The 144,179-nt window shown below is 47.9% G+C and overlaps 1 protein-coding gene across 1 annotated transcript; it reads right to left on the bottom strand.

Annotated features, from left to right (window-relative positions):
• Positions 1 to 24,434: 24,434 nt before the first annotated feature.
• Positions 24,435 to 140,305, bottom strand: LOC120844754. The gene is made up of 7 exons (XM_040216685.2): positions 140,054 to 140,305; positions 84,827 to 85,134; positions 61,388 to 61,522; positions 58,061 to 58,265; positions 55,411 to 55,581; positions 54,957 to 55,121; positions 24,435 to 25,584 (listed from the first exon to the last, which is right to left on the bottom strand). The coding sequence occupies exons 1-7, from the start codon at positions 140,303 to 140,305 to the stop codon at positions 25,069 to 25,071; spliced, it is 1,752 nt and encodes a 583-aa protein (XP_040072619.1). The 3' UTR covers positions 24,435 to 25,068.
• Positions 140,306 to 144,179: the final 3,874 nt, after the last annotated feature.

Genomic DNA, 144,179 nt, shown 5'->3' with positions numbered 1-144,179 from the left:
TGTCAGTGTGAAGTGACTTTTGTGAAGGCTTTAGTGACAACTAAGGGAGATACGACAGTGCAAAAAGTTCGAATCTGCACGTAATACACAGCTACAAAGACTTTGTTATTTGTTTATTGTCTACTTGTATTGAGGAGTGAATTCTTCACGATAACATTCAAGGTCATCCGTACCGAACCTAAATCTATACTGTGGCAGAGGACTCAAAACTGTTTTTCAAGGTTGCTGTCCTAACATGTTCCTTCTGCACGAACTGCTGCTTTATTTCCTGGTGCTATTCATTGACCAGAGGATAAACTTGAGAGACGGAACCAACGGTGAATTATTCCTCCGAGGAACTTATAGGCCCGTTCGCCCACTTGCAAGCGAGTACGACCGAGAGAGACAAGACCTGTTGAAACCTCTTCAAACTCCTAGGCACGAGAGAACGCGCTGGTGCCATCTATGCGGTGACCCTGGAGCTGCATTTCACAAGAGCGAAGGTTTTGCAGGATTCCCAAGGTCAAATGTGTGTAACAACTATGAGAAAGGCTCGTTGATAATGTTGACAAAAGTTTTTCAAGCCAAGAAGGAAAGGATAATGCGCGAGAGGAATAGAAAATATGCGGGACTGCCAAGTTTACACTGCTACCCAACAGATGATACCAGTGCATCCTCTCGTCGTAAGAGATATTAAGAGGTTCCAAGGCACTCGGTCTTAAGAGGTCGCAAGTGTTTGATCGAGCCTTAAAAGGCCGAGATTCCCTATTACCGAAGTTACAAAGGGTACTACTGTGCTCTAACGAGTCAAGTTATCTCTACCTGACCATGGTCCTGGTATATTTTTAATCTCTTGTTTTCTTCCTACTATCTACCTAGTAGACCAAAGGTTTTCGCAGTATTTACGAAATCAAATTTATGCAGTGTCTTTGAAAAATGGTTGTTTATAATGTCAGAACTGTTTCAAACCCAAGGTGGAAGAAAGGTGCATACAAAATTATTAAAAAAAAAGTATATGGGCAGATTGTAAGTTCTCCAAGACTACCTGATAGATTGTGCCATTGTGTGCTCTTGTAAGCACTTTCAAGGAAGCGCAACGGACTCGAGCTCACTGAAAGGCAGATGTGCGAACTAGCCGTGAATGAAGAGTTTCGTAGATTTTTTTTTTTATAACGACGCCTGACACTTTGCTGACGCTTTTGCGTGTACGTTGTGTCGTTATTGGATGTATCGAAAGGATTTACTTGAACGCCTTAATTTTAATGCAGAATGTGTGGTAGGTGTAAATTTCGTGAGAGAAGCAACACATTCGACCGGCACATAGGTCACACGAGTGTTGTGTGACATCACGATGTTGTAGTGACATGAGGTCGCACACGCCTTATGTGCCCAGATCATTCGCAGCTCATTCTGTGCATCTCCGATTTTCTGGTGAACGGTCACAAACTGCTTCAATTTTTGCTTGGGCACGCCGTCGAACCAAACCTCTTTTCCCCCGAACAGAGTTCCGAGAGGCAACCCAGCAAGCGACGCCGTTGGTCTGCGACGACTGCGGCGACCTTTTCTTCACCAAGACGGACCTGATCGGCCACCGCAGGGTGGTGCACCTCAAGTGCCGGCCGAAAAGGCCCATCCACCAGTGCCGCTTTTGCGCCTACTCCAGCCGCTACACGACTGACGTGGCCAAACACGAGAGGACCCACACGGGAGAGAGGCCCTTCAAGTGCCAGGAGTGCAGCAAGGCGTTTGCGCAGAAGTCGGTGCTGCGTAACCACATGAAGACCCACGCGAACAAGGTTCCGGGTGCTCTGCCTTGGCCATTTTGATAGTCTCTGTTAAGCGTGGAATGGAACACGAACAACAGAAACTCTATACCGTTAAATTCCGTGAAAACACCCACCCAAAATGATGAGAGAAATGTTGAAAACGTGGGGTGGACAATCTTTAGAAATGCCACATCAAAACTTCTTAAAAATTAACGATCAAGGACCCGGGGAAACCCGCCGAGAACTCGCATTTCACAGGAATGGACACCGAAGATCGCGGACACAACAGATTCAAGTTTCGTGGTAAAATAAACACGCGGGAACCCGCTACAAACCTGCCTGTCACAGGAACCGATATCGCGCGCGCGGATCGCGGAAAAAACGCGGAAATCTGCTACAAACTCTCATGTCACGGGAGCGAATACCGCAGATCGCGGCCGCAGCAGCATTGCATTTCACGGTGCAATATACTCGCGGGAACAACTCTTGTGTTACGGGAGCCTACATCGCGCTCGCAGCTCCAATAACGCAGAAACGCACTATAAACTCGCATGTCAGAGGTACCGGTACCGCAGATAGCGCAGTTAATGCAATTCCCGCAATGTCCGACGGGAATCGGGGGGTGGTCGATGATTCGCAATTTTTATGTTGCAGATATTCAGCCAGAACGCGGGATGGGCGATCTCTCGGGGGAAAGCGTCCTCACGGAATTTTACGGTAGTCTTGCTGATTAAGAAAAACATTGAGCTACTTTTAAAAAGCACTCCACTCTTTCTACTTTAGCAGAGTAAATGCGAGGGGAGAGGAGGAAACTACCAATCATGATGAGCAGAGAGGAATTGTGGAAGGAACTTGCCCATGCTAAAGTTACTGGATTCTAGGAAAGTAGCACCAAGCTCCCATTATCGTCGCCATTTCGGTTAATGGAATTAGCAGTTTCTCCTTGGCTTCTCCATTCTTGGTGAGCCAGATTCCCAGTGACAGCTAGGTTGCATTATGAAGACATTTCTTGCACACTGAGATTTTGATATCCTCATACCCGCGAAACAAGTACACACCTTCGCACCCACCCCATGTGGCGTCGGTGCTTAGCGGCATTGAAAAATCATTTTCCTGTCTCGAAATACGCAAGAACAATATCATTGAAAGATATCGGTGGAGATGAGAATGATTGATAAGTTGATGGCTTACACAGTGCCAAGGACACTGGCGAGGAACGCTTTCAGTACAATGATGACTCATTGCGATCTTGGCGCGGCGACTGGTTCAGGACGGCCCTTTCGAAGGTTAAACGATTTGAAAGGTCCCTAATAAAAATGGCCATAGCAACAGAGACCGATCAGCCAATTGCCTTGCGAGGTTTCAGTCGTGTGTATGTTTGTCTGGCTAGCAGGCAGGAAAAGCAATGGCCCTCCTTTCCCAGGATCCAGTTGCTTTATTCCATGCTGTTCTAAACCTGCAACAGACAGCGTGCTGAGAAACTGGGGCAGAGGAGGAGACGAGAGCACCTAGGGACGTCGAAACGCCGAGCTCCGATTGGAATGATTGCTGGGAAAACCTAATACTAGCAGCCTTTGTCTCCACTGCACTCGTCGAGCGCGTTAGAATGCGGAACGCTGGCGTCTGGCGTTTGGTGTCGTCCCAATCCGGCTGAAGCGTCGATTCGGCTGCACGCTCCAGTTCGGCTACATCCTCAATTTGACTAGAAGTTTCAGTTTGGCAGTACGTTTCAGTTTGGTTAGAAGTTTCGATTCGGCTGCACACCTCAGTTTGGCTAAAGCTTCAGCTACGTAAACGGCGTTCCAACGTCCTCGCGTGCTGTCGTCTTCTCCCTCAGTTTCTTAACGCACGTAGGTACTCGTCGAACTTGAGGGCCCACTCACAGACTTGCGACTTTTAAGGATCGAGTGGCTTACGACGAGAGGACACACTGGTACCACCTATCCGGTAGCGGTGGAACACTTGGTGGTCCCGTATATTTTTTATTTATTTCGCGAATCATTCTTCTTGGCTGGAAAAACTTTTGTCAATGTCATAAACGACCATCTCTCATAAGCAGTACGTACATTAAACCTCACAAATTCCGCCAAACCTTCGTTGTAGTGAAATGCCGTTCCAGGGTCATCGCATGGATGGCGCCAGCCTGTCAGTGTGTTCTCTCGTTGCACTTGGTTCTAAGGAGTTGCAAGTGTGTGAACTGGCCTTGACATTTACTCGAATGACTTTTTCAAACCTCAGACGGGGGGCAGTGCCCCGTCTTTTGCAGGGACTATACAGCTTTCCAAAAAAAGTGAAAGCCGTTTACAACTCCCTGTAACGCCGAATTAGAGCGCAGCTCTTGAGGAGGAGGAGGGAAGGGTACTGGGGGGGGGGGGGGCCAAGTGACCTTGGGTGGGGGTCACGTGACGATGCCGATGACGTCATCAGTAACGATGACGATGCGGATACCGATGACGTCATCAGTGATGATGCCGGTGACGTCATCAGTGATGACGATGCGGATGCCGGTGACGTCACTGATGACGTCATCAGTGACGTCATCAGCGATGATGACGATGCCGGTGACGTCATTAGTGATGATGACGATGCTGATGCCGGTGACGTCATCAGTGATGATGACGATGCGGATGCCGGTGACGTTATCAGTGACGTCACTGATGACGTCATCGGGGGTCACGTGACCTTGGGGAGTCACGTGACCCCCGATGACCCTTGGGGAGGGGTCACGTGACCTTGGGATGACCTTGGTTACGCCGACGCCGCTCAAGCCGGGAACGGGCCCCTAAGAGCTGCGCTCTAAAACACTCGACCCCAAGGGCAACAAACCGTTTTTGAGCCCAGTCACTGAGTTTGAGGCTAGACTCTCACCGGCGTCCCTCCTAACCCTAACCGAGGGGACTGTGATTTTGATAGGCGCAGCCTGCGTAGGCGCAGTTTCAAACGCTGCTGGCGGCTAAATTCTCGTATTTTCCCGCTATATTTTGTGTTTCATGGTACATGTATGTTCCCGAGGACATTGAGAAAGCATTGTGCCACATTTGAAAAAAAAGCAAAAAAAAAGCTGTAAACTATTATTTGTTGTGTACGCACGCGACAGAACTAATGCGACTGGAATGTATAGTTCTAGTTTTTTTTGTTTTTTTTTTTTCTTACGATAAGTTTTGACGGCGCCGCGGGATTCGCCGCATGACACGACAAAGCGCTTTGCTGTCAAAAATAAATTGCAACAGAAGAGGGCCGAAAGGCATGCATTTTTCACGCTCACAAATAACGTGTTTACCGATGGACAGCAACATTCGAACAATATATCGTACGTACCACACGATGCAGCGTTATCCGAAAAGAATTTATTTGAGAAAGATCTCAAATAACAGTCACAGTCGACGACAGTCACATCTTGACGATCGGACGGAATCCGAGATGACTTCGTTTTGGGGCACGTTTTGGGGAGAGTTTGCTTTTTTCACAACCGCACCAAGGCAAAGAAACAAACGCGACTGACCCGTTTCTCACCCCAACCCGGACAACTACTTTTAGAGATGACTGAGGATTCTACGCGGATTATGTCTGGGAGGGGGGAGAACAATGTTCACAAAATCGCGTCGAGGGTCGTTCGACGTCCTTCACCTCCTTCGTTTCCCGTGAATGTCGAGCAGAAAAGCTTGGATGGCAGGCACTTACCAGCCTTATTTCTCACAATGGAAGATAACACAGAAAAGGTACGCAACCCGCATAAAAAAAAAAAAAAAAAAATTAAGTGGAAACTTTCAAAAGGGGCGAGAAAACGTCGAATGCAAAACCACAAAGACGTAGGTAGAGAACCGCGCTGAGCGGGTCTTCACAGTCCCAGAGAGCAGCAGAAAGTTTCTAGCTGATAGAGGGCGCGAGAGTCGCACCAGCCGCATCAGCAACATGGCGGCGGCCTAGGAGCGTTTTTTTGGAAAGGTGTATAAACTTTGCATTGAAATAGCTTGGCAAACGTTGAAACCGAGCCTCGGGGCTAGGCATGCGAAAGTGCACCTTCTGTGCGCCCTCCTCTGGATGGCTGTCACATACTTGGTTTTGTCACTAACATGGTCAGGGGAGCCATAGTTTTGCCGTTTGCTTTGTTATGCTAAAACTCAGTACAGCACGAGCAGTGTCCCAAAGTTTGACGATAGGTTTAGGTAGTATGCCCCATCTCTACATGTGTTTTAAGGGGGGTGATGCTGCGTCGTTTTTGTGGCACACAGCTTTCATCGGTTTCGCTCGGCTCAAGCCTTTAGTACTGACAGACCAGTGTAACGGCGCCATTTTGGCACATGCTGTTTCTCTCTAGTTTTGCAAATTGCATCATGACATCGCGCACTGCTAGGGGTGGCACCACCCTAAGAAGGACACTGAAGCATTCTAGGTATTATGACCAAGGTCAAGCATTCTCGTTTTGCCTCTGAATTTCTGTAATGTATGAACCAGGCACGTAGCCAGCCCGGGGGGGGAATGGCGCTCGCCCCCCCCCCCCCCTCCGAAATCTTCCACTTTGCTGGGGCCTCCTCTCCCCCTCCCCCTCATATAGCATTTTGTCATGGGCAAGCCGCCCCCCCCCCCCCCCCCCTTCCCAATCCCCGAAACAAAATCCTGGCTTTGTGCCTGGTACGAACCCATATGCTGCATGGCATATTACAACATGGCAAACACAGTGCTTTGAATGACAAGCCTCTGAACGAATAAAGCATCTTGTTACAATAACCTCCGTGCTCTGGTGTCTGAAAAAAAAAAAAAAAAAAAAAAACAAACAGTGGCGTCATCTGGTGGTCACAATGGGATCTACTGGTATTTTCCTGGCCAGTATGAATGGCTCTGATCCTGGTGCTCTGTTTCCGCGGGCGAGCCAGCGTTTCCCAAGCCTCCTTATGTTGTTCATACCATTCCAAAAAAAAAAAAAAAAAAAAAAAAACTCCCGCGGATTTTTTTTTTTTTTTGAGGGGGGGGGGGGGGGTTACGTACATAATTGCTTTAACGTAAAGTTTTAAAGCTCTCCTTTGTGAAATTTTATCCATTTCCGGGCAAGCTGTAGAATGTGGAGTCGACGGCCTTCACAGCATGGCACTCTGCCCCAAACGAACGAAACAAACCATCTCTCCCTTTGGTCGGTGCAGCGCGAGTGAAGCCGCCGGACGTCTGTTTTGCACGTAGCGAAATCGCGTTTTTGCTGGCGTTGCAGAGGCTGGCGGCAGCGTGTTGTAGACAAGTTTTCTACTCGTTCGTTGTCATTCGCCCAAGAAGTTATTTAAGACCGCGTGTAACCGCTGAGACTTGCCGTTGTAAACACGTGAAAAATTTTACGAAAGCGCAGTGCCCCAGTGTTATGTACCGGCGCCACCGGCAGGTGGACTAAGCAGCCGATGCCGCGAGCCTCGTGACAATCGCGTGCTAGTGGGAGCTTGGGCACTTGTTCCTGGACCGAGAACCGCGAAGGACGCACCGTCCACACTCTAAAGCTGACAGTAAAGCTTGTATTTATCAATTGGCGACGAGTGAGAGAAACGAACCTGCGGCTTTGAGAAGATGGCGACTCGCGGCACCATGGAAGCGTTCTCGGGAAAGGGGTGGTCATCTTGGGCGGAGCGGCTCATCTACTACTTCGAGGCCAACGGCATCAGGGATGGCACCAAGAAACGGGCCGTTCTGCTAACTCTGTGTGGTCCCTCCACATTTGAAACGGTCAAGGCATTGGTGGCTCCCAGGTCTCCAAGTGAGTTGACTTTCGAGGAGATCGTGAATTTGCTCCAAGCACATTTTGATCCCCGGCCGGCAGAACTGTTCAGCCGTTGCAAGTTCCAACGGCGAGATCAGCAGCCCGAAGAGTCAGTGACCGCTTACGTCGCTGCTCTTAAGAGACTTGCAGCAGACTGCAATTTTGGGAACGTTGAAGTGACTCCGACGACTAGCACAGCTAGCCTTCCCGTCTCGGCGCTAGCTGCTGGGGCAGCCGACGGCACGGTCAGCACGGTCACAACAGCGGTTTCCAGCAACGCGACGATGTTACCCATGGACATAATGTTGCGCGATCGTTTTGTTTGCGGTCTTCCAAATGAAAATCTCCAGCAGCGGCTATTTGCGGAGCGGGACCTTACGTTTCTCAAGGCGTTCGACATTGCCGTACGAGCCGAGAGCGCCAAGGACCACCAGCGGCAAATAAAAGCAGATTTTCAAGAAATAAAGAGGAAAAAACGCGTCCGGCGCATCGTCGCCAGGAGAAGACGACGCCATCGTCCACGCCCTGCTATCGCTGCGAAGAACTCCACAGTCCTAGTTCTTGAAAGTTCCGAACATCGCAGTGTCGGTACTGCAAAAAGACGGGACAAATCGCGAAAGCTTGCTTCAAAAGAAAGAAAAACAGCCAAAACTCCGTACAGGCACTCGAACCACAGGAAAATCATGGCCCCTTAACAGAACCGTCAGGCACGCTGGGTGACTTGTACGCCGTAACACCGCGGCGGGAGCCGGCAGAGAAGGTTATGATAAGCCTGGAGGTTCAGGGTGTTCCTCTCAGATTTGAGGTGGACTCGGGAGCGGCGTTTTCTTTGATCAGCGAACAAACGTTCCGAGCAGCGTGGCCGAGGAACCCTCCGGAATTTACAGACGATAACATCGCTCTGCGTACCTGGTCTGGGGAAGGCATCGAATCTCTGGGAACAATTCACGTCATGGTCCAGTTCAAGAAACTGAAAGTGAATTTGCCTCTTCTTGTGATGAAGCACCCCGGATGTAACCTTCTTGGGCGGAATTGGTTTGCAGCCCTGGCAGTGGCGTAGGCAGAGGGGGGGTTTGGGGGGCTGAAACCCCTCCCGAACTGCCAAAGCTCCCTAACCCCCCCCCCCCCCTCCCTCCCCCAACGGGGCCCGCTCGCTCCCCTGCTCAAGCAGTCGGTTTTGCACGAGGCACGGAGCAACGGAGGAGCACGGACGACCTCCAACTTATAGGATTTCCGAAAAATTGTTTGTGGGGTAGAGAAAGCTCAAATTTATAAAATATGGAATATTGCTTAATTCATGTTTATTCGATGGGATGCGGAACTTGATCTCAGATATATAGAGAATGGATATTTCGAAACATTTGTGCGGTGAAGGATGGCAATTTCCAAGCAAAGAATAACTAACTTTCCTCACTGAAATACACAGTTCAATCAAACCAGTGTGAAAATAAAAAAAAAAAAAAAAAAAACACACGGTGATAATGTAAAACAATGTCAGTGATGTAAGGAATAATAAATTAATTGTAAAAAAAACAATCGCACTGTAAGCAAGGGGTGGCGCTGCGCTCACGCACACATTTTGAGACCAGAATTACGTGCTTTCGACTAGAAATTACCGCGAATAAAAAGGTAACTGTGACTAGTTATATTAGAATGCAGCTTACAGGTTCTCTCCATCATCTTATTTATGCCAAGCGCCTACACATTAAAATGAAGCCGCCTGCGTTCACGAAAAAAAAAAAAAAAAAAAATCCCGGACGTCCTCCGCTTGAAATTTAATGTCGCGGTTAACATTCAAAAACTCTACAATTCGTTTCAGCTTAGGTCCAGACGTAGTCGATGCTACAAGCGCGAGCTCCGGGCTTTCAGCATCCGTGCCAAGCACGCGCGCTCGTGCAGTGCAAACACTGTTCTGGGCCACATGCTCGCGCCTGTAGCATCGGCTGCGTCGCTCACTCAAAGTGGACGCTCTGAGGTATGTTTTCAACCGTCGTAGTGAAGAGAACGAGCGCTCAGCTTCCGCCATTGTGAAAGGCAGAGCCACTGTAAAGGCCCTGTCACATTGAGGAAACACGGCGGAAACATGAACAAAACATGTTTCTCAACAGTCGGGAAACATGTCGGCTGTCGGCTCTGTTGCGCGACAACCCTGTCACATTGAGGAAACAGCAACACAACATGGACGACAGCGACAATGTTGTCTCGGTGTGACAGCTTTTGGCAACGGAAACCTCGACAACTTGTGTCGGACGACACGTGTTGCCCATTTCGGTGGCTGAGCGAATTTTTTTTTTCCAGCAACACGGCAACATCTATATTTTTCTGTACAGATAGTCGCACGAGAATACTTCAATAATAACGTCAAGCGTGAAGGGCCATTTTGAACGCGGCTTCTTGCGCGGCGGCAACTGATCGTCAGAATCATCTGAATCGATGGCACAAAGAAGCACCCTGTCACACTGCGGAAACAGTCGGAGAACTTTGTCCTTCAACACGAGGAAAACATGTTTTCGGGGACCCCGTCACATTGCGGAAACAGCAACAGTCCGGAAACATGTTGCTGTCGTCCGAAAACCATGTTTCCCAACTTGTTCTCCGACACTCGGGGAACATCCTGTCACACCGAGAAAGCGTGTTGGAAGAACACAAATTGCCTCCTCTCCTGCGCGCTGCCTCCCTCTCTCTTTCGCCCTCGCCTGCCCGGCCGGCTCGGCTAAGCTACAAGCGCGAGCTCCGAGCTTTCAGCATCCCTGCCAAGCACGCGCGCTCGTGCAGTGCAAGCACTGTTCTGTGCCAGATGCTCGCGCGGCTGCGTCTGGACCGAAGCTCAGATCCGCTGGCTCCGCTCGCCCCTTGAATCGTTGCCGTTTTGAATCGCCATCTCATCACCGTCGCTCTACCGTAGTCGATTCATCAGCCGCGCGAACCATCTCGTGTTCTCTGGATTTGGCGGTTGCGTTCTGCTATAGGGTTAGACCCTTGCAGGATGGCATACGCGCCGGCCACAGCAGAAGCTTCTGCTTTGGTGCTTCTTTTTGCCATCGATTCAGATGATTCTGACGATCAGCTGCCGCCGCGCAAGAAGCCGCGTTCAAAATGGCCCTTCACGCTTGACGTTATTATTGAAGTATTCTCGTGCGACTATCTGTACAGAAAAATATAGATGTTGCCGTGTTGCTGGAAAAAATTTCGCTCAGCCACCGAAATGGGCAACACGTGTCGTCCGACACAAGTTGTCGAGGTTTCAGTTGCCAAAAGCCGTCACACCGAGACAACATTGTCGCTGTCGTCCATGTTGTGTTGCTGTTTCCTCAATGTGACAGGGTTGTCGGGCAACAGAGCCGACAGCCGACATGTTTCCCGACTGTTGAGAAACATGTTTTGTTCATGTTTCCGCCGTGTTTCCTCAATATGACAGAGCCTCAAAGCAGAAGCTGCTGCTGTGGCCGGCGCGTATGCCATCGTGCAAGGGTCTAGCCCTGTAGCAGAACGCAACCGCCAAATCCAGAGAACACGAGATGGTTCGCGCGGCTGATGAACCGACTACGGTAGAGCGACGTCGATGAGACGGCGATCCAAAATGGCAACGATTCAAGGGGCGAGCGGAGCCAGCGGATCTGAGCCTAGCCGCCTATACTTCGTTTCAGCTTCGGTCCAGACGCAGCCGATGCTGCAAGCGCGAGCATCTGGCCAAGAACAGTGCTTGCACTGCACGGGCGCGCGTGCTTGGCAGGGATGCTGAAAACCCGGAGCTCGCGCTTGTAGCTTAGCCGAGCCGGCCGGGCAGACGAGGGCGAGAGAGAGAGGGATGCAGCGCGCAGGAGAGGAGGCAATTTGTGTTCTTCCAACACGCTTTCTCGGTGTGACAGGATGTTCCCCGAGTGTCGGAGAACAAGTTGGGAAACATGGTTTTCGGACGACAGCAACATGTTTCCGGAATGTTGCTGTTTCCGCAATGTGACAGGGTCCCCGAAAACATGTTTTGCTCATGTTGAAGGACAAAGTTCTCCGACTGTTTCCGCAGTGTGACAGGGCCTTAAGGAGTATTCACTGGGCGCCATATTTGCGTGTGCTGTCTAGAGCGCATGCTCAGAACGAGCCCCCATTAATAGGATGCTAAGACCGGCCATTTTGGCGGTGTGAAATGCACGTTGCAAAAGAACCCTGGAAGCTAGCCAGTAGCACGCGCTCAGCAGTCGCGCACACGACTATGGCCGCCAGTGAATACTTCCTATAGGAAGTATTCACTGGCGGCCATAGCTGTGTGCGCGACTGCTCAGCACGTGCTGATGGCGAGCTTCCACAGTTCTTTTGTAACGTGGATTTCGCACCCTCAAGATTGCTGTCTTAGCAGCCTATTAATGTGGGCTCGTTCTGAGCATGCGCTCTAGACAACACCCACAAATGTGGCGCCCAGTGAATACTCCTTATAGGATGTTGAGGAGACGATGGACGTCCTGAAATAGGGCCTCCGGACAGAGGGCGACCGCCTGTATACCGCAGACGTGACGGGCGCTTCACGTTCCTCCCTCTTGCATTGGACGCCTAAAATTTCCCTATTTTTGGCGAAGTTTCCCTGACTGCGAAAATCGTCGCTCACGGATGCGATAAAGTCCGTCTTGCTTTCTGCTTTGTATGTCAAGGTGGCAGCAATTCCTTATTACTATTAGCATAGTCTCTTCGTTGCACGGAACATCAGAAACTTGAAGAGACAAGCCTTCATATTCTCACTACCAACAGGCACAAGGCTAGCCAAGTTCCTTTCCACGTTCGGCGTGTAGTTTCTGTGTGGTGCGTCATGTCATTTCTCCGAGTGACGGAACGACGAGTTCGGACTGATGACTTCTTACCCGGAGGATATGCTGCTGTTGCCTTTGGACCACGTTGCAAGATAAAACGACATAGCAAAGATAACACTCTCTTTCCTTCGGCATCTGGTTTTGTGGCACGAATATGTTAAACTTTTAATAGATAATAGATTTTGGTTTTGTGATTGTTCAGAATTACCTTCGCCCTAAATATGGGCCCCTGGTGTTTGTGCGTGGTCAGTTGCTCCAATTTTTCAGTGTCAAAAAAAATTGTTTTTTGCTGTTTAATTTTTTTTTTTTTTATGAAAGTAGATCTATCCTTGTGTTTTGTCTGGCCTTCACGCGTTGGTATTGCAGTGCTACTTCGAAAAGCGGAGGGAGTTGTGTGTTGTGAGGAAGCTTTTAAAGTTGGTGGGCCGCAATTACGACGACATTATACAGTGAGCCACCCCGCCGGTATTCCTGTAAATGGAGCCTGCTCCGTTTTGAAAAATGACAATGCAGCGTTGCCCGTTTTATCTTAACAGCGCCTCCCTAATCTTTGCCGGTGCGTTCGTGTCGGTGAGCTCACCCTCCGTCATTGAGGGGGGGGGGGGGGGGGTGCCGTTGAACCCCTCCCGAAATAAAATCCTGGCTACGCCACTGAGCCCTGGGAATTGGCCTCAGCGGCGTGCACCAGGTGGTGTTGGACGGCAGCCTGACAGCCACCATCGAAAGGTACGGGTCAGTTTTTGACGGAAACCTGAACGGCTACAACGGGTCAGCGGTAAGCCTAGAACTGGAAGACAACGCGTCACCCAAGTTTCTACGAGCTCGCACTGTGCCATTCGCGCTCAAACCAGCGGTGGAAGCCGAGCTGCAACGTCTCACGGAACAAGGCATCCTTGAACAGACTCAGCACTCGAATTGGGCAACACCCGTTGTAGTAGTAAGGAAGAAAAACGGCAGCATCAGACTTTGTGGTGACTACCGCAGCACCGTCAACGCTGTGACGCTCAAGGCGTCATATTTACTGCCGACAGTGACAGAGGTGCTCGCAAAGCTGCGGGGAGGGAGAATTTTCTCCACCATCGACCTGGCTCAAGCATACCAGCAGTTACGAGTCACCAAGAACACAGCTGACGTTCTTACCATCAACACGATAAAGGGCCTTTATCGTGTCAAGCGACTTCCTTTCGGCGTCTCGGCAGCACCAGCCATTTTCCAGAAATGCATGGAGACATCACTTGCAGGAATATCCGGTGTCAGCGTGTATCTGGATGACATCATTGTCAGCGGTGCCACAACCGCGGAACACGCCCAGCGCCTGAACCTTGTCCTGTCAAGACTCCAAGAAGCTGGCCTGCGAGCAAACCGTGAGAAGTGCCTATTTGGCGTTCCTGAGGTCACTTACCTGGGCCACACGATCGATGCGGTTGGTGTTCATCCAACCAACGACAAGATCAAGGCGTTCAGGGAGTTGCCAGAACCTACGTCAAAAGCCACGCTGCAGTCGTTCCTCGGAATGCTTGGATTCTACGACAGGTTCTTAGAAAACCGAGCGACTGTAGCCTGCGATCTCTACAGTCTACTAGCCAAGAACGTCCCTTGGCACTGGGAAGAGCGCCATGCCCTCGCTTTCCGGAAGTTGAAAGAGTTAATACTCCGCAAGACAACGTTGGCTCACTACGATGAGTCAAAACCACTGCTTCTGTCCTGTGATGCGTCACCATATGGCGCCGGCGCAGTTCTTGCGCAGGTCGACCACGAGGGCAGGGAAGCTCCAATCGCATTCGCGTCAAGAACTCTAGGGGATGCCGAGAAAAATTACTCACAGCTTGATCGAGAAGGATTAGCAGTGGTGTTTGGGGCGATGCACCATAGAGTAATATAGTAAACGTAAAGAGAGGACACAGGAGCCAATTCGCGGCCCATATAGTGCGTTTAATACCCTCCGCTACGTGGCGCTTTTCTGCAATTTGGTTAAAACTAATTAAAACTCTTTCTATGAAAAGTACTTATTTTTTAAATGGTAATTCTTTAAAATTGTTTAAAGCACTTAAAACGACTAAATAGTTTAAATCAAATACGTCACAAAAACCACGTGATGAATGGCGCCTGCCATATGGCCTGCCTGCCTGCACGCCGTCGCCTCTGCATCATTTTGCGTGGCCTCTGCACGTCCCTGCGACGTTCGTTTGTGCCGTCCATCTGTGCTTTCTGCTGCATCATGTTCGGTCGACTTTGCATCAATCAAGGTGACGCATGACCGCCCGCGTGCTCGCATGCTCGGCGTGAATTCGTGGAGCCGATCGGTTCGAGCTTCTCGCGCTGTTGTTTCTGCCGGGCTGTCTGGCTGCACTTGAGCGTGTGTGCATGTTGATTTTCGATGAGATTGTTTTAAAAAAAGAATTTAACTTACGACCTTGCACACGACATTGTCCATGGGTTTACAAATGACGGTGTTGAACGAACCTCTAACATTACAGATAGAGCCTTGGTTGTTATGCTGTCTGAAATTTCCAGGAGGTACGTTTAGCCCCTTGCATACACTGTTGTGCACACTCCAATAACGTCTTCTGTTTAACGCAGTCTCCTCATTTCTCGCATTCAGGAGCTTACAGGGATACTGAACCAAAGAATTTAGTGCCCATAATAAGTGGCGCACGTTCTTTCCACGAGCCAGCAGCTGCCGGTGTGCGCGAGCACACGCAACGAAAATGACTTCAAAGACCTCCATTCGCGCTTAAGAGGACAGTGAAATGTATGGGCTTTGGGCCAAAGGAGAATAAATACAGGCTTTTCATGTCTACAAGTGGAAGCTACGTGCTTGTTAGACCAATTAATCGCTTACCTTTTACACCAGACACCACTGTGTAGATGAAGAACTTGTCTTTATTCTCCTTCCCGAAGCCCATACATTTCACTGTCATCTTAATTAACCGCGAATGGAGGTCTTTGACGTCATTTTTGTTGCGTGTGCTCGCGCACACTGGCAGCTGCTGGCTCGTGAAAAGAACGTGGGCCACTTATTATGGACACTAAATTCCTTGGTTCAGTATCCCTTTAAGACTGTTGGCTTCACAGTAAAGGCTGTGGTCTGTGGTTAGGGGGCTTCAAACGTAAGCTTGGTGTGTGTGGTGATAAACCATTTTTCGAAGTTGACAACGAACACGTTTACTTTGTCTTTGATGTTCCGCACCTTCCCAAAACAACCAAGAGCGATCTCCAAGCCCACAAACTTTGCATTGGAAATGAGGTCATTGAGTGGTCTTCTATTGTTGAACTTTATTGTTCTATCCATGAGATGAGTTTGCAATTGGCTTCAAAACTTACTGAGAGACAGATTTTTTCAAGAACCTTTCTTTAACATGGAAGAAAATTGTGCCCCACAGGTACTGAGTGCCTCACTCTTTCTTGCAATCATATCCCTTGTTTATCCAAAGGAACTTCCTGAGGCAGCCATGGCTACAGCCTATTTCTGTGATAGGATGTGCATACTTTTTGATTGTCTAAATAGCTAGAAAATTCAAGAAGACAGGGCAGAAGTTGCGTCATGCCATTCTTAAGGGAGAATCTGAAATACTAGATTTTCTCCACCAGTAACTCGGATGGATTTCAGCATGGCAGTTCCAAAGTAGGAGGCAGCCATAAGCCATCATTGGGCGGCAAGTTACTATAAAAAGTGTCCTCATGCTCTGGGATGAGTTTTCAAGCAGCCATGACTTTAAGTTCTTACTTACACGACGCCTGCAGCAAGACACACTTGAGAACGTTTTTGGAGCTATATACGACAAATGCTGGGCTGCAACACTCACCCAAATGTGCATCAGTTCATCTCAGGACTAAAACACCTCTGGATAAAGAAACTGTTCAAACTGTCGGACAATGAAAACGTAGAAGATGACAAGGCTGACCTCCTAAAGGAGTTGCAAATATCTTCGCACCATGAAAGTTTAATTTCAGACATTGTGGAATGTCTTCCAATTGATAACTTCCCGCCACTAGAGAATATTTCTGAGCTGGCATCAGACATCAGGTCTCACATAATTGATGCCTCGTCCACTTTTTTATTACGTTTGGGGCTATTTGATCAAGCTTTTGCTTGAACAGACAACTTACAGCTGTGGCTGTTCTCAGCTGCTATCGGATGAGTCTAATAACTTGACCAGGCCTCATCAGTACTGTCTTGTTCCTAAAACATACCACGTGCCTGGAAAATTCTTGGGGAACTTAGTAGTACCATCACAGGCTGCCTTTCATTTCATTCAGCAGCTAGAAAATCACTTTCTTCCCATAATAGAGAGTGTGACACATGTTCGAGCAGTGTGTGCCACCTTGTATAGCACAGTTCGAGGTCTGGGTGGTTTTAGCCTTTGCCCAGAGGAGTACCACAAAGGGTTTTTAAAATTGTTTTGCAGAATACGCTTGTGTTGACATGTTTGATTTCTTAACCGGAATTTGGACAAAGTTCGGTTGCACTCTTCAGTGGCTAGTAAGAACGAGACAGGTTTGACTGTTAATAGTGTATTAACATAGGCGGTTGCCAAACCAAAAACAAAAGGTGCTTATTAAGTGGGCGGTGCAGTTTGCTCTCCAAATATTTGTTTCCCCTTTTTCCAGCGAATGTGTATCACGGCTCCCTACAAAACTATTTGTCCACTTACAAAATTTCGATAGAAAATAGTGTATAGAGGCTAAAAATATTTGAAAGAAAATGTATCCACTTTTGTATCCACTGTCCATAGTTTTTTAGCCGCTTTTTTTTTAAGCCATATTTCTTTTCTGAACAATTTCGGGGAATGTTTAGGGACGTTGAATCTTGTCATATTTAGAATAGAGTTCTCATTGTTTGGTAATGGCTCGCCCGCAGTGAGTTTGAGACTATGCAAATTGGTGTTTTTTTATATTTGCCGGAAATCGGGAATTTGTACTATCCGGCGTGTGCTTCGCACTGTTATTATACTCTTATGACTGGTAATGATAGCGACGTCTTATTTATTTTTTCACTTACTTCCCGTACCCGAGTCGGCGTGAAAGTCAATGTATGTTCTCCGTGGAAAGGTTTTGCTAACTTGGTCCCGCTAAGAATCTATAACGAAGTGTAAGATATGCCGATGTCCTTCATACTCATTTATTTTTGTGAGTATCGATCTCTTTCGTAGAAACATACAGAGCTCCTGAAGTAAATCATGTATACATGAATGTAGTCCAATAAAATGTGTTCGAACCCCTTACTGTTGTTGACCCCAAAATGCTCCACTAGCCAGGAGTCAATGCGGCGATTCTGTAACTTCAATGCTTTACAATAGAAAAAGAACAAGAAATATATATACTTCTGCTTTTTGAAGTAAGTTGAAATATTGTTTGACACATTTTGCACGGACTCTGTCGTAAAAAATAAAGCAAAAGTGCGTCAATATTAAAAAAAAAACAAAAAAACCAGCGGCTTCGGGAGTCAAGGAGCTCCCGAGAGCCGAAAGAGGCGGGGAGGAGAGAGAGAGAGAGATAAGGGTACCGAAGAAAACCGGAGCAGAAACGCCCAAACCGAAACCGAAACTAACTTGACCGGAAACGGAATCAGATTATACTTAATACCGCCCGCTAGGAGCGCTACCTGTCACTGGTCTATCTGGGCCGCTGGGGCCTATGGCAGTGTCCGCTCTTTACCTTGTGTATATTACTCTATGGATGCACTTTCACCAATACATCGCCGGACGAAGTGTCGTTATTATCACCGATCACCAACCACTGCTTGGCATCTTGGGACCGCAGAAGCCGGTACCACAAGTCTTGTCACCCCGAATGCGGCGATGGTGCGTCAAACCATCGGCGTACGATTACAAACTCGTGTACAGGCCTGGAAAACGACACCAGAACGCGGATGTTCTAAGCCGTCTGCCCCTACCTGACAGTGACGACGAGCCTTGCTCACCGGGAGACGTCCTGATGATTGAAGCCTTGACAAGTTCTCCGCTGACAGCAGAGAAGATAGCAGCCATGACATGCGCGAATCCGATTCTGTGCCGCGTCTACGAGGCTGTGCAGCAAGGCAAGCTTCATGAGCTCACGGAGAAGGACTTTACCGCGAACAGAAAAAAAGGCGCAGAGATGTCCACTCAAAGAGGATGTGTCATATGGGGATCCCGGGTGGTCATACCAGCCTTGGCACGTCCTGAAGCCATGAATTTAGTGCATGCTGGACACAAGGGAATTGTGGCCATGAAGTCATCTGCACGCAGCTATGTGTGGTGGCCTGGCATTGACCGCGACATAGAGGACGCTGTTGGCAGCTGCCCCATCTGCCAAGAGTCCAGGAAGATACCAAGCAAGGCACCGCTTCCTACGTGGGATCACGCATCACTTCCTTGGGACACGCTGCATTTGGACTTTGCAGGCCCTCTGGAAGGAAACATGTTCCTTGTCGTTGTAGATGCCTACACGAAGTGGCTAGAAGTGCGAAGCATGACTAGTGCCACATCTGCAGCAGTCATCAAAGAACTCCGAGGTATGTTCGCAACTTTTGGACTGCCTCGCAAGATTGTTTCCGACAACGGAAGCGTCTTCGTATCCAAGGAGATAACAGACTTTTATGAAAAGAATGGCGTGAAGTTTGTGACCAGCGCTCCGTACCATCCAGCGACAAATGGCCAAGCCGAGCGCATGGTTTACGAACTTAAGCAAAGTTTGACAAGAGAGAAAACGGGATCGCTGTCACTGAGAATTGCTCGATTCCTGTACAAACAACACAACTCAATTTGCAACTCGACAGGAAAAACACCATCATTCTTGATGTTCAACAGGGAGCTTGCTACCGTCAGTAGACTCCTTCCTCGTCGAGAAAGTAGTCACAAGGAACGAGATATGGAAGAGACACCGCCGTCTAGGGTGTTTCAAGAGGGACAGGCAGTCTATGTCCTAAACTTCAAAGGAACCCCCAAGTGGATCCAAGGGAAGTTGACCAAAAGACTTGGAATTCGCTCCTGGCTTGTAGAGACAGCAACTGGATCAACCCGCCGCCACGTGGATCAAATAAGGCGTCGATTTACGACATCGACTCCATCGGCTGAGTGGTCTGTTCCTGCTCCTGTTTCGGACTCTCAACAGGATCACCCTACCGAGAGATCGTCATTTCAAGATAATTCCGAGACGACGCCGGAACATACGACAGACGCCGGAAGCGGAAGAAGGGAGCAACCTCCAAGAAATAGGCACCCTCCAGAACGCTATGGGAGCTATCTGAGGGGGAAGAGGTGTTATGTACCGGCGCCACCGGCAGGTGGACTAGGGAGCCGATGCCGCGAGCCTCGTGACAATCGCGTGCTAGTGAGAGCTCGGGCACTTGTTCCTGGACCGAGAACCGCGATGGACGCACCGTCCACACTCTAAAGCTGACAGTAAAGCTTGTATTTATCACCCAGGAAAAAGGCACAACTCGTCGAAAGCAAGTTTCGCCAGTCTCGCTGCGTGATCAAAGCTTTTTTGGCACATCGAAGTGCTGCGTCTCTGTGCCTTCGCACGCTTGCGTGCGGATGTGTTTTGCGAGTGCAATGTGCCTGAAGCCGTATGTGCCAGGGGAGCAGCGTTTTACTTTACTCTGACGACTGTATCTGTAACTTGCGTCACTCGCGGTTCAGAAACGAGCTTGGTCCAGCGTCTAGTGGCGATGGAAGGGGGCAAAAAAGAGGAAGAAACCGGTACTTCTTTTTCCGTTCGGCCGCACTAGAATACTGCGCAACAGCTCAATACTGATCAGTGTCATGAAAGGGGAACAGCGCGAAAATAAACTAGGCACGAGAAGAAGAGGTAACGGCAGACACGGCGCTGACTAGCAATTGAAGGTTTATTTGTGCAGAAAACACGAAATAAACAGGAAAAGAAAAACACAAACAACCCGTCAAAATGGTCCCACTCACACGTTTTTCTGTGGTCAAACGAACTTGCCACAAGTCACAAGTGAACTTTATCATGACTTGTGGCAAGTTCGTTTGATCGTAGATAAGCATGTGTGTGGAACCATTTTGACGGATTGTTTATGTGTTTTTCCTGTTTATTTCGTGTTTTGTGCACAAATTAACTTTCAGTTGCTAGTCAGCGCCGTGTCTGTCGTTACCTCTTATTCTCGACCCTCGTTTATTTTCGCGCTGTTCCCCTTTCATGACGTCAAACCAACTCGCCCAACTTTATGCGTTGCTGCACCGATCAGTGGTCTGGCTCATTATCAACAATTGCACGTGACATCAAGTTTGAGCGCGGGCGGTCAACAGATTGCACACGACCATATGGGCCATGCAAAGATTTTCAATATCGCCGTTTTGTACTTATGCCTTCGAAAACCATCCTTGCTCCACAACGTTGCTCTATTTGTGCTGCTATGTGATCCACTAGAGTATAGATTTGGAACATATAGCCGTGGTTAATAGTGCATAAGAGCAACCGTACAGATTGTTTTCCCCCTTTTTTGATAGCATGCACACTTTGCTCAGTGACATTTTAACTGACACTCTTACAATATCATTGAACCTGTTCTCGCAAATTGCAAGGAAATGAATGACTGCCGACGTCGGGAGTTCTGTAGGGAACCGAGCAATCGGTTTAGTGGCTACTATAGCCCACCTAGGGGTTTCGTATCAAAGGCACAGTGGTGGGGCGATCGCAGCAGACACAATCTCTTTTATCCTCTTTTCTGTACTGCAAAGTTCTTTTTTTATCGACAAAGGGTGACTTCCCTGACCCCTAGTTATTAGATACTAACCGACGTTGTCGAACTTTTAACACGTTTAATTGTTGTTGCCCTCAAGGAAAATATTGCAGTCATGAACGCTGTGAGCGCCTAAACGGTAAGCCTAGCCTCCATAGCCATTTCTTGTATTCATTTTTTGGTTCGGTCCATCAACCCATTCTTCGTTTCAAGATCAAAATCAAGTGTCTGCGTGAAGTCTTCATGGACACTTGTTATGTCTACAAACGCGTTGCTCGAGCGTGGGCTCTGGCGCACACAGTGATCGACATATATATATATATATTACTTTCGAAGCTTGTGTGCTTGCTCGGTACTCCCATATTTATGCAGTTTGTTTCCGAATAATCAATATGTCCTAAAAGATTGATGTTCTTTTTTTTTTCGCAGTTGAATAAAAACAGAAAATTACTTAAATACTACAGTATTTCTGCTGTTTGTCACAATGCTACCGCGCAAAAGGGGGTTGAGTGTACCTAAGAAGTTCCATTTGCATAATAAGCCAGGCTTCAGAATTATTTTTTTTATATTTTGAAACACTTTTTTGATGATTACGTAACAAGTACACGAAGGTAGCGCAGTAAGGCCGCGTTCACACTGGCGAGAAAACTCTTGTCTCCAAGCGAATTTACTGGGCGGAAAAAGACGGTGCCGTTCACATGTGTGTTGCTACCCGCTAGGTTCGCTGCCTCTGGATCGAATGGTGTTCGAAAAAAATGCTCGCGCAGACTTCTTTTTACAGATAACGGTAACCCGCAGTGCCGAGAAAATGCCCAACATTCTCTGGGCGATACGAGAAGGCAATATTAAAATAACGAGCAAATTAACAGAATCTGATTTTGTACACTTGAGAGCGGATTTGTTTTTAGTAGGGTGCCTTCATGTGCGCTCCCTAGTTTTTAGTGCCTCTTCTGCTGTTGCTCTTGGGGGAGGAGAAGGCACTGTCGAGCAGTTTTTTACTGCTTTTTCCCCTCGTCTCTCTCTTCTTGTATGAAAAGGAATAAAGAAACTTGAAACGTGCGTGCGTACCACCCACGCCAATTTTATTCCACAGATCTTTTTTGTGGGCACTGTCTTCGTTACTCAGATGTATCTTCCCAAACAGGCTTGAATAATCGAGTCACGAGCAGCGTTTCTGCCGACACAACGACATCAGCGAGACGGCGCCATTTGCACAACTTGGGAACTCCTACAACTCCGGCGGCAACCCCAAACAACTCCAGCGACTCGGCCAGGATGTGACGCCGGCGAGCGCCATTTCCTCCGTGCGTTACGATTGGCTGCGATGGCGGGGAATCATTTTCTGCGCGGGAAAAATCGCTCCAGGACCGATTGCACCCACGATCGAATATTCCGTCTCCGGCGAGAAATTCCCCCTCCTGGCGTCACCGCGGGTGTGAACGAGCTGTGGTGACACAGATCCAAACAAGAAACAACAATCAAAAGAAATAAAAGACGAGGTTCTCGAGGCGCGCGCAATACGCACGCCTCGACAGAGAACGCTTGAGAATTCGAACAGGTCGGATGCTTGGCTCTTTCTTCCCCACAGAGCCATAATTGTGTTGTATGTTTAGACAGCGGCAGGTTAGTCAGCCATAGTGTCACTGACTCTCAATACTCTGTTCCTGTTCCTACAGGGAATACACAATGGACGTCAGGGGGTACACACTGAACGTTGTATTTGAGGGCGATGTTTAGCCCTTTCTACTGGGAGTGTTTGGCACTCTTTTGAAGATGCCACGTTACGTATATGTAAGGGGCACACCAGTCCGCCACTCTCTGCTGCAGCAGGGAGAGGGGGGGGGGGGGGGGGGGGGGAGAAGGGCAAGTGGGCTAGCGCACACACCGCACACCAGCTCGGAGCACGTGAAGCGAAAGCTCGCGCTGCAGAACCTAAGATCCTGGGTTCAATCCCCACCCCTGCCCGTTCCGATCTGGGTGAGCATCGTACCGGCATGCAGTCGTTTATCACTACTGCGTGATGCACGTTAAAGACCCCAGGCTGGCGGTTGTACTGCACTGGCTAAATTGCTCATCTACAGCTGGGAGACTCGTTGCCCGTTGAGGCAGACCAAGTTCTAGGCTGTATAAACATACACAACCCAATAGACTGATCTCACAACTAGTTTGAGTACGCCACCGCTGCCGCCAAGCATCGTGGGAGCTGTAGTCTTTCTGCATGCGCGACAATCCTGCTGGATGTCTGCGCGAGCAGAGCACGAGGCGGCATGAGCTATCTCGTCAACTGGCGTCTGCCTCCTACGAACTACAGTTATGGCGGCGTCACGCACGCGTGGAACGCTTGGTGAGATCGGTCTATTCTTTTTTTATGCTGCAGCAGGCGATGTCCGTGACGGAAGGCGCGAGTCTCGACTGCAGCGCCGTTAGTTCTTGCGACCGCCACGTGCGCCACTTCCGTCCATCCTGGGAAAAGTGACGCCATTCATTGTTGCTGAAATGCTCGAGACACGTGCCGCGCGCCACTTCCGGGAAGAACATGGCATCTGAAATCTAGCTCAGTGCTGTGCTGTGCCGCCATGATCTTCCCAAGGGTTGCACATACGTTGCACGTGTCTCCTACGTCGACGCTCCATGTGCTACTTTGGAAACATGATGGGGCTTTAGGAATAGGGAACTGCGAAACTAAGTCGACTTTATTCATCGTCTCAGCTTAAGTCCAGACGCAGCCGATGCTCCATGCACGAGCATGTGGCCCTGAACAGTGCTTGCACTGCACGAGCGCGCGTGCTTGGCTGGGACGCTGAAAGCTCGGAGCTCGCGCTTGCAACACTGGCTGCGTATGGACTTAAGCTGAAACAAAGTATTGTACTTTGGGCATGCAGAACAACTGACACCGCGAAACATGGAAGTAGCGCAAATGCGCCTGTTGTACGGCAGCTCCTGCAGCTGAGGCGCCATATGACGCCAGAAGCTCGCACTTGTCCTCCATTGTCCAGGAATTACAGCTTCAAGCAAAGGGCACACCTTCCAAAGGGGTTCATATCGACCGCAGCACCCTCACGGGTTGTCTATGGGCACGACCTCACAAGCTCCCATTGACTCGTGCGTTGGTCTATATTACCATGAAGTATTTCAAACTCTAGTACACTGTAACAATAGAGCCTGACAGGAACAAGAACGACATTATTCTTATTACAATTTCACAGTGCTGTTCATCGTTGTTTTTTCTCACTCAGTCGATCTTAGACCAACAGCGAGTGAGTTCCCCCGAACTCATTCAGTAGAGGAAGTAATCTTGAGTGAGGGTCCTTAGATGTTCCTTTTGTAAAAGCGCACAAATGACATTCAAAACAAATCTCACTCGCTGTAAATAACATTAAATTTTCCGTAAAATTCCCCGTTGGACAGGGATATAGGAGTAATTACCGTTCTCATCTGTACTTTCTTTATTATTATTTCTGTTTAAAATCAACATTTGTATCAGGACGTGAGGTGCACCAACGCGAACACTCGCACGATTAAGACACATATTAAGCCACACAAGGTGGAACATAGGCCAAATGCGAGTGATACTCCGCTGGAAAACAAAAGAAATTAAACCCAAATAAAAGTAAAAAGGTTTGTTCATACAGTAAAGTTTGCTAATGATGTGCGTTTATGTCTCTGGAATTTACGTTTTCTTACGTTACCTTATTATGAGTCACCCCTGGGCATCCATGCTTCGTATGAAGAGTGGCAATCAATTCAAGGGGTAGCCTAAAACACTGGGAACACAGATGTCCCTGTGACCCATAACGTAACGTAAAAAAACGCACGCAAAAGCTTCTGTGTGAATGGATCGTTGTGGCTAGTTCACAGAGCAACGTTTCCTTCCGTTACGACGCTTACGCCTAGATACAAACGCAAGTCACCGGCCCATGCATGCGTCGTATGGCGCATGCCAAGCTGCTCCTTTCACTGGTTGCAACGCTTCGTACGAAGCTCAGATGTGCCGGTGACTGTCGGTCGTATACCACACCCTAAGCTTGCGTAAGCTTCGTAACGAACGAAAACGGTGCTCTGTGAATCAGCTTTCACTCTATGGTTATGCTGGAACCGTCATCCCCAAAACGAGCATCGTTCACGCAAAGTCATAGCTTTCCTGGCACCACATCTAAAGGCCCTCTCGAAGAGCGCCGAATTCTTGGCAGCTTCGTTGACGATTTCGGCACCGTCGGATGTCCCGCAGTGCCCCAAGGCCCACAGGACAAAGAAGAGCGCCTCGTTGCTGTAGTCCGAATGCAGACGAACGCCCGTCTCAAACTCTTCCCAAAGCTCGCCCAAGTAGAGGTCACGCAAAGGTACGAGCAGCGCCGATTCCGAGACGACCCTCATTGACCGGCTCTCGTCGACGTCGAGTCTTGACGAGAGGCAACGTGCGACGGTGCGGAGCCGGTCCTGGTACGACCTCGGCCAGAAGCTTGGTTCGTCGGGCCGAGGCAGCAAGGCACGCAGCATCGCCGCACCCACCGGAGGAACAAAGACGGTGTCCATGGCAGACGAGGATGCGTTCGCCAGGGCGCCCAAGAGGCCGTGGGGCAGGACCAGGGAATTGGCGTGTCCCAGGAAGCGGACCTGCAGCGCAGTCGCCGACAGAATGGGAATGGAGGGGGGTATCCTTCAGGGGGGTGTCTGGCCTCCAGCACGCTGCCGCCCGTCGTGCTGTCTGCGCCTGCATAGCATATGGGGCTCACGGGACGCTGTAGCGTTACCGAAGGTAGGAAGTTCTTGCTGGAGGCTGGACAACTGGAGGGCCTCCCGGTTGTTCTAATCCTACCAGTGAGTATTGCGAAATCCGCGACCAAAAGCGTCGCTGTGGTCGCATTCGCGATTGGTCATTATAGGGTGCCTTCATGTGCGCTCTGCTTAGGGTGGTGGCATCTCGCCATTTTGTCACACACGTTTATTTTTATTTTTTGTTCAGAAGCGCGTGAAAGAGCGTGTCCCTGCACGCGGTTGTGGCGCTGACTGTGCTATGGCGACATTTTGTTTTCGTCGATTTCTTTGTATTTTTCCCGTGAGCGCGTGTTGTCGGCATGTGGTACTACAAAGGGTGGCATCACCCTAAACAGAAGGACATTGAGGAACCCTAGGTCATTATGACGTCTTTATTTTGGGTCAATTTTGCTTTCATCGACAGATATAAGGACAATATCAGACTACCGACATAAACGGTGTTGGTTAAAAAGTGCGATGGCTCCATGCCCTAATAAAAAAATCACACCCCCATAACAGTATCACACCCTAATAAAATGTCAATAATGCAAAAATTCGACCTGGCTTTTTTATATATATATATGAAAAAGCCAAAAAAATATATATATATAATGGGAATGAGTAAAGATTAACAAGTGCAGCCGTAGTAATATTGTGAACGAAGAGGGGAGAAGGTGATTGTTGAATTTATTGCATCAAAGTTAGGGAAAGATAAAGGGAAAGAGAGCTGGCAAAAAATTGGGCCAGGAGCGGGGATGGAACCCGCAACCTTCGCCTGTGCGGGGCGACGCTTTAACCGATTAGACCATCCGGCCACTGGTTTCGGCGGACTCAATTTCTGACCAGCTCTCTGTGTACTGTTTAGTTTCTAATTCTCTTAACTTGGTAGACAACACAGCAGCCTTCAGCGATAATTTTGGAAAACTGGGTACGTTGGTATGCATTCAATGGTCTATATCAGGGTTCTTTGCACTTTGTGACTAAGGGGCCGGATTAGGTGTCTGTCGCGTCCTTGCGGGCCACAAAAAAAAAAAAGCGAGCAAATATAATTTAGAATAGGAAAATTACCTAGACAGACTTATATAATTATTTAAATACAAAACTTCAAAGTGAAATAAAATAAAAAAAAAAGAATATTTTGAGGTGTATTCACCAAAAAAGTAGACACAAATAACAAGACTTGCGAGTAATACAGATGAATTTACCCCATATATTTATAGTGTAATTTATTATTTAGCTTATTTTGGCAATATACATTAATTGTAGCCCACAAAAATTCACCAGGCATAAATCAAAGGGAATATCAACGTTTGCTTATTCGGCCTTTGGCTGTAACTCCCACGTTAGTTTTTTTCTCTTTCGCAAGTCTTCTCTCTCTCTTTCACAAGACAGAAGACCGATGCGAATAGTAGGACTGGTGATGACAATACGCGATACGCATGACGCAGGGCACTAAGCACATTATACGTGAGAACGCAAAATACTTCTAACGCAGTTACGCAGACCTGAAACAGGGGACTAAGTATGTAGGTGCCTGTGGTGACAATGTGCGATAACTATGGCAGGCAAGCAGGATAAGAATCAGCGCGGATCCGTAGTGTTCGGCGAGCGTCGCGACGCAATTTTTTTTTACACGCGCCGAGTTTTGCGTTAGTAGCAGTGGGCCTGCTGGAAACAAGCCTCGAGTCAGGGGTCACTGCAAGGACTGTTGCCACTGCAGGGCCGTACCCAGAAAAAAATTTCGGGGGGGGGGGGGGGGGGGGGGGTTCGGGGACAACGGCGGCCATTTTTAAAGTGTCTATTGTCTTATTTTCGCCTATGAATTATGTGCATCGGTGGCATATAATGGAGAGTTACAGCAAACCGGAGAACCGGTCCCGGTTAGGTACCCGGTAGCCGACCGGCGCCACTGCGCGTGCGCAGAGGTGGAGATTAAAATCGGCTGGCTGCCAGTGCACCGTTTAGAATTTTTTTAAAACCCAGAAAAAAATTTCGGGGGGGGGGGGGGGGTCAGAACCCCCTAACCCCCCCCCCCCCCCCCCCCCCTGGTTACGGCCCTGGTTGCCAGCCGCGGGCCGAAGTTTGAAGACGTTGTAACCTAAGAACGAAGGGCGAGGGTAAGAATTGCCAGTTCTAAAGGATGGTACTTACTTGAAGTGGGAGCTGGAATTCTACGAGGTACCTGGAGACACTTACTATCGGGCAACGCAGCAGGGTGCCTGTGGGGGCGGAGTCTAGGAACGCTACTGATTAATATTGTGACAGGCGATCAGTTATGATAACAGGCGAAACTTCGACTCGTTTGTTCAGAAGTTCGCGGTGATATTTTATTAGCCCTCGTTACAGCATACCAAGGATCTTAGGCAGTGAAATTCACATCACGCAGGCTCGTCCGTCGTAGTCAAATGAGCGCAGTCGACGATGAGGTGTAATGAGCTACTAAGCTTCACAAGGAAAATGTGCGTGAGAAAGAGTTTTGAGGCAGTCCAAAACACTGATCCAGCAGACGCACGTACGTACGTTTACTCCGGACTCCATGAACCCAACGGCGCAAGATCAAAGCGATCAAAGAGCACCGCCGCCATCGCCACCCAGTTTTCTCTGCACTTTGCGCGACAACGGCACTGCAACGGAGGGCACTCGCCTCGGCGTTAACAATCCGCGAAATAGATTAATTTCCCACTTTTGAAGCCATTCGAATTGATAAATGAAAATACCTCGGCGTTGTAGAACATCTGACGACACAACTGTGCCGAGCGCCTGCTCGGCACCGTTGTTGTTAGTGAAGGCCTGCTTATTTGTAGTTGAGACGATGATTCAACATCTTTCGTGCCACTCGTGGTGCTTGCAATAACTTCGAAGGGCAGGGGAATCTTCTCACGAGGACGTTGAAGACAGTCAACACCGGCGCCACCAAAGCAATCGCACAAACCGTCGCCATGTTTGCTTCTTCTTCGTCACTCGCGGCGTGGTCAACTCGTCGCGAGATGCTTTCTGGCTCGGCTAGATGGAAACCAACAGCGGCAAAGTGGCGCATGGACACACGGCTCTCACATTACGGGCACTGTACTCACGTACCGCGGTAAACAGGACCGATGCCGGCAAAACGGCAGTCGGCACACCTGCGAAGAAGCCCTCAACGGGAAGCGGCGGCGCAGGCCGACGCAGCCCCCCCTCCCCGTGAGCGTCTGGGTTCGAGATTATTGTTCGCTTTTGCTCCTTGCGGTCGAGGCTAAAAAGAGCACTTCCGGACACTGGTCTATAGTTGACAGAGCTTTAGAAGCTAAAACAAAAAAGTATTCAGTACAAAGTTAGGAGCTGTCCTGTACTGCGCGAGCAGTCCTTTTTATATATGCTTTGAGACCTACTGGTGACGACAGCTGCTAACCAAAAACATACTGGAAAAAGGGCTAACGGAAGGTGAACTGACTATTCTAATACCCTGGACACAATGTGTGATGGGCCGAATGCTGCCATCCCTTACTTCTCGTGCTTGTAGTTGTTAATTGAACTATATTTTCATTTGTGTCAACTGTGCTGGTATAGTTTATCGGCCAAGAAGCAAGAGTGTGACAAACTTCTCCATCGTCTATCTCTCCCACGGTATTTCCCCGAATTTCAGGACTAACCGCATTTCGAGCAAACTCCAACCAGCTCGTGTGCAAGGCTCACCGTTGCGTGGCTATCACTTCACAGTTTCTTAGCCTGACTGCGACTCAACGTTACTTCAAAGCTGTGCAACAATTTCAGTGATTTGCTCAAATAATTTGGGAGTTGGTGCCTCGACCTTCCTGAAGTAAAGAACAAAAAACCGCTTTTGCCTGCATGCCCTAGTTTTTATCGTAAAAATGAACAAAGAGTGAGGTTTCGGGTACCTCTTAACTCCTTCACCATCTTCCGAGTCACGTGCGCTGTGACGTCAATGAGGGTCGCGCGGGGTTCCGGTGAAGCTCTGTCTCTAGAGTCATCAGTGAGCAGAGAGAACTCATCCGCTCGCAACCGCGTGACCACGTGCTGGCGCAGCGCGAACAATAAGGTGAAAGGAGGAAAGTCTCATTCAGGTCCGGCTAGGGAGCCTTCATGTGCGCTTTGCTAGGGTGATGCCATCCTTTGTAATACCACTTGCCGACAAACCAGCAGCCATTTTGTTCCTCGGCGATAATCCGTGGGGCTTATAACCCTCCCGGAAACAAGCACCTTATCTCAGAAGTTCGGAGCAGCGTTGTGGAACCCACGGAGGGAGGATTAGCATTTTCCCCCTCGGATGGGATTACCGATGGACACAAAGGCAACTTTCCGGCGCACGGGGAAACAATGAAAGGAACAAAATGGCGGTGGACGAGGGTGTGGGAAAGGGAAACAGGCAGTTGGCATCACCCTATGCGAAGCGCACATGAAGGCACCCTAGGTCCGGCCATACCCGTCCATCTCCGGCTTTTGGCGGCTGTTCGCGGTAGCAGATACAGCTGACGGTTTTGTGGACCTAGGATAGATGGCGCCACTAAAACTCCGTATAATAAAGGTTTTGTCGATGATAACAGGTTTTTGACGCATTTATATTTATGTTGCAACGACAATATTTATAAAAATAATACGTTTTATCGACCAGGTATTCGCACAACTTGCTATTTTTCTACAAGACCCCCATTGACGTCATGCCGCGTGGTTCTCATGGCCGCCGCTCGCGGCTGCAGGTCGGGGAATATTCTAATTTTTGCCTCGCGATTACGCGGCGGAATCGCAACATTTTGAAGGAAGGAGGTGTGTTTTCTGTCCTTTGTGACAAGATAAACAATGTCAAAAGTAGAAGATGCCAATTCTTCCAACGTTAAAATCGATGCACAGCTCCTTTAACGTAGAGTTTCTGTAGTTACCGTCACCACCGGCAATGGCGCGGTGCGTTTCGTAGCGGCAAGCGGACGCGTTGTGTTGCGAAGACCGCTTGCGCCAAACTTGTACGCACAGTTGTGTTGACACGCAGTCAACCGCAGTCAAGAGCCAATAAGAACGCGCTATCGCCGCTAGTGGCTCACCAATAGTAAGCGAAATCCAAGGTAACATGGCGGCGTACAGCGACAGCGTCGAAGTGTTCGATCTTGGAACAATCTCGCCGGCTTCCCCGACGTTTTGTGAAGCTTGAACCATCGCCAGCCTTATGGCGCGTTCACACTGGAAGCGGATCCGCGCGTTCTCAACCGCAAAGCGGCTAGGATCGAGCGGTTGGAGCGCGTTTTTGCCAACCGCTTCGGGACCGATTTCTCCCAACCGCTTTCACGAACCGCAAAGCGGCAACCAATCACAACGCGACGCTGACGTGACGTCAGTCAGTGTTGCCAGATTGGGCTATATATAGCCAAATTGGGCTGCATATTTTTCTAGTTGGCGTCAAAATTTTGTAGTTGGCTATGTGGCTATTTTGGGCTATTTCTAAGAATGCGGCGAACTTTTGCCGAACCTCAAGTTCGACGCCGAACTTTGTGGTTCGGCTAGTTAATTTTCAAACTTTTAATCAGTTTCGAAAAAAAAAAAATATTTCTCTTTCGGCTAGTCGAGAGGAAAGAGAGGAAGGAGAAAGGCTTCAAACTTCTACAAACTTCGGGGTTTTCACAATGCGCAGCGAAGCAGTGTTTGCAGAGTTCATGCGGTCTCCCTACAGTGCAGTGGAGCAAACAAAACAGATTGCACTATTACCTCAGGCCTGGTAGCGTGCCTTCAACCCGGACGCATATGGCTCTGCCCGGACGTAGACTGAACTCTCCAAATGCAGCTTTGGTGCCCATTGTGAGAATCTTTAGGCACCCAGGTTTGTAAAATTGAGAAGTCCGCAGTTTTACCGCGAAACAATTGACTACCTTCCAGTCGTTGTCCACCCCAAGAAAGGACAACGCAATAAAAAATAGCGTGAACATGAATGGGTGACACTAATATTCTTCACAAAGAAAAAGAGACGGGTGGGATATCAGTAAGGACCTCAGATAGTGGGGTTCTGGTTTGAAATAAATAGTGCTCTGACTGTTCTAAGTCTGTATTTTGTTCTTTTACAGTATGATCCTATCTCCCGGGCTTCACAATAAAGCTGTCTGTATGTTTTGTACTTCTGAAAACCTACGAAGGTAGGTCCAGTTTTGTACGGATTTTCATTCTATCGAAGCTTTTCTTGAAAAAAAAATTCAGAAGTAACATAATGTACACAAAAGGAGGTGCATCTGAGGGTTGAAACAGAGATTGTAACGTGTATTGTATGACTGTGAGAAATCGTCAATATAAGCTTAAAAATCATTGTTTTCAGTCTTGGCTATTTTGGGCTATCGTTTTTTTACGGCTTTGGCTATATTTGGGCTATTCCTCCCAGTCGTTTGGCGGTTTTTTGGTGGGACCATCTGCCAACACTGACGTCAGTGACTTTCGAAACAAGATGGCACCTGTCGCTGGTGAGGCGTCCAAGGCGCTGTAGTCGTAGCGCTGTAGTTTTAGCTTTCGACAAATCAACGGAGAAACGTGATGTTCACGTCCGTCACTTGAATCCGCCGCGAAAAGAATTGACTCGTAATTTTATCGGGCTTCGCACCGGTGATTTGGTTCGGGTAAGAGTTTGTTTATTATTCCGGGTGCCACAGCCCAGGCTCGCTGCCTTGTTAATCTCTGCCTGTAGAACGTCGGAACCCACCCCTGATCGACCGAAATGTCAGCCTTTCTAACCACTAAGATAGTCGCGTGAACTATTGTAAGCTTTCAACACCGTGCATGACCACCACGAAGGCCGATAGAGACGTCGTGAGCTTGATTGCGTAACCAACGCAGTACCGCGGAGGGTGCAGGGCACCTGCGCTAGCTCGAGCTGTAACGTTTACTACGAATAAAATAAATAAAGGGAGCCTACTCAAGGAACAAAGTGTACGTACCAGACAATGCAGAGGTAATCCATACGGCGTTTATTTGAGCTTAATGTCAAACAAACAGTAGACTCGATCGACGAGCGAGTGACGAGAGGAGAGTCCGCCACCAACGAAGCCACGACCGGCTAGCACCGAACACATTCCCCCGCACCACGGTCCACCCCACCGCTCACAACTTCGAAAATGATAAGCGCGAACAATAACGAGGGGGAAAAACTGGCCCTCTATCCCGAAAACAAAGTCAGCTATTCATGCGGGAAGGGTCCACTTCGAAGAAAAGGTCGGGGGCATCCTGTTCTGAGTCAGCAAGACGCGCCTAGCTGGGCTTTGCTTGTGGGCGAGGTGGAGGGAATCACAGGCGAGTTTGGCGGGACCATGCTTCTTTTTTCGCTGCCTGAACTCGCGATGCGTGCGAACATCCCGGAGAAAAATATTCCGAGTGCCAAAATAGCAAAACTTTGGCTTTGGATCTTGAATTAAAGTGGATTGTAAAACAGGGTTGCCAAACGCAAGTCTCAAAAGATCACGCGTGATCGCCGAGAAACCGCCAACCGCGTCTCGGTGTGTCTGAACGGGGTCGCTCGCGAACCGCATCCGCGACCGCTAAGCGAACGCGGATCCGCTCCCAGTGTGAATGCGCCGCACCGCTCCCCGAAACTAAAAAGCAAGCACTGCGACCGGCGATCCGGATACGTCTCGCCGAGTCGGCCGGGTGGTTCGAGCGAACACGTCACCCCCTCTCCTCTTTCGGCTTCTGATTGGTCAAACTAGAGTGCCTTCATGTGCGCACATGAAGGCTCCCTAGGTCAAACACACCCGAACGCACCGCAACGCTTCGGAAAGTTGAACGAGTCTCTACTCGCTTGCGTCGCGCTACCGAGCGTTGCGGGAAGGCGCGCGCCGCTCCGCAACCGACCGCGCCTGGCTGCAAGGACTCCGCAACGCACTCAAACGCGTTCAAACGCCATTGTGCGTATGGACATTTACACGGGTAGCAACCGAGGGAGATGTCTTATTCGGGTAGGAACTGAAGGAGGGGAGGAGACTAGAGCGCGCGGGGGCGCCAGAGCACTGGTTGGAATGATTAGTGGGTAGAGGCAAAGCTAGCGGCCTTCGTCAGGCTAACCACTCTCTGAACGTGTTCGAACGAGAGTGCCGGCCTTTAAAGAGTGGGTAGAGACAAAGGCAGCTAGGTTTGCGTCTACCCAAGAATCATCCTAGCCAGGGTCGCTAAACTCGCCAAACACAAGGTTGGGGTCGAAGTTCGCCGAGCGTGCTGATTGGGCTCTCGCGACGATGGCGTAGCGCGGGGATGAGATGTCAATCATCCAAACTGTCGCAGTGCTCAAATTCTAGCGAGATCGTGAAGCACAAAGTCGTAGCGAGCTTCATCGGAACGAGCGCGAGCAACACCGTGCGGTACCAGCCGATTTAACAGCTGCACTGATGACGTCGCGCCCGCGTGTCCCTACATCCCTACGCCGCTTTAGAGTCAATAGGGAGTTTTCGTAGATCGTTTTCGCCGTCCCGCAAGGCCCTCCGCTACCCGCTACGATAGCGGGAACTCCACAGTCAAGGCTATCGGCGCGCAGGCGCAGTAGCAACTTCTTCGTTGCGGAACGCTTAGCGGAGGAGGCAGCGCGGTCTACGAAAACTCCCTAATCCCGTCTAGACTGCACTGACCGTTCCATCAAGTCCAAAAATTGCGTTTTCGAAAAACAGTGTTTTAGAGTCGACTTCAATGCACATTCAGCCTGCATAGACATCATAAGTTCATTTGTAGTCCAAACATTCATCAACTCAATTAGAAACATGGTAGATTCAGAAAAGCAACACCTGTCGAGGTCATTATCGCCGTTTGCAAAAGAATGAAGTTTCAGGAATTGTTTTCTTCTAAAGACCCATGTCCCCCCTTAATGGGGGATGGTAGGTAAAATCGTCAAGTAAAGCTATCCTTTAATTTTATATTGTAATAAACTACGGTTCCTGAAGAAACTGCCTTTTAATGAACAAACTGCCTGGCCTTTAAAGGGGTACTCCGCCGATTTCTTCATGGTCCCCGATTTGCTTGAAATTTTGCTAAACTCGCCAAACATCGCCAAAATAGTATCCCAAATATTAGGCCAAAATAATTTTTTTTCACGAAGTTATTGAATTTACAATTTTGGTCCTCACCGTGTTTTTCAAACTGAAAGCGTCTACTGGCAACAATGAAAAAGTGACGTCATTGGAAGTGCAGGGGTTCACTCTTTGGACTGTAGAATTTGTTCCCAACTGATTCGAAGCAGTTTCATGGTGTCAAATGAATGCCTTGGAAGCTCGCTCCAGTTCCCGCGCTCCAGCACGGAACAAATGATTGGAATATTCTATTTTTTAGACTGCTCGCCCGACTGGCAAGCTGAACTTCCACTGACGTCACGGCCCTGAAAAGGGCGGGTATATTTGAATGTCTGTTTTTGCATAATTTTCATTTGCCGATTTCGCAATAACTATTATGAATTTCACCATACTAAATAGCATACCAGAAAGGGTAAAGGCCTGGGAGTCAGAAAATATAGTTAGTTGAGGTAGCTCAAAAATCGGCGGAGTACCCCTTTAATGGCTCGTTCACGCTGGAGGCGGATCCGCAAACCCGTAGCTGATACGCGCGTTCTCAACCGCAAAGCGGCTGGCATGGAGCGGTTGGCGCATTTTTGCCAACCGCTTCGGGACCGATTTCTCCCAACCGCCTTCGCGAACCGCGAAGCGGCAACCAATCGCAACCCGACGCAGACGTGACGTCGGTGGCTTTCGAAACGAGATGGCATCTGTTGCTGGTGGGGAGTCCCAGTCATGCCAGATTGGGCTATTTATAGCCAAATTGGGGTACTGAAAATAATGTCTGTCTGCGTGATAGACAAGTTGGCGTCATGGCTATTTTGGGGCTATTTGTGACCGTACCTAGTCATGGCTCTTTTGGGGCTTTTTCTGCACTTTCCGTGCTGGGGTACTGCCCCGTGCCACGACTGAACCCCCTTTTGCGGCTGCCCGATAGGCTTCCTTGCAAGAATGCACTATGGAACCCGACATTGTTCGTTCAAACAATCTGTGATAAAATGACCTGTCTTCTTTCTTTTCTGGTACCTGTCCCGAGATCTCGAGAACGTCAATAAACAGCAACGTTCGGAAACTAGGTCAATGGGTTCACTCCTTTCCTGATAGGAAGACCAACCAGTGGATTACCATAGGTACTATTCGCAACTCCAATGCCCTATAGGTGGCGGGGCGGTAGTTCCAAGATGGCGGAAGAGACGGGAATAGATTCTCCAGGATATCCCGTGCGCCTGCTCGCTGGCGCTGTTCAGCGCGCTAATAACGCTTCATTTGTCTACAAATGCGAAGCGGTTAGGGGAGGATCATATTACAGGTGACGGAGATGCTGATGCACATTAGGAAAACGAGCATGCTGTTATCTAAAAGTTGCAGAAACCCCAAATTGCGAAGATTTCTGGTGTATGAGAGCGTTTTAGGCACCGGCAATGTTACTGTTTGTGGCAGAATATTCTTGAGGGTAATGATATGTTTGGGCGCTTTGCCTGGCCATTAGTGCTCTAAAAAGAGAGCCGCGAACGGTGACCTTCAAGCTTCGGAAGAGCAGCGTTCACAGTATTGATGTCTTCGCGTCACAGTCTCACAACTCGCTGCTCACCGTCTCGGTTTTGGTGTATTGCAGCACGTAATCAAACTGCTCCATGGTTATTGATATAAATTTTGTCACCGCAGGCTACCGTGCGGTGTAGCATTACGACCGCAAGCTCGCGCTGGGACTTTGAAGCACAATTTTCAGTGCGCGCCAGGAACGTTGACGTGCTCATCCAACACCACCTAGACAGAAGGCCTCCACACGTGTCATCATAGTCAGATCGATCGAGGCGAGAGATTGGGCCCGAGTGCTGCGTCAGTGTTCGGCTGCGGCTCGTGGCCAATCAGCGCGTCGAAGGTCGGGCTCGGGTCCAATAGCCGACCGAGCGCGATCCGACTGTGATGACGTTTCATAGAAGAAGAGGAAACCATGCGGAGGCCTTCTGTCTAGGTGGTGTTGGCTCATCACCCTAAAAAAAGAAAAATGTTGTAGTCCTTACACCCCTTGTCACATATACGACACTCCAAAACTTCAGTTCGCCGTGCAGCCCACTGACGTCAAGCTGACGGCCCGAACTTTTACGAGAGGCTTGATGACGGCGCAATATAAGATATTAAACAGCTAAAGTACGCATCATAAAGTACAAAAAAAACACCTTTGTTTTGCAGAAAAACAAAAACAAAACAATTACTTTTTTTTACAGCCATTTACATTTACTTAAGCTATTTTAATAAGTTGTACAACTCGGCAATCAAGCCGCTCGTGAAAGTTGATAGCGCCGGTTGAACGTCAGTGCGCTTTACGTCCAACTAAAGCTTAGGGGTGTCGTACGCTATGCAACAACTTTCTATTCACATAATCGGCGTGTTTAGGGGTTTTATTTATTGCTCTATTAAGTATAGATAGTTTAATATACCGTACATTTTTTGTACCCTGTTATTTACAACATTGCTGTCCCTCTGGCCAAAATTCGCGTTCTAAGCTCTCGTCACGAACGGCTGGCTAACACAGATGTGCTTCAAATGCTTCGAGCATTTCCTTATTTGCTTTTTAATTAACTAAAACCAAGTACGGGTATTCTGTATTTTTAAAGTGCTTGGAATGAATGGTCACGTTCCTTGTAACGGCCTTAAAACGCGAACCCATTCCCGATTTGTATTGCTCGACATACCGTTGCGCGACGAGTTTTTTTCCTACTTCTGCCGAAGAATAGACTTTCCGCAGACTGTACTATAGAGCTCAACATTATTAGCGGGAGCTTCTGCCGCCGTCACGTTGAGCACAGATTGAGCTGGCGGTCATGCAGAAGACCAGAAATCCGCAGCGTATGCGATATACGAAAAGTCCCTAATGAAATTAGACATCCCTGTCCTTCATGCACGGCGGTTGCAAGGCGGAACAGAAAAGTTCCTTTTTTAACGCGCTCACTTTTTTCGTTAAAACGGCTTCACGCATCAAGGCCGACACTCCCTGCCATCGTTTCCGCGACGCCGCCGCCGCTGCCGTCCCCGCTCCTCTGGTTCTTCGTTCGTCCGCGGGAGGGCGAGCGGCGCGCTGGAGTTGCGAATAGTCAAGAAGGTAGGAGAAGCTCCTCCCGCAAGCGTGGAGCGAAAGCTTGCGCCGGGAACCTCCTGGGTTCGAGTCCCCGCCGCCCCCGCCCGTTTCGATCTGGATGAGTTTCGTACCGGCACGCGTTCGTGTGATCACTACTGCGTGATGCACGTTAAAAATCCCAGGTTAGCGGTTGTACCGCACTGGCTAAATTTCTCATCTACAGCTAAGAGACCGATTACCCGTTGAGGCGCATCTCCATCAAGGCTGTATAAACATAAAGAGCAAGCCAATTTTTTTTTCTCCCACAAGCGTGATGCGCCCGTTTCAAATCTCTCCGCAGTCGAAAGAAGAGTTCATTGGAAACGCTCATTGTTCCACTTCCATGGATTCCAACTTGTCTCCGATCCCACTTTTTAAGAAAGCGACCTTTGTATTCATTGGAGGGGGAACCGAGCCCTTGAAAGCAGCCTTTGTATCGATCGGAGGGGGAAGCTAATCCCCGAAAGTCGTATTTGTTTCCATCGGAGGGGGAAAACTCTAATCTCACCTCGTGGCTTCCACAATGCTAAGTCAAAGTCGAAAGATAAAGCAAATATGTACAAAAGGCAAGATCCTCCTCGCGCGTTGGTCGCGACGTCGCGGAAACGATGGGACGCTATTCGATACGGAGGTGGTGGAGGGATATATGATTCCCTTTGAGGGGCATTTGCCGCTACCTTGTTAACCTGTAACTGACTATAGAGGACACATTTCTTCGTTCGCATCACCCCCAGGCTTTGTTGAACCAATGGTCCGTTTGAAGATAAGGTGACCTAGCTTTCTCCTTTCCACTGGTCCCCATTCTGGGGTGTCAAGACTGCCAAAATAAAGGCTGACTGCTGCAAACTGGGTCAACGGGTCCACTTCCTTTCTATAGTCGGTTACAAGTCAAGAAGGTAGGAGAAGCTCCTCCCACAAGCGTGATGCGCCCGTTTCAAATCACTCCGGAGTCGATAGAAGAGTTCATTGGAAACGCTCCTTGTTCCACTTCCATGGATTCCGACTTGTCTCCGATCCCACTTTTTAAGAAAGCGACCTTTGTATTCATTGGAGGGGGAACCGAGCACTTGAAAGCAGCCTTTTTATCCATCGGAGGAGGAAGCTAACCCCCGACCCGAAAGTCGTATTTATTTCCATCGGAGGGGGAAAACTCTATAATCTCCCTCTCGTGGCTTCCACAATGCTAAGTCAAAGTCGAAAGATAAAGCAAATATGTGCAAAAGCCAAGATCATCCTTGCGCGTTGGCCGCGACGTTACGGAAACGATGGGACGCTATTGGATACGGAGGTGGTGGAGGGATATATGATTCCCTTTGAGGAGAATTTGCCGCTACCTTCTTAACCTGTAACCGACTATAGTAAAACTGAAGGAGGGTATGAAGATAGCTTATCACACTTCTAAGACTCCGTATTTGTATCCTTTGTTTCCTTTCAGTCTTTCACCTCCCCACCCACTTCAAAGAAGCTTGTCACAGCTAGTTTCAAAGCACTGTGATGGTGTTCCGACATCTTGTTTGTGTCTGACGTGTGGGTTACTTGGGACATGCGGCTTTTGTGCGGGGTTAAAGGGGCGATGCAACAATTTTTTGTACTTTGCGCAAATACCGCTTAATACGGATCCCTGATGCTAATGACCTATCAAACACGCGTTCGTCTTTCACCCCACGCAATAGAAGTTCAAGAAAAAAAAATTGAAGACAAACGAGCACCGTTCATTATTCCGCGGCCATCGTGCCCGCTGCTGACAGTGTCGCCGGCGGCCAAACGGCGAAACTGTGTGAGAGCGAAAAACATTATCTCGTTGCCATGACCACCCCGGTACACCGTGGTCTTCCTGCACGAGCGAAAACCTCGCTGGAGCTCTGCGCGTGTGGAGTATGAGGCGTCACGAGCCGTCTTTGCCGTGCCCACGGGTCGACGAGTCATCTGAGGGCGCCGCTTGAATCCATAGTGAGAGAGAGAAAGAGAGAGAGTGAAGAGCGAACTTTATCTGCACTGCGCGAGGAGCGTGCTGTCCTCACCTGAAAAGTATTATCTTACACCGTGAACACGGGCCACTACCCGAATGCATGTCGAGGCATCGATTGTCACGAGCCCAGATCGAATGCGTACGCAGTCTTTGCGTCCACTGTGTGAGCAGCATTTGAATATCGTCACCGCAAAGCTCGATGACGCATTCCCGGGGATCGTACTGTTGCCATTGTCCTCACAGCTCCGTCATCAAATTTCGCGAAGGAGCAAAAGGCGGCTTTGGCAGGAGAGACTGAAAGAAAGGCTCCGCTTTCATCCTTTGAATTCCGCCGCGACGAAGATGCTTCTTGGTCAGTGGTGTTGCGTTCGAGTATTCTTGGGTGCCACCAGTGCCAGGAAGTTGGTGTAAAGTAAGAAATATCCCTACCCAATGTCGTTCCACAGCCCCTTAAAGGGGTCAGAGGGTTGGAAGAGGGCAAAAGAAGTAGAGAGACAAAGGTCCTAACACCTAACCAATAGGTATAAAGCCAGTCGCGGTTCTATCCAGATCAGTCTGGACTCTGGATGAAGATGGGGAAGTGGGCAAAATATACGAGGAAATACAAGAAAGAATGGGAACGGGACCCGACTTTGAAAGGTAAGAGCTTAATTTGTCACCCGGCATACTTTATCATATAAGTGCGTTTTGTATTCCGAAGTATGTAGCTTGCGTTAACCTCGGAATCTTTTTATGACAGGTTGGATTACGTCCTCGTGTGCAGAGCCGAACAGCGAGACGACGGACATGGCGTTTTGCAAGGTTTGCAAGTGCAAGTTGAGGCCTCATATGCAAGACCTCAAGCTCCACATGACCAGACAGAAGCACATTGATAATATGAGAGCCATGAAAACGACTGCGGCAACAAGACCAATTAACTCGCTTTTTATGCCTGGGCCATCAAAGCCGACAGCAACCAAGTTGAAGCTGGCGGAGCTACGCCTGGCTGCACATGTGGCTGCTCACATTTCACTCTGTACAGCCGACCATCTGACTCCAGTCTTGACAAGCACGTTCCAAGACTCAAGCGTCGCAGCAGGGATGACCCTGGAGCGCACAAAGTGTACCGCGCTGGTTATAAAGATAATTGGCTCCACTTTCCTGGAAATGCTCCCAGATGACATTGGTCAACAGTCCTACTCGCTGATTCTCGACGAGAGTACGGAGAGATCGTGCAAAAAGGAGCTTGGTGTTGTACGATACTTTTCCGACAGAACGGGCGAATTTGTGACGCAGTTTTTAGGACTGATTCACAATTCTGATGCCTCAGCTCACGGGATTTTTTTTTTTTCCCCTCAAGTCTTTTTTTGAGCTTTGTCACTTAACTATATCTAGCTGCGTTGATATCGGCACGGACGGAGCAAGCGTTATGTGTGGGAAGAACCATTCAGTATACACTATGATGAAGGAAGAGAACCCGAAGCTGATCCTCGCCAAGTGCACCTGGCACTCAGTGCACTTGGCGTGTAGTGAGGCCACGGGTCCTCTTTCTGCAAACATAGAGTTCCTTGTACGGGAGCGTTATATTGGTTTTTGTGTTCACCCAAACGACAGGAGGAGTACCGTACTATCTACTTTGCAATCAATGAGGAAAATCCACTTAGGCTGGTCGGATGTCGAATACCATGTGGCTTAGTGCTGCTGCAGGATTGAGTCGAGTTCTAAAACAGTGGAATGAACTGAAGCTGCACTTTTAGATAGCACAATCTGTGGAGCGGTGCTACACAGCACGTCTCTTGCATGACATGTTTCAGGACCAGGAAAACTACTTATACATGCTTTTTGTTAAGCCTATTGTGATAGTCTGACAGGGTGATCAGGCTTTTCCAGTCAGAAAACCCCAATCCAGCAAAGCTGTTCGAAGACCTGGACCTGCTTGTGAGGTCAGTGCAATGTAAAATAGTTCTGAGCGAGCACACATTTCCTACCGCAGAGAGGGAGAAGCATTTGCTTCATGTACGTGCTTGTGCTTTTGGCGCTGTTTTTTTAGACGCTTTTCACAAGAGCTCCCTTTCGGACGACGAGAAGTATGGGATGCTGGGCCGTTGTCGGATGTACCTAGTCGCGTGCGTCAGGTCACTGTCGAAGAGATTGCCCGAGAATCTGGAGTTGTTTCGGAGTTTTCAGTACCTCACTCCCAGCTGTGTTCGCCGACATGCCGTTCGTCATCAGTAAAAGCAACATGCGACACATCAACCTTTGAAATGGAGTATGGCGTTTTGCAGGCGCAGCTTCCATCTCTCACTGTGAGCGAAAACGTGAGCGAATTCTGGCGTACTGTGGAAAAAACCACGAACAGTGAGCTTCTTTTACCTAATTTGTCAAGGATGGTTCTTGCACTGTTGTGCTTGCCTGTGTCGAACGCCGCCGTGAAGAGAGTCTTTAGCCTGGTCTCCGCAACAAATACGGACCGCCGAAACAACATGGCAACGCTCACTTTAGAAATGATCCTGCATGTGCGACGTGGAATGAAAGAGTGGTATGCATGTTGCGATCATTTTGAACCCGATGAGCGCTTTTTGCTGAAATTCAATAGTGCCGTGATGTACGAGTGAAGTTGTGATGAAGAGGCTTGTGTACATGTTCTTCCTAGTAGTGCCTTTCTGAGAAGTTTTTAATGTTGGTTATGTCAATGAACAGTCATGTGTCTTGAAATAGGTATTTGTCAATAAAACACGTTTCTTATTGTGCATAAGTCAGTTTATGAATTACGAAGAGTGGCTACATTTGGGCTACAAAAATTTGCCCCCCAATTTTGTATTTGGCTTTTTTTGGGCTACAATATTTTCACCTTTGGGCTACTTCGAACTGGGCCATCTGGCAACACTGTGTAGTCTAGCGTTGCAGTAAGACAAGTCAACGAGAAAACAGGATGTTCACGTTCATCACTTGAATCCGCCGCGAAAAAAAATTACTCCTAATCTCGGCGCGCTTCGCTCCGGTCGTTTCCTTTGGTTAAAGTAGTTTGTTTATTATTCGGGGTGTCAAAGCTCGTCGCTGCGCTGCCTTGTTAGTCTTTGCCCGTAGTGCATCGGAACACGGCCCGATCGACCGACATGACAGCTTTGTACCCACTAAGGCAGTCGCGTGAACTACGGAAAGCTCTTGAAACCGTACATGACCGACAGGAAGGTCGAAAGAGGCCGTCGTTAGCCTAACTCTTGTGTACTCTTGAGAGTGTTTTTTTTTTTTTTTTTTTGTGCCTTTCTGCTTTTGCTGTTGCGGGAGGAGAGGGAACTGTCAAGCAGATTTGCGCTGCTTTTTTCCCTCCTCCCTCTCTCCTTGGATGAAGAGGAATAAAAAAACTTGAAAATTGAAAGTTGAGTTGCGTACACTATCGCGGAGCTGGCAGGGTACCTGCGCTAGGTCGACCTACGTTTCTACTACCAAAGAGAAGGAAGAAAACCTATTTCTGAAATAAAGCGTACGTACCAGACGATGCATAGGTAACCCAAATGGCGTTGATTTGAGCTTAAACAAATCGCAAACTCGGTCGACGTGTGAGTGATAAGAGGAGAGTCCGCCCCCAACGAAGCCACGACCGGCTAGCACCCAACGCATTCCCCAGCACCACTCTCCACCAGTGACTCTCACTACTTCGAAAATGATAAGAGCGAACAACGCGGGGTGAGAACTGGCCCTCTATCTTGAAAACAAGGTCCACTTCGAAGAAGGGGTCGGGGATGGTTGGGGGCATCCCCTTCTGAGTCACCAAGGCGCGCCAAGCTGGGCTTTGCTTGTGTGCGAAGTCGAGGGAATCGCAGGCGCGTTTTGTGGGTCGTTGTCTATTTTTCTGCTGCCTGAACTCGTGATGGGTGCAAACATCATGAAAAGAAAAAAAAAAAAAAAAAACCTTCAGTACCAAAATAGCTGAATTTTGGCTTTGGATCGTGGATTAAATTGGATTTTGGAACGTAAAACAAGGTTGCCAAACGCAAGGCTCAAAAGATCACGCGTAATCGCCGAGAAACCGCCGACCGCGTCTCGGTGTGTCTGAACGGGGTCGCTCGCGAACCGCATCCGAAACCGCTTCGCAAACGCAGCTCAACAGCCAGTGTGAGTGCGCCATAAGTGGCGCGCTGAGATGAGCGCTAGACGTTTTCGAGCTCACAACGGCGTAGCTCAGTACACCGAACACCTTCCGCAAGTCGAGGCTTTCACTGTATCAATTTAGGTCGAAAGCGAATTCTCTGGCCGTGAAGCATCGCTTTCAGCTGAGTGAACACCCCCTCTACAGAGGTTGATCCAAGACGACAATTGCAGCCACACGGGAACAGCGCAAATAGAAAAACAAATATTACGATAGAAATACTGGTGTCCACTTGAGCCATTCTACGACGTGCTTTGCGGGGAAGCAAATGCATGGCTTTGAACCGCAGTGGAGCGGCTTTTTTATTGGCTTTCAAATAATTACGGCATGCGTTTATTTTTGACTAAGAGATTCATCCCTTCAGCCGTTTAAAATACTTTCCAATGTCTAACACTAGTGAGAAAGAATCAACATGCTGGGAATATTATTCAGCGCTCAGGTGCTCATCGAGAAAAGCCGTACCCTCAAAACAACCAATATAAAAGGCGGGAGCGCAATGCACCGAGTCAGTGAAGGGTTAGTGTGCGGTGATGGTAATGTTTGTACGTGTTGTGTATGTTCTCCAGTATGTGGAGTGTAGTGTATTGTATGCAACTCCATGCGGCATTCGAAGTGTGCGTGTAATGTGGATGCGTAAATCGTAAAAGTAGAGCAAAACACTTTTTTGGCGCCGATGAGTTGGACGGTACCTAACGCCGCACAGCCTAGACATTTGTAATTACTCTGCTTGAGCCTGCCATCTAGTGGCTAGGAATTTAGCCTTCTTTCATGCTTATATTTTTTGAACCGTGCAATGAGCAAAGTGCTGCTTTGAATTCGCTCTTTCGGGAACGACGTTTGCTTTCGCGAATGGTTTACCATTCCTCTCTAACGTGCGGTGCTAATGAAGAAAATGTGCCGCGGGGAATTGCAAAGGTGAGACGTGATGTGTGCGCAATGGGCGGGTTAGGGTCGTCACCGTTTAACATCGCAGTGTAGAAAACAAGTGAGTGACATCGTTCGAAACGCATCTCCTTACCGGCGCGGGAAGCCGGCTTCGGCAATAAATAAAGTTCGTTCGTGAAAAGCTCGTGTTACGTTTTCAGTTTCTACAGCTCTCACTCCGAAAGCAGAGACTTGCATGGGATGTGCCCGAAGCGGTTGACTGAATTCCTTGAGATAACTGCTTAGCAGGCGGTGCGAAGTAACTGCCTGTCCGAAAAATATGCTAGCTTTTTCCGGTCAAATCGCGGCAGCGTTTCGCATAAAGACCTACGATATGCGTAGCGTAATGGTGTCCTCGTTAAGCCTTACTGAGTTCGATTAACTCAATTCGGAGCCACCATATTGATACGCAGACGTGGGAGGAACGTTGCTCGCCCGTTTGCGGGGACGAATGTTTTTCCGTTTCTAAACAAGCACAGGGGACAAGGTCGTTCCTCCCTTTATGGAGGAATATATGTACCCTTTTGTAAGAACGTAGCTGGTCGCCATCCATTTTCTCTTTGAAGATTTTCGGAAATAATTTAGGATTTTTGAGCGAGATTATAAAAATTATAATATTTAATTTCGTTCAGGAGAACCGCGGCGCCGCAGAAAGGCAAGTGGCCCATTCCATAAAGGCCTGCGGCGCCGTGTCTAATGATGATGTGATGAGACGGGATCCGGCCAACTCGTTGAAAGCCAACTCGTCGACGGCCCATTCGTCGAATAGGGCGATTCGTCGAAGGGCAACTTGTCGAAAGGGGAAATCGGTCGAAGGGCGATTTGTCGAATGGGTTGAATGACGGTCCAATGTAAAAGTTCGTAATTCCTTTTTGTCTTTTGACCTAAATTTTTTTTTTGTGTTTGGACTAGTGACAGCGCCTTTGTTAAGTTACAAGATTGGAAGAAAAATTACCAGGAGGGCAAAGACGGGAGAGAACCTTAAGACAAGTTGAAAAATGTGTCATCTCGTGATCGTCCCTTTGTTACCTTTCTTTATCACTTATTTTGTAATGAGCCGCCGCAGACTGTCGCCGCGAATGGCGTGAACGGGTGGGACAAATGAGTCGAGAGTTTCGTAATGAGCCGCCGCAGACTGACGCCGCGAAGGTAGGTTAACGCGCGCCCCAGTGAAACACAAGTGACGTAGTGACCGTGCCCCACTGCACCGAGAAAGTGGCGAAAGCGGCAAGTTGTTACCTTCGACAAGAAAGAGCAGACTGGAGGTCAGTTTTTTTAAGGAAAGCGCCCAGTGTACAATTTGTTTTTTTACGAAAGAGTTACACATAAAAGACAGAACACGGATTATTATAGGGCAGTATTTGCTTTAAAATTTAAGGAAAAAATTATTTTGGCTTTAAAAAAGCGGCGACCAGTTGGCCTCTTCGACGAGTTGCCCTATGACGAATGGGCCTATTCGACGAATGGGCCGCCGACGAGTTGGCCGTCGACGAGTTAGCTTTCGGCGAGTTTGCCTAGACCCGATGAGACAGTACACATAAGTACAGTATACAGATAACGGTACGTTCTAAAACTATGGCATCTGGTCCCAACCACCAGCGTTACATCTGTGCATAGTATAAGCATATGCGTAGATGTAGTTTTTGTGTGTCTCTGTGTGAGAAAAACACGATTTGTTTTCCCCAGACAGCCGGTACTATCTTCTGATCGGAGTTACTTCGCAATTTTAATTCCCTTAAAGAATGGATATTTAAGGCCAAATCAAGAATTGGGCAAACAAGACCACATTGCAAGGTGTAATTTTAATTCGAACAAGTTTATTACAAAAAAAAAATCATCAAAGGTACACTAATGTGTTTTGCGCAGGTGAGTTCTACGGCCAAGGGGGACATGATATGTTTCCAATCTTCACGATGAGTCGGATAATTAACTCAAACCCCTTCATTGAGTTTTCAATATGTAAAAAGAACCATTTGGTTTCATTTAGAAACTTGCTGAGCGTCGTCAAAAACACCGAATGAGTAATTTCAGCAATAAGGCGTGAAGTTTTGCTAGTTGGTTCATAATGCAAACTTGGAAACAGCGAGAAAAAGAACAAGGGACAAGAACGAGAAGTGAACGAACACAACGTTGACTGGCAACTGAAGTTTATTCCTGCGAGGAACAGAAAGGAAAACAAAAAGATGGAAGATAGATAAAACACAATCCACCCCCTTGAGGCACGCCCGAGCACTTAAACGAATCTGCCGAATTATAATGAAAGACACTTCGTCATCCGCCAAAGCCACGGACGGGGCACCAAAACACGTGTCCGCTCCGTAGGTAGAAATGAAAAACGCCTCATCAATTTCTCTAGTCACTTTGTTGCGGTGACGTAGTAGTAGTAGAAGATTAGGGTTTTGTGGCGCAAAAGCAGCTAAGGCTATGATGCGCCAAGAAATGATACTATTGCAGAAGAGGATTTTGGAGAAGAAAGAGCTTTAGTAGCTGGTAATTTGTAAAATGTATAAAATAACAGTAGGACCCTACATTATAAATGATGCTACAATTTGTGTAAAAGATCAACGCTTTTTAAAAACTTACAAACCTGGGTGGGTGGTAATAATGGCTCATTTCCAAGTAATACACATAGGTGTAAAGGAACGTGCTCTTTGTACAATTGGGAAAAGTAGTGGAGGCGTTTTTCTTCATACGCAGGACATTCTAGAAAAATATGTGAGACACTCAGCGGTCCCTGGCAATGTTCACATTCAGGAAGGTCCTCCCCACGTAAGAGGTGCCCGTGCGTGAGCCGCGTGTGTCCTATGCGTAGTCGACAAAGGACTACCTCATAAAACCTGTCTCTGTGCCTAGCACTCTGCCACTCACTAAGAAAAGGCTTAATCATGTGTAGTTTGTTTGACACCTGTAGACTCCATTCTACTTGCCACTGGGCTTTAACATGGTATTTAATTAGGGCACAGTAATCTCTGTATGGGATGCTACTAATATCTACAGCACGGGAGCCAGAGGAGCCCGCAGCACGATCGACCTCTTCGTTCCCTGGGATTCCGACATGGCTCGGTACCCAGCAGAATAGAACATTAGATCCTTTCCTGGTTGCTGCTACTATTTTGTTTTGTAATAAAACAACGAGGGCATTCTTTGGGGTTTCTAGCGATGTCAGAGCCCGTAAATCACTCAGTGAATCTGCATATATAACTGACCGAGAGTTACTTGTTTGGATGATATGATCTACTGCAAGCAGAAGGCCATGCAGTTCAGCAGTGAAAACAGAAGCGGACGAATTAAGCCTACGAACACTTCTTACTGAAGGGCCAATCATGGCATAGCCAACAAATGATTCAGTTTTTGTGCCGTCTGTGTAGTAGTGGGAATGAGAATCGTGTTCCTTGTGGAGTTCGAAAAATTCTTGTCGCATGACCTCAGTTGGGGTATCCTTCTTATTGAACTTTGGTAATGAAAAATCGCAACGTATGCAGTTAAAATCCCATGGTGCCACCGACTTTGCAATTGTAGCAACTGGGAGCTTACTGTCTATCCCGACTCTGCGAAATTCCGGTTTCTCATCGCGAATGGAGGAATAATGCTAGGCTTGTTTTCGAATGTATTTTGGTATTTAGTGCTCTCCACAGCCTCCCGGGCTGGATGCTGAGCGACTGAACGTATCCTTAACGAATACATAAACCCTGGGGAGAAACGCCGTCTGTCAAGGGACATCTCATTTCCCTCAGCATAGAGCCTGAGCACAGGCGACGTTCTGAAAGCTCCAGTTGCTAAACGAAGTCCCTGATGATGAATGGGGTCCAGTGCCTTAAGAGCTGATTGCCTAGCAGATCCGTATACAAAGCTGCCTTAGTCCAGACGTGAGCGAATCACACAGCGATAAATTTGTAAAAGACATAGACGATCAGGGCCCCATGTCTTGTGGGACAGAACTTTAAGGAGGTTTAGTGATTTCTGACATTTTATTTTCAGATTCTTTATGTGAGATATGAAGGACAGTTGACGGTCGAAAATAAGACCTAGAAACGTATGCTCCTTCTTTACCGGGATGGGAGTCTGGTGCATTCGTAAAGAAGGCTCTACAGAGATTCCCCTTCTCCGAGAGTAGCAGACACACACTGTCCTTATCAGGAGAAAACCTAAAACCATTTTCGTCTGCCCACTTCAAGAGGTTGTTGATTGCAACTTGGAGTCTACGTTCACAAATGGAAGGATTGCATGATGAAACGGATATCTGGAGATCGTCCACATAAAGAGAATATTGCACAGATGGAGGTATAGACCGGGCTGTTGAGTTCATCTTGACTATAAAGAGAGTAACACTCAAGACACCGCCTTGCGGAACTCCAGTCTCCTGAACAAATTCTCTGGAGAGAGCAGTGCCAAACTTCACAAAAAAGGTTCGCTCAGATAGTTGCTCTTTATGATAGCAAGCAAACTCCCACGTACCCCTACTTCATACAAGTCACGAAGAATTCTATAGCGCCATGCTGTGTCGTATGCCTTCTCCAAGTCAAAAAACACTGATAAGCAGTGTAGTTTATTAACAAAAGCTTCACGAATTGTAGTTTCCAGGCGCACCAAATGGTCAACTGTGGAATGGCAGGAACGGAACCCACATTGATTCTTATCTAAAATGTTTTCTTTTTCTAAAAAGTACATTAGCCTTTTATTAATGATGCGTTCAAATGTCTTGCTTAGGCAACTGGTGAGGGAAATTGGACGGTAGCTAGATGCAGAGGAAGCATCCTTCCCGAGTTTCAGAAGTGGTACAACTGTGGCTACTTTCCTTGCCAGTGGGAATCTGTCCTCTTGCCAGACACGATTGAAGAGGTAAAGAATAAGGATTAGTGTAGAAGAGTAAAGGTGCGTAAGCATCCAGTAGTGGATACCATCCGGTCCAGGAGCTGACGGTTTTGTTGAGCGAAGGACCATTTCGAGCTCGTGCTGCGTGAGGGGTTGATTGTAAGCCTCGTGAACACCACCTGAGGTCTTCACGGCATGCGCTTCCGCTCGTTCTTTGTATCTAAGAAATGCTGAGGAAGAGTTTTCCGAACTTGATACACGAGCAAAATGCTGACCAAAAAGATTGGCCTGACCCTCTAGGCTCTCTGGACAGACCCCATTGTGGGAGAGAAGCGGGACTGTGAAAGCAGGGTATCGCCTTTCGATCCGATGAACTTTATCCCAGACTTCTTTCAGAGTTGCAGTACTATTAATTGAAGAGGCGTACCCCTGGAAATTCTTTCGCTTAGATTGGCGGCGAATGCATCTTGCCCGAGCTTTCATATGTTTAAACGTGAGGAGATTACTCTCCGTGGGGTAACGTCGAAAAATACCCCACGCTCTGTTTTGTTTTTTCCTCGATTCAGAACACTCTTCATTCCACCACGGCTTGGGTCTCCGAGGCAGATACGTGGAAGTCACAGGAATAGCAAGAGATGCTGCATGAAGAATAGACTCACTTAAAAGTTCTGTAACTTGGTCCACCGATATTTTATCAAATGATGTACATGCAAGCTGAGTCGCCTCGGTAAAAACACACCAATCTGCTTTCTCAAACTTCCAACGGGCAGTCCGCATCGGCACGCTCTTTGGGGGAAGGTTGTTTTTCAAGAAAATCGGAAAGTGATCGCTTCCATGTGGGTTAATTAGTATCAGCGACCCATGTAAAGGAAGTAAAAATGGAAGCGCTACCAATGGAAAGATCAATACACGAGAATGATAATGAGGATGGGCTAAAATAGGTTGGTTCTCCCGTGTTAAAAAGGCAGAGTGAATGAGACGTTAAAATTGATTCTATCATTCGACCACGGACGTCAACGTGGTCACTGCCCCATAGAGAGTTGTGGGCATTAAAGTCTCCAAGTAAAAGAAAGGGCTCCGGGAGTTGGAGTAAAAGATCATCAAAATCACTTAAGGTAAGAGCAAAAGAAGGAGGTAAGTACAAGGAACACACAGTGACCACATTGTGAAGGAGGAGTCGCACCGCCATTGCCTCCAGTTCAGTGTCTAAGTCGATCGCACAGCAGGGGATGTGCTTGGGAACAATAATTGCAACCCCTCCTGCTGAAATAGATGCATCGTCTCCATCTTTTCTAAAAATGGAATACCGCCTAAGAAAATTTGTATGACTTGCATTGAAATGAGTTTCCTGCACACAGAGCTTGTGGCCGATGTTCCTCCAAGAGGAACTCCACATCGTCAAAGTTCCTCAAAAGGCCACGACAGTTCCACTGAATGACTGCAGTCATTCTATATGGAAGTACCCCTATTCAAAAAAGGGCTAAAGAAAAAAAATCATTTTGGAGGAACTATTGGTTTTTTCCCCTTCTGATTTCGATTTACTGTCTGCTAATCCATCTCATCTAGGTCCGTTTCTCGAGCAGAAGAGGTGCCAGCATCAGCTGTCATCTTTGCATCCAGAGCATTCTTGGCAAACTTGCCAGGAGTCTGAGAGCAATCAGACGACCGTGGGGGAAACCCCCGGCCTCTGCCTTGCCCTCCTCACGTACCAGGCCGTCCCACTGCCCCGTTTGAGTCGTCCACTGCGCGTGAAACGTGCTGCTTCCTCGGCGAAGTCCTCCCCTGAGATGCAGAGCGAGGGGCTCGCTCTCCTGCATGAGGGGACGGCGCAGGAGGGAGGGGCGATGGAGTCACCTCCATCGCCTCAGTGGCACCTCGGTCTTTTGTACCACGGGGTGTGTCCGCTGCTTTTGCAGCTGAAAGTGAATGCCCAGGCAGAGAAATCTTCAACCTGGGCGAAGGGGACTGCAGCGGTTTCCCATGGTCTGGAAAAGACACCTGGGTCGCCACTGACGCCTTGGACGGTGCAGGTCCCCTGCTGGACACCGCCTCGGCAAAAGAGCCTCTCTGAAAAGCAAAGAGACGACGCTTCGCATCCTGGTAACTAATACTCTCCTTCACTTTGAGTGCAAGAATTTCCTTCTCTTTCTTGAATTGGGCACAAGCCCTTGAGTATGCAGGGTGGTCACCGTCACAGTTGGCACACTTGTAGTCTGCTCTGCAAGCATCAGCAGGGGGGTCTTTGCCACTGCATCGGGCACAGGTTTCACGACCACGGCAAGAGCGCGAGCCATGGCCGTAGCGCTGGCAACGGAAGCAGCGGAGAGGATTTGGAATGTACGGCCGCACTTTGCAATTGATGTAGCCTGCTTTCACTGAAGGTGGCAGCGTACTTCTCTTGAAGGTTAAAATTATGTGCCTAGTGGGTCGTTCCTCGCCATCCCGTCGGATTTTTATTCGTTTGGCGGCAACAACACCTTGAGCCCTGCAGGCCCTCCACAATTTCTTCTTCGGAGCTGTCAGCCAGATCACCCTCCGATATTACACCCCGGATGGTGTTGAGTGTGTGGTGAGGAGAAACAGTCACCTTGATGTCATGGATAGTTTGTATGTTCAGGAGAGCTGTAGCCTGGAATGTTTGGAATACCTCCACAAGGAGGTCACCTGAAAAGAGCTTCTTGGCTTCATATTTCGATCCTAGTGTGCTTTGGAGAACCTTAGCAACAATGAAAGGAGATACCTTGGACAGTGGTTCAGCAGTGTCCTCAGAATGCAGTACAAAAAACCTGGTGAAGTAGTCGAGTTGGAGTCGTCTTTGTTTAGAAACGTTGAAAGGGCTTCGGTCTGGACTCTTTTAGGTGGCCGATCAGTTTGTTTTAGCTTAGAACCCATACAGATGAGAAGGAAGTTCAGTGCCCGGGTGTACCGCACACCACGGAGCCCAACAAGGGGGTAGGTAATGTGCCATAGCAAGGAAGGCTTGGCTGACACAATTACACTACCAGTGCTGCCCGGGCACTATACCCTAGTGTGGTTGCAGGGACAGGACCTGTTTCCACTCAAGGTTGGCCCTTGCCGCCTAAGGAGGTGAAAAAGGAAGGATGAGAGTGTACAAGAAAAGAGAAAGGGGTGGGAGGAAAAGTAAAAGAAGGAAGAAGAGGTTAGAAGAGGCGACTGACTGAATCATCCTTGTCGGGCCAAGCCAGGACACCCGTCTACGAGAAGCAGGGGCCGAAGCGGTGTATTGCCTCGCCCGGGGGGCCCCGAAGGGTCCAAACATTCCCCGGGCTCAGCTCAACCACCAGGGTCCCCTTTTCCCCGGACACGGGTACGCCACGCACAGCCTGACGTGGGTGGGCGAACCCACGTGGCTCGGGGTTCGTAGTGACGCCACTCACCAAGCACCTACTAAAGTAGGTGCCCCCTGCGTGCGGGTATGGTGGCCCACGTGGCTGGGGTCTGTGGTGACACTACTCACCAAGCGCCTAGCACCTAAGGTGCAGGCGCCCCCTGCGGGGCTTGGCGTCCGTGGAGACGCCACTCTCCAAACACCTGCTTTCACAGGTGTTTGGAGGCGGGGGTTGCGGTGACGAGCCAGAATCTTAATCTCCGTGAAAACCGGAGAACAGGAACACCTATCACAGTGAACTGCAAGGTGTCCCGACGATGAAGACCGAAGGGAAAGGGAATGCTCCCTGGTCCTAACATTGACACACCTCCCCGTCTGACCTGTGTACAGCCTGCCGCACGACAAAGGTATCAGATACACGACACCCGTCGCGCACGAACATACCGGGTTCGGTGGCTAACCACACACCGAGGCCCAGATAACTCAACAGGAATTAACCGCGGCGCAAAGACGGGACAACTTTGAAGGAGCTGAGAACACAACAGGCACGTCAAACTTCTGAGCCACCTGCTTGATCCTATGTGAAAATGTTTGTACATACGGCAGAACAACCGGCCTGGGAGGACATCTTCCTCCTTTCCCTAAAACTCAAAAGACCTCTAAACACATTGAGAAGCGATTCTGCAACACCCACAACCACAGCCAACGGGAAGCCAGCTGAATGCAACCAGCTGGCCTGAGACAAAAAAACGTTTCTCGCAGCTATGATGACAAGATTTTACCAAAGAGGAGCGTAGACATGACACAGCAATAGCCCTTTTGACAAGTTTTGAATGGGCAGAACCGTACCTCAATAGCCCCTTCTTTGACCGGGGTTCATACGACAAGCAAATATGTGAGGCCTGAATCTTAAGAGACAGGTCCAAAAATTGAATGGCAGCCTCAAAAGGGGTAAGTGGCTTGAACCTCAGGCGCAGGGAACATCTAAAAAACAGGTCAACCATATCCGTGACCACCTCCCCATTATCACCGAAACCTTGACTAGAAATTAAAACAATAGGATAATTATCCGCCTAAAAGTCTTTCAAATGCGCTCGTCTTTCTTCTCAGCAATAGCTCGATCACACTTGGCCAAAAAAAAAAAAAAAAAATGTCGTTAAGAACCGGGGCAACACTGAATCCGATGCCAATTCCGCTCTTTTGCAAGAAAACAGTGTCCTCAAACGTGACATATGTTGAAGCAAGGTGAAAACGCAACAACTCTCAAAAGGGGTCAATCGCAACCCCGCTGAACTTGTGTAGGCGACAGACCGCTCATGTCAATACATTCCTCAACAGCCTTCATGAGTTCACTATGAGGTATCGAATAAAACATGTATTCTACATCCAAGGACATAAGGTCACAGGATCCCGGGTTCTCTTTTTGCAGAAACTCAACCAGAGCCTCAGAGTTACGGATCATAAAAGGATACTCTAATCTAAGAGACGACAGGTGCAGGTGGCGCTGGAGGAAAGATAACACAGGAAGCTGCCACGAATCATTTTGGGTAACGATAGCTCGTTCACTTCTCGTTCTTGTCCCCCTTTTTTTTTCTTACTGTTTTTAAGTTTGGAGTAATTTCAGAACGACTTGAAGAATGTAAGGAGCGCTTTATGTGTATTCCGCACATAAAGTAACCACTCGTGCAACAGGCGTATGAGTGGTTACTTTACTAACCACTCGTGCATTAACTCCCTACATTATGTCCCCCTGGCGGTAAAGCTCGCCTAAACCACCTGCATTAGTATACCCTTCACTGTATTTATTTTTTGTAATAAATTTATGTGATGAATATTTAACATCCTGGGTATAATGCTGCTATATACGGCCTTAGTTACGGGATGCTCTCCATAAGGCCACGCAAGAGCATCGTCGAGAGGCTGCCGCGGGTGCCCACCTGCCACGAGAAGATAGACATGTCCACGGGGTCCTCCCGGGACCCGTTCACTATGGTCACCCGCACGCCCGTCATCCTCTTGACGCTATGCTCGAGGGAGGTGCCCTGCGGCGCCGTGTCGCCGCCCTTCTTGTCCACCAGGGCAGCGATCCACCAGTGCAGCACCTGCAGAGGGCGCACATATTAAAGAAGGAGCCACTAAAATCATGGAGCGTTTGCAATTTAATCGCGGAGATTCCCACACAGAGTGCTTGCTCATGAACCCGCGCACGTCGCGGCGTAGCGTGAAGAATAGCAGGTGAAGAGGTTGAGCGAAGCTTAGAGTCGCTTGCAGACCGAACGATATGCTTCTGCCGCCACTGCTCACACCTTGTATTGCGAATGCGGTCTACAAACCACGTTACACCGATCGAGCCGTTGAAAACTTAGACTCTGGAATCGGCACACCAATCACCTGCAGCGCCTGGTGGCCTAGTAGAGCCACGGCGTCGCCCACGGCGCTGCCCAGGGTTCGTGTGGCTTCTGCGACAGTCTCGGCCAGGAACACGTCCTCCAGAAGTTGGAGACAGGCGCGCAGACGAGGCTCCGGGGAACCGGTGTACGCCAGGGTCACGAGCGGGTCACCCTGCACCACCGTATGGCCCAATAGACCAACGTGATTAGATTAGCTCAGTTACGGAACTGCTCATAGACCACGGCGTCATAGACGCTGCAAGCACGAGCAGTACCCCCCTCACTCACCACGACTCTCTTCCCGTCGTTCGACGAGCCGGACGGCTGCTATGGTAACTGCAGTGCATTTTATTGAATGCATACGTTTTGGAACACGGCGTCTATGGAACGCACAGTTTTGAAACAAAAATCTAGATGGCGCTTTAAACGACAGGAGGCGGACTGAAGTGAGTGAGAGGTGCTTCCTTCCGCGGGAGTTCCCCAACTGAGGTAATCTAGTAACGTTGCAATAGACCTATTGCTAAATTACCCAAGCATCAAGGAGAATGCATGGAATGGTGTTGAACCAATACCACCTTGAAGACAAGGCCTGCGCATGACGTTTCGTTAGTAGATCCCCGACCCGCCTCAAGCGGCAAACACCCCGAAGCTTGACAAGAGGTCGCGTCGCATTTACTGGCGGCCACAGCTGTGTGCGCGACTGCTGAGAGCGAGCTTCCAGTTCATTTGCAACGTGCTTGCAAATACTCCCTCGGCCAGGAGCGCGAGCTAGCACGCGCTCCTGGCTTTGAGACGCGCATTTCTAGCGCTCGCGCTCGCTCTGCGGAAGAACGCTTCAAAGCAGCCACCTCAAGCTCTCGTGCTTGTGACGTTGAGTATAAACAGCGTCCTGAAAAATGGTGTCCAGTGCCAGAGTCCAGCGCACAGCGAAGGGCTTTGCAGCCCTTCGCACAGCGGTATGGCACTTTCACTCATGCATTTCACGCTCCACGTGAACGTCTAGCTTCACAGACACTCGGCGTGAGCATCTGTTTCATTTTCTGCTGCACAAACCACCGAAGCAGGCGACGTAGCTGGCGATGTCGCAGACGATGTAGCAGACGATGGAGCTCATCCGGGCTACCTATTGGAGGCGCTGAGGGGGTCTGCTAGTGATGGCGTTTAGATGAAACGCGCAGGCCTTGTGTTCTAGGTGGTATTGGTTGAGCGCGCCGCACGTGCTGGCATCAGCAGTAGTAAACTTTTCTAAAGAAAACGCCTAAAACAAATGACACCTTGCATGCGCGTTCGCCAACGATGATTTTGGTTATTTACTTGGAATCTTTTATACGGGGAAGGCGTCCGCGTGTGGCGCGTGGAATAGCATTCCCTGCATTCTCCTTGATGCTTGGGTAATTTAGCAATAGGTCTATTATTAGGGAGAGTATGCGTAGACCGTTTTCCCACCTCCGCTACGTTCTCCGCAACGAAAACGCCACTACTGCTGCGCGAGGGTGGCGCTAGCCTTGCCTGAAAAGTCCCGGATCTTGTAGCGGGTTGCGGAGAACGTTGCGGAACAGCGGAAATGATCTACGAAAACTCCCTATTAGGTTTTATCAGAGCGTTAGCGTAGTAGAGAAACTAGAGTTATACGGTGGCTAAAACGTCTTCTACGCGGCATATGTTCCCGGTCTGGTTCTGGTGAAACGCTACGATATTAGAGCAATGCTGTTCTGAAACATTCTATTTTAAGATATCCGTAGGTCGCGTGGTCGTGCCCCTACGAGTCACGTGACCACGTGACGTGCGTCAGGCCACGCCAAGTTTCGTGACAACATGGCGACATGACGTCGCCCTGCGTGGCGTCGGGTAAAGTGATGTAATTGCGTGAAATTGTGCCGCGGCTTGACATTTAACGTTATTAGATCTAGTTGTTGCAAGGGTGACCTTGCGCTGCCACGATGCCCAGATTTGCCCGCATACGTGACGTCTGGTAGGTAGACCAAACGAGCGCCTTAAAGAGACACTGACACCCCCTCCCCCCCCCCAAAAAAAAAAAAAAAAAATGTTTTTTTTTTGTTTTGTTTTGCCAGGCGACTCATTATGGTGTCAGAAGACTACTCAATCAATATTTTGCTAGATCGTCACGTATATATTTAATAAAGTAAAAAAACGCGACTCCTCAAAACCGGAACTGAACTGAGGAGGAAGAAGAACTATAGAAGAGGAGGGCGTTGCTAAAGATCATGTGGCCGTGCAACTTTTTTTTTTTTTAATATACGTGTTTGCAACGTTTTAGAAGTCACAAAAATGGGTGTCTTATTTTCAGTCTATCTTTAGTATTAAGTGTGTGCCTGGGATGACCCACGACTCTAATTATCTATGGTGGTTGTGTGTAAAAGGCTGGTGACCACGGAAAAGAGGGTGAGCGAGACTCAAAACGGCCAGTTCTCGATCGGCGGTTTTTGGGCGAAAAGAAAAGGAATTTCGAGCCGTAGATTGTGTTCTGGGTCGTTGGGCTCTCGTATGCCATGTAGAAATAAGAACCTTGCCGAGCATAAATACCCTGTAAGCGTCCCTTTACCTTCGTTTTACATTACGCCGTTACTTGGCTACCGGCCTTTCCAGAATCTCCGATGGCCATAGAAAGAAGACCGTTTCCGCGACCTCACCTGCCGTCCCATGAAGGGAGCGAAGTACAGGAGCTGCCAGAGACGCTCGCCGGTCCTCTCGGGTGGCCTCATCAGCGTCTGCTCCGAGTAGCAGCGGGCAGAGCGTGCGACCCAGAGGGAGGCGGTCGGGATCCAGTCCGAAGGGAAAGGACGCCACGGCACTCCCCTGGACGTCTCGTTCATCTTCCGGCCGAGAGCCAACCTCCTGCGCGTCACGGACCACGTCAACTATTCGCAACTCCAGCCGGCCGCTCGCCCTCCCGCGGACGGACGGAGAACCAAAGGAGCGGGGACGACATCGGCGGCGGCGGCGCGGAAACGGTGGCAGGGACTGTTGGCCTCAATGCGTAAAGCCGTTTTAACGAGAAAAGTGAGCGCGTTAAAATAGGAATTCTTATGTTCCGCCTTGCAACAGGGCTGCACGAAGCGGTCGGGATGTTTAATTTTATTAGGGGCTTTTCGTATATCGCATACGCTGCGGATTTCTGGTCTTGTGCGTGGCCGCGAGGAGCTCAACCTGTGTTCAAAGTAATGGCAAACGCTCCCGCTAGTAGTGTAGAGCTCTAGCCAGGCACGTAGCCGGGATTTTGTTTCGGGGCGGGGGGGGGGGGGGGGGGGGGGGGGGGGCGGGGGGGAGGGGGGGGGGTTGCCCATGCCAAAATGCTGTATGAGGGGGAGGGGGGAGAGGAGATCCCTGCAAAATGGAAGATTTCAAGGGGGACCCGGGCCCCAAGGGCCTCCCCCCTGGCTACGTGCCTGGCTCTAGCGCATGCGGAAAGTCTATTCTTTGCCCTAAGTAGGAGTGATCTGGTCGCGCAATACAGATCGGGAATGGGTTCGCGTTTTAAGGCCCTTACAAGAAACGTGAATTTTTATTCCAAGCAATTTCACAAGGCAGAATACAAGTACCGTATTTTCCAGACTATAGTCTGTGGACTATAGATGTTTAAAAGTCGAAATTTTACCCGGTGCGGACAATCTATAGATCTAGAAAAATACAAGCTTTTGTATTTTTCTAGATCATTCGGTGTGACAAGACGCGACAGATTTTATGAGTAACATAGTATATTATTAGTGATATATGTATGATACAAGCTTTTTTGTGAGCTAATGCAGCAGGCACTTGTCAAAGTGTGCTCTGTATGATAATTTTTACGTTCGGATTAGGCATTAAGTGCGGACTATGTGCCGCAGTCGGATTATGCACGGGGTGCGGACTAGGGGTGTCGCGAACTTTTCTCGAACCGGATTTTTAGGTCGACCTTTCGGGGCTCGACTGGGTCGAACCGGTTCGACGAACCTTCGAAACTTTTCACCTGATTCGACCAGTTCGACTTTGTGGACAGTTGGCCAGACCTTGATACAAGCATGTCTAGGTTTGGAGAATTTATTTTTATGCAAAGGGTTATATTATTTTATGAACATATGCAATTAAAGGAAACCAATTCTAATCACTGCAGAAGTTAATAACTTAATTTTTTGTGTACCGTAATAACTGAAATAGCCAATCAGCGGTGCCCTTAATTCATGCCTTAGCCATCACCATCTAATCCGAAGCCAACTGGACAGCCTGTCGCGCATGCGCACACGAGTCGAACCTCAATACACGGTTCGTCGAAATTTCCACTAAAAGGTCGAAAAAGTCGAACCTGGTCGAATTCGAACATCGGCCGGTTCGCGACACCCCAGGTGCGGACTATCTAAGCAAAACCTTTCCTTTTTGACCTCAAAGTCGCCCTTGCTTACTAGTATACACCGGGTGCGGACTAGTGTGTGGAAAATACGGTACTTTCTTATACTTGCTTAGTAAATAAATACTTGAAGCATTTTTAGTGCGTCTGTGTTAGCCGGTCGTTTTTGACGAGAGCTTAGAACGGGGAGTTTTGGCGAGAGGGGCTGCAACGTTGTAAGTAACACGGTACAAAAAATGTAGGGTATATTAAAATATTTATTTTTGATAGAGTAATAAATAAAACCCATAAACACGTCGATTATGTTCATAGGCTGTTTTAGCATAGCGTTACCGCATGCTACTGTTGGCTACCGTGAGCACGGCAACGCTCCTGGCTCGCGCTGAAAATTCTGCTTCAAAGGAGGAGCGCGAGCTTCCGGTTGCAATGCTACACCGCACGGTAGTCTGCGGTAACAAATTTCCTATCAATAGCCATAGAGCAGTTTGAGCACGTGTTGCAACACACTAAAACCGAGTTGCGAGCCTGTGACACGAATACATCAGTACTGTGAACGTTGCTCTAACGGAGCTTGACGGTCACCGTACGCGGCTCACTTTTTAAAGGACTATTGGCCAGGCAAGCCGCAGACACGATATCTTCATCACCCTAAAAAATATTTTGCCACAAAAAGTGACGTGGCCGGTGCCCACAACGGGCTCGCCCTCCACAAAGCTTCGCGAGTTGAGGTTGCTGCAACTTTTAAATATCTGCATGCTCGTTTTCCTACCGCAAATCAACATCTCCGTCACCTGTAATATGATCCTACCCTAATCACTTCGCAATTGTAGACAAATAATTCATTTTTAGCGCACTGACCCGCATCAGCGAGCATGCGCACGGGGAATCCTGGAGAATCTATCCCGGGCCCGTCTCTTCCGCCATCTTGGAACTACCGCCCCGCCACCTATAGGGCGTTGGAGTTGCGAATTTTAAGCCAAACAAACCTAGAATAATCAAAGCCTGTGTGCACTCAAATTTCGACGTCATCGCAGTGAGATCGAGCGAAGACGCGGATTGGATACGAGTGCCGCGTTGGTTCTCGGCTGGGCCTCGCGTCCAATCAGCGCATCGAAGGACGCTCGGCATATCGGGCTCGTGTCCAATCGTACAGTTGTTGCGTTATCGAAAAAGTAACGCGTTACCGGTAACGCCGTTATTTGTAACGTGTTACCGCCAACATTGCCCTCGGGGTTAGATAGAATCCTGGTTAATTCCCTCGGAATTAAAGTCCCTCATATGCTTCGTTTCGCGTATTAGGGCAGTTAGTTTTCTTCAATAAGTTAAATGTAGAAACCACTACATTTGTTCCAATAACAAAGTTACGCGGAGTGGCTTGTATTTATGACGAAGTTCTTAAACTCGGCCGTACGTACTTTACGGCACGACTAATGTTGAAGCGATAATTGGTTTACGCGCATGGATGCATCAAAACCAGTTCCGTTGGTCTGCCAAGTGTATAATGGATCGGGGCTTAAAAACATGATCAATAAGTCATTTTCTCAATTCTTTCTCCCTCACGTTCGTTACTCTATACTTTTGTAACGCTGTGCAAAGCCACTCAGCCCAAAACTTTCTCACGGAGCAAAAGAATCACCTGTAGTTGTTAATGAAGTGGTTAAAATCGCCGATGGTGGCGTTCGGGTGCCTCTGGAAGAAGTCGTCCGACACTCGTTCTGGGGCCAGGGGAAACCGTGCGGGACATCCGGTCACCATCTGTTCCTCGGGGACGCTGCACAGTTCAGTCATGGTCGCCTTTAAACGAGCTCTAAAGGTTGTTGATAGTCCGTTTCAATCAGGGTGGAAGATAGACAGGTGGAGAAACGGCCCATAGAAGCCTACCGCAGCGCCGTGACCGGATTGTGTACTCGTCTGCTTGCGGGTACCGCCGATTTGCGACAGATGGCGCTACGGCGAGAGGAAAAAAATCAGAATCGGATTTGCATGGAACTCTATGGGAGAGTGCGCAAAATAAACCGAGAGTACGACAGTCCTCAATTGAAAATCCACGAGAAACCGTCTCCGCCAGTTTAGCCGGTCGGCACCAGTCGCCCACCTGGAGTGAAAGTTCGCAGTGCTCCACATAGATGGCGCCACAGAAAAAGAGAAAACCGAGGGGGACACAATCCGGTCGCTCATTTGGCTCTCGTTTCCCGACCTGTCTATCTTACACCCTGGTTTCAATCTAAATGCGACCGGGGCCGACGCTGTAATACAGTAAAACCAATGAAACAGCACAAAAAAAATTGTGATTCATTTCACCCTGTGAACACGGTTGGTCAGCGAAGCTGTAGGGCACCATCACACATGATACGCCGAGAGACCTACACAAGAGCACTTCACCAAACATTATTACATTATATATACATTATTTTGAAACGGTAGTGATGATTCTTTTGGGATCACTATGATATACACTAATGGGTTCCATTACAACTTCGGTGAGATACCTTGGTAAATTTAAGTCTATATAACGCCTTACATATATAAAAGCTAAAGCAGTGACGTCACCCGACTCGAGCAGGAGAAGTCCCCTTGTTCTCGGATCTATCTCCATTATCACGCGTTTTGACGTTTTTCCTTATCAAAATGCATATCTAGGTCACGGGGCGTATTTGAATTTCCATACTATGGAGCGCTTTTAAGTGCAATTTAGTTTCTGCACACGGATGCCAAAAATGCATGGAACCATGTGGCCATATACAGCTTTGCTATATAAAAAAAAAGCATCGTTACGGCGTTTGTCGTCTTCGTGCGTCCCCGGCATCGGGTCCAATTGCAGAGCTGGCTTCATCCGAACTGGGACAACCTTCCGTGGAGTGAGAGTGGGGCGATCGGAGGCTTCCACCATTCTATACACCGACCCAGTGTTTCCAAAGGAGCCCGCTCTGACCCACACCGTGTGTGGGCACTGCGCGTGCGCAGAAACCGAATTCGGTAGGAGTGAAGCGTCCGCGCATGCGCAGTACCGACAGCAGCGCCACCGAAGTGGCGTGGCGTCAGTGAATTGACGCTCAGAGAATGTCCCGCGATCCCGCGTTTTCTTCCTTTTTCGTGCGTGATTGGGGTAATCGATGATGGCAAACGCACAGAGGAAACCATGACGATGCGCTTTTCACACTGCCTGACAGGCTCCGTCGGATCGTGATGTCAACCGCGGTCGGACTTAATCGCGAGTTTCAGGGAACCGTTTTTGTACCGTCCGATGTGGTACGATGGGCCATCAGGAACGAACTGCGCATGTGCGAGCCTTCTGCGGTAGCGCATGCGCAGTTCGTACCGGAGGGCCCATCGTATACCATATAGCCTATAGGATGTGCAAAAACGGTTCCCTAAACTTCTCTACTTTGAAACGGAGTATGGTTACGTCGCTCTCGCTTTCGACAAGACCTGTCGTTGTCTGCAGCGTGAAAAGATCAACCTGGTATCGCTTCGTAAACAAACGTCGACGCGCTCTTTTGCTTTGCTTAGCCAGCGAAGTGGTGCTGTCACCTGCAGCGATTGCCCGCTGCACTATACCGAATGCCGCCGCTGGTCGCAGCAGGCCACCGCCGGTCGTATTGCCGTTTCGTTTCCCTTTGCCGCTCCTCGTAATCACGCGGCTCCCCGGGAGTTAAAACTATTCCTGTTTGCTTAGGGTTAGAAAGTTATTAGATTCTATATATATATATATATATATATAAAATTAGAGCATATGATATGTTCCAAGATCTTTGAAGGAGTGGTGGTCAGTGACATAGGACGGTAATTTAAAGGGGAATTTCGGTTTTCGTACTTATGTATGGGGATGACACGAATCCATGAAAAATATCGGCTAAAAACAGAGATGATGTATAACTCGTTTTTTTTTTATTTGATGAGGTTATTGATATGGCATATTCATAGTACCGCTATGAACCCATAGCGGTGATGCAACAACAATTAAATCAGTTGCTAGATAGGTTCTTCTTTTATATGTGAAAAAGGCTAGTCACGTCACTTCCCATGTCTCAAGCTGTCGTCGCGGCGGCAGCCTGCGCAACAGTAGGGGTGTGCGAATATTCGTGATTTTCGAATAACGAATCGAATATTACCCCATTTGATTCGTTACTCGAATCGAATAATAATTTTCAAAAGTTTCAAATATTTCTCGTATAATTTCCGAATAGTCCTTATGGTGTCGCGCAGCAAGATTCCATTTCAGGCGTCCCATAACGCGCCGGCGCGCCTGCCTTACGTGCCACAAAGTGGCAATGCGTACGCTCTTTTCGGCAATGATCATCATTATTGGCATCATCAGGTTCTCTCAATTTGTACGTTGCTGTTGCCTCCACTTTCGCACGAGGCTGATCGTGCACGCTTTCGGAAAGCGTGGCGTGGAGACGTTTCAAAACTGGTTGCGACGGTGCCGCCTATGAGCGAAGTAGAAGTTGTTGAAGCGGGAAGTTCTTCCAAGAGAGAGCGCAGCGGAGTGTGAAAGTTCTTAGATCGCTCCTGCGCTGCTTAGTTAAAGTTTCTTGTGTGTGGCGCTATTCTGAAAACGCCAACAAACACGACGACGCCATACTCCTTGCGGGACCCGTCATCCGGGTCCCGCAAGGAGTATGAAAGCGCAGCTGCTACGGCAGGGCAACGTAAAGCGCGAAACACATGTACGACGAAACCGTCCGATCCGACGTCCGACCGCGCAATACGACGGTCGGAGGCGAGGGTTTTCGTAGCATCGGAGAGCGTTGAAAACCCTCGCCTCCGACCGTCATATTGCGCGGTCGGACGTCGGATCGGACGGTTTCGTCGTACATGTGTTTCGCGCTTAAAGCGCGATCCAAACCAACGCTTCTTTTTGTGCCTGTAGGTCGTACGGCTGCGGATGTGACGTATTTTCGTGACGTCGCGCCACTTCTTCGCTCCTTCCGGGCGCGCACAAAAAAGTTGGATAATTTCAACTTCTTTCTCAACGCGCACAAAAACGCGCGGTGACGTAGGAGGGCGCTCCTGTGTCCCGGCCAATCGGTGGAGGCATAGCCTCCTAGAGGAGGCTATGGTGGAGGGCAAGCTAGTTCCGCCTCCGCGTTTCTTCGCCGCCTTCTCAGAGCAAGTGACAAAAGCGCCCGGTGCACATCCACAATTAGCCCTCTCCTCCCCCCACTTTTATTCTCTTCCAACATAACGCGATCTCTCTCTCTCTCTCTCTCTCTCGCCGCCTTCTGGCTGCGACAGACTGGCCTGGCCAGGGAAGCAAGTATGATGCTGGCTTTCAAGCCCCGCCTGAGTAATCAGAGCGTTCGCGCCAGGGCAGTAACAAACAAAATTGGTTGCGTTATCGCAACTGGCTTGCACCGTATACACACTCGTAGAGGAACCAGCCTTTCTGAAGCTGAATAAATGTGCAGTGCCTCAATACAACGTTCCTTCTCGAACGAACGACGTTCTCGAGGACGTACCGGAAATGTACGATGCTGCCAGGTATGCTTTTCACACTTTGCTGCACAGCGTCCTAAGGCAGGACGTGGGGTGTATCGCCATCACCACTGACGGCTGGACGTCACGACCTGGCGACAGTTATGTGATGGCTGACGTGCCATGTGATGAGTGAGAACTTCGTGCCTTACAGTATTGTGCTTGGGTACCGCTGCATGTGTGAACGCCACACTGCGGAGAATGTGCGTTCTCTGATCGAGGACATCTTTGAGGAGTGGGGCATACCTCTGACGCTTTCTTGCTTTATGGTTAGTGAAACTCCCGGAACTTCGTTTCTGCGATTGCCGGAATGCCGTGGGTGCAGACTGCTTGTTCTGCACATACCTTGCAGCTTTACGTTCAAGATGCCAACAAAGCAACCAAGGGATTCGCAATTGTGTGCACCAAAGTGCGAGCCATATGTGGGGCACTACAAACGGAGCAGCAGTGCAAGGGCAAGACTGCAAGATAAATAAAAGAGGATGGGCATAGAAGTTCCTCTTGAGCTGCTGCAAGATGTATCCACAAGATGGAATAGTAAGTACGCCATGCTGGCACGCCTGTTGAAGCTCTAGGCCGCTGTTGCGCTTAGCCTGCAGAAACCGATACCGTTGAGAACTTGACCACGGACGAATGGCGTCTTGTACGGCCTTGGTGTCGGTGCTGAAACCAATTGAAGATACCGCAACAGCTGCTTGTGCAGAGTCTTTCCCAACGCTTTCCATGGTTGTTCCACTTGTTCACTGTGTGAAGATGTTGCTTTCTGAGGACGCAAGTGGAACTCAAGGCAAGGCATTTTCCCAGAATCTTCTGAGATCGGTGAAAATAAGGTTCCTAAACGTAAACCTTGCCACGTTCCTTGATCCTCCATTTAAATACATCTGCTACAACGAGGAAGAAAAATAGAATGTAAAGTTCCTTCTAAGTACAATGCTTCAGAATGTACCATATACTCAACACAGCTCGCGTCCAAAGAAAGTTTCACCGAACAGCAATCTTAAACCAGTGAGCAGCCTTCAGTGTGGAAGATATTGAACAGCTTGGCATTGCCGAAGAAGATTGTTGCTCCAAGTTGTCTAATACAAGAGGTCTACGACTACCTTCACTCTCCAGTTTTGCCACGTATTTACTGCCCATTCCGCTGGTGGAAGGCTGTAGGAAAAAAAAAGTATAAGTCCCTTGCATGTGTGGCGCAACAATACCTGGCGATTCCCGCAACCCAAGTTGCAAGCGAGAGACTGTTCGCAACGGTGCTCGAACACTGTGACAAGCCGACGAGAGTCTCTTGTTGCAGAACACGTGGAAAGCATGCTTTTTTTGCGTGGGAACTATAAGTACCTCAGGCTGACGTAACAAGCCTTCTCGATTTCCTTATCTACGAAAATCAGATGTATAGTATACTGTCTCATCTCACTCACATATGGTTATTGAAAAAAAATTTGATAAGGTGTAAGATTTTTTTTCTTAGTTCCGCGCGAACTGTGATTTTATGTTCAGCATCCGGGTGGACCTTGATATTATGTTTAGCATTCTAAAAATTTAGTAGCTTTTGTCTCTATTTAAATATATATCGTAGAATTCTAATCATCATCGTCTAGTCGAATTGTTACAATGATTTTAATACACATTATAGAAAATGCTTTTTTTTAATCTGTCCTCTTCTTTAGTAGCAGTCCACTTACTATTCGAAAATTATTCAATTCGTATTCGTTTGGGTGCCATAATTATTCGATTTGTATTCGATTCGGTTTCAAAAATCACTATTCGCACACCCCTACGCAACAGTAATTTTTACCGCGAAACGTATGCGGTTAGCGCAGCGTGCCTCGCATTGTTATTGGGACAACCTTATTATCAATTATCTGGTTCGAATGCTTGTTTTGTGCTTGTTCTGTGTAGAAACGAATGCTGTGGTGTATGTTGTATGTGTAATTCTTTTTCTTTTTTTTTTTTTTTTTGCGAGGACGCTGACACGAGAAAATCCGACCATTTAAGGTATATTCACGCGCTGATTATTTCCTCTTTATTTCCCGGACATATTCACGGGTGCGGGGTGTTTACGTCAGAATGACGGATCCCGGACGGAAGGCCAACTGCGTTACCCTAAAGGGGCCAGCCAGGGTCACAAATTGGACACGGGTCATCTTTCGGCTCGCGTTCTCGCTGATTTAACCCGAGCCCCAGATGAACACTGACGCAGCGTTCGTGTCCAATCGCTGCCCACTCTGGCCTCTTGTACGTGACGCCAAAAATTCAGCACTACATTCTTGCTGAACGCAGTGGAAGACCCTCCACTCGCTCGCTTTCATCGGGCTTTTCCCAAGCGCGCATCAAAGTTCCATGCAAGGCGGAAAGCTCGCGTCAGCGGCAGAGCGTCTACTGCATTTTAACCTAACTAAAAATGCTGAGTCACCATGGAGTGTGGACGAATGTGCAGCGTTTGGTATTTTTAGGAGAGCTGCTCCTGAGCGTGCTCAGAACTCGTCTCACAGCCCAGGATACTCAAAAATGGCAGGCCGCAGGAGGTGGTTATTGGAATGGCCAATAGGTAGGGCTCCGTGTTTTCGGATAAATCCGAAAAACACTGAAAAACGCCCGCCGGTAAAATTTTAATCAATTCGGATTTATCTGATAAACTCCTAATTTCGATGTGCCAATGCCCCTTCCCCCCTTTTTAATAAACTAAAGAAAGACGGTATTTTAAAATTAAGTTTGATCAGCGCAAAGGGTCAATAGTCCCGGGAAAATGCCACCACAGTTATCTTTTAAATCTCGCTTCATCGACAAAAAGGGCTCCTACTGATCATCTCGTCAACGCTCAGAACGACATGTCACTGTGCATTCGGGTCACGACAAAAGCCCCTGTATTGGTTTCCAGTTTAGACCATACTATTTGTGTTTTAAGAGGAAGAGAGGTTGTGTTTTTGTAACAGCTAAAGCTATACACGGATCCCAGAGATTGCATAAAATTGTAACAGGGGCAGTTGAAACTTCCCTATTCCATCCTTTACCACTCCACCTCGAGCGGCCGCGGGGTAGCATGGAATAGGATGGGATGAATACGTGCTTTCCAGGCGACTAACTCCACAAATTTATTTTTAAGGTGTCGTCATTTATCCAAGCCGCAGATGTGTGCAACTTTTGCCGTGCGACAAATTAGTATTGCCAATGGCAATGGCACCAACACCAAACCCAGCTGAAGAAATACTATTTGATATAAGCGCGTTTTATTTTTACTTATCTAGCATACGTATACGCCCGGATATATATATATATATATATATATATATTTTTTTTTTTCCCATAAGAAACATTGTGAAATTAAGCTCCGAATTTCGAAGATTTTGGAATCAAACAAAAATGAACTCCTATAAACTCCGAATTTTCGAGAAAAAAACAAAACAAAAAAAAAACTCCGAAAACACGGAATTTTACGACTAGGGTGGTTCCACGAAAGGGATTTTAACTTCCGGTGAGTCGCGTTCCGCCATGTTGATCACCAGCGCCCACTTTCCATAATAGTTTGCATGCAAAAAACTATTTATTGACGTCAATTTTTTTTTTAATGAACGTGTGCTTACAAGCACGGTGATGTGGGCGTACGCTCACTATACACCAACTCAACTCTCCTACGTCACGCCGCGGTGGTGGCGCGCCGGACGCACTTCCGGTCTGGGGCGGTGGGCAGAAGTCGCCGTGCCAGACATGCATTCCTGTGTTCCTTCGGAAGAAACGAGACAAAAAACCTGCCTTATCGTCAAAATGCTGCGATGGGGGCTTTACCAAGAGAGTCTGGAAAGGTTTGAAGATCAGTTTTCATGTGTTTTTGCACCCTCCGTTCTTCCGAGAACGTAGATAGCAGCCGTGAAAAGGGCAAACCAGACGCTATCGAACTACGATTGCGTGTGCGGGCCACAGTTTGTGGTCGCCAGATGTATTTGCTTTGTTCCAACATGAACGAGAGAAAACCCCCAAGTTGTCCGGACCACCCACGGATTCAGTGCGTCTTCAAATTCACACGGCCGCCTGATCGTTCGAACTTTCGTCTGCTCTTTCAAACTTGTCTGCTTTTTGTCGTCTGCTCGTCCAAACAAAAGCGGCCCGTAGACCAATCTTTGACCCGGTGATTGCAATAAGAAGTAATTGCAGGCCTCAAAAGACTTAAGTAGGCTCGGTGTAAACAGTCGATACAAGATGTTAATTATTGGTACCGGTGGCCATCGCCTACTTGTTACGCTTGGTCTGTACCCGCTTCCGATTTTCAGTATCGACGTCGATCATCGCCGCTACCTTTTACACTTTTGCGGCACGAGCGACGTCGCGACCGAAAATAGCTACAAGAATTTCATCATGGTTTTGGCGTCCATTCTGCAGCGTTCATGCGAATGAATCGCCGCACGTCAAATTATTTACGGAAAGTTAAGCGGCGTAACGAGCCTTGATAATTTCGCTCAGGCGATTGAAGTGGTAAGACATTGCGATGACGACGTAGAATCGACAATTCCAACGCGAAAAAGAGTATGCAGACTCACACAGACGCCGACAACGTGACATTCGAATGGTTTGTTGACGCGGGACGCGGTGCTTCTTGCCCGTGCTCCATTGCGCGTGCGTTCGAACTGTCGTCTGCTCTTTCAAACTTGGCTGCTTTTTGTCGTCAGTTCGTTCAAACGACAGCGGCCCGTAAACCAAACGTTGACCCGGCAATTACGATAAGAACTAAGTGCAGGCCTCAAAACACTTTTGAAGGTTGGTTAGGGTAAGTCGGCTAAGTGTAAACAGATACAAGAAGTTGTTGATCATTGTTACCACTGGCCATCACCGACTTGTAATGCCCGATTCTACTTGCGGTTTCCAGTATCAATATCCACCATCTCAGCTACGGTCCACGCTTTTGCAGTCCGAGCGACGTCGCGACTGAAAATAGCGAGCGGAATCTCATCGTGGGAGTCAGGCTTTAGCGCCCATTCTGCGGCGTCCACGTGAAATGAATCGCCGCACGTCACATTATTCACGCAAAGTTTTGCCTCGATAGTTTTGCTGAAGCCGCTCAAGTAGTCAGACATTGTTAGGAGGACGTAAAATCAACAATTCCAACGCGAAAAAGAGCACGGGGACTCCCACCGACGCCGACAACAACGCAATTCAATGGTTTGTTTATGGGCGACGGCGGGCTTCTTGCCCACCATCCACCGCGCATGCGCGGCGCCGGTGGCGTCCGCTAGGGGCGCTCCGGTTTGTTTGTAAACAGGAGTTGGTGTATACGAAGCGCAGTAAGTACGATTAGGGACGAGTTTAAAGGAGGACCAGCAGAAATATTCTTCCGCCTGGCGGAAAGTCCTCCTCGCCCTCTTTCTTCCTTTTATTGTAGCACGACGAGGCGAGGGGAAAGGTCCCCTTTTGCGCCGGCTTCTTCTGAGAGGATAAGCCGAGAAAATCCCCATTCTGAGCGACGGGCGATGGGTGCGGCAGCAGCGACCTCGTGACTTACAGGTAGCTTCAGCTCCTATCGCGTAATCTGCCCCATTTTTTGGCGCTCACCGAGCCTAGCCCCTCGGGTGTAGGTTTTACGGGGCTGCAAGGCTGCGCCCGCGCAATCACCGAATTTCAGCTGTCGAAGGTCTTTGGTTTAGCCCGTGGCAAAGTAAACGCATACTTGAGAGCTGCGATCCATAACCGCACCCATTGAAGGAACGTTTCATAGATATTTTCGGTTGATTAAGGAGCTCAAAACACATGCGCGAGATGTGGTGACTTGAATATGTAAGTATGACTTACATCTTCACAAAACATTCCATCGTCAAAAAAAAAAACGGCTTATCACGCTCAAACCTGCCTCAAACTAGGATCGATGGAAAAGAAAACGATGTACCAGGCGCGGGCATCTCGTAGAAGGTCTCTGTTTTCTCGCAGCGAGCACAAATTATTGGAGAACTTTAGCAGACTAGGTTTTCAGGCCACGCTATATTTAGCGGGAGCTCGCGCTGCCACTTCGATGCATTCTCTGAAGCGCGCGCCTGAAGTGGCAGCGGGCCTTTGAAAACGATTTACTAAAATGCCCTGTTGTGTGCCTAACTCGCAGAACATGATGGCCAGCAAAATGTATGAAATTCATATTTACACATTCCCAACAACCACCTGACGTGAGAGGGCATCAAGGAGGATGTCAATTTTAGAATGTTTTAGTGGGTCGCTTTTAGCCACTTAGATAACCGTACGGTCCGTACCCTACAACGAAATGTAAGCGAGACTCGCTGTTTACATTCTTCATCGAGTGCGGCTATGGAGCGGAAAAGACAATATTAAAACCCTTTTTGGCGAGTCTAGCGTGTCGTGTTGTGGTTCAACGTTGCTTGTATTGGTACCATAGCACGGGCCGCCACTTCGAAGTATTTGTGGTGTCTCAAAGAAACTAAAGCAAAAGCAGACAATTTTTTTAACGTGATACAGAATTGTATTTAACATTGTAGAAAAATTTTGGGTACCCTACGTCACGCAGTTAGCACAAACAAACTATCGCCGGTGTTGCCCACTTTTTTTTCTTCTTAGAAGTGAATGATGTTTAGGAAACTGTTAATGCGAGTATCCAACCTAAGCGGTAGATTTTAGTGCGAGTCGATACATTGCTGGGGAAAATAGCAAAAAGCGCCGATGTCGTGTTTGCGCTAACAGTGTCGCGTAATGTACGCATACCGCTGCACAATTAACGCTAACGGAGTGAATCAGTAAATTTGGTGGCCCCCCAAAAAAGTGGTGTGATTTTGTTTTGTTTTTATGGTTGAAAGGTTGTTATTTTTATACAAGCAATTCGGTAAAGAGTGCTTCCATTGGGCACCAACTTACGAGGCATCAATTTGTTCATATACACTAAATTCTGCATGGGCCTTGCGTAAAAATGTCAATATTGCGTTCGTGCTAGCTGTTTCACGCACAGTAAGAAGACCAGTTCATTGCTCAAACATTTAAACTAGGCCTTTCTTACGTCAAATACACATTTTGCGAGTACACTCTATTACGGGTGGCTCATAAAATAATCTACGTTGTTTATTTGAAGGAAAGGAAGTAGTGGTGAGGGGAGGCGGAATTGAATACAAAAGATGACTCTAGGGAATCTCGAACTCTGTAAATATTGCGCACACCCTATAATTCTGAGTTAATTACATCACGTTTTCTTTGTCTGTTTCAGAATTTGTTAACAGTCGCGCTAAAGGCCAAGATGAGCGACAAGTCAGATTCCCCTGTTTACTTGAGCAAGAAGCGTATGCGAGAGGGGGGGGGGGGGGGGGGGGGGGAACTGAAAAAGCATACGAGTGTAACCGTAGCAATCTCCGACCAAGCCTGAACCACACTTTTTCTGAAACCGCAGAGCTGACTGCTTTTGACGACTTGATAAAGCAAGCCAAAGCCGTTAATAAGTGCGACTCGTTGTCAGCTGTGATAATCAAGGCGCTAAGACGATTCCTTGAAACCTTTCATCTATTAAAACAAATTGTGCAATAAATCCATTGCCATATTATGCTTGCGCTGATCTTGTAGCGGTATGCGTGCATTACGTGGCACTGTTAGCCCGAACGCGACATCGGCGCTTTTTACTATTTCTGCCAGCAACAGGTATTTTCTAGCACTGAGCTCTGCCACTTAGGGTGGATAGTTCCATATCAGTTTTCAAAACATCATTCACTTTTAAGAAAACAAAATTAGAAAGACCGGCGATAGTTTGTCCGTGCTAACTGTGTGGCAGTATACCTAATATGTCTTTGCAATGACAAATTACAAACGCGTTTCATGTCAAAAAAAGATCGGCTACATTTTTATTTTTTATTTTTAATGTTTCAAAACTACTTCAAAGGGGCAGCATGTGCTATAGCACCGATTTGAGCAACGTTGAATTATAACACGACACGCTTCGATAGCCGCACTCACTAAAGAATGCTCTCAGAAAGGTTATAGCTTATATATTGTTGTAGGGTACGGTTATCCAAGAACTAAAGACGATCCACTAAAACTTCTTAGTATCGACACACACCATTGCTGCCTTCTCACCTCATGTGGTTGTTGGGATGCGTAATAAATGTCATCTACATTCGTTGGCCATCATGTAGTGTGAGATACGCACACAATAATTTGCGCTCGCTGCTAGAAAACAGAGACCTTCTACAAGATGCCCGCGCTCCGGTATATCGTTTTATTTTTCTTCGATCCCAATCTGAGGCCGGTTTGAGCGTGATAAGCCGTTTTTTTTTGAAGGTGGAATGTTCTGTGAAGATGTAAGTCATCCTTACATATTCAAGTCACCACACCTCGCGTATGTGTTTTGAGCTCCTTGATCAACCGAAAATATCTATGAAACGTTCCTTCAATGGGTGCGGGGATGCATCGCAGCTCCCAAGTATGCGTTTATTTTGCCACGGGCTAAACTAAAGAACTTCGACAGCTCAAATTCGGTGACTGCGAGGGCGCAGCCTTGCAGCTGCGTGAAACCTACACCTGAGGTGCTAGGCTTGGCGAGAGCCAAAAAATAAAGCAGATTACATAATAGGAGCTGAAGATACCCGTAAGTCACGAGGTCGCTGCTGCCGCACCCATCGTCCGTCGCTCAGAAAGGGGATTTTCTCGGCTTATCCTCTCAGAAGAAGCCGGCGCAAAAGGGGACTTTTCCCTTCGCCTCGCCGTGCTACAATACAAGAAGAAAGAGGGCGAGGAGGACTTTCCGCCAGGCGGAAGAATATTTCTGCTGGTCCCCCTTTAAAGGCGGGCACTCAAAATTTTCTTCAGCGTGGCAGAAGATTTCCCCTCTTTTCTTTTTTTCCTCCTCCCCTTTCCTCCTCCATTTTCCTCCTCGCTTTTTACGGCCTTCTCGCAAGACTGCTAATGGGCTTACCGGCCCCCCGACAAAACCTCTGTCACCCTTCAAGGTTCTCTGCTTCAAACCCAAACATCGGGGATTAGTTCGGCAGGCTCGATATGAGCTCGGAAGGGTTCGGGCTGGCTCGCTTTTCTCTTTTTTTTTCTTTTTTTTTTACTTTTTCTTTTTGCAGCTTTAAAACATGCTCAGACACTTCCGCATGCGGCCACATACGCTACAATACCGCATATTTATCTCGAGTGAACGGAACATGAACATCACAGCAGAAGAAAAAAAAAAGGTGGGTATTTTTATACCCAGGGAGTTGAAAATTGGTTGTTCTAACAACGGCACGCTGAAGAGTGATTGTATCAGTATTTTGTGTTTTTTTTTTTGTTCAAAATAATAATCACGAGTAAATACAAGTAAAAAATATTGCAGTAAGAGGGCGAAGCATGTAAAATTAGTTGCATTGTGACAATATATAGTCATGTATCGAACTGAAAACAGTCTGACCATTCCTGGCGCATATATAGGTTCGTACTACAGGTATTTTCTAGAGTGACGGCCGCCTCGTTGAAGCAAATAAGAAGAGTAAAAAACAAACTTCCATAAAAAGTGAAACGGTTTATGGTATATTTCATGTATCTTCAGATTTTGAAAAAAAGTTCTTCGCGGCCAAGCGTGCATTTAGTTTCTGTCAACAAATGCAACTGAAAAGTCGACAGCAGACAAATACCTGGCGTATCAGCAAAGAGAGTGGGAAACACGGAGAATGAACCGCAAAATCACAATTTTCTTCGCGTAAAATAGTGCAACTAGCAATAGTAGCATATTATGCCATTTATTAAAACATAGCAGGTATTACGAAGTTTTCATTCTGTTCTGTTCCCATTCGTTCGCAAATTGGGAAATGGAATGCCCAGATAGCCTCTGCAGCCTTTGCATAATTGTTCGGGGCTCTGTCAGGGTGGGCAAAGGTTAGCGACCATCTCCAAAAAACTCAGGAGTTCGGAAGGTGTACTACCGCAAGTTTTGGGGCTGCTTGGCTAATTTAGGCGCTTGGCGTTGCCCGGCCTACTTGGAAAAGAAGCTAAACAGCGGCCAGCTCAACGTCATCACCAAACGGGAAATCATGCCGAAATGTGTCCTTGAACATGTGCGATATCCGGCCGGGATTCGCCACAATTCCTAATAAATCTATGAAGCAAACTATAAAAAGGGGGAGGGGCTTAAACGATTTAGCAATTTTTGAATATATACATGTGGGCTAACTGCCCACAAGTACAGAAAGAAAGAAATGCAGTAGAAAGGAGAGCTGTATTTTGTTCTTTATGTCCCTACTTGTCTTTTGCACCAATTAAAATAAAATCTGCAATATCTGTAGATTATGCCTGGTTATGTTGACTCTAAAAGAAAAGTAATCAAGCAAGTTCGGCATCGTGCCATAATTTGTGCAAATACAATTTTAGGTGAATTCAACGTCAAAACAGTACTTCCGCGGGAAATTATGAATCCGTCGTTCCTCGTCTTCCTGAAGCTGTCAACCACCGATCTCGGCTAGAGGACTTTTGGGTGCACGAAAAATCACGCTCAGTAGAACATTCGCCTTTTCCATCAAAAGTGCTGGAAATTATTTATTTTTCAAACAAGTCGGGTGGTGATGCGTGTTTGAGTGTAGGACCGTTGACTGGGCACTCGTTTGCGCCAAGAGTGCAGTGCTTCCTTTCATGCTGCCTGCGACGAGTGTTGAAACTTGAATATGGTACAAATAATATCAAATAACACTCTTAGAATTATTTTAAACTTTCACTCTATTCAGGCATTTAATTTTGATCGTACCTGTGTCGTGTCGTCTTCGATGAGGGGACGACTTGCCGAGGAGGCCGCGCTGTCCGCGGACGCGGCTTGACAGATAAGGTCGCGAATGCTTTTCACGAATCTTTAAAGACCAAGCATAAAAATGAAAGACGTTTACAAATCTCTGTAACGAGAAATTAGAGCGCAGCCACTTTACGCCAATGAAACCAACTTTATGTTGTTAGCAAACATCTTGCGAGAGTTGCAGTATTTTTAATTATGCCTAAAAAATTAAATATTTAGGACTAATTACCCAACTTTTTAAATGTATTATGAATCGAAATGTCAATTAGAAAGTTGTAGAGCTCCTTGAGAAACACCTGAATTAGCTGTTTGCAACGTGATACGGCTCGAGTGGCTCTCTTCTGACCAGTAATAAAGCTTCTAAAACATGACAAAATACCCAGTGATAAAGCGCCCGCCCCATCATAAAGTCAATTTGGAATGTCCCGGGATTTGTTTTTATAGGCGGAAAAAAAATGCATGGCAAAACGCGTGCCCCATGCTTTATTTATATCAGAAAAGAACTGCGCTCTGGTTTATATACAACGTTTTTCTTTTTTTTTTGTTTTGTTTCTTTTTTCACCTACTAGATATTAGGGGGAAAAAACGTGAAAATTAACGAATTGCGCTTTGTGGATGTGAGCTATACGGCCAGGCAAGGATTAGGTTCAAGAAAGAACGCAAATAAAAATCTACTGATTGCCTAAAATTCGATAATTAACCTTTTAATTAGGAAAGAAAACGGCATAGTGTATTTAGAAAGTTGTTGGCCTTAATCGAAAGCCACCAAACCAACGCGCGTACACTAATATACGGCGTCCTGATAAGGCGTTTACCTCATTTGGGCGCGAAAATATAGTTCTGATTTGATGTCACCATCTCCGCGTGGCACAGCTCAACGCCATGAAGCCAAAGGGATAAATCATGCGCCATGCTGTGACAACGCCACTGTAGGAGGGGCGAGGAGCGCAGCGGCCGAAAAGATTGCGGTAACACGATTCGCGTCCAAATTTGTTTTTTAGGACGCCGTGAACTACTTCACGTGCGTTACATCTCTCTAAAAATGAATGATTGGGTGTTTTTTATGACTACAGATAAGGCACAAACCGCAATTGCGTAACTTTGACATCTTTTTTAGAAAAATGTCTAGTTGTTAAAAAAATCACCCTCTATAAGCACGATTCTAAGGCAGGTTTTTACGGCCGGCGACATCATTACGGCACGGAAGAAGACGTTGACCATGGATTATCCACAGCCACTGTTTTTTTCGTACGAGAATAAGCAAACATTTGATACCAAATAAAATAGATTTAGCACTCACCAAATTCGGCGTGTTTACTTGATTCAAATCGATATTTAATTTTATTACACTTATTTTGTACCCGCCACACGTCTACTTTATTTCCTATTGAGTTAAAAGTGATAACTTACATTGTTTTTCGTCGTGTAAGGTTATTAACAATTTGTTATTAACAAATTATTAACGATCGGAGCTATACAATTACGCGAGGCGCATTTGAAGATATTCAAAATTGTTCCGAGTACACAAACAACTTCTCAAGCTTCTTGCTGTTCGGAGTCTTTCCTACACGCAGTACCAATAATAAAGCCAAAACCTTATAGAGGAGACCATCTCTGTCGACTCAACGCGCAAACACGATGTGAAGCGTGTAGTGCGTACGTTGGAAAAGAGATACCGACGAGCGAACGATAGCGTCGAATGTCCATGCATCAAAATGTCCGTGCACCGAAATATCCGCGCAACGAAAAGTCCCACACCGAAAAGTCTTTGCAGCGAAAAGTCCGTACACTGAAATGTCTGTGCACCAAAACGTCCGCACCGAAATTCTCTACAGCAAAACACTCTATACCGAAAAGTGCTAGATCCACCACGGATGGAATCCTCCGTCATCTATGGAGCGCCATCCCTGAGATACCGAACGCCGCTCGTACTTCTCGTTGTCACCATGAATTCGCCTAAACAACGAAAGATGCCAGACTATATATTTATATTCAAATTGATACTTCAGTGACTACTTCTTTGAACAGAAGAAGTTTTTTGTGCTCTCACAACAGCGAGAATCGTCCTCCAAGCCAATGCTGAAAAAATTCAATCCAACTGGTTGGGAAGAGCAAGTGCCAAGCTCGCTCAAAAGTCAAAACAGTTCCTCGGTTGGTTCAGCTCCTTGTCGCAGGTGTGCCGGCTGGCTTCTGGATAATCTTTTCAAATCCTTCAAGCTTTCATTTTCCCCACCCCAAGCTTGCCCCGAAAAAAAATCAGGCAGCCGGCAAAAAAACAAAAACAAAAAAAGTCGGAAAATGGCGAGGAGGAAACGAGAGGCGATTTCCTCCTTTCCCAGTGGCGAGAAGGAAAGTGGGGGTCAAGTTCCTTCTCTCTGCTTGCGGGCCGGCCTTTAAAGGCGGACCAGCAGAAATATTCTTCCGCCCGGCGGAAATTCCTCCTCGCCCTCTTTCTTTCGTTTATTGTAGCACGGCGAGGCGAGGGGATCGGTCCCCTTTTGCGCCGGCTTCTTCTGAGAGGATAAGCCGAGAAAATCTCCATGCTGAGTGACGGGCGATGGGTGCGGCAGCAGCGACCTCGTGACTTACAGGTAGCTTCAGATCCTATCGCGTAATCTGCCCCATTTTTCGGCGCTCACCAAGCCTAGCCCCTCGGGTGTAGGTTTTTGCGGAGCTGCAAGGCTGCGCCCGCGTACTCAGCGAATTTCAGCTGTCGAAGGTCTTTGGTTTTGCCCGTGGCAAAATAAACACATACTTGAAAGCTGCGATGCATCTCCGCACCCATTGAAGGAGCGTTTCATAGATATTCTCGGTTGATCAAGGAGCTCAAAAGACATGCGCGAGAAGTGGTGACTTGAATATGTAAGGATGACTTACATCTTTACAAAACATTCCATCTTAAAAAAAACGGCTGATCGCGCTCAAAACGGCCTCAAATTAAGATTGATGGAAAAGAAAGCGATGTACCAGGCGCGGGCATCTTTTAGAAGGTCTTTGTTTTCTAGCAACGAGCACAAATATTATGTGCGTAACTTACACAATATGATGGCCAACGAATGTACGTGACATTTATATTTACGCATCCCAGCAACCACATGAGGTGAGAAGACAGCAACGGTGTGTGTCGATACTAAAAAGTTTTAGTGGATCGTCTTTAGCTCTTGGATAACCGCACCCTACGACAATATATAAGCTATAACCTTTCTGTGAGCATTCTTGATCGAGTGCAGCTATCGAAGCGTCTGGTGTTATAGTTCAACGTTGCTTAAATCGGTGCTATAGAACGTGCTGCCACTTTAAAGTATTATTGAGGCATTAAAAATAAAAAATAAATCAAATGTAGCCGATTTTTTTTAACATGATACGCGTTTGTAATTTGTCTTTGCAAACACATTTTAGGTATACTGCCACACAGCACGGACAAACTATTGCCGGTCTTTCTAATTTTGTTTTTTAGAAATAAATTATGTTTAGAAAACTGTCAATGCAACTATCCAACCTAAGTGGCAGAGCTCAGTGCTAGACAATACATGTTGCTGGGCAGAAATAGTAAATAGCGCCGATGTCGCGTTCGGGCTAAAAGTGCCACGTAATGCACGCGTACCGCTATAAGTGCGTCCGTACATTTCATCGAACGCCATTTCATCGAACGCCATTTCATCGAACGCCATTTCATCAAAGCCGTTTCATCGAAGCCATTTCGTCGAACACCGTTTCATCGAACGCCGTTTCCTCGAACGCCGTTTCAAAGAAACCGTTTCCTCGAACGCCTTTTCATCGAACAACGTTACAGTGTGTAATATTTAGGAATTTAATTTTTATACACAACTTCATCTAATTCTTTCCTTTTTTTTCTTCTTTTGTTTCTGTTTTTATATCACTGGGTGCAGTGACGAGATAAGTTCCATTGTGAACATTTCCTGCTTCGAGAAGAAGCCTCCATGAAACAATGACCCCTCTCCATGTCACATAAAACAATTAAAAATGAGGCAAAAACAGAAAGCACGGACACTTGGCCGAGTGGTCTAGCGCACACCAGCTCGGAGCACGTGGAGCGAAAGCTCGCGCTGCAGAACCCAGGGATCCTGGGTTCGAGCCCCACCCCTGCCCGTTTCGATCTGGATGAGCATCGTACCGGCGTGCGGTCGTGTATCACTACTGCGTGATGCACGTTAAAGACCCCAGGCTAGCGGTTGTGCCGCACTGGCTAAATTGCTCATCTACAGCTGGGAGACTCGTCGCCCCTGTGAGGCAGACCAAGTTCTAGGCTGTATAAACACACACACAACCCAATTTTTAAAAGTGTTCTAAGTGTCTGTCCTTTATTTGCAGCGTCGTGGTTTCAGTCATATATGTATATGAGTAAAGCTTTTCAGTAAGTCGCATACCCAATTGTTTTTATTTCTTTTTATGCCAATTGCTTTTATCTTTAGTAATTTGACACCACCTTCAAAACAATTTCACAAGTGACTACCTTAGTCTTAACAAATGCAAGGTGAAACATCTATAAAGCACTGTTATGCCCCAAAACTCGGTACAGAGCCATAACAGAGAAATTCGATGAAACGGCCCTTAGCGATTCGATGAAACGGCGTTCGATGAAATGTCCGTTCATTCAATAAAACGACTTTCTATAAAATGGTGAAAAAGTGAGGTTCAGGCTTGGTCGGAGATAGCTACGGTTACACTCGTACGCTTTTTCAGTTCTATCTCGCATATATAAGCTTCTTGCTCAAATAAACATTGGCATTTGACTTTTCGCTCATCTTGGCCTTTAGCGCGACTGTTAACAAGTTCTAAAACAGTCAAAGCAAAAGTGATTTAATTAGCTCAGGATTATAGGTTGAGCGAAATATTTACAAAGTTCGAGGTTCCCTGAGTCGTCTTTTGTATTCAATCCGCCCCCCCCCCCCCCCCCCCCCTCACCACCACTTCCTTCCTCTAAATAAACAACGTAGGTTATTTTATGAACCACCAGTAATGGAGCGTACTCGCAAAACGTCTATTTGGCGTAAGAAAACGTAAGAAAGGCCTTGTTTAAATGTTCGAGCAATGAACTGGTCTTCTTACTGTGCGTGACACAGCTAGCACGAACACAATATTGACATTTTTACGCAAGGGCCATGCAGAATTTAGTGTAGAACAAATTGATGCCTCGTAAGTTGGTGCCCAACGGAAGCACTCTTTTTACCGAATTTCTTGTTTAAAAATAACAACTTTTCAAACATAAAAATAAAACAAAATAACACCACTTCTTTGGGGGCCACTAAATTTACTGATTCACTCCGTTAGCATTGATTGTGCAGCGGTATGCGTACATTACGCGACACTGTTAGCACAAACACGACATCGGCGCTTTTTGCTATTTTCCCCAGCAATGTATCGACTCGCACTAAACTCTACCGCTTAGGTGGGATACTCGCATTAACAGTTTCCTAAACATCATTCAGTTCTATCAAGAAAAATAAAAGTGGGAAACACCGGCGATTGTTTGTTTGTGCTAACTGCGTGGCGTAGGGTACCTAAAAGTTTTTTACAATGCTAAATCCAATTCTGTGTCACGTTAAAAAAAATTGTCTGCTTTTGCTTTAGTTTCTTTGAGACACACAAATACTTCGAAGTGGCGGCCCGTGCTATGGTACCGATACAAGCAACGTTGAACCATAACACGACACGTTGGACTCGCCAAAAAGGGTTTTAATATTGTCTTTTCCGCTCCATAGCCACACTCGATAAAGAATGTAAAGAGCGAATCTAGCTTACATTTCGTTCTGGGGTACGGACCGTACGGTTATCTAAGTGGCTAAAAGTGACCCACTAAAACTTTCTAAAATTGACATCCACCCTTGATGCCCTCTCACCTCAGGTGGTTGTTGGGAATGTGTAAATATGAATTTCATACATTTTGCTGGCCATCATGTTCCGCGAGTTAGGCACACAACAGGGCATTTTAGTAAATCGTTTTCAAAGGCCCGCTGCCACTTCAGGCGCGTGCTTCAGAGAATGCATCGAAGTGGCAGCGCGAGCTTCCGCTAAATATATGTGGCCTGAAAACATAGTCTGCTAAAGTTCTCCAATAATTTGTGCTCGCTGCTAGAAAACAGAGAACTTCTAGAAGATTCCCGCGCCTGGTGCATCGTTTTCTTTTCCATCGATCCCAATTTGAGGCAGGTTTGAGCGTGATAAGCCGTTTTTTTAAAGATGGAATGTTTTGTGAAGATGTAAGTCATTCTTACATATTCAAGTCACCACTTCTCGCGCATGTCTTTTGAGCTCCTTGATGAACCAAAAATATCCATGACACGTTCCTTCAATGGGAGCGGGGATGCATCGCAGCTCTCAAGTATGTGTTTATTTTGCCACAGGCTAAACCAAAGACCTTCGACAGCTGAAATTCGGTGATTGCAGCTCCGTGAAACGTACACCCGAGGTGCTAGGCTTGGCGAGCGCCAAAAAATAAAGCAGATTACATGATAGGAGCTGAAGATACCCGTAAGTCACGAGGTCGCTGCTGCCGCACCCATCGCCCGTCGCTCCAAATGGGGATTTTCTCGGCTTATCCTCTCAGAAGAAGCCGGCGCAAAAGGGGACCTTTCCCCTCGCCTCGCCGTGCTACAATACAAGAAAGGAAGAGGGCGAGGAGGACTTTCCGCCAGGCGGAAGAATATTTCTGCCGGTCCGCCTTTAAGGCACGTTCACACACTCGCAGCCGAGGGAGACTAGACCGGTTTTTAAGCCTCTTGCGACGGCGTAGGGCCAGATGCGATGCTGCGCAGCGGGTCCTAAGCCGTCGAAAAAGGCTGAAAAACCGGTCTCGTCTCAGTCAGTCGTACTCGGTTGCAAGTGTGTGAACGAGCCTTTAAGGCCCGTTCCCACTTGCGACTCCTTAAGACCGAGTGCCTTGAAACCTTCCAATCTATAGGTGACATTCACTTGACGTCACTCACTAGGTTCGCTGGCATCGGTCACCACGGTCGCCATCTTCGAGGTCTCTTTCTATCGCACGTATACGTGTCGGGTGTCGTCTGGCCGTACCTTTCAGCGTGGTTTATCAGCATTTTACAACTTTAAAGGGTCTTTTCGACCGAAACTATGGGTTATTCTTATACTTTGGTGCTTTTGAAGCGCCGTAGGAATATATTTTGTGTGTTTTAGTTCGTTGTTGCCGCTATCGGACTCGTTCACCGCGGCCGCATTGCTCCCTCGGCTCCATGCAGCGCTCCGTAACGCGCGCCGTGCCCACGGCGGTATCTCTTGCAAGAACTGATTTTTCTACTTTAGTACTTTTGTAACACGGTGTGATTACTCTTTGTATTGTTTTGCTAGTTACTTTATTGTTTTTCTCTAGCGGATTTTCTGCACTACGGCCGAGTAACCGTGTTGCTCCATCGCCTCTGTGTCGTACGTCGTGCCTTCGGTGTTCGTTCCTGTGCAGAAACATACCGTGCGGCTTACCGAGTGCGCAGCTTATGAAAAATGCGGGGCATTTTTCATTAGCCCAAGCTATTTAAAAACCGCATGTACGCGATTTGGCGAGCGGCGAGACAAGTGACGGTGACCTGCTTCGCTGCCGTTCGGTCACTCGCGCGACGAGGCAAACCTCATGAAAGCGACGGGAGCAAACGACCAAGGCGATGAACGCCAAGTTTTCTAGAAATCCCAAAACCAAGCTGCGCGACGAGCGACAATGAAGGGTGAACCGCGTGTAAGCGATTTAGCGAGCGACGGCGACAGCGACGGGAGTCGGACCAGCGACGGAGATTTTTCACGGTCGTTCGTCGCGTAGCTCGGTTTTTGAATTTCTAGAAAATGTAGCTTAACGCCTTGGCCGCTTGCTCCCGTCGTTTTCATGCGGTTTGCTTCGTCGGGCGAGTGACCGAGCGACAGCGAGGCGGGTCGTCCTCGCATGTCTCGTCGGCTTTGCTCGTCTCGTCGGCTTTGCTCGTCTCGTCCTGTCGCTCGCTAAATTGCTTACATGCGGTTAAGCCGTGGTTCAGCCTTTACACACGGTACTCGGCGGCAACAAGGAAAACGGCCCGCCCCCGAGATCAATTTCTCTCTTCTTTTCAACGAAGCTTCTTCAACGATATGATATCAGCACATACTAGCAACGGACGACCGCGTACCCAACCCAGTCAAACCGCGACCTCGAAGATGGCGGGTCGACGGTGGCGCTCCCTAGCACAGTCGTCCCACATATTTTCGATTTCTCTCGTGCATCCTCCTTTCTTTCTTGGCTCGAAAAACTTTTGTCAACGTCATAAACAACCACTTCTGAAAGATACTACGCACATTTGACCTCGCAAATCCCGCAAAACCTTCGCTCTAGTGAAATGCAGTTCCAGGGTCACCGCACAGATGGCACCAGCGTGCCAGTGTGTCTCTCGTTCTAAAAATTTCAAGGCACTAAGGAGTCGCAAGTATGTGAATGGTCCTTTCGGCCTGTGGATAGAACCAGCTGAACATATATGAGGAGAAAAACTTGCTCAGCTTCAACCCTTTGTACTTGGGCAGCATAACATCGTGCTTACTTCGCTATTTTTATGTTCGAAGTCGCCCCAACTACATCTACCGGAGCTCTTTTGGCCGCCGACAGATAGACTTCTCTTACGCCGGCTCGTTTTTATTCCGAATAAATACCGCTATGTATAAAAGCCGAGTACCAGCCGACGCTAATTGATCTCTCTGACTACTTTGACTGTCGTAGTGTATCTCGACACGAAAGAACTTTAGGAATCTGAAAAGCACTGTCTCCGCGCATAAAAATACGTGGGGCGAAAGTTCATCGGCATGGCGTCCGGCGAGAATTTGAGCCGGAAGTACGTCACGAGCTGGCTCCCACTAACGTCAAGAGCGAAGAAGACCGACCTGGAGAAAGACTGCTTCGAAACCAGGTCGCGTCCTTCGAGGCAGCTGTCGAAGAGAACGGCGTGCGGTCGTCCAGGTTTCTTGTCGACGTGGGAGGAAGCAAGGCGCCGTTTGATGGCCGCCATGAGCCAGTCCACGCCGTCCTGGTAGATGGACCTCCTTCGCCCTCCGCACACGTGTCCGTAGAAGTCGTCGCACGGGCCCTGGCCCCGACCTCTGCCGCCAAGGTACCCTCTCAGCCAGCGACAACCGGCTGTCTCACAGGGCCGTTCGACGTCCGTGCCATTTGCGGCGTCGTAGAGCTGGTTCTGGAAGGTGTGGATGGCAGCAGAAACCAACGATTCACTTCCCTCAAATGGGCACTATAACGGTGATTCGTGGGATTGTTAATCTACGGTCGTAATTCAATCTGCGTGCTCCAAACATGAAAAAAAAAAAAAAAGATTTGATTTATGCGCGTCGGATTTTCTTATTAAAAACGGGATTCAGGATGCCGACACGCCGATTTATTTCGCGATTCGGCGCCGAATCTAGAGGGCGTCGTCGGATTCGCACTTCATGCGTTGTAAGGGGCCGACCAACGGCGGACTGATTTCCGCTTGTGTACGGGCATACAAAGCCTGACAGATCTCCACGAGAAGCGGCCGCCGAAGTAGGGAAGGTGGAGCGGCCGGCAGACAACGAATAAGAGGAGAACCACGTGACTAGCCCCCGCTGCGGCGAGATGCCGGAACACACTTCTCCCGAGCCGCTGTACGGCCGTGCACGCAGCTCGTGCCTGCCGTGGTCGGCCGGTTTCTTGCCCACACTTTATCGCGCATGCGCGGTGCCGGGTGCGTCCGCTAGGGGCATTCCGATTTGTTTGTAAACATGAGTTGATCTATACTTTTCGTTCCAAAGGACCAATTCCAGCGAGCGTTCAAAGATCAGCCATCGAAAGGCGCGATTTATCAAAGGAGGTGGATTTAGTAAAGTCACAGACGTGACGTCAATTGTTCCAGCACGGGCAAAGCTGCCTTGGGGCTGGCGTGGTTATGAGCTCCGCCACTTGGCGTTGTTAACGCGTTACAACTAAAGGGACCTTGGCTGCAACCTGGCCGTTTTTGGCTGGCTCTCCCCGCTCCTCGTAAGAGTTATTGAATAGGCCAGGAGAGAAGGGAAATTCGGTTCGACAGGGCTCGCGCGGATACAGCTTGCTGGTGTATTCCCGCAGAGCGGCGCTGCTTTCGAGTTCAAAGTGACCTAACGACATGCGGTTTATTCCTTTTATATAATGGTCTGGTGTATTTTCGAGCGAAGAATTGGTGTGTCCGTGGTGTGGCCAGAACGTGGTTGCCATTTACAACGAAATAGGCGCTGGAATTTTGTGGCAGTATCCCTTTAATACTTGTGTTTCCAAGGCAGTGTTTGAACAGGCGTCCCAGCCAAACGTAAACAGTTGCTGTATATGCTGATGTAAATATTCAAGAGCAAACTTACGTTGAGTAAGCGCCGAGCTATGTCAAACAACGAGCTCAGGAAACCACCCCTACACTCTAAGAAAAAAAGGAGGAGAAAGGTAGCAACAGCGACTGTTCCTGCTTGTTGCGGACAAGTTGCCCAGAGAAGGGAGGAACGGCAGTTCGGATGAAAGGAGGAGGACGAGTTCCTCCTTGTTGCCACTTGGTAGTAGCGGCAGCAGCATCTTGTAGCCCGAATCTCCGGCGTCGCTCGTATCCTGATACGCGCCCTCAACGGGGGCAGCCGCTCCGTTGGCCATTCAGACGGTCGCGTGGGGGGAACGGGAGAGCGAAAAAAAAAGACGTCCGCTCCCACGCGCGCCCACGTCCAAGTCGAAACATCTACGCGGGCCGTAAGGATCATCCTGAAGAAAGGGGGCCGGAGGGTTGAGCTGCCGCACCAGGGACACGTGGCCGACTATCCCGTGCTCATCTCCGTGCCCGGCCGGCCTCCCATGTGCCTCCGGTGCAACCAGCTGGGGCATATGCGAAGGCAATGCAGGGCGCCGTGGTGTCGTGGCTGCAGGGGCTACGGACACGTCGAGGCCGACTGTGTCCCAACGTACGCCTCCAAGACGAGGCACGAGCCACTGCGCGAGCGGCACCAGGAGCTGCTGGACGACGGCGACACGGAGGGGGCCGCAGTAGTCGAGGTAAACGAAGCACATCCGACTCCGGAGCTGCTGACTCTACGCGAGATCGTGGACCCTTCGGCAGCCGTCCCCTCGGCTGACATTCGCAGGGGACCACCGAACGAAGACGACACCGACGCGGGCCCTTCGGCCGGGGAGCCCGGCCCGGTGTCGGCGGAGAAGGCTGCCGCGGCGGCTTCCATCACCGATCCCACGATGCCCACGGCTTCGCGGGAAGAAGCGAAGGCGGAGGCCAATCCGCCAGCGCCGACAGCCGCACCGGGGAAAGCTCCCCCGCCGGAGCCCAACGCAGGTGCGCCTCTCAAGGACGCGGGCAAGGCAACACGACAGAGTGCGCGTAAAAAGTACAAAGACCTTCCCGAAATCCCAGCCTCGCGTCCCGTCGAAACGGATCGGTCTTCGCTGAAGAATGTGTGAGGAAACCCGGCACTTTCCATAATTTGGGTGAGAGTTATCTTTCCTCAACTCTGTCTTTTCGATTTTTACTCGGTAGTTGTGCTTCGTTGGTTTTCTTTTCGTTCTCTTTTCTCAGTTGTTTTTGTACCTTTCATCTCGTCTTATCACTTCTACATTTGTACTGTTGGTCTTGGCTGCTTCTTTGTGTTCTGTTTATATACAATCATTTTAAATGAAGTGTTTAAAAATAGCAACCTTTAATTGTATAAGTGCCACCGCCACGAAGCGTAAAAGTTTTTTTATTAGATCTAATTATTGAGGAGAGCGCGGACGTCATTTTCATACAAGAGACAAAGATCTGCTCCGCTGAGAAAGCAAAAAGTTTTGTTCGTTTTCTTGGAAACGTTTTTTGGCGCGTTCACACGCTCACGGCTAGCCCCTCCGGGGGAACCGCCATCCTAGTCAGAAAAAATACTGGCATCCGAATGCTGGACCCCAGACTGTGCGCGAGTGGGCACTTTGCACTTGCCGATTGCCTCCTTGGAGACCATCTGGTGCGCCTTATATCGGTCTATGCCCCTATCCGGCCGGGGGAGCGCAAGGACGTTTTCGTCGGACTGCGCGCACGTCTTGACACCCCCGCCACGCTCGTGGTCGGCGGAGACTTCAACTGCGTGACTAACAGTCGCGATAGAGTGAGCGGGTTGGCAGTCCCAAGAGCCGAAGTGGGTGCGGCTGCGCTTTGCGACGCCGTGCGCGATTTCGACCTTGGGGACGTGACGGAGACGCTTGACAAGTTTTCGCCGCGGTTCACGTGGTGGAGGGGCGCGTCGCAGGCGCGGCTGCACCGCGTTTACGTCTCTGGCGAGTGGTCCGGGAGCGTCGTGTCCTACGATGCGAAGATTGTTCCGTTCTCAGACCACGGTTTCGTCGCGGCTGAGATTCTTGCTGGGGGCCCCGGAGGTGTGCGGGCAAGGCGCGACACGCCTTGGAAGATGAACTCCAGCATCCTCGATAGCGAAGATTTTATTGAGGAGACGAGGCGTGCTCTCCAGAACCTGGAGGAGGGCGGCGCGGACGCGGTCTCGTGGGAGGAGTTCAAGATCAAGCTCCGGGATGCCGCGTGCGCGCTCGGCCGCCGCAGGGGCGCAGAGGAACGTCAAGCTCGGATTCACCTCACGGACACCCTCAAGGCACTGCTGGAGGAGGAGGAGAGCAGTCCAGGATCCTTCAGTGACGACATCAAGCTCTGCAAAGAGCACCTGCTGGCCATGCTGGAGGAGCGCTACAAGGGAGCGCAGGTGAGGAGCAGAGTCGAGACACTCGAGGGAGAGACGCAGCCCTCGAAGATCTTCCGCACACACGAGCGGAAAAGGGCAACAGAGAACACTATCAACGAGCTGCGGCAAGGAGCTCGTGTTTTCACCTCAAGAGAAGACATCGCGGGCGTCTTCGAGACGTCCTTCGGGGAGTTCTTCCGGGAGGAGAGGCTTGACGATGTCGCCTTCGAGCCCTTTCTCCGGGGATCTCCTTCGGTTCCTGAGGGGGCGGTTGACATTTTGAACTGCCCAATCCGGGAGGCCGAGGTCCAACATGCAATCAAGCACCTGTCCCGTAACAAAGCTCCCGGCCCGGACGGCATTGGGTCAGAGTTTTACAAAATCTTTTCTGACGCTCTGTGCCCCATCTTGGCTCGAGTCTTCAATGACATCTGCAGACGAAGGCTACTTCCTCCGACCATGCGGCAAAGCTTCACGGTACTGATCCCGAAGAAATCTAAAAAGGGCCCTATTTCCGAGGTCGGGGACTTTCGGCCCATCAGTCTTCTTTGCTCTGATTATAAAATCCTGGCCAAGATCCTCGCAAGGCGACTTGACACAGGGCTCAAGTCCATCATAGGGCCCCATCAGACCTACGGCCTTCGCGGGAGGAAAATATCCAGGAACCTCCACATAATGCGGGCGATCGGCCAGGCGACGGCGGAGGGTCACCAGCCCCTGGCGGTCCTGCAGCTGGACCTGCGGCAGGCCTTTGACCGGGTGTCCCACAGGTTCCTCCTGGCGGCGCTGGATCGATTCGGCGTAGGGGAGGAGCTGCGGGAGTGGATCGCGCTCTGCTACCGAGACATCTCCACGCGCCTTCTCATCAACGGCCAGAGGGGAGGTCCCATCTCCATCGGGAGGTCGGTTCGGCAGGGCTGCCCCCTCTCGCTCATCCTCTTCGCGCTGCAGTTGGAGCCACTCTGCCGGGCAGTCAATGCGGACCCATCCATCTCAGGCTTACGGCTTGGGGACGAAGACGTCCGCGTTCTGGCCTTCGCAGACGACGTCTCGTTTATCTGCTCGTCCAAGGTGCAGGTGCAGACCATCCTGCGACACGTGGACCGGTTCTGCGCTGCCTCAGGGGCCATGATCAACCGACAGAAGTCGGCGGGGGCGTGGCTCGGTGAATGGGCGACTACGCCAAGAACTTTCGGAGGTATAGGATGGAGCACTTCGCTCGACGGCTACCTGGGTGTGCCGGTGGACCCGCAGCGATCAATGGCCGCAGTGTGGAGACCGACCGCCAACTCCGTTGCCGCCAAGCTGTCGCCCTGGCGGTGCAGAAACTTGTCTTTCTTCAGCCGGGCTCACGTGTGCAACACAGCCAGCTACCCAGCCGTGCTGTACAGGGCTCAGGCCGTCTGCTGCCCGGGCAGCCAGGCCGGAAAAGTACACCGGAACTGGGCCATGTTCGTGTGGAAGTCCGCCATGGAAAGCACACGAAGGAACAACCTCTTTCTGCTTCAAGAGAGCGGAGCTCTGGGCCTCGTTAACATCGTGCTCAAGCTGCACGTGCAGCGTTTTCTGCTCTTCCGGGATGCAAGGGACCCGACCTTCATCGCCGTGCTGCACCACCGTGGATTCCCACATCTCGGGAATTGGATGGTGAGCACGAGTGGCCGCACGACCAAGGGAGCCGCCCTGCGGTTCTACAAGGAAATCGCCAGCTCCATCGAGTTTCTGCAGGCCCAATTTTTCTGGAAATACCTGGCGACCGTCGGAAAGAGGCGGCTGTACTGGGATGCCGTTTCCGCATCCTTCCCGCCACCGCTCTACACACAACCACCGACGCCCGACGACGCGGCGCGACTTTACAAACTCGTGCGAATCCTTCCCATCCCTGTGGCGACAAGGGACTTCTTCGTCCGGATGCACATGGAGGTCCTTCCAGTTAAAACCTGGCTCCATCACAAGGGGTTCTTCGTGCCGTGGTCCCTAAACTGCGACCTTTGCGGGGCGCCCGAGACCATCCAGCACGTCCTAGTCGAGTGTAGCAATGCCTACCTCTTCTGGGACGAGATGAGGACGACGTTTGAGCTCAGGGACTCCTTCGAAGTGGAGTGGAGCGTCTTCAAGTATCTGCAACTCGAGGAGAGGGATAAGACGGAGGTGGCGCACGTGATGATGCTGCTGGGCCTGCACGCCATTTGGCAGTCGCGTACCGCAATGGTGCAATGCCATCTCGACGCGCGTCCAACCTGGAGCTACTTCGTGTCCACGTTGGGGTGGGTGCTATCGGTGACGTCGCGGCAGCCGAACGCGGGTGATTGGGAGTGCATCGAGCGACAATTTCAGGAAGGGCGTCGCCGCTGCGTGCAACGACGTACGTCAGGCGTGGGAAACTGGCGAGTTCCTGTGAACTGTAGGCGCGTTGGCGTTGGCTGAGGTGCGCGGTGCGCGAAAGTGGACAGTGGCTCTTCCCCCCTTCGAACTTCGCGTCCTTTTTTGTTCGATTTATTGATTTTTTTTTTCGAACAGATTGCATAACCGCTTACGCGGTCTCATACTGTATCGTTTGCGTTTCCTCTCAATCGTTTCCGCCAAGTCTGGTCTAAGCACTTCAGGCTTGTGTGACAGCTATTTACCGCACGGCGATAGTGTATCTTTCCTTTTTTTTTTCCTCTCTTTTCAGAGTGTTTGTTTTTCTCATTCGTCTCTACAGTTTGTATAACGTTTCTATACGAGCTATCCACCTGTCGTTTTCTGAATTACTTTTCAATTTGGCCTTGTATAATGTTTGCGGAACCTACTGCAAGGATGTCTGTAAATAACTTGTAAATAATCTTGTTTCGTTTGGGAAAAAAAAAAAAAAAAGGTTCCTCCTTGCTGAGTTGGCGCAGGGGTAGAACATCGCGCTACTGACCAAGTGGTCAAAGGTTCGATCCCCAAGGGAGCAGTTTTTTTTGTTTTTTTTTTTTTTTCGTCAAGTTTTTATTTTTTATTTTTATCTACCAAAACACAGATAAACAAACCCAGACCGATGAAAGGAAAATTAAAGTCCTTATTATTCACCGAGACGTTTTCGTCCTTCTCCAGGCAGACCGGAGAAAGCTTTCGCCCTCCCGACTCATCTCCTTTCGGTTTCGTTTTTCGAGCACATCGCGCACGTTGTTTAATAAATTAATGGTGAGTTGATTGAGCTTCAGCGGCAGCGAAGGCCGCCTGTAATTCCGTCTTCTAGTCCAAACGTGCAGAACATTTCGGTTGCATTGACGTTTTTACCACTAATTTTATCAAACGAGCTAACGAAGCCGCTAGAAACAGCGAAGTTCCGGAGCAATGCCAGCAGCGCTACATACACTGGGTAAGACGGCCGTCTCCGATTTGCGGGACACACGCGGAACTACAGCAGCGAAACCACGAGGAACTGTGTCGACGTTTTCGACGTTATGGAAATCGCGGGAACTGCGTCCAAGGCAGGCAGGTTTTCCTGCCAGCTGCCTGGGTGCTTTCCGTGCTGAGTTCGGTTCTGTTGTCCCGTGCCGAGTGCCAACCGGCGTTCAACGTGATTCTGTATTTCTGCTTGTCAGCAACATCGTCAACGTGGTTCTGTATTTCTGCGTGTCAGCGACATCGTGATGGCAGTGTTGTGGGTTGTGAACAGAAGACTGGAATTATCGCCGATGTGACCGTGTGTTCGCGTATCAGTGGTGTCACAACAGGATGAGATGACGTAAACTGTCGGGCATTGATGCCGCTGGTCGGGCCGTGATCGGAGGGGGCGGGGTGTCGCAGGATGACATTCCGCTTTACATTAAAGAGTTTAAGACCACTTGAGGGATTAGGTGCAGTCGATCGACGTGTGGATAGTCATGTTGGAACGCTGGTCTGAACGGTAAGCTCATATCGTACAGTGGCCAATGTGACTGTCGGTCCCCGAGAGCGATTGCGCTCTAGGGAAAAGACTGAACTGTACGAAATTATGACAGAAAGTACGTATATTTACAATGGAAGTTGAGCATTAAAAAAGAAACAGGTAAAATTGAAAAAAAAAACACGCTATCTTTTATTTAACTGTTTAAATATACTACGGTTCCTGTAGAAAGTACCCTCCAAGTGGCGCGCTGGGATGAGCGCTAGAAGTTTTCGAGCTCGCAACGGCGTAGCTCCGTACACTTAACACCTGCCGCAAGTCACGGCTTTGACTGCATTCAAGTTGATCGAAAAGCGATTCCTCTGCCCGTGAAGCATCACTTCCAGCTGAGTGAATATCCGCTCTACAAAGATTAATTCAAGACGGCAATTGCAGCCGTGCGCGAACAGCACAAATAGAAAAACAAACACTACAATATAAATACTAGGGATGTCGCGAACCACCCTAGGTTCGATTTCGAAAGGTTTCGATATTTGCGAAGCGAACTGAGGTTCGATTTCGAAAACTTTCGATATTTTCGTACCGACCGAGGTTCGAATTCGAAAAATTCGCAACTTTTGACCACAGCGGAGTTTCGGAATCGAAAATTTCGAAGCTTTCACGGTTTCTAAAATTTCGAATTCGAATATTTCGAATATTTTTACTTCAGGTTCGATAAATTCGAATATTTCGAAATTCTTTGGAAAAAAATTCGAAAACTTCGAACGCTTCGAATTTTTATAGACATGAAGTTCGAACAATTCGAAGATTTCGAATTTATTTCTGCATAAAGTTCGAAAAGTTCGAACGTTTCGATTCTCTTTAAACGCTAAATTAAAAAAAAAAAAAAAAAAAAAAAACTTTGAAGATTTTGAATTTCTTTCTAATCCAAGTTTTCAAAGTTCGAAGTCCGATTTTCAAGTTTTTCCACAGTTTCAGTTTCAAATAACGTTTTCACGACTCACTGGTTTTCACAAAATCAAGCTTAGAAAAGTTAGGGTGTGATATCTAGATTCTGCGAAGTTGGTCAGGCAATTAAATGCCAATGCAGAATTGTGACCGCCAGCCCCAAGGTGGGGGGGGGGGGGGGGGGGTCTTTAACCTGCATCACGCAGTAGTGATTACACGAACACACTGTTTTACGAGACTCTTCCAGTTCGAAACGGCCAGGTGCGAGCAGGAGGTTGAGGCTCGGGAGAACCTTGAAGCGACCTGGCAAACTAGCTCGCCACCCCTTGCACGCTGGTAGTAATCCGATCCGGTGAAGTTTATAATTGTCCTGGAGGTTTATTTCCTGGGACGGAGGAATCGCCTCGCAAAAAGCACAAAAGCCGACACAACTCGAGGTCGAGGAGCGTTCTACCATACAAGTGGCGTCGGAAAAGGAAAAACGGGGGGAAAGAGGGTAGCGGGGGAGGGGGGGGGGGGGGGGGGGGGGGGCTTGGGTTTCAGCCTTTTTCTCCCCATTGCAGGTATTTCGGACTGTTAAAGAAAACAATACGGGGAAAGAGGGCGTGGTCGAGCTTATTTTAATCTGAAATTATTTATGCATATGTGTAGCTACTGTCGCTCTTCACTGCATAAAAGGTTGCGTAGATGGTCATTGTTAGAAACTCGTTGTCAGAAGGCACTACTCGTCACATGCTTAGTGGTCCGGAAGTTCAAAGCTGTCTTTTCGACCTAAATACCTGTGCCAATAGTAAAAAAAAAAAAAATAAAAATAAAAATAAATGCGGGAATAAAAAGCAGGAGAAAAAAAACTATCAAGAATTCGTCGGATGTGTTCTATTCTGGCATATTCAGAGGTTCAGAACTTCGAAATAAGTTTCTTTTACCAAAATGTGTACAGGCTAAAAGAAACACGTCCCAGGAACGTGAAGCGAAAAAAAAAAGTTTTCTTTTAATGATGTGCTGAACTTAAACACTATTAGATATGTACTGTCTGTGGTGTTAATTTAAATGCGATACCTCAAACAACTTAGACGAAAATAAATATCAAGTTTAGGTCATAATTGCATGCAGATACATGTTTGGACATTTCTTCGAAACTCACGTTGAATAACAATCATCACATCTTAAGACGGCACTTACCTAGGCTAAACATAGATCATTCTTAAAAAAACTATACCATAAATAGCTCCGGCTGCAGCGTGCTTCAATTCTGGCACAAATGATAATCGTCAAAAACCCGTCGTCCTTCCTCGCCCCTTCGGGGATTTATTTCTTTAAACCTAAGCATGCCAGAACATTGAAATAAACGACATTGTCTTTCGTAAGGAACGCAGCACCGCGTGTAAAAGTTCGAGAAAAAAAAATTACGAATGTACCCCACTACTTGAAATCAAATGAAACCGTCCGCCGGTCTTTCGAAGTTCGACGAACGTCGAACGTTTACCCTCAAAGTTCGAAGTTCGTCGAACTTCTGACATTTCAGAATTCGAAAGTTCGAAACTTTTCGAATTCTCTTGATAAATAAGTTCGAAAATTCGATTTTCATCGAATTTTTTGGTCAGTCAAGTTCGAAAGTTCGACAAGCATCGAACTTTGCTGCGCAATAAGTTCGAAAGTTCGAAAAAGATCGAATTTTTTAGCGTAATAAGTTCGACGGTTCGAAAAGCGTCGAAGTTCTTAGCTTAACAAGTTCGAAAATTCGACCTCCGTCGAATTTTACGATATAGACAATTCGAAAAATCGAAATCTTTCGAACCTTTCGAACCGCTTGATTCGATCATCGAAACTTCGCTTCGAAAAAAGTTCGCGGCATCCCTAATAAATACTGGCTACGAAGGGCCGTGCGGGAAAACAAACTCATGGCTTGGAACCACATTGGAGCGGCTCGATTTATTGGCTTTTAAATAATTACGGCATAATCGAGCGTTTTCTTTTTAATAAGAGATTCATCCCCTGAGCCATTAAATATAGTCTCAGATGTATGACATTGCTGGAAAAAAATTAACATGTTCGAAATATCTTTTATTGCTTAGGGAGCCACCGAAAAATTCCGTACGCTCAAAACGACCAGTATAAAAGACGGAAACACAGGGTTCGGGAGTAGTGATCGGTGTAGTGTGCTGTTGTATTGATGTTTGTATGTGCGATGCCTATGTATGCGCTCAATATATGTTCACCTGATGCTTGTAGTGTGCGTAACGCGTCTACGTGTGTTAGAGATTCCCGAAGAAAAGGAAGCACAATTGTGGCGTAAGAAAGTAAATATTTTTTTGTAAAACATGAATTGGGCGGTACCTAGCGCCACCTAGCCTAGCTACTTGCGATTACTCTGCTTGACCCTGCCATCTGGTGGCAAGCTATTTAACATCCTTTTACGCTACGCGGCTACGCCATAATTTCGTGTTACCGTGCTGAGGTAAGCCAAGAGGTCGCTTCGGATTTGCTTTTTTTTTTTAGAGCGGCTTTTGGTTTTGCGGGCGAATGATTTTCACTCCTCCATGATGTGCGGTTGACGCAACGGTTGACGAAGGAATTGTGGCTCGAGGAATAGCAAAGGTAAGACATAAAGTGCGTGAACTGGGTGCCGGTGTAGGACGCCGATCTCACTACCCCTCCGCTCCGACTACGGTAGTGGTTTTGGCGTACGCCAAAATCAATACCGTAGTCATTTCGGCGTACGCCATAGTCAATACCGTAGTCTTTTTCGCATACCCCAAACACATGGCGAATTCGGGTGGTCAATCGCCGGCGAGCTCACGCCGGCGGCACAGGCAACGAAAACCGCGCCAGCGGCGCACCACGTGACCCTCTCCACCCGAACACAAAGCGCCTGCAACTGGCGTTTTCGTCTGCCTGGGTCGCGCGTGAACTTCGTTAACTTCTTCCACGATTATTTTATGATACAATAGGCACGCTCTAGGCATCAGCAACTTATATTCGGACTCTGAGATGTGGGTAAACAAATTGTAATATATTTTGTTTAGATTCTCGAGGAACTGTTGCCATCTTACAAGGATCCTAGAAGGCTCACCAGCATCGCCATTTTATATTCCATTTTCTTGTTATTACCTTTTTGCTGGAATACTCAGCATTTTGATTTGACCCAGCCCTCTAAAATAGTAATGCGCGTTCAAGTGTCGAGCTGCAGCACTATCAATACATTTTTTACAGCGGTGTAATAACACGCTGTGTCCCATAGGAAACTGATCTTACGGAAGCTTCCTTTAAAATATTTTATCTTTATCTCCGTTGTTTTTGCTGTCTTTCTCGGACCACAGAGGGGTGTCTGTCTCAATGGCTTCGTTTTCTACTCGAATCCGCTATCGGCGACCATTGTTTCGTTTGGTTCCCTTTCCCGGTTCGGATATGACGATACCGGATACAGTCTGGCAGACAAGCTGCCCGACCTCTTGGAGCTCGGGCAAAAATTGTGCCGGTAAATTGCCAGCATACGCCTGAGAAGTGCCACCCGAACGGCGCGCACTCGCCAGCCTTTGACCACGCGAACGCCCTTGGCGGAGATATGGCAAAATATTTTGCCGGGAAATGACCACGCGAATTCGCCAACAGTACCCTTACGCCAAATTCAATACCTTGAATAACGTCGGCTGAGCAGGAGTTGAGCTCCGCATTTCGCTAAAACTGGCGGAAGTAACTTTCTGCAGCATAACACCCTGATTGTTTGTTGTTTGTATGAGCGGCGGAACGCGCGCGGCAGGCGTTAATTAATTGTGATTAGCGTTGATACGGCTGACGGCGCGCAGAGCTGAAGGGCGCAAGCAAGGAAGCTTGGAGTGATTCTGTGTCGATATGATTTGACATCGCTTCTTTCTGGTTCTTCGATCATGGTGCAAATGCAGGTGCCCGACTCCCGAGCGATTCGAAGGCAAGAGTGGTAGCCTGTCCGTTGGTCTTTCAATCGCATGCACTGTCGTCATTTTGGGCACAGCGGAAGAAAATAAGACGTTCACTATTTTAAATAGCGTGCGATCGGCCTGTCTAGGTTCTGGCGACACCGTTTCAGGCTGTAGATGAGAAAATTTAGCCACTACAGTACGACTGCTAGCCTGGGGTCTGTGCCTCACAACAGATCGAAACGGGTAGGGGTGGGGATCCCTGGCAGCGGGACCTTTCGCCGTACGAGCTGCGGTGCGCTAACACACTCGACCTCCGATACCCCCTTGGGTCACAGCGCTTGCTGAAAGAAGTTTGGATCGTTTTACGCAGATTTTGCAGTGCGTACGAGACGCGCAACAGCTACGTACTACGTCCTAGATGCCCAAACTGAGGCTCGCTACTTGTGCGCGGCTGTCGTGATCTGCAGCTGGGAACAGTATGCTCGCCATGAAAACGTCGCAGTGAGAAGTACGGAAAAGTAATACTATAAAAGTATAGTATCTAAAACTGGCTTACATTGTCACTGAACATATGGAAATAAAACTGATTAGGAATGCTGATCAGATGGGTGGGAATGTTATATAATGTGCTCAAGTTATGTGTGGCGTCACGTCGGCACAGGAATTCAAACTGGTTGCCCCCACCCCGCTCCTAAATTCTTCCAATGCTGCTGGCAGCTTTATATATATATATATATATATTTATTGTAACTTTAAAGGCCCCAACAGGAGCATTACATAAGGAGTGCTTGTGTGTGTGTGTGGGGGGGGGGGGGGGGGGGGAAGTACATGAAAAATACAAAAAATCAACACATGAACAGACAGGTGGCTGACACCTACAGTGCTGGTAGGTAATATAAACAGTGAGAAAAATTGTGTGTGAAATAAAACTGGTACATAAATACACTAGCAAAAAGAGTAATCGAAGCATTGCGGAACAAGACGGGGTCACCTATGGTCAGGTACAACCAGGGTAATCACCGACTCACACCAAGCATACCGGAGCTTCCAGTCGAGCTTGGTGTCCTGAAAAGCGCTGCAGGTGCTCAAAAACAAAAGACCCCCAAAGGAGCCCATAGAATTTGAATGGGTACCTGCCCCCTCCGTGGTAGAGGGCAACAAACTTCCCCACCAGCAGGCCCGTGCACTGACTTACCGGGCCACAGCCGTGGAAGAGGTGCAGGACCAACCCATGGTCACCTAATAGGAAATACTAGTCGCATTCTACTGCAAAGAAAGGCGAAGACTGCCGGCCTCGCATCCTAAGTTAACGCTGGAGGAACAGGTAGAGTATAGGAAAATTCAGTCGGGGTCCTTCCCCCACCCCCCTTTACTCAGTCGCATATGTTCCCCACTCAATACAGTGGGAACTGCCCAGTGTGCCAAGAGATAGGAGCCCTCCGCCACAACATACGTGAGTGTAAATTCAATCAAGACCACCCACCGCCCACACCGTTTCCCCTGTAGAGCGATGGGAGAACTTGCTGTCCAGCCCCGCCCTGGAGGATCAGCTTCAATTGGTCAACAGGGGCCAGGCAGATAAGGCAGCATATGGGATCTCGTGAAAAGGGAAGCCCTTCCTTCCGGCACGGACCACCGTGCTGAAATGCTCAGAATAAAAGTTTATTCTCTCTCTCTCTCTGATTGGTTGAAGCAGTTTGTGATCCGAGATACGTGACATGAGTGATTTAGTCGAGACGATGCTCTTCAAGGAGGAAGTACGAGTGAGTTATGAAGCATTGGATTATAATAGAAAATTTTACGAAATGGGGTTAAGCATGATATATCTTGTGGCGCGACGCGTGCATTTTAGTGCAGAGACACTAGTTCTTCGGTAATGGTCATTAGGAATCGACCTGGCCGTGCGATTTTGAACTGACTCAAGATGGTTAATGGGATAAATTTGATGAGCATTCCGAATTGCTGCTGCATACTCCAACTTTGGTCCAACGTAAGTCTCGTATGCCATTTTCCGGAGATGAGATGGTGGCGCCTTCAGATTTCTTTTGATGTACCCGAGAGTGCGCAAAGCCTCTGCTGAGTCTGTTTCAATGTGGTTATTCCAGGTTAAGTCATTAGGTAGTGTTGCACCAAAATATTTATAGATGGGGGCAGGCAGAGATGATTAGTCCGAGCCAATGGAATACGAAAAATATGATGTTACATGTTTCCAAGTAAAGCAAAGTAATTTACATTTTGACATGTTTAATGACATTAGCCATTTGGAGCACCAGGCATGAATCAGGTCAAGGTCACTCGGAAGATTCAAATGGTCATATCAGACAAAGTAATTTTGCAATATAGGACACAATCGTAAGCGAAGAGACAGACTACAATTGATAAGTCGTTAATAAAAATAAGAAACAGTAGTGGACCTAGTAATGCCCCCTGTGAAACCCCAGACATAACGTTAGTAATATCTGACATATGGTTGTTAGCCACAGTGAACTGAGTGCGAGAAAAGAGAAAGTCACGAATCCAAGAAAGGACCAAAGGGTCGATACCCAGGATAGAAAGTTTTGAAATTAGATGACGATGGGGAACTTTTTCGAATGCCTTCGAGAAGCCAAGGAATACAGCATCGGTTTGGCCCTACGAGTCAAGGTTAGTGATTAACTTGTGTTTGAGTTCAAAGAGTTGTGTCTCGCATGAAAAACCTTTACGAAATCCATGTTGATGATTGTAAAAAATATGATTGGCTTCTAAATATGTTATGAGATGGTAGTTTGAGTCCAGCACACAATCACCACTTTTAAAGACCGGAATGACCTTCCCCAGCTTCCAGTCCAATGGTATACTCCGTTCCACCTTCAGTCCGACTGGACGTCGGGAAAAAATCGCGTGACCTTTCGGTTGGCCAGAGCGACGCAGGGAGCCCAAGGTCACATGACACTCTCTCAACGCTGAATTGGCTGGGATAGCTCCTAGCGTTTGCTGCGCTCGGACTGAAGGTGAAACGGAGCATAGGCAATCCTGCTGTGATGACTAAGAAAATATGAATCTGAGGAATTCACAGATATTACTTTGGTGTTGCTAAGAACTTTGGGGCTAATATTGTCTGGACCAGAAGATGATGAGAGTTTTAACCCTTCTATAAGTCAAAGCATTCTGGAAGCAGAAATGTTAGTGTCAATGGGGGCCATGGGCTCAAAACCAGAGCAAGGCAAACTTGGTATATGATCAATGCTTTCGTTTGATAGTAGGGAAGAGAAATACTTATTTAAAGCGGTAGTGCAATGTGGCTCACACGGCGTTTATATTTTCATTCTTTAGTCGGATAGAGTCAGTATTATCTCTGGGTGAAAATACCTTCCAGAACTTCTGGGGGTTACTTAGCAGAATTCTTGCAGGTCCAAAGAAAATAACTTCTTTTTCGTCAACTTTACGCTCTGTACAAGATTTGAGACATGAAAAATAATCGTCCCAGACTTTGTTATTATTTACTCGTTTAGCTCTTTTATACATGCGCTTCTTTTTGTTATTTATAATGATTGTAAAGTTTTATTGTACCAGGGGTTATGCCCGTCGCTGTTTACAATAACATTCGGAACAAACTGCTGAGTTAGATTATTAAGTTTGTTTTTAAATAGTAACCAGTTTTCTTCCACCGATCTTGAACAAAGGTTTTCGACATACGACTGATAGAACGATGACACGTTCCGATTTATGGTGACGTAGTAATCACCTTTGTTATAGCTCACGAATTGTTTGAACAGTTGGGCTCAGCGTCGGCACAGGGATAGATAACTCGATGATCAAGATGCCGTGGTCACTTAAGCCAGCAACACAGTTGACAGTTTTTATTATTTCTGGTGTGCTTGTAAGGGTACGGTCAAGAATATTGTCGCCACGGGTGGGTTGTTCAACACCTGGGGTGAGGTTAAAATTCAAACATGAAAAACTCTCGCGCAGCATTCGAACTGCTCGTGGTAAGATGAACCCAGTCAATGTTTGGAAAATTTAAGTCGTCAAAGATAGCAAAGTCTCCTTTTGGGTAAAGACTCTAAATGTTGAGCAGTATGTTGCGCAAAGTGTCGCAGTGCTCAGAACCATTGTTCGGTGCCCGATAATACGATGGGCAGGAGATCAAACTATAAGGGGTACTTTATTGAACTTATTGTCCCCACAGCCCGGTGTTTACTACCAGAGCATAACAAAGAAATTGAACCTCGTCATCAGTCGGGGGCGCGTTAACAGCAAAAAGTAACAGTGTTACAGTTACAGTTACCTAGGGGGGAAAAGTAACGCTGTTACAGTGACAGTCACTGGCTTCAGAAAGTAAAATGTTACAGTTACTGCAAAAAGAGTAACGCCGTTACTTTCTCGCCACAGTACAAAAATTGGACTTAAGAAATCACAAACCAAAACAATATTATTTTATTTGTTACACTATACAGTAAGAAGAAAGGTAAACTGAGAAATTAGAAAAATTTAAACCCAAAGGGTGTTTCTTTTTTTTGTGTGATTCGCCATTTCAGCATTTTGATGTGCATAATTTATTTGCAATAATTGATAAGCCAATGCTTTTGATGAGCGACATCGAAGATGACGCTCCACAGGCCGCTTTTTATATGACCAAAGCGCTGGTAAGAGCGAAGCGAAGCACTCGTATCCAGACCGTGCATGACAAGCAGTCTTGGGCAGTAACTAGCTACTAGTAATGCGTTACTGGTAACTAGAGTTACTTTTTGGTAACGAGTTATTCTTTACTGCTGGTAACTTGTAACTGTAAGACTGTTTCTTTTGTATTGGGTAACTGAAACTGTAACTCCACGCATTAAACAAACAAAAAATTGTCTGGTTTAGCACACGACTGAGAATCGAGTCAGCACGAAACCGGGAGATAAAGGAAGCAGCACCCACAGTGGTAGGGGCAGCGAACAATGTCCGTTTTACCAACTTTGTCTCACTCTTCTCATGTGGGGACCATCTGCAGGTGTCGGTGCTCGTGCAATATGTCTCCGAGTGCTAGGCTGTGTCTGCACCCCCCTCTCTCTTCGCCTTTGTAGGATGTGCGCTGTCATTTTTACACCCAGCGGGTCACCGTCTCCTCTTCCCTATTAGTTTTCAAGGAAGCCGTCCCCACATTGTGCAGAAAGCCGGCGCTTGTTTCACTTATTTGTTCTCTTCAGAGCCGCTCGAGTAAACACGAAGGCAGGTTCAAATGAAATTGCCTTTTTCATTGATAACCTCAAGAAACACCTCAATGGTTGGACACTTTGCTGTGGAACCACAGATGGCTTTTTGGACAGAGATCCCGCAGTGGTCATCGTACATTCTCGTTGAGCACCAGAAGGCCTCACTTTGTCTCGTTTCCTGTATATTCTTTCGAAACTGTTTGACCCGCTACGTTCAGGCCTGCTTCCGAGTATATCCCGTGAGGTAATTATGCGATCATCCGTGTCCTCGGTCGTTTCGGGGTCAAAAATAAACAAAAACATTAACTGATGTGGGCCGATGACAATTTTGAAAAACAGTTTATTCTAAGTTATAGTCATATGCAAATAATGGATTTTGAAGCGAAAACGTTTGGCCAAATATTTTCAATTTGAATATTGAAAAGTTTTCCCATGCCTTTCACTGCATTATATGCTTAGATGAAAACCCTGCTAAAATCGTAAAGGTTGTTCTACTTGTTCATTTATAAGGTAAGTTTAACTATCAAATATTTATGAACTGTGACCTCAGAAGGTCTGATGTCATGGGATGGCAGGTAAACGACGGATCTGATATAAAATGAATCCTATAGAGACAGCCAATCATACCTAATTGAGTGAATTTACAAATCTTGCCATATAAAATATTCTTTCTTTAATTTCGAGTTAAAAAATGAAAGCCGTTTACAACTCCCTGTAACACCGAATTGGAGCGCAGCTCTTGAGGAGGAGGAGGGAAAGGTACTGAGGGTTACCTGTTCTCGGGGCGGGGGGGGGGGGGGGGGGGGGGTTCATGTGACCTTGGGGGGTCACGTGACCCCCAGAAAAATTTTTCCGCTAGATTTAGCTGGGAATTTTTCCGCTAGATTTAGCGGGGAAATTTTTCCGCTAGGTTTAATGGGAAAATTTTTCCTCTAGACTTAGAGGGGAATTTTTTCCGCTAAATCTAGCGGGAAAATTTTTCTGCTAGATTTAGCGCGGAACTTTTCCGCTAGAATTAGCGGGGAAATTTTTCCGCTAGATTTAGCGGGTTAATTTTTCCGCTAGATTTAACGGGGAATTTTACCCGCTAGATTTAGCGGAGAAATATTTACCCTAAATTTAGCAGAGAAATTTTTCCGCGAGATTTAGCGGAGAAATGTTTCCGCTAGATTTTGCGGGAATTTTTCCCGCTAAATCTAGCGGGGAAAATTTTTCCGCTAGATTTAGCGGGGAAATTTTTCCGCTAAATCAAGCGGGGAAATTTTTCCGCTAGATTTAGCGGGGGAATTTTTCTGCTAGATTTAGCGGGGAAACTTTTCCGCTAGGTCTAACGGGAAAATTTTTCCACTAGACAGCGGAAAAGTTTTTCCGCTAAATCTAGCGGCGAAATTTTTCCACTGATTTAGCGCGGAATTTTTTCCCCAAATTTAGCGGGGAAATTTTTCAGCTAGATTTAGCGGGTTAATTTTTCCGCTAGATTTAGCGGGGCATTTTTCCCGCTAGATTTAGCGGAGAAATTTTTCCGCTAATTTTTCCGCTAGTTTTAGCGAAGAAAATTTTCCGCTAGATTTAGCGGGAAAAATTTTCCGCTAGTTTTAGCGGGGAATTTTTCCGCTAAATCTAGCGGGGAAAATTTTTCCGCTAAATCTAGCGGGGAAATTTTTCCGCTAGATTTAGCGGGGAAATTTTTCCGCTAGATTTAGCGGGGAATATTTTCCGCTAGATTTAGCGGAGAAATTTTTCCGCTAGATTTAGCGGGGAAATTTTTACGCTAGATTTAGCGGGGAATTTTTTCCGCTAAATCTAGCGGGGAAAATATTTACGCTAGATTTAGCGGAGAAATTTTTCCACTAAATCTAGTGGGGAAATTTTTCAGCTAGATTTAGCGGGGAAATTTACCCATAATGCACCGCGCGGTTACGCCGACGGCGACGGCGACGACGACGCGGCTCAAGCCGGAAACGGGCCCCTAAGAGCTGCGCTCTAAAAGTGAAAGACGTTTACAACTCCCTGTAATGCCGAATTAGAGCGCAGCTCTTGAGGAGGAGGAGGGAAGTAGTGAGGGGAAGGTATACCCCTCCTCCCCTTCACCTCCTTATCCTCCTCCTCCCCTCATTCTTAAATCTCCTCCGGGGGGGGGGTTATGTGACCTTAGGGGGGGGGGGTCATGTGACCTCAGGGGGGGGGGTCTCGGTGGGGGTCACGTGACCTCCGGGAGGTGGGGGGGCTCACGTGACCTCGGGGGGGGGGGGTCACATGCAGCCCTAGTGGTTAGTCCATGCTAAGGTGTGAGGAAATCTAACATGCTGAGCTTGTATCCATTTACCCAAAAAACCAATTACTTTTATCTAATTGGAGACGTTTGGCTAACAGCTAGGAGGGAGAGAGAGACAATAAATTTTATTTACAATGATGCTTCGTCCGCATTATCTGCATCTCATTAGCGGTCAAAAAGATGCTGGTAGTGAGGGCGGCAGCATGGTCTCTGCGACGTTGAGAATGTGTGACACTAATTGGGGCCATAGTGTCAGTTGTGCTTCCTGGGGTGGGGTGGTCCAGCTCTTCCAACTGACAGATGTGGAAGGCATGAGGAGGAAGGGGGTGAGGTATTATGAAGATGATTGTGCACGGGTACAGATCGGTTAGGGTAGGCATGCACTAGTTATTAGGCACATATTCCAAAAGCGCCGCAAAGCAATATTTAGCCGACATTTAAGCGTTTGCACGGTGCAGCTAGGCACATAGCCAGGATTTTGTTTCGGGTGGCGCCCGCCCATGACTAAATTCTGTATGAGGGGGAGGGGTGAGAGGTGGTCCCAGCAAAATGGAATATTTCAAGGGGAGCCTGGGCACCATGGGTCTCTCTCCTGGCTACGTGCCACGGTGTATACATGAGTAAATCGTAGTGCTGCAGGGGGGAGGGGGTATTATTGTGTTGCAAGACTTGAAAAGTTTAAATTTGGTATACAAATTACTCCTTTTTATTATTCCGTATAGACGCTTTCAGGCAGCTGTGCATGGGCGCCGCCATAACTGACCTTCAGTTTTTGCTCCGTATTATCCCGTTCGCTCCACTTCATCATTACCACAGCAGGATCGGTTATTGCCATTTTAAGTGTTACTGTGACCTTCTCCCCAGCCTAGGCTTTTGTGGAGGCTCGTCAACGCCCGCTTCAGTGGCTCGGCATCTCGGTAAAACAAGAGAAGGTCGGCTATGGCGGCTCAATCTGGCGCGCGCTGAAAGCGTCTATACACTGTGAAAACATTTCCTTGCCATTTGCATACTGTTTGGTATACACATCTAATACATTTGGTTAGAATATTTCTTAGTATAGTAGATCCCCAGCTAAAATTCCCATTAGATCCAATTGGAATTTTAACTGGTTTTAACCGGAATCGATTGGTTTTAGTGGGATCCAATCAGCACATTGGCCTATGGGTCTCATCAATTGGAATTTAATAATTCGGAGGCATCCGGTTTAAAGAAGCTCGTTTTAGCGAACACCGTTTTACCGACCCCGGTTTATTGAATCCCTTGAGAACTCAGTTTAGAGAAGATGGCGATGAGCTTCCCCTTAGCAAATTCGGCTGCCATTTGGCACGGATAAATTGGTTGTCTGAAAACCCAACTGGTACCAATTTTAAATTCCAATTGGAATCTAATGGGAATTGGGATGTCATATGCAAATTAACCTTCAGCACCAGCATCTTCTTTGCCAAGCATATTTTGTCTCTTCATCAGGGAAAGCAACCTACTGGTGCGATAGTTTTGTTTAACCGTGTCCTTCATCTATTCTGGGTTCGGGGCAGCCGAAGTGAAAACAACCTGGGTCCGGACATTTCGTCGAACGCCGTGTAATCGAACACCGTTTCATCGAACGCCGTTTCATCGAACGCCGTTTCATCGAACACCGTTTCATCAAAGCCGTTTCATCGAACGCCCTTTCATCGAACGCCGTTACAGCCTGTAATATTTTTGTAATTTATTTTAATTTTTATACACAACGTCATCTAATTCTCCCTTTTTTAAATCACAAGGTGCAGTGACGAGATAAGTTCCATCATGAACATATCCTGCTTCGAGAAGAAAGCCTCCATAAAACAATGACCCCACTCCATGTCACATAAAACAATTAAAAATTAGACCAAAAAAAACAACAACAGAAAGCACGATGTGCTTTCTGGGAAGCGGGTAGTGTTTTATTGTCTGACAGCGTGTACGTGTAACCTTGGGTTATGTGAGGATCCGAAAGGGTTCTTGTCTTCTTCGGTGACAGAGTACAGCCAGAGCTTTACTATTGTCTGGTGCGGGTTGGCCTTCCTAAGAAAGCGCCCTGAATATCTTTCATAGGCAAAAGGGCCGGTGATAAAGTTAACAGTGAAGGGGAGGTGATTCCAGTCCAGGTGTAGCCCGGAACAATGTTGGCTGAAACTTTGTGCAGCTTTTGTCTCTGTATAGATTAAAAACTAAAAAAAAAAAAAAAAAAAAAAAGCAGAAACGTTCAATTTAAGCATAAAGCTGATAATCAGAGTATTGTATGTTTTATTTTGTGTGCTCTCCTGGCAGAGTATCGTTATGTTATAAGCGTGCTGCCCTGGCAGTTAAATGCTTTTCGTGAATAAACCTTCAACTAAACGTAAATGTGCAAACGAGCTGGTGTGAATTGCACATTACTGAAACCCCCAGACTGCCGGTAAAAAAATGACACAGAAACCTAAAAGTGTTTTAAGTGTCGGTCCTTTACCTCCAGTGTCATGTTTTCTGTCGTGTACACGAGTAAAACTTTTCAGTAAGTCGCATACCCATTTGTTTTTATTTCTTTTTATACCAATGGTTTTTATTTCTAGTAGTTTGACTCCACCTTAAACACAGTTTCACAAGTGACTACTTTAGTCTTAACAAATGTAAGGTAAAACATCTATAAAGCACTGTTATGCCCCAAAACTCGATACAGAGAAATTCGATGAAACGGCCCTTAGCGATTCGATGAAACGGCGTTCGATGAAATGGCGTTCGATGAAATGTCCATTCATTCGATGAAACGGCGTTCGATGAAATGTCTGCTGCCCAAAACAACCGCATCTCCACGTGGTGAATGATGTTGATTGGGGCGAAGCTCTGGTGGTGCTTGTCTGCGTAGACGCTGAGCCGCAGCATGCCGAGCCTTTCGTTAGTTTTCATCCATGTCACGCTGCGGTCAAATGCTCAAATGATATAACCACGTTCCATATACCACACATTCTTTCTGACATGGATGAAAACGAACGAAAGGCTCGGCATGCTGCGGCTCAGCGTCTACGTAGACAAGCACCACCAGAGCTTCGCCCCATCAACATCATTCACCACGTGGAGATGCGGTTGTTTTTTGCCCTACACGAGCACGGGAGCATGTGCTCACGTGCTCGTGAGCACGAGCACCCGACGCCGGACATCGGATGGACATACGGACATGGCTAGCCCCTAAGGAGCTTCGCCCCTAAAAAAAAGAAAAAGCGCGCTGTCCCACAAGCCCGCTGGCGGGACAGCGACCTTGGTCGGAAAAGCGTTATCTGTCCCCGCCTAAATGGAGTCACTTTATTGAAGGCTAAACATGAAACAGCGCAAAACAACGAGGACTAGCTCCACATAACTAGTGCATCGTTCGTCCTGTGGTGTTTGTTCCTTTCCTTATAGTCCTCTTTGTTTTACGCTGTTGTACCTACATGACGTTTAACCAATCATAAACCTGAAATCTTTTTATCTACTGTAGTTGCCCTTGCAATTGCTTGAGCTCCTGTACCATTTGCTCAGCCTGGGAGTTTCCGGTGATGAGGTGCGCTGGTGCGCTGGTGACTCAGATGATATTCATGCAATAAATCATGGTAACTTAAAGCAGCTCCGTTGCCCAAACAAACCTTTATTAACACTTCAATTGTGTCTAACAAAGACCATAAATCCTTGATTACTACGCTCGACGACATGCTGCTATCCCAGCCATTAGGTGTATAACAACCTGAAATGCTTTTCATCACTGAACCAGTAAAGCCTATGTGAATTTCATTCCAGGATGTTGGCCATTCTCACTGTCAGTGTTTTTAGCTTGGTTTTCTGGTTGTTTGGCATTGAGTATGGGATCCAGACATAATGGTCCCGGACCTTATGATCCCAGACAATATGCCAGGCCGCACAAGTGCCAGGCCGCACAAAATAGTCCCATGTTGTTTTCACTGCATTTTTCTTTTCTCGTGCTTTTCACAGGTTTGTAGATTGCATGTATTTATTTTTGGTAAACTTTTGTGACATGAGCCATTGGTTATTTTAAAGTTACTTTTTAATTGCTTGGTCTTCACAGGTTTATGTTACTAAATGTATTCGCAAAATACTTATATTGCGAGCCGTTTGTCAATCTAGAGTTTATATTTTTCACGCATAATTTTCGCCCTTTGTTCTACTTTTTGTGTGTTCAACTTGAGTTTCAACCAGTCTACCGAGAAATGCAACAGCAACTTCAAACAATCTGCATAAAGTACAAGCAATTGAGCGATATCATGAATGACCCTCTGAAAGGCGTGGGCCAAGTGCCGTTTCAAGATCGTAGACCTTTTGGACTGGATTGGGTTTTTATGGCGCAAGGGCTGCTGAGGCCAAACAGCATCAAAGAAGGGTAGACCTTTTGTGGGAACGTAATAAAACATGTTATGTGTTCAAAAGCATGTTTATTATTTTCCATTCATATTTTCTAACATTGCATCAAAACATGCGGTATCTGCACGGTAGATTGCCTTTATTCCCCCTCTGACGAATCGACATGTGACGAATAGACCGTTAAAAGTAATCGCTGCAGATATCAGTGACATTTTAGACAGTGTGTCAAATGTGTCGGAAATTTTACTCGGGACCATTTTGTCCAGGTTTGCGCTTGGGACCATATTGTTTGGGATCATATTGTCCGGGATGATATTGTCCGGGACCATTTTGTCTGGGACCATATTGTCGGGACCATTTTGCCCGGGACCATTTTGTCTGGGACCATATTGTCTGGGACCATATTGTGCTACACCCATATATGCTATTTTCCCCAATTCCTGGCCATTAGATATATAGCTTCTGGCACAGGCTTTCATGGCGATGATTCTGAGGTATACGGAGTGCACCAGAGTCAGCGACCCAGACCGTGGATCCATTGGTATCACAACACATGATCCCTGCATTAAACAACATCATGTCACCAACACACTAATCTCACCAGCTATTGTGCACATGCTTGGTGACGTCATAACTGCTCACAGGGGACAGACGGCCGTGCACAAGACAGGTGGTGTCGTTTCGTGTACTGCACGCACAGGCCCACAGCGGGGTTATCGCGCGTGCAGGGGACTGCAGTTCTCAGAATGAATAGCGGCAGCAGCAGCGTAACAAAACTCTTGAATAGGTCAAAAATGTCCTCTCTGGGGCCTCCGACATTTCTACTCTGAACTGCTTCAGACACGTGCGAAAGGGTGAAATTCTATGTGGTCTTTTCTGCCAGCTTCTGGAACATAATTAGAGTCTCCTGCAGGTCAAGAATAGCAGGAGAAGTCTCTGTCCCTCTCTCTCGACATTGGCGGAGCGAACAGTGGAGAGAAGCAAACCACCTATCATGACAAGTAGAGATGGTTTCCTCTTCTCCACTCTCATGCTATTCTTGACCTGCAACAGACTATAGCGCCCTTGTCAACGCTTGCAACATGAGCAGAACTGTGGGAGGGTTGGGCTCATCCTTGCCCGCAGGAAAGGCAGTCTGCTCAAAATGTCTGCGTTCAGATTCTTCAACGCACAGCTACACGCAACACTGAATTTGCCTGCTGGCACCTGTCAGCATCATGGATCGTCTTGATCAGCTCGAGGCAAGGATGCCGAAAACCTCGCCCTCGGAGTTTTCGTGCAGCATGGACTCTGACAAGCACTGTTCCAAGAGTCCGCAAAGAAAAAAAGGTCCAAAGCACCTAGGAAGAGGGTTCCTGTTCAAGCTGAGTCAGCCGCAGACACTGCTGTCGCTGACCAACGTGACTGTCAGCTCGGTTTCTCGGCTGCGCACGGACATCATTGCCTGGTTTCACCAGATAGATTTCAGGTTCCAGACGTTTAAAGTTGCACCAGGTGAGGCCATCCCATTGATTGTATCCAAGCTACCATCTAAGCACTCCATGTAGATTATGTACCACCTCAAGACGGCCAAGCTAACAATGTAGGAGCAAATGAAGAAAGATTTCCCTCGTCGTTACAACCTGGACAACGAAGCTGATGCAAAACAAAAGATGATCAGCACAAGTCACCACTCGGGAGAGTCCTGCACCGACTCCGCCTTCCATTTACTGGAGCTCATCCACGAGGGCAGCTACCCAGAGACGAAGGCGGTGAAATGCAAGGTTATCCTGGCCACACTCTTCCACAAAGCATGAAAGCATGCTTCGACAGGCGCTTCGCTTCGTTGAATGAGTTGCTGGACTCTTTCCTTTGCTTTGACCAGGTTGTCTTCAGCCAACCAAAGACACCGCTTTTTGGCTCTCGCTGCAGAGCGAGTGCAAGCTGCGCAGGGACAAAGAAAGCGCACTCCTTCCTGCTCTCGAAGCAGGGCCGGCCACCGCCTCATCGGAACGCTGACGACAGCAATCGTCACCAGCACCCTTCTGCAACAGAGAAGCAAAAGAAGCAGCATGCGTCGCTTCAGCATGTGTCAAAAACTTCGTGGGACTTTCAATGTTCTTCGTCCCAATACCCTGAAGTTTGTCCGCTCCGTCTCATTTGTAAGAGACGCGGCCACTTTGTCACGTGATGCCGGCAAGAGCTGACCCAAGAATTTCTGGAATGGCAACGGCACTTTGAGTCTGTTGCATTGTTGACGGAGAAAAGTGAAAACCTGATGCCCCTACCGCCTGGAAGGTGTCATTAGTAGTTTGTTACATCACCTCTGGTGCTGCAGTGGGCATCAAGACAATTAAGCTCAGCAATGCGGACACTGACCCCATTTTCCGTTGATCAAGCCTTTTTTTGCCAGGGGACTTCTGTCTCAGAACCTTGGAAAGTTGTCAACCCTCAGCACCAACGTTGGTGTCACATTTGACAGCGGTACGCAGCTCGGAAGTTGACCTCCAGACAAATCAAGCTTGCTCAAGAAAAGCAAGAAAGCGACTTTGACAGTGGCACATGTATGTTCTTTTTAAGGACTAGCTCGTGTTGTAGGAGAGCCCACTCATCAGAGTCAAGGCAACACTATGATTTACTGGCCCTCACCAAATCGTGAGCCGGCTCTCTCCCGTGAACTACGAGCTTGAACTCGTGGACGGTACTGGCTGCAATGTAGTGCATGTGGAGAAACTGAAGCCGGTCGTCAAATTTGTGCAGCCTCTACCTGGGGACTGAACTTTGTGAACTTTATAAGTTTTTTTTCTCATTTATCACGTCGTATGTATATCATTATTTAATCATGTGCATATTGCTCAACGCAGTATTTGTTTAATGTTTGTTGCATGGCAGCGTGATATCAGGTCGACACTTAAAACCCTTGGCACGTGACGAGCTGCAAGAGACATCACTCTGAAGCGGCTCGTGCGAGCGCTCATGATCGAAATAAAAGAAGTAGTTTTGGCATGGTAGTTGATGACGTTGGCATGTCTTTCCTGGGCACGGTGCCCATTTATCTTGATGACCGATCCAGATCGTCACAACAACATTACCCAGGTAGAATTCCATGATGGGTTTTCCTGCTAGGACTGTCTCCTTGCAGAGCTGAAAAATTGCCGCGGCAGCCGAAATTTTCAAGAGCATCCTTTTCACTCTGTGTCGTCCTTTGATGGTGTTTATGGTGAGCATATCTGCTGTCTCCACTGTCACACACAGCTAGTGGAATGCCTTGTGGCTGGGGCCTCTGCCGTGGTCTGCGGGGGGTGGGTTGGGGCACAGCGAGTTTTCATATCTTCCTCTCTGATTATTCATTGTTTCCATACGTGTATATGTGTTCAGTGGCGAATCCAAGGGGGGGGGGGGGCGGTGGGGGCGATCGCCCCCCCCCCCAAACGCCTCGCCAGACAACCCCCCCCCCCCCCCCCGGGGTTCTTCGTTAGCTCGAAGAAAAAACGTAAGCAATCGACGCGAAAAATAAAAGATAAAAACAGTGGTAGGTGGACGCGCCAGCTGGGCGCTTCCAAAGTGGGGTTTACCTCCGTCAAGGTCACGGTACGTCTCCCCGACAGGGACGGCGCCAGGAGTTTCGAAGTGGAGAGAGAGTGGGGAGGCGCACCAAATATTACGGTCCTTGACTGCAGGCACACTTCCAAACAAGGCCAGCACGTCGAGCATGGGGGAAAATACCTTCAACATATCTAGTCCCCTTTCTCTCTCTCTCTGTCTCCCTCTTTCTGGGGGGTTGTCTGCGAAAAATTTGTGCCCTGAAAGCTCCCAAACGCAGACGTCAAGCAGCCTTCCTCAAGGGTAGCGGATTATCCTTCCTCTCTAGCGGCCGCCTTTTCATCACTTTTCGTTTGATGGTTTCTTCGTGGTTCTGGGCTTGTCTTTTGCCATGTCTTTTTTGGCTTGCTTTGAAATGCTGTCGCCCACGGGCTCACTAAAGGTTTCTTATCTTATCTTATTTTAGGGAGGTGCGGAGGGGACGTACCGGGAGGAGACGTTCCAGGGGGGGGGGGGGAGGGGGATGCAGCTTGTACAACCAGGTGACCAATTGCTTTTCTTCTCAACTGAGAGAGGAAGCAAATGCTCTGGGTACAATGTAGCCTGGGTCTGAGGTTCTCCTGAAGACGATCCGGACTTCCCCACGACCTTGGCTTAAACATAAGCCCGCTTACGTCCTCGCCTCCATCCCTCACTGAGGATCAGCGCCGCAGCGCGGAATACAGAAAGAAGCCGACGAGTGCCAGAAGGGGGAGATGTTTCCTCTAACGGGCTTCATACTGCCTACGGTACGACTTCTCGTGGCAGGAAGCTAAAAAAAGAAAGATAAACGGTACGAGCACTCTAAAGGCTAAAGGCTGCTTACACGGGGTCCTCAAGCAGACGCCGTAGGCATTTATTTGTATACAATGCCGTTTCAACTTAGGGTGGCGGGACATATTTTAGGAAAGGCGCCCGCTACCCATTGTCTCCCCTTGGCGCCGTCTTTTCTAGTTAAACGTGGCTTCTGTAGATTTGACGGCAGAGCTTTCGCGCGGCTTTGCAGGGGCGAATATGTGTGTGTCGAACGGACTTGGGGAAAACGAGCCCTTTCAAAGATGCGTCTATACATAAATTAAATAGGCAGTGCCTGTGCCCGTTCGAGTGAACACCGACTCCCAAACATCCATGCTGCAGTCGTGATCGGCCTTTAGCCCAGTTGAGATTCGCCGACCTTACAACCCTTACAACCGCTCTGCCCTATCATATCTCTGCACCTGTCCTCTCGACCCTGACGAATGAGCTGACTACCCGGAAACAAGTAAGTGCTCCTTTGATACAGAAAATATACAGACGAAGTACAATCGAATATAATTTGGAAGGATCCATTGCTGGTTTAAGGTCTTGTCTAAGTTCAAAAGTTATAGTTGCCGAACTGCAACATGCTTTCAAAAATATTCAACAATTATTCGCTTTCGTTCTCTCGAGTTCCATCCAGAACACGTGAAAACACGAGTTTGGGTTGGCAATGCCGCATGTGCTGCGCTCTGGACATTCCAAATATACGGCGAACAACCGACGAACTTGCATGGCAGTGTTCGTCTCGCTCGCTGCGTCAACAGTGTTTTGACGCCGCGAGCAGCGTCGAAGCCGCCGGGCCATTTTTGTTGCTTGTTTGCGCTGTACTCGCTCCGCTGATTTAAGCCGCTCTTCCCGTTGCCGCAGCAGTTGAGCACTAGCTCCAACCAGAATGTCTGCCAAGGCAATGTCTTTAAGCTGCCCTAAATCGACTGCTCACGTAGTGTCGGTCTGAAACCCAAGTTTCAGAAAGGATGGTGTCACCACAATTTTCGAGACACTTGCCTCTAGCGTGGTCACCTGAAAGGTTTTAATTCAAAGAGTTCATCCCCGACAAATAAACCGATACAAAAGCTCTCAAGATCTATATTATGTTATCAGAGTTTAGTAAAAACGATAACTCCACAAAAAATATAAACACTCCCCCCCCCCCCCCCCCGCCGTTTTACACCGGGGAACCGCCCCCCCCCCCCCAAAATGGAGGCCTGGATCCGCCCCTGTATGTGTTATCTTGTACTTACGACTACAGTTTGTTTATGTTTATACCTACTCAGCGGCGGGCTAGCAGGCGCACATGCGTAAGGGTATTAACCTTTCTGTCTAGCCTCGCACGCCGCTGAGTGGGCAAACTTTCTCGTGCAAATAAAAATTATTATTATTATTATTATTAGTGAGGTCCACTGTTGAAAAAATAGTGCCTCCAAGCACGCTCACCACAAAATTTGTTACAGCCCGCATCAGATTTTCCGCCAGTTTTTCAACAGCGTTCAGTGTTGTGTTGGCTCGATTATGCCTTAGCTTTGGAGCATCTGGAGTTCTGCCTCCACTGCAGTACACATTGCAAACAGAACAGGGCTAGCCTTCAAAAAACGCAGTGCTGCATCTTTTTTCAGATCCAGGTTCACCGAGGGTTCTTTGTGCCTGCTCATCCCTGGGTCAAGAACTTCCTCATGTGTCAGCAACGCGTCATCTAGGGTCTTGCAGTAGAGTGCGACTAGTATTTCCTTTTAGGTCACCATGGGTTGGTCCTGCACCTCTTCCATGGCTGTGGTCTGGTAAGTCAGCGCGCAGGCCTCCTGGTGAGCAAGTTTGTTGCCCTCTACCACGGAGTGGGCGGTACCCATTTAAATTCTATGGGCTCCTTTGCGGGTCTTTTGTTTTTGAGCAGCTGCAGCGCTTTTCAGGGCACTGAACCCGACTGGAAGCTCCGGTACGCTTGGTGTGAGTCGGTGATTACCCTGGTTCTGCCCGGCAATAGGTAACCCCGTCTTGTTCAGCAATGCTTCGATTACTCTTTTAGCAAGTGTATTTATGTACCAGTTTTATTTCACACACACTTGTTCTCACTGTTTATATTACTCACTAGCCCTGTAGGTATCAGCCACCTGTCTGTTCATATGTTGATCTTTTGTATTTTTCATGTACTCCCCACTCCCCCCCCCCCCCCCCCCCCCCCGCTCCATATGTAATGCCCCTGTTGGGACCTTTGAAGTTACAATAATAATAATAATAAAAAAAAACTGCCAGTAACATTGGAAGAATTTAGGAGCGGGGGTGGGGCCAACAAGTTTGAATTCCTGTGCCGATGCAACTTCACACATAACTTGAGCACATTATATCACATTCCCACTCGATCTGATCGGCATTCCTAATCAGTTTTATTTTCATATGTTCAGTGACAATGCAAGCCAGTTTTAAATACTCTACTTTTATAATATTACTTTTCTGTACTTCTCACAGCAACATTTTCATGGCGAGCATACTGTTTCCCAGATCACGAGAGCCGCGCACAAGTAGCGAGCCTCAGCTTGGGCATCTAGGACGTAGTACGTAGCTGTTGTGCGTCTCGTACGCACAGCAAAATCTGCGTAAAACGATCCAAACTTCTTTCAGCAAGCGCTGTGACCCAAGGACTATCGGAGGTCGAGTGTGTTGGCGCACCGCAGCTCGTACGGCGAAAGGTCCCGCTGCCAGGGATCCCCACCCCACCCGTTTCGATCTGTTGTGAGGCACAGACCCCAGGCTATCAGTCGTACTGTAGTGGCTACATTTTCTCCATCTACAGCCTGAAACGGTGTCGCCAAAACCTAGACAGGCCGATCGCACGCTATTTAAAATAGTGAGCGTCTTATTTTCTTCCGCTGTGCCCAAAATGACGACAGTGCATGCGATTGAAAGACCAGCGGATAGGCGGGCTACCACTCTTGCCTTCGAATCGTTCGGGAGTCGGGCACCTGCATTTGCACGATGACTGAAGAAACAGAAAGAAGCGACGTCAAATCACATCGACACAGAATCACCCCAAGCTTCCTTGCTTGTGCCCTTCAGCTCTGTGCGCCGTCAGCCGTATCAACGCTAATCAAAATTAACGACTGCCGCACGCGCTCCGCTGCTCATACAAACAACAACAACCAATCAGGGTATTTTGCTGCAGAAAGTTGCTTCCGCCAGTTTTAGCGAAATGCGGAGCTCAACTCCTGCTCAGCCGACGTTATTCAAGGTATTGAATTTGGCGTGAGGATAGTGTGTTTGGGGTATGCAAAAAAGACAACGGTATTGGCTATGGCGTACGCCGAAACGACTACGGTATTGATTTTGGCGTACGCCATAACCACTACCGCAGTCGAAGCGGAGGGGTAGTGAGATCGGCGTCCTACACCGGTTGTCTCCGTTGAACATCGCAGTGCTGACGATGAGAAGACTGAGTGACTGCATGCTTTCGAAACGTAAGTTTCTTTACCTGCAGGGGTAAGGAAACTTCGGAAATAAATACAGTTCGCGGAAAGCTCGTGTTACGTTTTTATTTGCTGCTCCTCTCGCTTCGTACAATAGACTTAGTGTTCTCGTTAAGCCTTATCGAGCTCGATTTGCTCGATTCGTGGCCGCCATAATGAGATGCAGTCGACGGAGGAACTTTTGCTCCCTGCTTAAGGGACGAAAGTTTCTCCCTTTCTGAAGGAACATATGTGTTAAGAGCGTTCCTCCCTTTAGGGAGGACTATACTGACCCTTTTTTCTAAGAGTGTATACGGTTTAATCCCGTTGCCAGAGCGCGAGCCGACAGCTATACCTATTGCTACATTTATATGGAACCAACAAACGCAACAAACTTGCAAACTGATGTCATATCAGCGAAACAGACGAAGACAACAGACAATTTGAATGTGAATCAGTGCGCTTACCTCGGCACCTGCGCTAGTTTTGGAGGTTAATTATGAAGACGTAATGAAGGTTGTGCGGCTTTTAGTTTTTTCCGTGAAAACGCTGGGCATTTAAAAAAATACAGAAATATGACCGTTTTGACTGTTTTGAGCGCGTTTTGAGGCATTTTTGAAATTACAAATATATACAAGATAAACGTGACAAAACGCTTGGTACTAGGGCTGCCTCTAATCTTAGTTTAGAGTCAACGACGAGAAAACTGAATATTGTTGTATTTGCGTATTTGTATAAATAAAATCTCCCTGTTAATTTCATTTCCAACGTGTTAAACGAGATGGCGACACTAGTGCTAAATGCCTCAAACCGGAGATTTTCTTGTTGTAGCTGTTTTCCTCTTGAGCTCGAATTCGACCGCAATGTCTGGCTGCTCAAGGATCGGTAGCACGTGTAGCAAAAGTTCGCGCTGTAAAGCTCACTGATCGTGGATTCAGTCCCTCGCCCCTACCCGTTTAATCTGGATGAGCAACGTACCGGCGTGCTGTCATGTATCCCTATTGCGTGATGCACCTTTAAGACGTTAAACAAGCAGCGGTATACTGCATTGACTTTCATCTCCAAAGACACCAGACGCCCTCGGGGCTGACTAACTTCCCGCTGTCTAAACATACACACAACAGAATTACAATTGATGGCTCCATTTTGTCGTCAATTTTTGAACGTTGCAAAAAAGAATACCTAACGTGTCCGTTAGTGACCGTTAGCACTTCTTTGAAGAACGACAGACGCCGCCACAAGAGCCAGTCAAATCATGGATTTCGTAAAACCGCCGGGTCCGCTCAGCACGACAGGGGAAATAAGCAAGAACTGGCGGATATTCAAGCAAAGGTTCGAACTCTTCCTGACCGCTTCGGAACCTAGTGGCAAGCCTCGACCTGAGTCATCAAAAGCAGCACTTCTTTTAAGCATTGCAGGCGAGGAAGAAATCGAGATATTTAATACGCTCAACTTCGCAGAAGACGAGAGCAACGCCGACTATGCTACTGTCGTCAAGAAATTTGAAGAGTACTGCGCCGCTCAGCACAACGAAGTGCATGAACGCTACCTGTTCTGGAACAAAGTACAAGCCCCGGGTAAGCCTTCTGAACACTTCATGAGAGAGCTGAAGAAGCAGGCACGACTGTGCAACTTTGACGAGCATATAGACGAGCAATGACGACAAGGTTCAGCAAAAGCTACTCAGGGACAACAGTTTGACCTTACAGAGAGCCGAACAAGTCTGCAAGGCGGCTGAAGTATCAGAAGCACATAAAAAAGTTTGGGCCCGGGAGCAGAAGCAAGTGGATCCAGTCCACAAGACAAGCGCGAGCCATGAGAAAAAGCAGCCCAAGCTCTTACTTGGGCAAGTGCGGACGGACGCACGCGCCTCGAAGCTGCCCAGCATTCGGGCTGACCTGCAAAAAGTGCCAAAAGCAGAATCACTTCGCCAAGTGCAGCAGAACGTCCACTCAGGTCGGCGAGCTTCAAGACTCCGAAGACGACTTCGAGGTTCTGGACGTGTCGTCGAGAAACGCCATGAACCAGCGTGACTGGATAGTTCAAGCACGAGTAAAGAACCTGTCAGTCGAGCTGAAGGTCGACACAGGAGCACAGGCTAACTTACTGCCCTTTGAAACATATTGCAAAATGCCTCCAAAGCCGCCACTGAAGCCCAGCAGTGTAATATTGCGTTCCTATGGCGGGGGCGTAATTAAGCATGTGGGTGTTATGCGAGCAGAAGTGGCACTGGACGACCGAACTGCTGTCCTCGACTTTTTTGTAGTACGCAAGGGACACCAAGCCATCCTTGGGCTACAAGCCAGCGGGCACCTTGCACTGCTGTCTCGAGTACAAAGCGTGACAAGGAGCACCTCCGAAGGAATCGTCGAAGATTTTCGCCATCTGTTCACTGGCACCGGCTGCGTCCAGCGAGTCTACCGAATGGTTCTGCGGGACGGAACCACACCAGTGGTCCAAACGGCGCGACGCGTACCGCTAGCTCTGCAGGAACCCCTCCGCGAGGAACTGGAACGCATAGAGCGCGCAGGCGCCGTGGTGAAGGTCACTGAGCCCACAGATTGGGTAAGTCCACTTGTCATTGTTCGAAAGAAAGACAGAAAGATACGGGTATGCATCGACCCCAGGAAAATAAACGAATGCATAAAAAGGGAACATTACATCATGGCGCGGCGGGAAAATATAGAAGCCGAGCTGTCAGGAGCAAGAGTGTTCACGCGCCTTGATGCGAATTCAGGATTCCATCAAATCCCTTTGAGTGACGAGAGGTCCAGGATTTGCACCTTCGCAACGCCATTTGGCCGTTAGCGCTACCTGCGACTACCTTTCGGTATATCATCTGCCTCCAAAGTTTTCCAAAAAACTTTAAACAAAATTTTTTAAGCTCTTTCTGGCGTCAGAGTGTACGTCGACGATATACTTGTGTGGGGCTCGGTGACCTTCACCACGACGAACGCCTAACCTCAGTGTTGCGAGCAGCCGAACGCGCCGGACTAACTTTCAACCCAAATAAATGCGCTATTGGCGTCGAGAAAATCGAGTTTCTCGGAGACGTTATCGACGAAGAAGGCATAAGGCCATGCCCGTCCCTGATCAAATGCGTGACGGAGCTACCGGCGCCAGCGGACAAGCTCGCGGTTCAAAGATTGCTAGGCGTTGTCAATTATTTCAGCAAGTTCCTACCGTCTTTATCTCAGAGGACAACAGTCCTTAGGAGAAAAGAGTCAAAGTACAGGCTAGCTGGTGGAAGTCAACGATTTCGTCGTTTGAGACCTGTCTGTTTTTTTGTGTTACTTCTGCTCTTCAAAAAAAAAAAACCCAGTCTCAGGGTAAACGACGGAATGGTTGACTCTTTAGGAGCTTGATAAAGCAAGATTCTGTTTTTGAATGGACGGCCAATCATGCTGCAGAATGGAAGAAGTTGTGTGAAAGTCTGAGCAAGCAGCCGCTGCTATCAATATTCGACCCGTCTAGACCAACAAAAGTTTCATGTGATGCGTCACAAAACGGGATCGGTGTGGCGTTGATGCAGAGCCACGACGGCACGTGGAAGCCGGTAGCGTATGCTTTGCGAACGCTCACAGACACGCAGCAGCGTTATTCGCAGATAGATAAGGAAACGATGGCCGTCGTGTTTGGTTGTGAAAGATTTAATCATTTTGTGTACGGCCGGAGGTTTATCGTCGAGACGGATCATCGTCCTCTAATTGCTATATCACAGAAAATGATCGGCGACATGCCGCCAAGGTTGCAACTTTTTTTTTTACGGCTGCTGCGTTACGACATTGAAATGAAATATGTTCCAGGAAAGCAACTCATCCTGGCCGACATGCTGTCGCGGGCGACGACCAGAAGTGACTCGGGTGGCGTCGACACTGACGATGTCGAAGTACACGCTGTAAGTGTTGTGTCTTCACTGATTAGCGATGCCACGTGGAACCAGTTGGCTACAGAAGCGAGCCTAGACGAATCTCTAAAAAATGTCCTAAAAGACCTCGAAACTGGAAAACCAATCGAGGGTAAGTGGAAATCGTTTGATGGAGAGCTCTCACAAGTCAAGGGAGTCCTCATGAAAAGCTGCAACGTCGTAATTCCGGACAGCATGAGACGGGAAATGTTGAAAAGAATTCATCAAGGACATATGGGCGTCAATAAGTGCAAAGCAAGGGCGCGACACCTTGTGTACTGGCACGGAATGAATTCAGACATAGAAGCGTTCGTGCAGAGATGTTCTGTATGCAGAAAGCACGCATATAGTCAACCACGAGAGTCCTTGACGATGCGTCCTGTGCCTGACCAACTGTGGTACCGCGTAGGAATAGACATCTTCGAGCACGGAGGAAAGTCGTACTTATGCGTATGCGACGCTCTATCTAACTTTCCGGAGGTCGAGTTACTCAGAGATACTTCTGCAAAGACTGTCATTGAGGCAACAAGTGCAATCTTTGCGAGGTATGGCATGCCGGTGGAGGTCTCTTCTGACAATGGCCCACAATTTTCAAGTCACGACTTTGCGTTGTTCTCCAGAACGTACGACTTCAAACACGTTACATCTAGTCCAGGGTTCCCACGATGGAACGGTCTAGCAGAAAAGGGAGTACAGGTGGTTAAACGAATTTTAAAGAAAACCAGCGAAACTAACGAAGAGATTTGGCTAGGAGTTCTTGCTTATAGAACCACTCCACGAGAATTGGGTCCAGCACCTGCCGAGGTTCTTCAAGGGAGAAGGCTGCGAACATCGTTGCCAGACACCCATGTCGGCCCTGGTCACCAAGTACGCAAGCACCGCCAAACGGTCCATTCAGGCGGCCGCTTCCACGTCTCAACCCAGGAGATGCCGTTCGTGTCAACAAGGGTGCATGGACCACGAAATCGCAAGTCCTGAGACCTTCTGGGCATCCCCGATCGTAGAACGTCATCACGGCGGAAGGGAAAGTGCTGCGACGCAATCGCCAGCACTTGCTGGCTACCAAGGAGGCATTCCGCGTCGACGAAGATGACGACAGCGAAGACGACACACATCGAGATGTCACTCCAATACAGCGCCACTTATCGGAATCCTCTAACCAAGTGCAAACAGCGACTAGCGCTTTGATGGCTAGTGCTCCTAGAATCACGTCACCAACAGCAGCTCCAAGAAGGTCGCTCAGGCAACACAGACCCCCGCGCCGGTTGAGTTACGACCGGGAGTTCGTTCAAGAACCATGAACTGCTGTTGCGTTTCTTGACTTAGTTTGAACTGTTCTTGCGTGTTTATTATTTTTGTTTTGACAACAAAAGAAGGGGGATGTATCGTATGCTGCGCGTGCTGCATGAAGCGGACCGAGAAGGGGTGGAGAATGAAAGAGGAAGAGGTTCTTGTTCCTGGCTTCCCCACACCCGGCCCGTCATGTTTTATCGGCAATACTAGACGATACACCTACCGCGGCCAAGATGTATTGCCCCTGGTACAGGTTGTACCAACCTGTACCATTTCATCTGGGTATGCCCCCGCCCTCCGGTAAGGGTGTCCCCCTTTCCTTCCCCCACCTTTTCCTGTAAAGTATGTGAAGGACCTTGTTGCGTGCCCATATTTTGTAGAATATAGTTTGGCACTAGCGAATTGTTTTCCTCGCCACGTATACATATACCAGGTATACCATGTATGTATACATATACACTCGTCCTTTTCTACAAAGTTTGGGACGCTTGGTCCATGTGTGCTGCACCCTCCAGCTACGGCTTCCTCGTCAACCGTGGCGGAATTACCCACCCCAGTCTGAAAACAGCTGCTTCGATGCCATCGGGGAGGACGACTACAAGAGAGGCCACAAGCACCGCAACACTTCGGGCACGATACCGCTGTTAGGATGTTCCACTTACTTCCTGCTCACCCCCAGGTTGGTGTCCTAGAATCATACGCCGAGACAAAGTTGTATTTGTGATTACGGTATCGTGCCCACCTAGCGTTTACAACTTGCTGCTCAATGTGCGTTCAATTGTCGCCGCTTTCAAAATGAAGTCATATCTCACCCTGGAATTTGCTAAGAAGTTACTGTTGTCAGGGGACGTCGAGACCAATCCTGGCCCTCACGACGTTCCCTCTGTTTCCGCTGCACCTCTCGATCAAACGCTCGTTCTTTTAAACCAACTCGCTGCTGGCCAAACACAAATAATCAGTGAAATTAGACTCATCCAAGAAAGGCAGGGGAAAACAGAGACCGCCTTAGCAGCCTTGAAAAGTAAAATTGACGATATCGGTCGAGAGGTGTTGAACTTAAAATCAGTAAGGGACGGCATTACTGCCGTTTCAGAGGTCGCCACGCGAAACAGTTCAGCACTTGAACAAATAGCACAGAGGTGCGCCGTACTTGAAAGTCATTCCAGACGAAACAATTTGTTGTTTTTTAACGTTCCTGATAGCAGGAATGAAACGTGGAAGCAGTCGGAAGAGAACGTCGTCAATTTTTGTGAAGAAAGGCTTGGTGTTAGAATAGAACCTCCCTCTATCGAACGTGCCCATCGAATCGGTTACTACAGAAACGACGTCGCTTCGTGTAGGCCGATTATTGTAAAATTTAACTCTTATAAGGAAAGGGAGCTGGTGCTTTCGAAGGCATCTAACTTGAAAGTCACAAACTTTCGCATCAGTGAAGACGTCCCCGAAGAAATTCGCAAAGCAAGAAGAGAGTTGGTCACGTTCGCTAAAAATCAAGGACAACCATTCAAACTACGCAAAGATAAACTTATCATAGGAAGTTCGCGTTATTTTTTTGATCAGCAAGCCAATTGCGTCAAACCTTTCTTATCATAGCTCGTGGAAAAACAGCAGTCATCCCCCTCTCCTCAAGCGATACGCAACCCTTGTTTTAGAACTTTGAATTTTTTTATTGCTAACGCGTGAAGTATGTATGCAAAACAAGACGGAGCTATTTTCTGCTATGCAATCGAGCACAGCTGATGTTGTCATTGTTAGTAAAACGTAGTTAATGGAGAAAATTTCTAGCTGTGAACTGATTATGAGCGACGATTATTTTATTGTTCGGAAAGATCGAGCCGGACGTAGGGGGGGAGGGGTTCTGGTGGCTATCAAAAAGACTTTGCATGTTGAAAGATGCGATATAATCTAAGTTTCGAGGGAGTATGGGCCCGGATAAGAACACCGACTGTTTTCCTTCTGGTTATCGCTTGCTACAAACCTCCCGGGATTTTGGATTTTTCTGGTTTAATTCAAGAATGCGTAGAACAGCTTGCTAGAACTTACCCTAATGATATGTACGTGTTTGTTGGAGACTTTAATTGCCCTGATATTGTCTGGCTGGTCTTTCCTGCACCTATGCCCTTTAAAAGTTGGCGCACCCTCCCAAAACAATGTCGCGACTTTGTAGATGTAACAAGTGCTTTCTCCCTGTATCAAATGAATAATCATCTAACTCGTGGTTCTGCTGTTTTAGACCTCTTTTTTCACTTCAAAACCCGAATGTGTAATGGGGGTTCACCTAATGGAGCCCTTGAGCGATTATGCGTCTGTAAATGTTGAAATGACCATTTAAACATACAAATATAACCGGTTAACTGAAACCATTTTAAATTATCCCAAAGCAAATGTTGATGCGATTTGCGCAAAACTTAGTATAATTTTCTACTTCATATTTAGATGACTTCGCTTCTAGGTCTACTAATGAAAATTGGAATCTACTTAAATTCAAATTACTTCAGCTGGCAGATCTTTTTATTCCTAAAGTAAACATACACTCTAGAGTTGAAAAGCCGTGGTTTTCGGCACGACTGAAAACACTTCAATATAAAAAGCATCGTCTCTATAGGACTGCCAAGCAATCTAGATCCCAAGATGCATGGGAAAAATACGACCAATGTAATCTAACAACCAAGCTCGAAATAAAAAACGCAAAAAGGAAGTATTTTAATGAAGACCTTGGTAACATTATGAGGACTAATCCCAAAAAGTTTTGGACTGTGGTTAATCCGAAACAAGGAAGGGAGTCTTTTTCATTTTGCGACGACGCTGGAAACAAGTTGAGTCCTCTCGAGGCCTGTGAGCGGTTCAGTCGATATTTTAGTGAAGTCTTCTCAGAGGACCTGTTTCCTCTTTTGGATTACTACCATGATTATAGTATGTATCAAGAGAGATGCCTCAACTAACCATTTCTGCAACTGGCGTTTTGAAACTCATTGACGAACAGCACTCAAACTCCGCTCCCGGCCCAGATAAAATTTCAACGAAGCTTCTCAAACTATGCAAGCACGAGTGCTCAACCCTCCTTTCCCTGATTTTTCAACAATCCTTAGACACGGGCGAAATTCCCGAAGATTAGAAGCACGCGCAGGTAATTCCAATACACAAAAATGGTTCAAAGAATGAATTTGGTAACTACAGGCCAATATCGTTAACAAGTGTCTCTAGTAAGCTCATGAGCATATAGTATTTTCTAACGTTATGAATCACTTATGCATTAACAACTTTATTATTGTAAACCAGCACGGTTTCCGGCGATCCCACTCCTGTGAAACGCAACTTTTCGAATTCAGCAATGATATTCATGAAAACCTGCATTCCCGCTTAGAAACGCACGCCATTTTTATTGATTTCAAAAAAGCCTTTGACAAAGTACCTCATCACCGCCTTATGTTAAAACTTCGCTCGTTAAGAATAGACCCGTTTGTGACGAACTGGATTGCAGGCTTCCTTTCTAACCGAACCCAATGTATTCATTATGAAAGTAAAGATTCGTCACTCCAACACGTAAAATCGGGCGTGCCTCAGGGAACTGTGCTTGGTCCACTGCTTTTTTTTGATATATGTCGACGACCTGCCGACTCGTATTCAGTCCACGATAAGATTATACGCCGACGACTGTGTTTTATACCGGAAAATAGAGGGCCTGGATGACTGTACGCTTTTGCAGAGTGATCTGACGTGTCTTGAGACGTGGTGTGAAGAGTGGCAGTTGCAAATTAACGTTTTCCAAAACAAAATATCTGAACTTCAATAATAAACGCGCATCAACACAATTTAACTACACCCTTTTCAGTGTCCCATCGAAAATGTTCATACATATAAATATCGTGGACTTCATTTCACGCCCAACCTTTCGTGGGAACCTCATATTAACCACGTCACGGCAAAGGCTAATCAAACTTTAGGCTTTTTAAGACGTCACTTACACCTGGCAACACGGGAAACAAAACTGATTGGATACACATCTCTTCTTCGTCCCAAGCTGGAATACGCATCTCTCATCTGGAACCCGAATCAGTCATATCTTATTGACAAGTTAGAAGACAAGTTAGAAGCCATTCAAAACCGTGCCATCCGCTTCGTTCTCCGCAATTATACCCGTACAAGTAAAACAACACTAAAACAGCAAACTAATATACCCCTTCTTGCTGACCGACGTAAAATAACACGACTAACTTCCCTTCATCACATGTACTGTCATTCACCCTCAAAGAAAGAAAAATATTGCTCAGCGGCCCACCATGTCTCGGCACGCACAGACAACTCACAGAAACTTCAGCTTGCCACTCCTAGAACTAACACTTTCAAATTTTCTCCCTTACAGTTATCTATATCAGACTGGAATTCCATCCCCGACGACATCGTGACAGTAAAAGAGCCCATTAGATTTCGTTCCGCAATTGCCACTTTTCAAAATATGTAAAAAAAAGCGGAAGGAGGAAAAAATTCCTAACTCTTGTTGACTTGTATCTGTATTGTTGTTTTTGCCCCCCTTATGTAACGCCCCTACCGGGCGCTACAAGGGTATAATAAATGAAATGAAATGAAATAGCTTGTGCACATGGTCATCTCACTGTACCGCCTTCCAGCCATTCCTACATTAGACGCCATATTTGAGTGTTCTTTTCTTAGCGCAAGCTCAGAGCGAGCTCACATCTATAGGCTGGTAAGACCGGCGATCTTGTTGGTGTGGAATGCATGTTTCAGGAAAACTCTATACTCCGTTCACCCTTAAGCTGAGACTAGAAGCTCCGCCCTCAGTGCGAGCTCACTGGCTTCCACAACGCTTTGCTTGCGCGTGCGCGCGCGTTCACACTTGTGTTAGCAAGGGCAGAAAGCTCGCGCTGAAGGCGGAGCCTCTGGTCTCTACTTACGGGCGAACGAAGTGAGCCATGTATAGAGAGAGTTTGGTCAGAGGGAGGCGCGGGCAGATCCAGGGCGTGCTCAAGGCGCAGAAAGAGGCCTTGACATGCTCTCTTGGTCAACCAGAAACCGAAAAGAATCCCCTAGCGGTGGTAGCAAGAAACAGTTTTAATCATAGGTATATGGTTTTAATAAGCGCGTAAGAGTTAAATGTAGTAACCATTCGTGGTTGAAAGTAGGGTGTACGTGATGTTTTTATTATGAGCATGCAGAAAGGTGTAAGAAACGAATGTGCTGCTCGAACTCTGGTTTGCTCGGACAGAGTGTAACCGCTCGAACGACAGTTTCCCGGCCCTCGGCGCCTGGCATACCTATTTTGTCGATCGTTCCACTAGCTGCGCTCTTCCACCTTGATCCTGAATGACCGTGATTGAAACATCACGTGCACCATATTTTCCAGTCACCGAGAGTTACTCCGACGCAAATATTAATTTCGGTTCTCGCGACCGCCGCCAGGGAATTATTTCCGGTTTCTGGTTGGCTACATTCGAATTTATGAAGACGCCCTGAAACACGCCCAGCACACTTTCCTCCAATGGCGCCTTCTTAATTGTGTCCTATACTTCCCAATCAGTGGCCAAACTTTCTACATCTACGACTCTGGAATGAAATATAAAAGCTCGCCGTCATCACGCGCTCAGCATAATTAGGCGCTCGTGTTTAGACAGCGTGAAACCGCTTAGCCTTCGAGGTATGACGACACTGGCTTGCACGATAAATTGAACAATCTCTGGGTTTTGCAGCGCGAGGTTTCGCTCCACGTGCTTCAAGCTGCGGTGTGCTATCACACTTGGCTACCGACCACCCCAGCCTACTATCCCAATCAAGCAAGTGTTGTGACAAATGCTCAGCAAAAGGATTTAAGATAAGATAGTAAATACACAATTGAAAATGTATTATCACACTTGGCTACCGACCACCCCAACCTACTATCCCGATCAGGCAAGTGTTGAGACAAATGCTCAGCAAAAGGATAATTGAAAATGTATTGAGAGTGGTGGCCCAGTCTCTTTTACTATGAACTACCTTGAGTAGAGTACGAATACTTTGAAAAGGTAATTGAACTACTTTCGAAGACACTTCGCAACTGTGTTGCTTGGTAGAGTACGAATACTTTGAAAAAGTAATTGAACTACTTTCGAAGACACTTTGCAACTGTGTTGCAAGCGGAAGACGACGACGATTGGAATACAAAGCACCCATCAGGGTTGGGCAGTATCGCGATACAAATGTATCGCGATAGTATTTCAGAAATACATTTCGTATCTGTATTTCTGTATCGCGATACATTCTTTTCACCAGTATCTGTATTCCTGTATCGAAATACATTTGGAACGTTTATTTGTATCGCGATACAATCAGAATGAAATGTATTTCGTTACATTTCCTGAGCAATGCTTCACCCCCCCCCCCCCCCCCCCCCCTAACTACAACAAAAACAAAATCCGAACGCATTTTTTTTTCTTTTTTTCACTTCTGAGGGCACCAGGTTCAGGGGATACTGGGGCATTGTTACTATATGCTGACCAAGGCTCCTTACGATTCTCCAAACTATTTTTCTATGCGCCCTCTTTTTCTTCTGAGAAGTGTTGCATAGTCGGGGACTCGAACCAGGTGACGTGCCAGGAGTGGAGTCGGAGCATCTTCTGCCGCAGGTGCTTATGTAGAGATTTCTTGAGTCATTGTTTCCTTGCATCCAATTTTTGCGCTAACCGTCTCTCTTGCCTTAGCGTACACAGTACACCCAGCCGACAAAGCTGAGACACAGTCCGTTGCAGCACGAGCCTGGCGGTGGTTAATTTGGTATAGTAGGATGACTCACGCAGTGAAGTTCAAGACATATTGGAATGCGTCTGCGGCTGCGCCCGTAATATTGCACGGCTCATGGGTACGTTATCAGCCGACATGAACGTGACCCGGTGGTCTGGTGATCTGAGACCCAGGAAGGAGGCCAGACGTGGCCTCGCGGTGCCGACCCAGACTTCGTACACCTGCGACTACTCTCGAGCTCGCTGTTTCTCGGAGAGCTCACACCTGTGCCGGCAGTATCAGGTCGCAGCCCACGAGGTCTCTGTTTGGATAATGCTAGGCGAGACTTGAGGACTGCAATTCATGCGTCGGTGGCGGAGGGTCGGCAGAAAGGACCTTCACAACAGGGATGCCACCATACCGTTTTTTCAACCGTGACATATGATAAGGCACGTGTTTCAGAGTGCTTCAGGTAGTCCACTATTCTCGAAAATTCCAAATGACACTGCCTGCTCGATCTTCAACGAGGTAACCTACAACGAAAGTACGTATTGTCCTTTCATACAGCAGCGTGCTAAAGTTTCATGTTCAAGGCCACACCTACAGATGAAGAATACCAGTTCATCCCACCGCGACGTCATGCGATAAATGTTGACAAGGGCGTCCTTATTGGACAGGGGCGTGGTGATTTAGGATAACATAGAATTTATTTAGAGGTCGAAATCTTTCCGCATCACTCGTCAGACATGTCAGGAAAGGGACCGCGGTCAATCCTTGATGGAACATTCGTTTTTTTGCCCATTGAAGACTCTTTTTGAGACGTCGTCGTGTTGCTTCCACGCAGTCTCAGGTGGTCTAAAAAAATGGTAAGACTCCTCGTCGTCCGAAACCACTACCTTCAATGCAAAGTGCCAAGCCTACGGGAAAGTGATTTCTGGTTCAAAAACTTCCACTTCAAGCTTCATCTCAGTTGGCGTCTCAAACAAATTTCAAAAATGTATCGCAGTATCTGTATTTCTGTATTTGTATTTCTGCGCTTCCTAAAATGTATCCCTGTATTTGTATTTCCAAATACTTTTTTGCCTTTATTTAAAATGTATTTCCGATACGTATCGCGATACATTTTTACAGATATATTTCAGTATCAGTATTTTAGCTACTATTTCAATGTATCCCAGTATTTGTATTTCCAAATACATCTTTGAGTATTTCTGCCCAACCCTGGCACCCATTTCCTATCGCTCTTCTAACTAGTTCGATAATTTGCGCAAATCTTGGCGCAAAAGAAGGCAGCTTCGGCAAGGGGCCGCAGCTTGGAACCCTGGACCGGCAAACTGAAGACTCATATGCCTATCCGGAGCCTCGAGGCAATGATCCCCCAGATTTTCCCGGGACCATAGTGAAAACACCAAGTGGCAAGCTCCGCGGTGCAAGGACTCATGCCATGAGCCAGACGACGGCGAACCCTTATCCGACTCTCGTGAGTCATTCTCAAGGCAACAGCGGTCCACCAGCCGTTACAGGTCACCTCATTTACCATCAGATGTCCCAACAAGACAGTCAGTTTTTAACGGACTGCACGAAACAACGTGAAACAATTGAAGAATTCATGAAGAACAAGGAGCTCCTAGTACAGGTGCTCACGCAAAAGGATTCGTTTCAGGAGTACTCGAATCATAAGAAAAAGTTCGAAGAGTTTCTTTTGAACCGCAACCTGCCTTCCACTGTGCGGCAGAAGCTGACGGAGGCAGGTACACAAGAAACAAATGCAGCACGCACAAACGACGCGAGCCAGAGAGATGACAACGAAGGATGGCCACTACTACTATCGCATTCATGCAAACACAGCACCTTGCCTACAAAACAGAGAGAAGCCCTTGCAGATACAAGGAGGTCCCCAACTCAGACAGTGGTGCTGAAACCTACCTGCAAGGAGAAGGTTTACACCTTCACCGGACGAGACATCTACCGGACGATGGAGAAAGCCGGCATCCAGAACACGGACGGTTTCACAGTGCACCTCAGCGAGAAGTCGAATACTATCGCAATCACCACCAGAAACCCTCGGCTCAAGAGCAAGGTACTCAACATTGGAGCGGTAGAAAAAGCGGAGAAAAAGTATGAGATGAAACCGTACATGGCCATCTCCAGCAACCAAGTGAGGGGAGTTATATACCTCCATGGCGAAAACCTGAATGAAACACTAGAATCACTGATGGAGGGATTAGACTTTCGCACAAACAACATTGTGACAGCTAGGATCATAGGAAGATCCAGAAAGACGGTACTGATCACTTTCGAAGGTGAGAGAATTCCGAAGCATGTGCGTTTCCTATGTGAAAAGTTCAATGTAATGGAATACAGACCCAGACCGGTAGTATGCTACTCATTGGTCATAAGTTCGATCTGTGCCCCCACGGCACAAAAAGATGCGGCAACTGTGGACACATTCATGGAGACGCAGAAGGCTGCGAATTGCTGCCGAAATGTTTCAACTGCGGGGACCCGCACGTTGCGACTAGCAACAACTGCCCCAAAAGACAGATACCGGCAAGGCGTCCACAGCCGAGAAAATTACTAACACCAAGGCCCTTTTTGAACGGCCCTCCACCACCACCGAAAGCATCGAACCGTGGAACTGAAGACGGGAAACGGAACAAATGGTCCCGGAACAAATAGTCCCGGAGTAAATGGCCCCGGAATAAATGGTCCCGGAACAAATGGTCCCGGAACAAATGGTCCCGGAACTACGGGTCCCAAGTACGAACTAGGAAAAAATGGTCCCAGATAAATATTGCCAATATGGGTTCCGCTTTTTCGAATAAATCCGATAAAATCCAATAACACTCGCCAAAAAAGCATTTTTTAGTTTCCAATTTATACGAAAAGCTCCGAATTTCGATGCTGCCGGTGGCACGAACTCGTACCGTTTTTATATTTTTCTGGGAAGCTCGAAAATGTTTTGTGCTGATTTTCTTTTTGTATTTAAACTTTTGTGCTACAAGCGTCATAAAATAATATATTCTTAACCCATATATATATAAAAAAGGTAGCCTCTCTACCACAATAATCGAATGGGGCTCGCTTATATAAATATACTGCTCAAAAACACTGCTATATAAAAATGATGCCCAAAAACAACTGCTAGGCATGTAACCGGGGATTCAGCAGCATAGTCGGGCATAGTCATCAAACTGTATGGAAGGCGATCGATGCTCTACGGGCGGAATCTTTATCTGTCTCCGTAAAAACTGCTCAGGAGTTTTATGGAGAAGAAAACAAAAACAGAGCTGGTCCAGCGCCGACTGCAGACTCTCAGCCCATTAGGAGCAAAGAGCAAAGACGATGGAGGAATTCCTTCAAGGTGTCAGTCGCACTGTTCGGTGTAAGATGTTAAGGCACGTCCATATGTGTTATCAATAAATTGTATAATTTCTGAACATCTTGTCGTAAAATATAGTTGAACCTAGCAAGTGCAGTAGATTTGGTTGAAGAGACATGGAGGAACACCAAATGTGCATGGAAACATAATGCACCTATAAAGGCATCGAGCTCCGCTCGTTCTGTGTGCTACCATCACGCGTCCTGGCGAGATGGAAGTAATTCAAGTTTCATGGCTTCAACAGAATGAGGAAAGAGCCTACTGATACTATAAATATCCTAAAGCCCCTTATATGAAAATAGTAATAACTCCTATAATATCGTATAAGGTCACTAAATTAACAGTCAGGAGATAACTGTTGGACAGTATTTATTTCGAAAATATTGTGAGAATTTTGAAGAAAATTAAGTTCAATACCTGACCACTTTCTTCGAAGTAACCAGCCTCAAGATATAGACGAGATCCTTCATTCTACCAGGAAATCACTGATTGCATAATGGATGAAGTATATTGCATGGTGTATCTTAGTTTACAAATGATATTCTTGCGGGACCATTTTTTCCTACCTTGTGCTTGGGACCATTAGTTCCGGAACCATTTGTTCCGGGACCATTTATTCTGGGGCCATTAGTACCGGGACCATTAGTTCCGGGACTATTTCTTCCTACACCCACTGAAGACAGTTCCAAGCCTCAACCAGGGGTCTGGGCTGCTCCCCTCAGGCTAGGACCAAACACGCAAGCACCCGATCCGGCGTCAATTGAGACAACTCTATAGGCTCTGTTATACTCCGACGTAACGCGCGCGCAAGCGAACGCTGGCCGAAGTCGGCTACGTCACGTCAGTCCTCCCATTCCTCAAAGGTTCTCCGATGTCGACTAGACCGTACTCACTAATTACGCTACTAAGGCTTACCGGCACTCATATCACTATGCAGCTTAGTACTCGTTTAGTATTTGGAGGAACATACGCAGTTAAAGTTTTTACAGATTTTGTTTTCCGACACCAGATTTAGTGTATAGAAATTGCTGCAAATAAGATTGTTTACTTTGAGTCAGATTTTTTTTTTTTTTTTAATACGTGACATTTTGACGCAGCACTCCCGCGGCGCGCGTCGGTGGGCCGCTGGCGCGGCGCATGCGCAGAATCTGACTACGAGGAGACGTTTCCTGCGAGAGTGCGCAACTTCCGGTTCCTTTTAGTTTCAAATAGCAGACAAAAATGCTCGCGCTTCTTGAGGGCCAAGTTCGAGCGATGGCGTGGACGTACCTTGCACGACGAAAACCGGCGCTTGCACTGTTGGTGCACCGCCTGCGCCGCAAGCGCAGGCGCTCAATGTACACACGGTACATCTTTGACAAGCGCACGGTCTACGGTACTCAAGCTTCCTCGTGTCGTAGACACACGGGTGAGGACGAATTCCCACAATCAGCCTCTTGACGACCGAGTCTGATTCTTCAAACATGACGCCACACGGAGTGGTGCTCCCGTCGTCTGCTATTGCTCGTATTCGCCGCGAGGGCTACCGGGAGCCAGCGCGTGATGCATCCTGGTCCGGCGTCGCTGGCGCGGCCGGCGCGGAATACGGCATGCTCCATTTTGGCGTCGAGGCAAGGCTGCGTCGAACGCCGCCGGTCGCGTCGGTTACGCCACGGCGCCGGAGTATAGAGCGTCGGGTTTTCGCCGACAGGACGTCGCTGTGACGCGCTCTCACGCGCGCACGCGTTACGTCGGAGTACAACAGAGCCTTATATCACGACGAACCGACTGCGATGGCGAAAACAAATGCTACAGAACAGCAGCGTCACGCAGAAAATGGCGTCACTGGATCAAAGAGTGAGAAAAATGGAAAATACACTGGACTGCAATCTGCAGGCCCTCCATGCTATGAACCGACCAAGAAATAAATAGAACCCGTACGCAAAGGTCTAAAAGTAAAAAGACTCCATGGGTCTTACAGTGGAATCGCCGAACCTTCCGACAAAAGCAAGCCGAATTCAAGGAAAGACTGGACAAAATTGGTGACAACAAACCGCTTATCATATTGCTGCAGGAAACAAAAACAGACTCGATCAAAATTAGGGGTTACAACACCTATACGCAAACCGCCGCCAACACCGACCGTGATACACCAGAGATCCCCATGCCTACAGTAGCAACGCTGATAAGTAAGGACATCTCCCAGGCACAACTCATGACGCAGCATCTCTGCAACAACACGCAGGAAGTTGTGGGTGTCAAAGTACGAATAGGAGGTAAGGAATATAGAATCTTTAATACCTATATCAGACCGCAGAGACGGGAAGGAAATGACATGTCATTGTTAGATGACGTGAAACACGGCAATATTCCTACGCTGGTGGCCGGCGATTTCAATGCCCAACACACAACATGGGGATATAAGCGAGAAAACCAACGCGGAAAAAGCCTCAACAGCAAGTGTAAACAGCTAGGGCTTCTTCTCAGGAATGAGCCGGATTCACCAACCAGACTAGGGCTCAACCCAAGGGAAGCGGATACAACACCGGACTTAACATGGACAACCAGGAACCTAAGGGTGACCTGGCACACAAAGCCGGACACCATGGGAAGTGACCACCTTCCAATCAGTATCAAATCGCACATCAGCGTGGGTGCGAGAAAGAAGGTCCACTTTATTAGATGGGATAGGTTCCGAATGCTGCTAGGAGAGAGCAGCACAGAAGACCTCACACGCACAATACAGTTGGCCATGGCCGGCGCAAAAAAAGAGTACCGAATATGAGAAGACGCAGCGGCGCCAGACCTGCATTTACTGAACCTATGGGCCAGTCGCCTTCAAGCCCTACAACGGTACAGGAAAAAGAAACGAGACAAAAAACTCAAAATCAAGCTCAATCTTGCTACGGCTCGAGCAAAAAGGTACACACTGGAGCTTAGTCGGCTAAAATGGCAAACGCACTGTGGATCCTTCAACGAGAAGACGGGGTTAGGAAAAGCATGGCGCACGTACAAAGGGGTGTGCGGAAAGACTAAAAGCAAAGGGATGGGAGCCAACCTGGCTCTCGAACTTGGAATATCAGAAGCCGAGTTAGCAATTCAAGCTCGAAACAGCTTCTTCCCGCAGCCCATTACTTCCCCCCTAAGCATCTGCTACGAAAGATCGCAAATGGACGACCAAGCACCAGAAGGCGCTCCTTTTAACAAGGGGGAACTACTGGCGGCCATAGCCACAGCCAAATGCAACACAGCACCGGGACCCGACCATGTAACTATTGCTGCTATAAATAACCTCTCAGAAGAAGAACAGGAGGAACTTTTGAAATGGTACAATCAAATTTGGGAACAAGGCACCCTACCCAGAGAGTGGAAACACTCCACAGTAATTCCGAAACCCAAACCCGGCAAGCCAGCCAACGATATCGGAAACCTAAAACCTATTTGTCTCACCTCTAACCTGTGTAAAATAATGGGGAGAATGGTTTTAGCCCGTATTACATGGCTCCTGGAAACACAAAGTAGACTGCACCGTATGCAAACAGGATTTAGGCAAGGCCTCTCAACGCAGGACAGCTTGGCCATGATACACCGAGACATAACATCTACTCCCCCAAAAGGACAACCCCGTACCATCGTGGCAATTGACATTAAAAAAGCATTTGACTCCATACCGCATGAAACGGTCATAAAAGCGACCGAAAAAAAGGGGCATCCGAGGGAGACTGCTGAATTTTATAAAGTCCTTCTTGCAGGACAGAGCTTACAGTGTTCACATGGGCAGCACCAATGGACCGATCTCAAATAATGCGATTGGAGTACCCCAGGGTGCCGTTATCTCCCCCACGTTGTTCAACATGCCATGACGGACCTCGCTCTAGCACTGGAGAAAAATGCGGGAGAAGTAAATTTCACAATCTATGCTGACGATATTTCTATCTGGACGGCAACAGGGGAAGCTAAAACACCAGAGGAACACTTGCAAAAAGCACTTGACATCACAGTTGAGTTCCTTAAGGAAACCGGGATGAAGATCTCGGTTGAAAAGACAAACTATCTGGTTGTTGCAAGCAAAAAAGCCAGGCAGCAGAACATCGGGGACACCATCTGCTTTCAGATTGAAGGAACGAGGGTCGAGAGAAAGCCCAGCATAAAAATTCTTGGGCTAACCTTTGATGAAACCGGAGGCGCTCATAACTGGGTAAAACAAACGCAATCTCAATGGAAACAGGGACTCAGTTTGATAAGGAGAACGGCTAACAAGGCGTGGGGAGCAAACGAGAGTGCCTTGAAGAATATGACACGAGCACTGCTCATTACCAGAGTCATGTACGGGTTCAATTTCCTGCGGCTAACAAAAGCCCAGATAAGAAAGCTGGAGATACTTAACCATTCAGCCATGAGAGTGGTTACTGGGCTGCCCAAGTACGGATTTAAGACTTACGGATTTAAGAAGCGCCGCTCAGATGAACTCCCTCGAGGATATTGCAAACGAAGCGAGGAGAAGTCAACTCGACAAACTCGAAAGATCACCCGCCGGCCTTATCATCCTCCCAATGCTCGGAAAGACACCAAAACAAAGCTTCCACATCGCACCACCGAACCCTCCCTGGGAGGATGAGGCGGTAGTAGGCCTGAAACCCACACCGAAGTATCAAAACAGGACCCAACCAAAACGCAGGGAAAGCAAAGCAAAACGCCACAGGAAAGAAGTGGAGGCAATTCTTAAAATGGGGACCGCGGAAGTAATTTACACCGACTCCGCGAGGAACGAGGACGGAACCACGGCCATAGCAATGCACTCAGCTGGCACCGGCGAATCAAAAAGCAAATACCTGCTCAATAGCAGCAGCACAAAAACTGCTGAACTATTGGCCGTACACTGGGCTCTCGAAGAGCAGGTTCAGTACAATCCGGCCGCACACATGTACGTCTACACAGACTCCAGCGAAGCAGTCAAGGCGTGCAGAAGGACAGACTGTAGGAATAAGATTGCAAAAGACATCAAACATACAGCTAAGATCCTTCGCCTAAATGGAGGCAGTTTGCACATCCCATGGATACCAGGACACCAGGGAATCCCGGGAAACGAGGAGGCCCACGAGACCGCGCGGATTGAGCTACAAGCATCCCACGCCGCATTAGGTCACGAGGGCTCCCCCGTCACAACCCAACCAGAAGATCTGGACCTCAATGAACTGAAAGAGGCAAGTAGAACAGGTCGGAAACAACGACTGGCATCGCTGCTGCCCGGAGAGGCTTACCCTCTTCCATCCAATTACTCAAGGTTGGGGAGGGTATGCATTCGACGCATCGCCACCAACACAGCCCTAACACCTGTGCTGAGAAGGAAATTTTATACGTCACACGAAGAAGACGACCCTCGTCCCGACTTTAACTGCAAGACTTGCAAAACCCCGGCTACTTGTAAACATCTAATACGGGACTGCGAAGCAAACAAACAACTAAGACAAGACGCACCCCTCAGCATTCCGGAAGACGCACGACCTCAAACATACGAAGAGTGGGTAACCCCCTTGAAAGAAAACGCAAACAGGATCAAGATCCTGGACTCTTTACTCACCTACCTTAAGGCAGTGAACTTCACACACCTCATCTAACCCCCCTTTCCTCCTCACACCCTTCATCTCTTCTTAATCGCCCCGTCACACCAGATGACTTCAGTCAAGAGGTGTGGCGGACCCCAATCATTGTTAATAAACGTTTTCTGATCTGTGTTGCAAGCTGGTAATATAAGAATAAAAAATTCACTACGCGGTACTATACTTCTGGTGACTTCACTGATAACCTCATTCTTCTGTGAGCTCTATGACTTTCAAGAAGCGCCTTAGCTGCTGCAATCGAAGTTTACTTTAAAATAATTCGGGATATGCCATCTAATGGGTGCCCAAAGATTTTAGGAACAAAGGGAACTCACGTGCTGTAGACATGGCACCTGCCGTACTTTAGTATGGCGGCAGGCTCGGCTCCCGACGTGTTCCGCAATAAGTTTGTAATATGCCTTACCGCAGTTCGAGGGACTTGACACGTAGTCCGGCACCGCATATCCCTAACAGCCAAACTAGAAGTTGATGAGATAGCAAGGCTTGTGAATAGTACGCAAGAGAACGACAAACGTCCACGCTCCGGAGAAACATCGACCCGCAGAGCAGCCTCGATCGCTGACCAGGAACCAAGAGCGAATATTTTGCCTGCCCCCCCCCCCCCCCTCCCCCTAAGTTAAGGCCGAAAAGAAGCACCTATACCTTCAATCTGTCAACAAACAAAAAATTAGTAAAGCCTGGAGGCCAACACAGGCAACACGGGAGTGTCCCCAAAACCAAAAAACTGCTTCCAAACCCCATTCCTTCGCTCCCCTTTCGCACCAGCTCAAACAATTTTTGACGCATCGAGGTTAAGATTCCCGAATCAGAATCTACAGATAAAGAATAACCGGTTCCACCTGGCAGAAAAATAAAAACTGGGTTCGAGGATTTTGAGGATGAAACGATGTGCGCATTCGGAAGGAGATGGAAGAACCGCTTTCGAACGAGTTTGAAAGAAAAAGTTAACACAGAATACGCAGGCAGCAAGATCTTCCTTGGCCGTAGGAGTGCCCCCACTCGTTTGAAAATGTGCTCGCGCATTTTTGGAAATGGCCAATGGACCCTCTTCTTGTAAGCTTCTGCGCATGCGTACACTCCCGCCGTCGCCATTTTCGCAGGGCATCGGGACGGTGCCCCGTGAAAATGGCGAGAGTAACATTGTCAGCATCTATCTTCGCGCGTATTTAGTCTATTTTGACGCTTCGCTTTTTTTTTAGTATCGGTAGTATGGGGTATAAAGAGCACTGAAAACCGATACAACGGTACGATTCCAATGCGTTTTGACGGGCGGAGGCATGTTGTACCGAGCGTTGGCGTCACAATCCTCTGCTAACAGAAGCCCTCTAGCTTCAGACAAAAAGTGTGGTCCGGGTGTAAAATTCGGATGACGTCACCAGCACTTTGGTAGCTCCAGAAGTGACGTGCCATCAAAAAAAAAAACTTGTGAAAAAATTTATTTAGGGACTGACTGCGGTTTGCTCCTGCCTTGTTTCCTGTTCTGTGTTCGGTCGCTTGGTTCAAGTTTAGCTTTGTCCTGGGGTCTGGTGATCGCTCTACAGTCCAACAATTGTCCCGGCGACATTTTTTTTAATGGGTGAAAAATGTATTTAAAAATATGAAAATAAAAAGCGGGAAAGACAAGGACAATGGGGAAGTCTACACAAGACGAGCACTTACTCTCAACTGACATTTCAATTCGGAAGAGGACAAAGATGAAAACATAAAAAAAAAAAAAAAAAAAAAACGTCAAGCCGAGAAATAATTTTGAAAATGAAGCGAAAAAATCTGAAAAGAGAATGAAAGAAGGATAAAAAAAGGAAAATTAGTATAAATGAAAGGGAAAGGTGTGCGTGATTAAATTAACAGGGTGAGAAGTAGAAAGAAAGAAGGTAAAGCAAAAAAAAAAAATAAGGAAAATATTTTATGAACTCTAATTCTTTTGATGACAAAGTCACAGATGGAGCACTGATGAAGTAGCCTCTTTTGGTCGCAATGACTTCAGCCTCAAAAATATCGCGTAAGTATTGTTACAATTGTATTATCATTGTGCTACAGTTGTTCTTAAGATACTGAGTACAAGAAAGCGAGAAATGTAATTAAGGTAGAGTAGCAAACACTATAGACGACATGTATTTGCAAGATACCAAAATACTACCAGATGTATTTGGAATACGGCATACCTTGAGTACAGTGTTTAAGATAAGTAGATCTCTGTCTTGAGCTTACCATAACAGGGTACGGCTCCTCGTCCGCCTTCATGCGGTGCCGCAAGCTGTCCGGGCTCTTCGTGGTCTGCTTGACAGCCCTTTTGCGGGACATCGGCTTGAGATAGACGAAAAGCAGCGCGACGACGACCACAACCTGCACGACGATGATCACGACGCCGATGCGTACGATGAACGTCTTGTAAACCTTAAGTGCCGAGGGCTGCGCGCCTTCGCTGATTGTTGTATTGGACAGGGCGCTCCCGTCAGACATGCTCAAGCTGCTACGGAGCCAGTTGGCTGAATCTATAGGGGACGTGGATTGGAAGGTCTTGTTCACAAATAAGAACACTGGCTGTCGGTGCACGCAGCGTGCTCTAGAAGGCGGCGTAAAACAACGGGAATGCACGCCTCTAAACTTCGTCGTCCTTGACTATTTCCTTCCGTTGTCTCGCTCTTTGCCCCTTTGTTTCACTGTAAGCGCAAGCGAGGCCGAAACTACAAGCGCGAGCATGCGGCCCTGAACAGTGCCTGCACTGCACGTGCGCGAGAGCTTGGCAGGGAAGCTGAACGCCCGGAGCTCGCTCTTGTAGCTTCTGCAACGCTCACACTGAAAGGGAAACGCAGCGCGGCGCGGAGCACGTGGAGCGAAATCTCGCTTTGCTGCATAGCTTATGAATCCCGGGCAGCAAGAACACAAATATCAGCGCTGATTTTTTTTTTTCAAAAAATTCAATAGTCGATGTTACCTCTTAGGTGTATAAAATACCCTGTCCACTGAACTCTCCAAATATATTGAAGCGCTTGGATCGGACATGTATGTCACAAAAAAACGTTTTCGCTAACAACTTCTTTAGCTCAATAATTACACTGTGAGGTACACATCTTGAGTTATGGAAGAATCCGAAATTAACACCTATACTAAAAAATTAAATCCAAAATAGAGGGTTGTTTCGGTTTCGTTCCACAATTAAAACGTGCCTCCTGGCGTAAATGTCCCGCTAAACACCGTTTTTATGTTTACAATAAGGTGACCGGCGTTCATAACTAATGCCTCTGAATAAAAAAGGAAGCGGCATCTCCCTCCTCCTCTGACGCCCACACCTTTTATCTTTATGTTTTGCATTTTTACACCCGCGCGTCAACTGTAGCGCCGCCTAGATTGGCCCAAGGTAGCAGACGGTCTTCCTAGAGCTAGCAGTGCTATTGCACTGGCATATCTACAGCGGAAACACGCCCACTGGGGATCACTTTCCGCCCGCAAATTGGGTTATGGGGATATTTATACAGCGTGTAGTTGGTCAGCGATTTAAAGTTGCGACGAGTCACTCGCTGTAGATGAGCAGTTTAGCCAGTGCAGTACAACCGCTAGCCTGGGTTCTTTAACGTGCACCACGCAGTAGTGATACACGACCGCACGCCGGTACGATGCTCATCCAGATCGAAACGGGCTGCCGAAACCGCCCGCTGCCAGATCCAGATCGAAACCGCCCGCTGCCGAAACATACACACAACACAATAGACCGATCTCACCACGGCCCGACCAAATACGCGCTCGCTGTCTTACGGCTTCTCCAGTCAGGTACGACAGCGCCAACAAGGTAGAGGGGCTTAGAGCGATAAATTGTGGCAGGCAAAAGTGACCCCCAACTGTGGTCAAACATGTGCGACGTGACGACGGCCGGGGGGGGGGGGGGGGGAGAGGGGAGAGGAGGGGGGAGTCACTTTCAGCTGCCGGTTTATCGCTCGCAGCCCTTCACTTCGTTGGACAGCACCTATGTTTGCAAAGCGGCACTGGGCGGCCAAGAGCTGCGCCGTCCGAGGGCGCTTCATAAAATAGCAAGTCGTTTTTCGGATGTGTTGCAAGTTTTAGTCATGTATTTCACGTTTTTCATGTTATACAATATTTCTGGAACGAATTGTTTAAAATCGTCAAATATTTAGATTACTTAGAGGACATAGCATACACATAGTGAACTCCCTCCCTGCCCAAACAGGCAAAAATTCCGAAACTCAGCGGGAGCATGCAGTATTAAACGACCCTTGGAGTCCACCCTCTCCAGCGTTACGCACGTTGTGATGACGTTGTCCGAGCCGCCGGGAACGCGAGACAGGTGGCGCTGCGCGGTATCATTAGCTAGAGTTCCTGTATATAGCTATATAGGGAGCATATCGAGGAACTCTATCATGAGCCAGAGCCCTCATTAGCTAGAGTTAGCCAGAGTTGTCCGTTCATCTCCATAGCGCCGTCTTTCCTGCACGGCATGTTGATCCCGCTCGTCACGTGACTGAATTCGGCGAATAGCGGCGCCGAACGTTCAAGGCGCGCGGCGCGCTCAAAAGCAGGGGAACGTACGCCGGGGCGCGTGCAACGTCTACTTTCCTGCACTGCACTTGATCCGGCTCCTGACGTGATCGCGCAACTCTGGCTCCCGTAGGGAGCCTGTTGGTGACGTGAGCGATCGAAAGCGTCGCTGTGATCGGTCTTCCACGATAGGCCGAATACTGACTATGACGTCAGCTAAGGATTTCCCATCGACGGAAATAAGTGGAATGGAAGAACTTGGAATTTTGACGGTGTTGGCAGTGTTTGTTTGAGAGTGCTGTAATTTCAAGCTTCCACCATGCTCTTTACCAACACCTTCAAACTTGTTGTTCACAAGGTAATGACGTCAAACCATAGGAGGGCGCCACCAAAACGTCTCGCCGCCAATAGAGGAACTCTATCACTAGCGATGACGTTCACAGAAATCTACAGGCCTCGCTACTCTACCCTACGCATCACTATAGGCAACCGGCAACGCAGTTTGGCACTACACATTGCGCCATCTAGCGGCTGCAAAATATAAAAGCGGGTAGGCCAGGACGATGCGGGTCTCGGGGACTGCGGGCGGCCGCATTCAGAAACCACGTGCGAACGTTGCCTTTCGGATCTGCATGAGCTCTTTTGGAACCGATTTTCGTAAAAGTAAGTCCCAACTTCACGTCTCTATGACCTCACCGAGTTCCTGTCACATCTCGCCTACTTCTAGAGTTTCCCCAAAAAATAAACGTCGCTGCGTGAAAGACGGCCGCAGTCACGAAGGTGACTCAACCTTCAAACTTTACCGCTTCCCTTCTAGATTTTGGGAAGCGACACGGCGACAGAAGTGGATTTCTGCGGTGCGATGAATCAAGCAAATTAATTTTACTGAAACTGTTGAAGTGAACGAAAATATATGTGCCGGCTTGGAAAGTGGTCTGACGAAATTGTTTTTCAGTCTACTCGGCAAAATAACATATTTATAGAAGTTGTATTACGAGTCGCTTAAACAGCCAGATAGGGAAATACGGTAGGAAAAATCGGGCCGATTGTTGCTTCGCTGTGACGTCGAGGATCGGGCGATTAGGTCTTCAAGCGAGAGGCCCGTCGGCCCGTTCCGACACTCGTAATGCCATTAGGCTGGCGCGGTCGCAATCAAAACCTTCCAAACCTGCGAGCCCTCAAATAGTGGGTTTTCGTGGCACAATGTTTTGTTTGTTTCGGTACCCAAATTTAATGCTGGGTCTGGCAACAAATGTGACGGCGTGCAGAAATCAGGAGGCTAAAGTTTTTGTTTAGAAAAAGCGCGTGCGAAGCGTAAATATCCTTCTTACACGTACACTTTGTTGCCTGTTGCCTCTTTACAGCAGTCTTCGCAATATGCGTATGGTTCTCTAGCATGCAGAGTTTGGTTCTATAAATTACCCACATTCTATTCCAGTGTGTGGGGGCGTCGGAAGAAGGAGAGGACGGCCGAGCGAGGCGCGAGCGGGGGGTCCAGCCGGCGAGAAAAGAGGAAGAGCGTGGTGCACGAGGCTGGGGCCGGGCAGGAACGATAGAGCCGTTCTGGCTGGTCTGGCCTTGAGCCACTAAATGAAGCGTAGCTTATTTAGTGGCACTATTCTGGCCCATGGCAATCCCCGCGACCATTCCACCAGCGAGGTTCGGATCAGGACCGGCGGAAACGGCGAGCCCTGGCCATACGGGCCTGGGCTATGACGATCTCGGGGTGGCTCCGCTGCAAGACCCTGGCTGGCCCGGAACAGCTAGCCTACGCAGCGCTGGCGTACGGGAAGGACGATTCACAGGTCTGGACACGGACTCCGAGCTCAGAACAACGGGCGAC

This window comes from Ixodes scapularis, unplaced genomic scaffold (assembly GCF_016920785.2).
Source record: "Ixodes scapularis isolate PalLabHiFi unplaced genomic scaffold, ASM1692078v2 PGA_scaffold4__175_contigs__length_147842914, whole genome shotgun sequence".
In the NCBI taxonomy this organism is placed as follows: domain Eukaryota; kingdom Metazoa; phylum Arthropoda; class Arachnida; order Ixodida; family Ixodidae; genus Ixodes; species Ixodes scapularis.
This window is presented reverse-complemented; position numbering and strand designations above follow the sequence as displayed.

Coding starts and splice junctions, on each gene's coding strand:
- LOC120844754 (XM_040216685.2), bottom strand. CDS start 140,305: ATGTCTGACGGGAGCGCCCTGTCCAATACAACAATCAGCGAAGGCGCG. Junction 55,582..58,060: donor CTCCCTTCATGGGACGGCAG/GTGAGGTCGCGG, acceptor ACGGTGGTGCAG/GGTGACCCGCTCGTGACCCT. Junction 55,122..55,410: donor TAGGCCACCAGGCGCTGCAG/GTGATTGGTGTG, acceptor CGCCCTCTGCAG/GTGCTGCACTGGTGGATCGC.